At 44.3% G+C, this 144,179-nt stretch overlaps 1 protein-coding gene across 1 annotated transcript; it reads left to right on the top strand.

The window, feature by feature from the left end:
* Positions 1-48,275: 48,275 nt before the first annotated feature.
* LOC148136685 (putative G protein-coupled receptor 139) lies at positions 48,276-129,756 on the top strand. Its single transcript, XM_087983303.1, has 2 exons — positions 48,276-48,456; positions 128,846-129,756. The coding sequence occupies exons 1-2, from the start codon at positions 48,276-48,278 to the stop codon at positions 129,754-129,756; spliced, it is 1,092 nt and encodes a 363-aa protein (XP_087839429.1).
* The last annotated feature ends 14,423 nt before the right edge of the window (positions 129,757-144,179 follow it).

Below are 144,179 nucleotides of genomic sequence, written 5' to 3'. Positions count from 1 at the left end.
GCGGTCTTGTTGTACTCTGAGATAATCTACTACACCACCTTTCTGATGTCATCTCAACTAACTATTACCCCTATACTCACATCTAAATCCTTTACATAAATGATGAAATGCAGTGAACTCAGTACTGATTCTTGCAGTACACTGCTGCTCACAAGCCTCCAGGCTGAAAAATACGTCTCTTCCTTCAAGCCAATTGTGACTAGCTTCTTCTGTATCTTATGTGACTGAAACTTACTAATCTGTCTACCAATCAGAATGAAATACTAGCTATGAAGACAGGCTGAGTAGGTTAGGTTTATTTTCACTAGAAAAAGGGAGATTTGGGGGGGGGGGGGGGCGGGACCTGATTGAGGTTTGCAAAATCATGAAGGGTATAGACAGGGTGGATAGAGACAAGCTTTTTCCCAGGGTGAATGATTCAATAACGAGAGGTCGTGCTTTCAAAGTGAGAGAATGAAAGTTTAAGGGGGATACACGCGGTAAGTACTTCACACAGAGGGTGGTGGGCATTTGGAACGCGTTGCCAGCAGAGGTGGTAGATGCAGGCACGGTCGATTCATTTAAGATGCGTCTGGACAGATGCATGAGTAGGTGGGGAGCAGAGGGATACAGATGCTTAGGAATTGACCGACAGATTTAGACAGTACATTTGGATCGGCTCAGGCTTGGAGGGCCGAAGGGCCTGTTCCTGCGCTGTAAATTTTCTTTGCTCTTTGTTCTTTAAATGAACACCTTGCTGAGGTCCAGATAGACAATGCCTACCAAACTGCCTTCATCAATCTTCTTTGTCACCTCTTCAAAAAACTCAACCAAATTAATGACCCATGATTTCCCATGCAGAAAGACACGTTGTCTACTCCGATCATCCCTTGCCTTCCCAAATGTATGTCAATGCTATCCCTCAGAATTCCCTCCAGCAACTTACCCACCACCAACAGCAGGCTCACCGGTCTATAATTCCCCGGCTTTTTGAGGTCACTGTTTCATTTTCTAGTCTCACTCCTCCATTACTCACAACAAATATTAAATGTAACCAGGTCGGTGATTTGGCCGATGATATCGGTCTCAGACTGGGTCGGGTCAGTTTTAGGAACAAGTCAGGCTAGTTTCTGATCTAAAAAACATGTTTATGATCCAGAGCAATGTTGCTCAAACTATGATTGGAAAAATTATTGGATTGGCCAAAACGTTATTCTGCTTCTGAAGATATTGTACTCACACAGCTGCTAGCAATGTGATTTCATCCTGGGAGAGTTTGGATTTGGCAGAATTACTTTGCTTTAAGCAGTGAGTAGATTCCAGTGAATTCTGGTCAGTGATCACACAAAGGGCAGCACGGTCGTTAGCACTGCTACCTCACAGCACTGGGGACTTGGGTTCGATTCCAGCCTTGGGTGACTGTCTGTGTGGAGTTTGCACATTCTCCCCTTGTCTGTGTGAGCTTCTAATGGGTGATCCAGTTTCCTACCACAAACTGTGTAGGTTCGGCGGATTGGTTATGCTAAATTGTCCGTAGTGTTCAGGGATTTCTAGGTTATGTGCAAAAGACAGCGGTAAATATAGGGAAATGGGTTGGGAAGGTTGGTATGGACTTGTTGGGTCGAAGGGCCTGTTTCAGCACTGCAGGGATTCTATAAAAATAAGAATGGTAACGATGACTGTGGAGGTTTTTCTTTTTTATCTCGCACACATTGCTGTGATGAGGAACAATGAAGGAGAGCGCGTGCAATAGGCCATTCCTTCTCAGGCAGATTACATTTTCTCCCTCTCTGAGCTGAATCACACAGTAATGTCATCCTCTCCCAAACTGGACCATGTCAGGTCTCCATGTACATTGTACAAACTATGTCTCCATCTCATTCCCTGTTCCATGTAGGTGCATCATTGCTGCTGTCATACACAGAGCCATACCCTTCGCAGAAAATGGTCTCGGTCGCTTTGAAGATATGTTTATATGTCCCTGCGTCATTAAAAAATTAAAAATGTTTAATTTTGTTCAGAATACCTGTGTTAAACTGAATGCATTTTTTAAAGAAATACAGAAATTGCTGGAAAAGCTCACCAGGTCTCTCAGTACCCAGATGCTGTAGTTGTACCAGCCTCCACCACTTCCTCTGGCAGCTCATTCCATACACACACCACCCTCTGTGTGAAATGGTGCCCTTTAGGCCTCATCAAAACATTTCCCCTCTCAATTTCAACCAATGCCCAAACCAGGGGAAAAACCCTGACTACTCACCCTATCCATGGCCATTCTGATTTTATAAACCTTTACTGCTGCAAAATGTGACCCCAATCAACACGAATAGCTGTACTTTCAGTCATCCCGGGCCTAAATTCTGAAATGCAATACTGACACCTCTTCCTTCTCCATCGATCACAATTCTAAATCCATTTTAATCAGTTTGTTCAGATGTATCCAGAGACACTTCTGTGGGCTTTATGCCTGGACCTTTGTGCCCGGAGCCAGGGATACAAGCATCACTTAGCAATACCCATAAAGCTGTAACAGTATTCTCCTGTGTGTTTGCTCATCAGACTATCCTGACATGCTGGGATATACCTCTGCAACAGGCAGTACTTCAATCCAGGCCTTCTATCCCAGAGCTAGGGACACCGCCACACAAGTTCAGGAATTGGAATCAAATCCAGAGCTCTGGATCAGAGAAAGGAACACTACCCACCACACTAGTTCCAAAAACGCACATCCCAGATGGCCTCCTTCTTCAAGGACCGCAATTCCCCCCCCGACGTGGTCGACGATGCCCTCCACCGCATCTCTTCCACTTCCCGATCCTCCGCCCTTGAACCCCGCCCCTCCAACCGCTACCAGGACAGAACCCCACTGGTCCTCACCTACCACCCCACTAACCTCCATGTACAGCGCATCATCCGGCGCCATTTCCGCAACCTCCAAACGGACCCCACCACCAAGGATATATTTCCCTCCCCTCCCCTATCAGCATTCCGTAAAGACCACTCCCTCCGTGACTCCCTCGTCAGATCCACACCCCCCACCAACCCAACCTCCACTCCCGGCACCTTCCCCTGCAACCGCAGGAGGTGCAAGACTTGCGCCCACACCTCCCCCCTCACCTCCCTCCAAGGCCCCAAAGGAAACTTCCATATCCGCCACAGATTCACCTGTACCTCCACACATATCATCTATTGCATCCTTTGCACCCGATGTGGCCTCCTCTATATTGGGGATCGTTTCAGGGAACACCTCTGGGACACCCGGACCAACCAGCCCAACCACCCTGTAGCTCAACATTTCAATTCCCCCTCCCACTCCACCAAGGATATGCAGGTCTTTGGACTCCTCCATCGTCAGACCACAGCGAAACGATGGTTGGAGGAAGAACGCCTCATCTTCCGGCTAGGAACCCTCCAACCACAAGGGATGAACTCGGATTTCACCAGTTTCCTCATTTCCCCTCCCCCCAGCCTGTCTCAGTCAAATCCATCAAATTCAGCACCGCCTTCCTAACCTGCAATCTTCTTCCCGACCTCTCCGCCCCCACCCCAGTCTGACCTATCACCCTCACCTTGACCTCTTTCCACCTATCACATTTCCGACGCCCCTCCCCCAAGTCCCTCCTCCCTATCTTTTATCTTAGCCTGCTGGACCAACTTTCCTCATTCCTGAAGAAGGGCTAATGCCCGAAACGTCGATTCTCCTGTTCCCTAGATGCTGCCTGACCTGCTGCGCCTTTCCAGTAACACATTTCCATCTCTGATCTCCAGCATCTGCAGACCTCACTTTCTACCCACCACACTACCATACCCAGGTTTTGGGTCATATTTTAGTGCCCACTTTCAGCTTGGTGTGGATTTATTATAATCAGGTTACCATTACTGAATTACAAGCAACACTTTGTATTATTAAACAAATGCAAGATATTTGTCTCAACTGTAGGATATTGAGTGTACGTAACTATAAACATTTTTAATTGATATTATCTGTAGACTGCAATATTACGGAAAGAAATCCTGCAGACACACTCTGCCCAATGAAGAGTCTCAAACAGATGTTTATGCCTGAACACCAGAGACGAAGGAAGAGCTTAATTCCTGACCCCAAAACACCGATCACTCTTACCCAACTCTCACGTGCAACTCCCCTCTTCCTAAAACCATGAAATGACACCAGGCCGCTGATTACTGTCCGGCCTCTCCTCCCCACTGACTGTATCTGCAACCTGTCCCTCCTCCCTCTAACCACACAAGGCAACCCAAGCTCAGGTTCGTTGTGAAAATCAAGGCCGGAGTGTGCAGGTCTCCTGAAGAGGGATGGGCATTTAAAAATTCAAGGGGGAGGGGGAGGTGACAGTAATATCACTCACTGGGCTGAGGGGTGGCAGGTGGAGTTTAGTTTAGATTAATGCGAGGTATTGGATTTGGTAAATCAAACAAGAGCAGGATCTATACAATTAAAAGTAGGACCTTTGGCAGTGTTGTGGAACAGAGACCTCGGCCGTCAGGTATAATTCTTTAAAATTTGATCTCATACAGATAGTGTGGTTAAGAAGGTGTTTAACACATGTCTTCATAGGACAGACCTTTGAGTATCGGAATTGGGATGTCATGTTGAGGTTGTACAGGACATTGGTGAGACCTCTTCTGGAATACTGTGTCCAGTCTGGTCACACTTCCCGCTCTTTCCATAGGCACACCACTCTCTGGGAGAAAAAGCTGTCACTTTTAAATGTTTCCCCTCTCACCGTAATCCTATATCCTCTAGTTTTGGACTCCCGGTACCCTTATAAAACACCTTGACTATTCACTTTGATATTACTGACGTTTATATTATTAAGCTGGAGAGGGTTCAGAAGAGATTAACCTGGATGTTGTTGGGAATGGAGGGAGTGAGGTATCAGGAGAGGCTGGATAGGCTGGGACTTTTTCCACTGAAGAATATGTGATTAAGCAGTACCTTTACAGAGGTTTATAAAATAATGAGGGGTACAGAGAAGCTGAAGGGCTGATGTCTTTTCCCTAGAATTGTGGATTCAAAACTGAGGGATTTTTAAGGTGCGAGGAAAAAAGATTCACAAAAGTCATGAGAGGTAATTATTTTAGACAGAAGCTGGCTTGCATGTGGAATGAACTTCCAGAGGAAGTGGTGAAAGCAGGGACAGTTACAACGTTTAAAGGACATTTAGATCAGTCCATGGATGAGACATCAGTTAGGATGGTGCTGTGAGCAGCTGCCCTCTCCCTCCCCCTCTCTGAATGAATCCCTGTTGGTTTTCACCCTCTTCCAATGCCGGTGCAGTGGCGTGTGGAGGCCAGCGGAGGGTGGCATTGCATCACTTTAAGCACCACAGAGACAGCCAGACCTGCCCCACACAGAGACACACGGATACACACACAGTAATTGTTAGGACACGGCGTGAAGCTCATCTGGTAATTTATCTAAACATAAAGAAATGCTCAATTTGTCTCGTAAACTGTTAAAATATGAATGGCAGTGAACACCCAAATTCCAATGTTTAAATAAAAACATCGATTTATTTTTTCACTCTGAAAGTGAACATTTTACATTAACTACGCACAACTCTGAGACGCCCTTTCTCTTAACTGCTTAATACACGACTCCAGCTCTACAGCAATATACTGCATCTGGGTCTGCCATCCTCTCATACCACAGGTGCTTGTAAGCTCTCAGTTCAGAGCAGCATTCACCCTATCTTAAAGGTACAGTACACACTTTCAACTTCATCCCATTATACCCTGATTAATATCGATAAGTGGAGTCTATCCGGATTTCTCTTGCTCTGTGGTTTGTCAATGTTTCATCTACTCTGTCCCGTATGTGTCAGGACTTTTGTTGCTTCATTGATAGCATGTCATTATTCGACTCTGTCCATGGGAATATATCAGTATTTCACTTGCTCACACTCGTGTATGTGGGACAGGATTTCAGTTGTTTCATGGGGACTGTGACGCTATAACAATCTCAATGTTTGTAGATGGCACCGAACCTGGAAGAACTCTGTAGTCTATGGAGGAGAGTGTGGAACTCTGACAGGACAATCACACGTTGATGTAATGTTCAGGTTTATGGCAGATGGGGATCAATGCAGAGCAGTGTGAGGTGATACACTTTGGTAGGAAAGACAATGAAAGACAGTTTAAAACAGGCTGTATCATTATAAAGGGACTGCAGGAGCAGAGAGGGCTGGGTGGCAATGAGCACAGATTGTTGAAGATGTCAGGACAAGTGAGGAGAGCAGTTACTATCACAGATTAGTTTCAGTATGTGAGCTGTTTACTGGGGGAGGTGTAGGAGGGAGTCTCTGTGCTCGCTTCCTGGGAGGTGATGGTGACGATGTGTTGTGAGCCCACCCTCCTGCCCACCGAGAACGTGGGGATCCCATTTGCACCAGCTCGACATAAAAGGGAGATGGCATCAGGGCCATGGCTTCTAAGTTGTGCCGGGGGGAAATGGAACTGCCAGTGGGTTTAAAGTGAGAATTGCCCTTCACTGAACATTGCTCCTTACTCGGTCGGTGGGACGTGGATGTTTCAGAATCTCCACACGAGGTGTCCCTGTCCTCTCCGACTCGTACGAGGGTCCTCCCCACATGGCATGGGGAGGGGGGGTGAGGGAACGGGTATCGGGCCCGGATAGGCCCTTTCTGTCCTATTCCAGGCTGTTTCTCCTGGAATGGGAGAAAGGTGTAGGGAGTGAGGGAGGGTGGGAGTGGGTGGATCTGCTGTTAGTGCTGGTGTAGCTGGGGGACATGGTCATGGTGAGGTGTCGGAGGGAGTCAGTCCACAGTGTTGTATCCATGCAGTGTTATTAGTGTGGGGGTGAAGTGGAGAGAGGGGGGGAAAGAGAGGGAGAGAGAGACACACAGAGAGACAGAGAAAGGGAGAGAAGGTGCAGCATGCGGCAGTGAGAGTGGTGGACCATGAGCCTTGTTCGGGGGTTGGTGATGTAACAGATGTACAGTGAGTGTGAGGGAGAAGAGAGAATACAGTGAGCCTTATCCTGACAGAGCAGGGAACGTTATTGAAGCTTGTCCTGTATTACTCGGCATTTCTTCAGACCACAGATACTGCACTGAGCTGGCTGGGGAGCTCAGACCATGCTCGGTGGGTCTGGTGGTGTGGCCCACTCTGGGAAGAGAATGGTCCCCCTCTGTACTAGCCCATTCACCAGGACTTCCGTGCCCTTGTCGACAAACCGTGGTGTAATTACCCCTTATCTGCCATGCTCGGGGTAAACTGTGCAGGGCAGCTCCTAACAGAGAAAGCTCAACCGTGTGCCCAATGGCCTTTTAAAGATGGCGCCAGTGTCATGGATGATGGAATATCCAGGGACACCCGGGCGATGGTGAGTACCTCCAGTCATGATGGTTGGGAGAATCGGGCTGGTATTGAATGAGAGGCGCACCATGGGGTGGGCTGGGTAGTTAATGAGGTGAGTTCGATAACATAGCAACAGGAAACTAACTCGGCCTCGTGTAGATGATCCCTCTGTCACAGTCAATGGAAATTGTAACTGAGACAAATTATTGTTAGATTTAGTTCAATGAGTCAAAGACTCCGCTGACCCTACACCCAGATACAAAGCTGGAGAACAAATACTCATCCAAAACTCCGCATCATCTGAACTCACACCAATATCATATTCACCTACCATTCCTGGACACAGTTATGTTACAGGATGCTGTTAAAATGTTTGCATTCTGAAACCTGGGAACACATCCTTCCATAACACTGTCTCTCAGTCTCCCCCTCTCTGTATATTTCCTAAACCCCTCCCATTTGTTATTGTTTAAACTGATTCCCCCTCCATCTCTGTATCTCTGTGGCAGTGATGTTCACAGCCACAGCACCCCCTTGTCATGGCACAATGCATAGATGGAGCTGGAAATGGGTGGGAGCTGTACGTCCTGTCACTTCCAGCATGGGCTGCAAGTTTCGCCATACTGCGCAGGGATCTAACACAGTGTTACTGAGCAATGCACTGGGGTGGGGTACACAGTCCTACATGCTGGGAGGGTAACTGCTCCTGGGTTACAGATCAATGCACTGGGGTGGGGTACACAGTCCTACATGCTGGGAGGGTAACTGCTCCTGGGGTACAGATTAATGCACTGGGGTGGTGTACACAGCCCTACATGCTGGGAGGGTAACTGCTCCTGGGTTACAGATCAATGCACTGGGGTGGTGTACACAGTCCTACATGCTGGGAGGGTAATTGCTCCTGGTTTACAGATCAATGCACTGGGGTGGTATACACAGTCCTACATGCTGGGAGGGTAACTGCTCCTGGTTTACAGATCAATGCACTGGGGTGGTGTACACAGTCCTACATGCTGGGAGTGTAAATTCCCCTGGGTTACAGATCAATGCACTGGGGTGGTGTACACAGTCCTACATGCTGGGAGGGTAACTGCTCCTGCGTTACAGATCAATGCACTGGGATGGGCTACACAATCCTACATGCTGGGAGGGTAACTGCTCTGGATTACAGATCAATGCACTGGGATGGTGTACAAAGCCCTACATGCTGGGAGGGTAACTGCTCCTGGGTTACAGTTCAATGCACTGGGGAGATGTACACAGTCCTACATGCTGGGAGGGCAACTGCTCCTGGTTTATAGGTCTATGCACTGGTGGGGTGTACACATGCTGGGAGTGTAAATTCCCCTGGGTTACAGATCAAAGCACTGGGGTGGTGTAAAGAGCCCTACATGCTGGGAGGGTAACTGCTCCTGGTTTGCAAATTAATTCACGGGTGATCACTGCACAGGTCCCTATGCTGGTCAGTCATTCTGGTTGAGATTTATAAATAATGCGCTGCTGTGGTCTGCACAGCTCCCGTGCTGGACTGATATCTAATCCGGGTTTATAGATCAATGCACTGCTGTGGTCTGCACAGCTCCCGGTGCTGGACAGACATCTAGTCCGGGTTTATAGATCAATGCACTGCTGTGATCTGCACTTGTCCCGGTGCTAAACAGATATCGAATCCCTGTTTATAGATCAATGCACTACACAGCTCCCCATGCTTGATAGATATCTAGTCCGGGTTTATAGATCAATGCACTGCTGTGGTCTGCACAGCTCCCCGTGCTTGATAGATATCTAGTCCGGGTTTATAGATCAATGCACTGCGGTGGTCTGCACAGCTCCCGGTGTTGGACAGATAGCTAATCCGGGTTTTTAGATCAATGCACTGCTGTGGTCTGCACTTCTCACCGCGCTGGACAGTTATCTGGTCTGGGATTATCGATCAATGCCCTGATCTGATCTGTGCAGTGCTCCTCTCTGGCCAGATTGCTGGATTGTATTGACCAGTGCAGTGGATGAATCTGCACAGATTACTGGGTTGTACTGAGCAATACATTGGCCGGGTCTACACCGTGTTCCACGGTGAACAGATATCTCTTCTGGGTTTATGGTGTCTGTGCTGGTTCTGTGAGGTGGATTGAGAATGTGGTATATCTAACCATTTCGGTTGATCTGGCGATGCTTTTAGTTCCCATTCCTGTGGTTGGACCCTCCGTCTCTCACCCCATTAATGTTACAGTGTGCCCAGGCACAGTACATCATGTTGGTGGGGTGGGTAGGGGGGAAAGGTCATGGACAGGTCAAGGGGTTCCCCGGAATGCTCTGTTCCAAACATTCTATAACTGCCATTCCCCGGAACGTTCTGTCCCCAACATTCTATAACTGACATTCCCCGGAACGTTCTGTCCCTGACATTCTATAACTGTCATTCCCTGGAACATTCTGCCCCTGACATTCTATAACTGTCATTCCCCGGAACGTTCTGACCACCACATTCTATAACTGACATTCCCCGGAACATTCTGCCCCTGACATTCTATAACTGTCATTCCCCGGAACATTCTGCCCCTGACATTCTATAACTGTCATTCCCAGGAACGTTCTGTCCATGACATTCTATAACTGACATTCCCTGGAACGTTCTGTCCCTGACATTCTATAACCGACATTCCCCGGAACGTTCTGTCTCTGACATTGTTTGTGAATGGCCGGACGTCAGTGAATTGAACAAACGATAAGATCCCGAGGGAAGAGATCCCGTTCCAGGGAGAATGAGACACTGTTCCGAAGGCCCCTCAGGCAGTTAAAGGGGTGAATACGTTTTCCCTGCGTTTACATTTCGATTTGAAAATCTCACTGGGTCCCCAATCAAACGGGTCCCTTTGCCTCCAGGTTGGTGGATATTTTTTTTTCCTTCCTCACAGTTAACGTAGTGACCATCTACGTCCTGCTTTATAAAGATTGTGGATTGTCTCCATGTGTCAGACGTTACCTGGGGGCCATGGCAGCGGCGGATCTCCTGGTCATTATCCTCGACCTGATACTGAGCCACATTCCCATTGTTTATCGGGAACAGTTTCATTTCCTAAGGGACTCCGTCCCCGTGTGTAATATCCACGCCGTCCTGCTTTATGCAGCCACTGACTGCTCTGTCTGGTTCACCGTCAGTTTCACCTTTGATCGTTTTGTGGCCATTTGTTGTCAGAAGCTGAAACGTAAATATTGCAGTGAGAAAACGGCGGCTATGGTTCTGGGATCAGTGACTGTGCTGAGCTGTTTAAAGGACATTTCCTGGTATTTTATGCTCACGGCTCGGTATTGGCTGGTGAACGCCCCCTGGTTTTGTGATGTAACAGTCGCTGGTCTATTCTCCAGTGTCTGGGGCACAATCGAGTTTCTCCACTACATTTTAACCGCGTGTGTCCCATTTCTCCTGATTTTGCTGCTCAATGTTCTCACCGTCAGACACATTTTAGTGACCAGCAGAACCCGCAGGAGACTCCGCGCTCACACCAATGGGGATGCTCAGTCTGACACAGAAATTAGAAACCGAAAAAAATCCATCATTTTCCTGTTTGTGGTCTCGGCCAATTTCATCCTGTTATGGTCAACGTTAATGCTGTATTCTATATGGAGACGGATGTGGTTTATTGGGTATCGGTCTGTGTCTCTCGATCCCTTTGTGCGGGAATTGGGCTTCATGCTGCAGCTCCTCAGTTGCTGCACAAACACTGCGATTTATGCCGTGACCCAGACGAAGTTCAGGCAGCAGTTGAAGAATGTGCTGAAATATCCCTTCACCCAAATCCATCCATCAATCAAATTCCCTCATTAATCAATCCTTCCGGGATTTTCTCATTTCAGTTCAGTGTTTCAGCGATGGAGCAGCTTGTCGCTATGGTAACAGACTGAGGGTAGCACTGGTTTGTCCATCCTTAACCCACAGGGGGGTTTACAGGGAAACATTTCAGTGTTTCTCACAACTCAGGGGCCAGTGAGAAAAGGCACCATCCCACTGACTGTATCCATCATTTCCATTTGTGAACAATAAAAATGTACATTAAAGCGTGCCAAGCAGCAGAGTGACCGATGTTGTTGTGTGTCTTTGTGTTGGAGAAGCTGAGGTGGAGAGAGATAGACTTAGCCCCAAGTCCTGGTCCTCAGGGAAGGGGAGGGCTCCGGGCCGGATCTCAGGAGCTGGGTTTTCCTCCCTCTGTGCCCCGACTCCAACCTGGCCTCCCCATTTCCTCTCTCCTAGTCTTTCTCCTCAATTCCCTCCCCCTCTCCCTGCACACTCTCTCTTTCTCATTGGAGCGAGACGGAGAGAGGGAGCGAGATGGAGGGAGAGAGGGAGGGGAGATGGAGGGAGAGAGAGAGGGGAGATGGAGGTAGAGAGCGAGATAGAGGGAGAGAGGGAGGGAGCGGAGACGAAGGGAGAAACCCAGAAGATTGGGGAAAAGTATAAATGTCAACGGAAATCCACAAAATCAACTATAAAAAGAAGTATAGTAGAACACGAGAGAAAAACACAAGTAAAGAATATAACGATAGATGATGGTATATACCATAAATATATAAAATGAAAAAAAATATGACTCGAGTAAATATCGGTCTTTCAGATGATGGGAAGGGTCATTTAGTTATAGGATACGACGAAATGATCGAGGCATTGAACAGGTGTTTTGTATCTCTCATCATCGTGGAGGACAGTAATAGCATGCTAGTAATTGCCAAAGAGACGAAGGTAGATGAGGACCTTTGAAACAATCATTGTTATGGAAGACATAGTGTTGGGCAAGCTAACGGAGCTGAGGATAGGCAAGTCTCCTGGCCGTGATGGAATGCATCCCAGGGTTCTAGAAGAGATAGTGGGAGAAATAGTAAATGCAATTGTGGCAATTTGATAAAATTTGCTGAACTCCATGGCAGTGTCAACAGATTGGAAAACAGCAAATGTGACGCCACTGTTTAGAAAGGGAGATAAACAAAATATGGGGAATTATAGACCAGTTATCTTTTCCTGTGTAGTGGGGGAACTTCTTGGGTGTATTATCAAGGAAGAACTAGCAAGATATTTCGATAGAAATCGTCCCAGTGCACAGACGCAGCATGGGTTCATGAAGAACAGGTCATGTTTAACAAGTCTTTTGGAAATCTATTGAGACAATACGAGCAAGGTGGACAACGAGGCCCCAGTTGCTATGGTGTACTTAGATTTTCAAAATGGCTTCAACAATTTGCCGCACAAGAAGCTGCTGCATAAGAAAAAGGTGTATGGCATTACGGGTAAAGTATCAGCATATATGGAGGATTGCTTGACTAACAGGAAGCAAATTGTGAGTGTAAGTGAGTGATATTCTGGCTGGCAATCAATACCTAGTGGTGTGCCTCTGGAATCAGAGTTGGGGCCACAATTATTCACATTTTATATGGATGATTTGGGGTTGCGGAGAACGTGTAGTGTGTCAAGGTTGGCAGATGACACGAAGATGCGTTTAATAGCAAAGCATGCAGTGGACCGTGAGACTTCGTGGATGAACATAGATACTTTGAGTGAGTGAGTAAAGGTCTGGCAGATGGAATACAATGTTGATAAATGTGGTGTCATCCATTTTGTTGGGAGTGCCAGTAAAAAAGGATTATTACTTGAATGGTAAAACGTTGCAGCATGCTGTTATACAGAGGGACCTGCATGTCCATGTGCATGAATCACAGAAGGTTTGTCTGCAGGTACAGAAATTACTGAGGAAAGCAAATGGAACGTTGCCCTTCATTGCTAGAAGGATTGAGGTTTAAGGCAGGGAGGTTATGTTGCAGATGTCCAGGGTGCTGATGAGGCCACACCTGGAGTACTGCATGCAGTTTGGTCTCCTTACTTCTGGAAGGGTATACTGACACTGGAGGGGATGCAGAGGTGGTTTATTCGGGTGATTCCAGAGGTAAGTGGGTTGGCTTATGAGGTGTTACATAGCAAACTGGAACTATATTCATTGGAATTTAAAAGAATGAGAGGATGATCTCATGGAAACATATAAAATTATGCAGGGAGTATATAAGATCGAAGTCGAGAGGATGTTTCCACTGGCTGTTGAAGCTCGGACAAGAGGGAATGGCCTCAACACTAGAGGGAGTAGATTTAGGATTGAATTGAGAAGGAACCTCTTCACCCAGTGGTTTGTAATCTCTGGAATTCCCTGCCCAGTTAAGTAATTGGTACTACTTCAGTAAATGTATTTAAAACTAAGGTAGATACATTTTGAATAATGAAGTAAATAAGGGATATGGTGAGAGCGCGGGAAAGTAGATCAGTGTCCACAAGTAGATCAGTCATGATCGTATTGAATGGCAGAGGACCAGATGGCCTACTCCTGCTCCTAGTCCTTCTGATTTTCTGTTCTTATGAAAGGGGAGTCGCCAGTTATCCAAGTTCAGCTCTTCTGCTTTGGTTTGTTTGGTCTGATGTCCGCAGTCTGGCTGTTTACTTAAAGCAGGCAGCCAGTTGTGAAGCTACTGGACCCAAAGAAGCAGGTCCATGTTGTTCCTCCCTCTCTCTGACATCTCTCCTGTAAGAAACTGGGTTTGATTTTTCTTTCCTTTCGGTTATGCCATGGGGTGTTTATGGAGATTATATCAAGGACTTGGAACTCCATCATTAAGTTGGAAGAATCTGTTGGGATAGGTGAAGTTATTCTGTATTGTATATTCTTGTGTTTGTGTCTTACGCAGTAACCTTGCAAAGACATTCTGTTTTCTTTAAAACTAAGTGCATCTTTACAACTCGCTGCATCACTCCTGAAATACCCGCCTTACACTTGTTTAAGTCAATTAGCAAAAGTTGGGTCTGTGCTACTGCCTTGAAATGATTTGAGGGGGGTCTGTCCTGGCGCAGAACAGTGTGTAACAGCGAGATCTAATATACTGGCATGGGTTGAGAATAGGAGAGCTGACAGGAAATAAATGAATCAGCATAAACCATTCCATATATTTTGCAGTAGAAAGCAAGGAATAGCGGGATAATCCAGGAATTGATGTTTGGGCCCCATCTATTCAGAAACAGATCAAACATTTGTTCATGGGTATTAAATGTAGTCTTTCCAAATCTGCTGATGGTACCAAACTGAGGTTGTGAGTGGGTGAGGAGGATATGAAAAAGTTTCAAGGTGATTGAGACAAAGTGGACGAAATGTTAAAATACGTGGCTGATGAAGAACAATGTGCATAGACATAACTTTGAGCAATTTGGTTGGAAAAATAGACGAACAGGCGAGCACTTCGAAACAAATTAATGTAAAACAGTTGATACATGAAAATACTTTTGTGTATACTTTTGATGACTTCTTCACCAAACTCCAAGGTCCATGTATGGCATTGAGTTCTGAAGCCAGAAGTCAGTACTGGGATTGATATTGGCACACAGACCAGTATACATAGAACCACCAAGTTGGGAGCTGTATCATTGAAAAGGATCTCGATCACCTAATACACCAGTCACAGAAAGCAACACTGCTGCAACAGAAAGTAGGTAGAAAGATAAATGATGTGTTGACCTTCATTTCCGGGGGATTTGAATCCAGGTGTGCCTGACTTCAGCTACACCGGGCCTTGGTGAGCCCCCATTTCGAACATTGTGCTTATTTCGTATTGGCCTCCTTACCTAATAAAGCACAAACATGATATTCAGGGGGTGCAGTGAAGGATGACCAGACTGATCTCTGGGATGACAGGTTTGTTGTGAGAGCAGAGTTTGAGGCGACTGGGCCTGTATTTCATGGAGCTTAGGAAAATGGGTGAAGATCACAGTGAAATATATAAAACTCTGACAGGGTGAGACAGGGTGAGCAGGGATGATAATTTCACTGGCTGGGACGTCTAAAACACGGGTCACAGTGTTAGGTACAGGCAAGCCACTCTGCATTGAGATGAGAATAAATGTCTGCACTCGCAGTCTGGTAAACCTGGGGAATTCTGACGCACATAAGACTGTGGAAACTAAGGCACTGAATATAAATAACTATATCTAGACACTAAAGGAGTGAAGTTGCAGCAGGAGTTTGGTGTGGAGACAGAGGATCAGCCATTGTTATATTGAGTGGGAGAGCAAAATTGACGGATCAAATTTCCTACTTCATATTTTTCTGATATATGATCACTTCAAAGGACATACAGTATATAGTGTTAGGGAAAAGTTAACTGAAGAGTTGTTTGGCCAAAACCTAGAGTGGAGAAGGCTCAATGTGTTGAAAGATCTGCTCATTTCGCGATGTTTCTTTGCAGTCTGTGGGAAAGCTCTGTTAATATTGCCATAGGGTCTCAGATGTAAGGAAGGAGGTCTCTGCAGTGTCGACAGGACTGTGCTTCCTATTCCCTTTTCCGATACAGAGGCTGGTGCCGGGTGTTATATCATTTTTAGCCATTAAGACCTCGGAGAATTTTGATATAACGGCCTTGCATGGCCGCTTGGGAGACAATTGAAGAGTTTACCACATGTCTGGATATCTGGAGTCACTTTTTGGGTCGACCAGGAAAGCACTGGAGATTCACTTCCTGAATGTATATTGGGGATGGAAATTTACGACAATGGACATGCGCTTCAAGGTCAATATTACTGGCACCAGATTTTAGATCTCGATATTTTATTAATTATTTCTAACTTTCACCAGCTGCCAGAGCATTATTCTAGTCTGGATTAGTAATCCAGTGACATTTCCACAGTAACACCGTCTCCACATGGGGGCCTATCGGACACAACACTGTGCACGTTGTTTCTGTGCTGGTCGACAGCTCTGTCAAAGGAATGCTCACCAATTTGATGACTGTGATGGGACTGAGGGGGTGGTAATTGGTCAGATTGTAATTATTCTCCTCTTAGGGGACGGGATTGTGTAATTTTCCGAGTTGCCAGGGAGATGTCAGAGTTGGAGCTGGAATGAAACAGCTTCCACAGAGACACGGCTTGTTGTGCTGCACAAGTCTTTCGTTATATTGCAGGAATGGAGTCAGGGCCCAGTCCCTTTGTCGTATCTACTGTGTTCAGCTGTTTCTTCATGTTACGTGCAGCGAATCGAATTGTTTGAAGTCTGGCATCTGTGATTCTGTGGGGACCATCCAGGCAACACTTCTGGCTGAGGATGGTGTATATCTGCATCCTTGTCTTTTACACTGATGTGCAGGAAGATTCCATTTTTATGGGGAATGGTAAAGCAATAGCCGAATGTTGTTGCTGTTGATGTGTTAGTCTAACAACCCCAGTAATGTTCTGGTGACCTGAGTTCGAATCCTGTTACAGTACATGATCGAACTCCAATCCAATAAATGTTAGGGATTAAGAGTGTAATGATGATCATGAATCAATTGCTGATTGTGGGAGAAATCGATTTGATTCACTGAAGTCCTTTAGGGAAGGAAACTGCCATCCATACCTGCTCTGGCCCACATGTAGCTCCAGACATCAGAGCAATGTCATTGACTCTTAACAGTCCTCTGGGCAATAAATGCTGACATATTCAGCGACACCCTCATCCCAATGAACATTGTTTTCAAAGAATATTTGTGGAGTCCTTTTCTCTCGTGAGTTGTTCCATGGTTCATCCTACTTTTGTCTGGATGTGGCAGGACTGCAGATTTTCGATCTGTTCTGTTTGCTTTCTAATCAGGTTGCCCTCTTTATCAGATATTAGTCCTGGAATGTAAGTACAGTAGGCAGTGTGATAGCTTCAAACGAATTGTCATCAGTCTTAGGTACATATGGTTCTGTCCCTGGTATATTTACCCACAATCGTCAATGAAACATTGATCCGACAATGGGAATAATAGACTGAAAGATTATACTAGGCAAAACGTTACAGCTTGTAACTGAGTACAATTCTTCTTCTGTCCAGCTGCGATCTACAGTACCACATACATTTCCAGGTTTGAGCTGCAATTTCTGTAATGCAATTCTGCTGTCTGTCCCCCAGTTCACACCGAGACCCATTCACCCATCACCCCGTGACCTACCCTGTTTACTGATGTGGTAACTCTTCCATTTTAATATTCTCATTCCTCTGAGTGTCTGTCCATGGTGTCACACCTCTTTTTGTCATGTTTCAGAAAACCCCTAAATATTTTCCATGGGGCAGCACCGTGGCTCAGTCCTTAGCGTTGCTGCCTCACAGCGCTGGGGACCCAGCTCCGATTCCATCCTCTGGCAAATGTCTTGCAGATTTTCCCTGTGTCTGTGTGAGTTTTTGTTTCGCGTGCTCCGTTTCCCTCCCACAATCCAATAATGTGCAGGTTAATGGCCTTGCTAGACTGCCTATAGTGTTTAGGAATGTGCAGGTTAGGTCCATTAGTCAGGGGTAAATATAGGATGGGGGAATGGGTCTGGTTGGTTTGGTCTTCACAGGATCGGTGTGGACTTGTTGGGCCGAAGGGCCTGCTTCCATCTGAATCTTTTCCGTCCAGTCGTGCCACTTTCGGTTTTAACATTGTAACTGTTTCTCTCTGTTTCTCTCCATAGCCTTGATTAAGAACTTTGTAGTGTCAATGATGCCAATCTTAAATAATTTCAGAACCAAGGAACTTGTACATCTTGCGTTATTGTTCACTTCCCAGTGTATGGTGCTCCATGTTGGACAGGGCGTTTGAGCAGCTTTGATACACGTCTTTCAAGCTATTCAAAAGCAGAAATTTCTAGAGAAACCCAGCAAGTCTGGCGGCATCTGTGGAGACAGAGAAACAGAGGTAGTGTTTCAAGTCCAGCTTGACCCTTGTTCAGAACTGAAAAGGACGTTATAATCCCTTGACAAAAGTGAACATTGGGATTATGGGAAATAGAGCATGTGGGGGTGCAATGTCACAGAGGAGGGGCATTTGATTGTGTTAAAGAGAAACAGATGTAAATTCGGTGTATATTGAAGTGTGAATGGGAGAAATGGTTTCTCTCTACTGAGTGCAAAAGAAACAAGACATAGACAAAGTCATAGGGAAACCAGAGAGCAGAATGTATGTAAAATGGAGAACAGCCATAATGGGTTCAGACTGTGAAGTTATGGAAATGAATGTTAGCTCCTACTTGCTGTAATGTACAATACGTAAAGTGAGGTGTTACTCGAACTTGGGTTGTGCTTCATTGGAAGATTGCAGCAGCTCAGGACCGAAATGTCAGCATGAGAGCAAAGAAGGTCATTGAAATGGGAAGCAGTTAGAAGGTCAAGGTTATTCCTTCAGACAGAGTGGGAATGTTCCTCAGTGCAGTCTCTGTTTGGTCTTACCAGTGTAAAGGAGACTGCATTGTGAGCAGCAATGACAGGAGACTGGATTGAAAGAGTACCAGTAGGTGTGATTGAGTCACTCTCCGCTGATCATATGTTCAGCTACATGCAGAAGTTCCCCCGAATGATTGAATAAACCAGACATCTAAATTGAGGATTTCAGTCTCATATCTGGTCTGAGTCGTGATGTGAAATTGCACCCAGGGGAAGGTCATTGGATATACATGGGCAGACATGCAAGCAAATATCCCATACTGCTCAGAAATTATTGTTTCTGTTCAAAAAGAAGTACTTGAAAGAAGATGAAACATCCGTGGTTTACAAAGTCTGTCAAGCATTCTATTCAATCAGAAATTAACAAGCATTAGTGTGTGCCCAGATTTAGGACATTCATTTTAGTGACCAGAAGCAGATGCGATGCATGTATTTTAATTGTGCTTCCTAAATTACACCTTGAAACCCCTGCCATTGCTTCTCTATCCTCTTCCCTGCTTGGCTCCCCTTTCTGACTCAAGGTTCTCCCTCTCCAATTACAGAGCACATTCTCTCACATTATGGTCCCTACCCACTACAACTGAAGTTATTTGATCAAATCTACCTTCCCTGCAGTAGCACCAAGCTCCGTTTGTGCTGCAACTTTGCCTCTGGTATCAGTGTGGTTCAGCCTCTCCATTCATGCTGTTTTACACCTCCCACTCACATCTCACACCACAAAGTTTCCGTCGTGGTGTAAACTTTATTGGAAACACCTCTTCCCCTTTGCACTGAATAATCCAAATTTCAAAAAGATATTCTCAGCCTTCATTTCACTGTGCTAAAGGCAACTGCACGCTGACCGTGTAACAATTCCCTTACTTACATAGCTCTGGCGAGAGAAACGTTTTCACTGTAGAGATCATCACCCCCTTTAGACAAAGGAATTTATTTTCTTGACGTCTTATTGGCACTAGGAAGAGTTTCACGCTGCCTCAGTATTGTAACATGGAGAAAAACAAATTACAGTATGAAGTTTGGGCTGAGTGTTGTTTACCTATCATTTTTTAAATATTGTTTCAAATTTGCAATGCTTATTAGTGAATGCTTGTTCTTGTAGTTAGTTTCAAATGGAATGGAGGTGACATTCTGGAAGTTAATAAAATCATGGGAGGCATGGATAGGGTGAATTGCCAAGGTCTTTTCCACACGATGGGGGAGACCAACCAGAAAGCATACAGATTTAAGGTGAAAAGGGGAAGATTTAACAGGGATAAAACGGCAATGCTTCACACAGAGGAGGTGTGTGGATGGAATGAGCTGCCAGATGAGCTGATAGATGCAAGTACAGTGGCAACATTTAAAAGACCTTTGGACAAACATATGAATTGGAACCGTTTAGAGGCATGTGGACCAAATGCAATCACATGAGACTAGGTTTGTTTGGAAAACATGGTCAGCATGGACAGGTTGGATGAAATGTTTGTATGCAATATGACTGTATGAATCTAGAAAGCGAGGGAAAAAGCAAGAAATTGACGGAAAAAGGATGAAAAGATATGATGTAAATAAATTGGCAAGAAATATAAAAACAACCATCACAATTTTTTCTGTGTGTATATAAAAATTTGAAGAAGAGTGTGTGACCTTTGGTAGAAAGGAAGTCAGGAAATTATATTGAGGACATTCGGAGGGTGTGACTGGGGAAGTGGCTACAGGGAACAGGCAGATAATTTACACCAGTATTTGACATCAATCCTCACAGGGAAGGCACTGTAAGTATTTCAAAATCATCAAAGAAATGGTAATCGGAGCGTTCTCGAACTGTCTCTAACAAAAAGTACAAGGTTTTTAAGAACAGATAAGTCTAAGGATAGGCACGTCAGCAGTAATTCATAATTGGTTTTAAAAGAAGTGGTTACAGAGTGACCGGTGCCACTGTGTGAAATATTCCATAATTCTCTGGATTACAGAAGTGTTCCAGCGAAACTCGTGAAGCTCCAATATGGCGCCTGTTTTCAAGGATGGAGCGACACAGAGAAGGAACCACTTAGCCTAACCATTATTGCTGGGAACCTGCGACAGTCTGTTATTAAGGAAGGAATTGCAGGACATTTAGAAAAGCTTCAGGCAGAGTCAGCATGGTTTGTGAAAGGGAATCTATATTTGTAAAATCATGCAAAGTTTTTCTCGAGATGTCTGAGAATGTAACAAGCGGGCTTGATAAAGGGGAACTGGTAGACATGAGGCTTTCCAGAGATTTTCCACAAGGTATCACAAACTAAAAGTTCTTCCACAGACAGAAACTCATAGTATGATGGATAATGTATTAGCATGGGATGACGGATGGTTATCGCATAGAAATTCGAGAGTCAGGATTCATCGATCTTTATGATGAAGACATATCTACTGGAGTAGCACCAATATCGGTCCAATGGCTTCAGTTATTTACACCTATACTGAGAGCCTGAAGGAGGGAGCTGAGTGCAATACACATCCGAGTTTGAGGATGACACTGACAACCAAAAGGCAGGCTGTTATTTAATGAATAGGAGTCCGAACGAAGGAGCAGTATAAAGGGATTGGAGTGTTTCTGCGCATGAAACATAAAGTCATCATGCTAATGCAGAAAGTAACTAGATTGGTACATTAGCGGGTTTCTGGGATGACAAGGTTGAATTAATGAGTACATCTAAAATGGTGAGGCAATTATTCATTGTGCTTGAATTGAATGAGCGTGATATTACTAAAATAGATCAGGTACAACGGGGGCTTGTCAAGGTATTTGTTGAGAATGTGGTTCCACATCTGAGCAGAGTGTCTCACCCCGGGACATTGATACAGAATAAGAGATATCGATTTCAAACTAAGATGTAAAGAAATGTCATCTTTCAGAAAATAGTGAATGTCTGGAATTCCCGAACCCAGAGAGTTGTGGAAGGTGGGTCACTGAATGTATTTACAGAGGGGTGGATTGGTTTCGGACATATAAGCGAGTTGAGAGATACGAGGGTGTAGCAGGAAAGTCCAGTTGAGCCAGCCTGGATTCTACAAGTACATTTTCGAAACAAGACCTTGCCATCGGAGTGATCTCGATCTGCTCCTATGTAGCTGGTCCGAAGGGCTGAATGGAACATCAGAGCACAGGGTTGAGGGACCCGAGTGGGCCATTCGGCCCTTTGACACTACTCCACCAGTAAAGTAGGTTATGGTTCATCTCATTGTGCTCTCAGCTGCACTTTTCTCTCCATTCAACATTATCCCTGATACACATGTCCATGGAACATCAGACGAAGCCAGCCTCGATATAATATAAAGATTACAAACTTCTGGGAAAGATAATTACCACTTGAATAAATGCCTACTTTGTGAATTCTCCTCACTCCGGTTCTGACTGTGGTTGGAGGGTGTGACTGTTACGTTTTCTATTACCGCTCCTCCACTGTTTGCAACAAATTAAAATGTAACCAGGTTGGAGATATGGCCGATGATAAAGGTCTCAGACTGGGTCACGTTCAGTGATGGGGACGTGTCAGGCAGATTTCTTTAGTCAGCCACATATAACTAATAGAAATAACGGGGCAGCATGGTGGATCTGTGGTTAGCACTGCTCCTCATATCACAAAGGAGCTGGGTTCAATTGCAACCTTCAATTCTCCCCGTGTCTGTGTGTGTTTCCTCCCGGTGATCCAGTTTCCTCCCACAGTCCAAAGATGTGCAGGTTAGAGTTAATTGGCTATGCTCAATTGCCCTTTGTGTTCAGGAATATGTAGGTTAGGTGGTTTAGTCATGGAAAATGCAGGATTACATGGTTAAGGTAGCGGAATAAGTCTGGGTGGGATGCCGTTCGGTGGGCTAGTGTGGACTCAATGGACAGAATGTCCTGCTTCCACACTGTAGAAGTTCTATGACAATGACAAGTTTGGACTGGACAAACACCCAGTGGATATCTATCTGACCCATGCTCCTCAAAGGCCTTGCATATTTCAATTGAATCACCTCTCATTCCAAGAATAATCTATTAAAGCCTCCATAATATAAGCCCTTCATTTCTGGAATACTTGAAGGGAAACATCTCTGAACTGCTTCAAATATAATTATATCTTTTGTCACGTAAGGAGACAAAGTCACAACTTCACACCCCAGATGAAGTTATTTATTATTTTCTCAGTGTTGTGAGACTTTGGAAATCTCTTCCCGGAGAGCAGTGGAGGCAGAGATAGTGAATATTTTTGAGGCACAGACAGAAGGTTCGTAGATAACAATTGAGTCGAGGATTATTGGGCAGGAATGTGCAGTGTGGGGGAAATGCTGGCAGTAGTACAAAATGACACTGATCCAAAACACCCAGGAACATAATGCAAAACAAATGGTAACGTAGATAAATAAAACAAATGTAAAAGTGATAGAATAGAGTTCCAAAGGACCATGGGGCTGCTCTGTCATGCGAGAGAGAGACAACTTGTGGTGGTTTAACCTGAGGGTCAGCACACCTAAGGTGTTGGGGTGCGGTTGAGAGAGCGTCCTCTTCATGGCAACCTCCGTCAGTGTGCGGAATTGAACCTGCACTGGTGTCCTCCCTCTGCATCACAAACCAGCCATCCAACCAAATGAGTGGCAGACTGTGTAACTGTTATAGACAGAAACAGCCACAGGCAAAATACGATTGAAACTTTTATAACAAGGGAAAAAGGTCCAAATTAGATAACGGTCAAGATAACGGCTGAGGATAAAAATTTTCTCGGCTAGAAGTTGTATTTTATAACGAGATATGTGTTTCGAAGCTGCTTTGGCTGAATAAAATAAGGTGAGACAATTGAAATAGCCAGGATACTAATTGTTATTGCTTACCGATAATCATAAAATAAGTGTAGATTTTGGTCAGTCTGTGTAAAATGAGCTTATCATTACATAAATGAATACAACTGATGGAACGTGTTGTTTGGACTGTCCGTCCGCATGGGAAATGCCCTCGAACAGGCGCTTGAAGAAAACCGGGGTAAAAGTGTCTGAGTGTCGTCTAGTCAATGACAGGAACCCAGGGGGTTGAATAACTGAAAGTTCCTGCAACATGTAGCTGAGGAAACCATCAAATAAGCCGCAATCTTATTATATGCTAGAGCACATTTGAAGAGTTGATTGGCCTCGTGATGGATTATAATTGTAATGTGATTTAAATAACATACATCTCTGCTCCTTCCCTTTATATGTTACATACTGATGCATTGACATTTTCCTGAAAACGGAAATTGCTTGGAACATTTTTCTGGAACAACCCATAATCGGCATTCTCCAGAATATTCTATCACCATGTGAGGGTATTGAAAGGCGAGAGAGAAAATTTAGAAAGAGGAAAGGCGCTGCGTGCAGCACTGAGAGAATGGAACGTGAGCCTTGTTCGGGTAGGTGCTATAACAGATATACAGTATTTATAATGTGGTGGTAAAATGGTGAGAGAGAGAGAGAGAGAGAGAGAGAGAAGGTACTGCATGCAGCAGTGAGAGTGGTGGAGCATGAGTCTTGTTCGGGGGTCGATGCTATAGCAGATTTCAATGAGTGTGCGGGAGCAGAGAAAAGACGGTGACCCTTATCCTGGCAGAATGGGGAAGGTTATTGATGCTTGTCCTGTATTGCTGGACATTTCTTCAGACCGCAGATCCCGCACTGAGCTAGGTGGTGAGCTGCCACCACTGTGCAGGGCAGCTCCAAACTGAGAAATGTTGACTATTTGCCAATTGGCCTTTTAAAGATGGTACCAGTGCCAGGGATCACAGAATATCCATGTGGCATCCAAGCGATAGTGTTTACCTCCAGCACTGAAGGGGGAGAGAATTAGGCTGGCATTGAATGATAGGTACACTGTAGGGTGGGGTGGGTAGTTAATGAGGTGAGTTCGATAATATAGCAGCAGGAAACAAACTCAGCCTCGTACAGATAATCCCTCAGTCACACTCAATGAAAAAGGCACTGAGATAAATTATTGTTAGTTTCTGCACAATGAGTTGAAGAATCTGCTGACTCCACTTCCAGTTACAAACCTGAAGAACAAATGCTCACCCAAAACTCCCCATCATCCGAACTCACACCAATATTCCATTCACCCCTCATTCCTGGAAACACTGGCTCACGTTGACGGGTGCTGTCAAAATATCTTCATTTCAGACTCCTGAAACCTGTGATCTTCCATGAAATTGTCTCTCGATCTCCCTTTCCCTTTTCTCCCCAAAATTATTTTGTTTCTTGATATTTAAACTGATTCCCCCGCCATCTCTCTCTGGCAGTGACGTTCACAACCACAACATCCCCTTGACATGGCACAGTGGACTTCTGGGGCTGCAAATGGATGGGAGGTGCGCATCCTGTCACTTCCAGCATGGGCTGCAAATTTCCTCACTCTGGGCAGTGATATAACACAGTGTTACTGAGCAATGTACTGGAGTGGTGAAAACGGCTGCTTTGACGGTAACTGCTCCAGGTTTACAGATCAATTCACTGCAAAGCTCCCCAGACTATACAAGTGCCTTGTCCACGTCTCTAGAGCAAAACACTGGTGTGGGCTGCACATCACCCCATGCTGGACAGACCGTTTCATTAGTGTTTCTGTATCAATGCATCGGTGTGTACTGTACTGCTCCACGTGTTGGACAGCTAGCTAGTGGACTGGAGAGACCTGTGCTATATTCCATCCTGGACCGATTGCTGGGTTGTACTGAACCTGGTCTGCACAGTGCTCCATGTTGAGCAGATAACTCCTCTGGGCTTATACGGTCTGGGCTGGATCTGTGAGCTGGATTAGCTATGCAATATAATTCCTGATAGAGCTATCACTCCCCCAGCATGGCTCATTCCGCTGTCAAATCCTGTGCTTCTGCAACATGTAGTTCATTAAGTAATTAGCCAAATAAAGCATGAATATCTGTCCCTTTTGTTATGGAACTGAGCAGACACATCTCAAAATATATGATGAAGGTAGTCTTGACCGGAACATTTTCATATTTTAAAGATAAATGTGAGGTGCTGTGTTTCAGATACAATTCGCTTCGTCAAAATATTCGACATTAAGCAAAAACAATTCATTCAACCATTGTCGACAAAACACATAAAAAGCAGAATAATAGATTGTTTAACTTCTAAACAATAACTGTTCCAATATGGTAACATACTATAAACACACACTTGTCAAAGAACAAATTCAGGAAACAGATTGTCTCACATGCAGTTCTCTAATCCAGGAGGAAAGAACATCAAAAAGACAATTCTGAGAGAAATCTCAGAGGAAATGTAGCAGCTGAGAGATTTCCAGCCCTCCAATCCTGCTGATATCCCAGCAATAACTGGCGAAACGTAAAACTAAGAATCCTGTTTCTGTGACAGCTTGACCGTCACTCCACAGGACCAGGCCGCAGCTGCAAGGGCCACAAAGAATGGACTGTATCTACACTGTTTATAGCACTGTAGGAGCCTCTCAAAAATGCCTAACCCAACCTAAGCCGTTATATGATGGTAAGATAAATGTCAAATTTAAACATAAATAAATAAAACGAAAGGACGAAGCAGGCCTTGTTATCAGACACAGCCGGCTTTGGGACCCCAGCAATTCCGACCCTGCCAAAACATATTAGGATCATCGAGCTATTGAATAGAAAGCATCATCTCTCTGCCTCACCTCTAACTTTTCATTTGGAGATTATACTATTAGCCCAAAAGTCAGCGATGTCAACATCCCAACCAGATCAAGTATTATTGTGATTTATCAGGATTGTAAGTGAAATGAGCTGTTTCTGCATTGACTGTGATTACTGTCAGTCTCCATGGATACTAAATGTGTCATTGGAGGGTTTCCCTCTTCTATTATTAAGGGGTTTCCATCAACCTGTTACTCCATAATATCAGTGGCAGTGTCATCCTCAAGGTGATTGGGCTCAGCAGCTACAGGGAGAGGGAGAGGAAGACAACCTTACACCAACAGACTGGAATGTTCCAAAAATGGATCAGAATCTGACAGCATTAGACTGGAATGTTCCAACAATGGACAATAGTTTGTCCTTGGGTCTATACTTGCTTTCTCAGGATTGGGCATGGTTAGAGCTGAGGATACGGGCAGGTTACTATCCTATCCTCGCTATTATTGGTGTTCCTGGTAAGCCTATTTCTGTTAATTGTATTAGCGACGGTGAAGGTTATTGCTATTTCTATTAGTTATATCTAATAAACACATAACCTGTTATCTTCAGTTTCAGTCACAAATTCCACTTCATTTCCATCAATTTCCGAATCCTCACTCATCAACATCTAAGAAGGAACAAGTCTGTTCAGACCCTTGAGTTTTCCTTTTGCCCTGAACTGTTTTATGCCTCTATATTCTCTCTGCTTCAATCCTGCCTGCGCCCACCACTATAATATCCCCAGTCTCCAGCTCTGCCTCAGTGCTGTTGTAGAATAAGCCATCATCTGCCCCCTTGTTAACTTCAGATTTTACGGCTCCAGTTCTTTTCTGACCACTCTTTCAATTACAAATATTTTGACTACAAACTTGTACTTATCTCTCCAGTTATTTCATAATATCAGAGTAATAATGTCACTGGCAGTGTTATGACTCTAAAAGCATTGTTTCAAATTCTACCAGAAACAATGATAGAACTCAACTTCAAATGGCAACAATCGGAAAAAACCTGATTTTACACACGGCAACCATAATCCATTAGGATTTCTTTTATTATTTCACTTATAGCCTTTGGTAAAGAAACTAAGTGTGACAAACAAAGGTTGGCTCCATATTGTCTTGACAAATGGTCTCGCAGTCAGCGGCAATTAGTGACGGATGTCAAATGCTGCCCTTGCTAGTGATGCTGGCATCTCGTGAAACAACAGAATTAAAGGTGAAATAAACCAAGGAACTGTGGATGATGGAGATCTGAAATAAAATTCTCCAGCGTCTGAAAATATTGAAGAATCACAGCAAGTATGGTAGCCTCTGTCAGGAGAAAAACAGATAAAATTTAGAATCTCGTGATCCTATATCACAACTGAAAGCAACTTTGAAGTAATGTTATTTTTCTCAGGGATGGCCGGATGTGTGAGGGGAAGGTTAGGTGAATGGATGTAGAAATGACCAGCGAGAAAGAGAGAGAGGAGAGAGAGAGAGAGAGAGAGAGAGAGAGAGAGAGAGAGAGAGAGAGAGAGAGAGAGAGAGAGAGAGAGAGAGAGAGAGAGAGAGAGAGAGAAATGGAAAGCAAACATAGGAACTGCTGATAATGAACCAGAAGGAAAATAACATGGGTGCTTATTCTAAAATTTCCCCTTTTCCCATATTCCTGAATATCATGTCAATTTAGATGTGTCCCTGTTTAAAATGAGTTATTTCCCCTCTGTCTTTCTTCTCTGAGTGAAGATCAACTCCATCGGCAATACTGATGCCGCCCTTATAGTTGCTGAGATACAAAGAAACGGAATGTCACATTGTCAACTTTTTTTTTGGAGAAGGGAACTGTAACTGTAGGGCTGTGCAGAGATACAACTGTTTTTTTTCTGCTAAGAACATAAACATTTTCAACACTGAATTAGTCCATCGTGTGTGAGAAAATTTGACTTATTGCTGTCATTACAGATAAAGGAATGTTCTGTGGACGCTTTTCACGGGTTTGTGTTATCAGCTGCTGCGTCCATTCAGAGAGACCCAAAGGTATTGTGACCCCACTCTGGACGAGATATTAGCAATGCATTTACACAGTGTTCTGGGTCCATGTTTAAAAAATGGAGTCGAGGTTACACAGAAGGGAAGTTCTGTACACAGGGTGGGGCAGGGCACTGCATGGTCCTACCAGGAATTTCCAGGAATATTTGTCTAAGCTGGACCCATACCAAGTGTAAAATGTGAAACCAGCCTCTTTCAAAAATGAGGTGCTCACTGAACTGTGCCCCCTCCTTCAAACTCACACCAGGGACAGGACTGTGCTAACACTCACCATGAAGTGAACTGGATTGATTCTAGAACTTTCCAGGCAAGAGTGAGTGACATATCCATCACCATGAAGTGTATTAGATTGAGTCTGGAACTTTCCAGGCAGGAGTGAGAAACATATCCGGAGTGCAGTCCTCCGATATATCACTAGCTGATAGAAGCCACCTGCCTGCTGAGAGGAATACATTAGTTCTGTCTCCACAGAAGAAGTTGCTGGAACTAACTCCCAGAAATACTAGGAAACAGGATCCCTAGTGGAAATGAGGGGCTGCACGAAATTAGAATTAATGAAGACTATGTCTTTGAAAATCTAATCGAATTGAATATTGGTATGTTGCTGGAACTGATGAGCTACATCTCCGATTATTGAGGAGGTGGCAACAGAGCTAGTGGAAGAATTACTGACTATTCATCAAAGCTGGTTAGATTCTGGAAAGGATCCTGCAGACTGGCAAACAGCTATTGTAAACCTAAACATTTAAAACAGGACGGAGAGGGCAAACAGAAAACTAAACAGTTTGATGGCAGCTGTGAGAAAAACACTATAACCCTTTATAAGGAATGTGACAACTAGACACTTGGAATGAATGATATGATTTGGTAGAGGCAGCCTGGATTCAGGAAAGGGAAATGGTCTTTGATAAACCTGCTGTAGTTTGTGGCGATTGTCCGTTGTGACATCGAAAATTGACAACCAGTGGCAGTCGAGGATTTGAATTTTCAGAAAACATTTGACACGGTTGAATACTGTTGAATGGGGAATTTTAGGATAGGTAGGGTTGGGACACACAGAATGGATCAAAAATTGGATAATGGGCAAAATGAAGAGAGTATTGTTTTTTCTGTGGGTGGAAGGCTTGTGGAATATCAGAAGGATCAGTGCTTGGGCAATAGCTGTTCGCAAGGTATGACATGATTCAGATGTAATACAATAATTCTCATTTAAGTTTATTAAATGGTGAGAGGTTGGGAAGTTGTGTTGTTGAAATGGACCTGAATGTTCTTGGTTATAAGTCATTAACAGGATTCAGATGGGACGATAAGTAATTATAACTGGAAATGATGTCTGGTCTTTCATGCAAAATACTTGAAGTACCACAGTAAATATACCTTACTCAATGGTAGTGTTTTGTTGAAAGAGCATTTGGGGTGTAATATACAGACTGAGTCTACTTCAAAAATAATGATCAGCACGTCACCGAGACAGTGCAAAGGAGTTTCACCAGACTGAACCCTGGCATGATGTTATCATCAGGAGAGAGAGCGGTAACTATGTAGTTAACCTGTAGCACTGTAAGAGAATACGAAGGTGAAACTTGACGGTTATGGACGGACACTCATTTTGTCCCAAGCAGCCATTGATAAGGTGAGAAATTGTATACTTACCATAGGACGCTCGATTCCCAATAGTTTACGTGCCAGTCATAGACCTCCTTTCGGTTAACAGAGAAGTACAGGTTCCGAATGAACTCTGAACACTGTAATGCACAGTTACCGTGTGACCCTCCGCTCAACGTTACATTGTCTATAATCCTGTCAGCAGCCACAATACCTTCATTCTGAAACAGTTAGCTATTCACCACCAGCTTCTGAATTCCAGAGACAACATAGTCTGCTCTCTCAGCGACGGAAGATGCCTTTGAGACTCGTTAAGAAAATGGCTTCATTCCCACTGCCACAAAAGCATGCTAACATAACATGGATGCACTACGAATAATGAAGCCACGAGGAATACCATGGAACAGTCCATCTGTGCAGTTCCCTCTCCATTTGTTTGCTATGCTGAAGCATCTCTGACACTTTCCTGTTCCTGTGTTGCTGACTTGAGAAGCTGAATGACCTCGTCCTGTTCCTTTGTAAGCGACTCCAGATGTGAAATGGTCACTTTCGGATCCCGTGTAACTGATGTGTGGGAGTGTGCAGACTTCTTGTCTTCCTATGTGATGGCAGGAGGGACTGAATGTGCTGTCTCTCTTCTTGTCCAGTAGTTTCGATGGGCCGAATGACTTTCCCATATTCCTGTGAACCCAGATTGAGGTACTGAGTGAACTCCACCGTTTACTGTGGAAATGTGCAGCGCTGTATCATGAATGTTATCGACAGTTTAACAGCACAGGCTTGAACGTTGTCACAGTCTTGTTGCACATGGACACAGACTGCATCAGGCGGTCAAGGATGACGAAGCTTTCTGAATATTGTTTAACACACAGTAAGAATCCGCACTTCTGATCGATGTGGGCTCAATCGGATGAATGGCCTGCTTCCTCACAGCAGAGATTCCCTGCTGACAAACTGGGGATGCCTGGGCTGAGGTAGCTACTCTGAGGATTTCCTACAGAGATGTACCACGGCTGAGATGATTGATGCCCACCGATGATAAACATGTTCCATTGTGCTGTGGGTGACCCCAAACACTGGAGAGTTTGCAATGGAATCTGATGAAGTGCAATTTTGCTCAGGCTTCTTGATATTAGATACTACCTTGATTTCAGGGCTAGTCGCACTTTGCAAAGTCCTTCTATTCACTTCTATTGCTCATATCAATAGGCCATCGATGTAGGAGCAGGCAGTGATTTCTTCAAACAGCGGTCGTGTGAATGTCAGGAGTTCTCTATTCCAGCGAGTCAGAGGAGCTATATCAGTAAGTGGCATCAAACTGCACCTGTCTAGCACGTTCAAGGGTCTGAATGTAACATCAGAATAGGAGCAGGGTTAGATCGTTAGACACTATTAACCTTCTCCACCAGGCACTACGATTGTGGCTGATCAGGTCGTGGTCTCAGCCCCACTTTCCTGTCTATATCCAATCATCTGTGACTCACTTCTCTGTCAAATATTTAACTAACTCAGCTTTGGATAAATGTGAACAAAGAGACACCACATACCTCTTGAGAAGAGAAGTCCCACTCAAATGGTACTTTTAAAATTTCTCCTCATCTCCCTTACAGTGTCTTGCAGCACGGAGACCTGTCCACATAACTCAGACATCCCAGTCTGATCTAGTCCAATTTGCCAGCATTAGGCACATATTCCTCTAAATCTTTCCTATTAATATGCATATCCAGATGCCTTTTAAATGTTGTAACTGTACCAGCCTCCATTACTTTGTCTGAGAGCTCATTCCATACACATTATACAACTTGCATGAAAACATTGACCCTTTACTATATTTCTCCTCTCACCTGAAGCCTTTGTCCTATAGGTTTGGACTCCCCTAACGTGGGAAAAAAGACCTTGGCTATTCAGATTATCCATGTTCCTTATGATTTTATAATCCTCTACAATGTCACGCCTCAACCCCCAATTCTCCAAAGTAAACAAGCCCCCGTCTGTCCAGCATCTCCCTGTAGCCTAATCCCTCCATGCCCGGCAATATCCTTGTAAATCTTTTCTGCACCCTCTCAAGTTTAATAATATCCTACCTGTCACCGAGCGAAGTGAATTAAACACAGTATTCTAAATCTGGCATCACCAACATTCTGCCCAATCGCAACACGATCTCCCAACTCGCATCGTCAAAGCACTGATCAATAAAGGCAAGCATACCAAACCCCTCCTTCACTATACTATCTATCTGCAACTTCACTTCAAGGATCTATGATCCTGCGCTCTTTTGTTCAACAACGCTCCCCAGGACCTCTCCATTAATTGTATATGTCCTGCCCTATTTTACCTTCCCAAAATGCAATACTTCACATTAATCTAAATTTAACAACATCTGTCACTCCTTGACACATTGACCCATCTGATAAAGGTATTATTGTACTCTGAGGTAAAACTTTCTGGCCACTGCACCTCCAATTTTAATGTCATGTGTAAACATAATAAGCAGGCAAATATTCACATTCAAATCATTTATATAAATAATGACAAGCAGTGGATTCAGCACGGTTCCTTGTGGCACATCACTGGTAATAGGCCTCCAGTCTGAAAAGCAGTCGTTTACCACCCTCTGCCTCCTACCTTCACTCTATTTTTTGTCGTTAATTGGCTAGCTTATCTTGGATTTATTTATGACTAACCTTACTAACTTGTCTGCCATGTGGAATCCTGTTGAATGCCTTGCTGAATCTATATGGACAGCGTCGACCACACTGCCATCATGAATCTTCTTTGTCACCTCTTCACAAAATGCAATCAACTTTGTTAGAAATGATTTCCCATGCACAAAGCCATGTTGACCATCCTTCATCAGTTGTTGCATTTGCAAATACATGTAAATCCTGCCTCTCTCAATGCACTCCAACAACATGGCAACCAATGACGTCAGGCTGACTGATCTATAGTTCAAGGCATTATTCCCTTTGCTCGTACCACGCTTCTGCTGCTCATTGCAAATGTTAATGTAACCGGTTTGGTGATATGATCAATAATATAGGTCTCAGACGGTGTGAGGATTAGAAACAAGTCAGGCAGGATTCTTTAATCTGCTAAAATTAACACGTTTATGACCGAAACAAAGGTACTCAAACTAGGATGGAATGATGAATGACAAATAGTTTGACTATTGCAAATCTGTGCGTCGATGTTTCCCTCTCTAAAATGCTGACACATGCATGCTATTGATGACAAACTGAAAAATATAATCTCTGCAGAACGTAAACTCGAAAGAACTGTGCCCACATATTACTTGAACTCATGACGAAAGGAAACATGAGTGACAGTTCCAAATAACATTCAGCTTATGAAGCTATTCTGCTCTTACAAGCTACTGGTAATGGGATTACTTCCTGGAACAGGTGGATTTAGTTGGATTGCCTTTACTTCTGGAAGTGGGGAGTTTCCAGTCAATCCTCGACAGGAATCCTCCATGAGTGGTAAAGACGACTGAGGAGTTTTCAGCTCACGTTGCGGGGAAGAGGAACACAGAGAGAGAGTGAGCAACAGGCTGTATCTTCTCAGGAAGGATGCATTTTCTGCCTCTCTGAGTTGAATCACACAATAACGTTATCCGGCCCCAAACTGGACCAACTGAGGTCTGTTTGAACAGTGTCCGTTCCCAGCACAATCCCTGCTCCATGTAGGTACATCATTGCTGCTGTTGGACACCCAGCCATTTCTTTCACAACAAATAGAGCCACTAGTTTCGAAGATGTGTTTATATGTTCACGTATACTTTTATAATACAACTTGTAATATCTTCAAAATAAGATCTTCATCTTATTCTTAAATTAGCTTCCCAGTCTTATTCTCCCATTGAAGATAAAATATTCATCTGGTATGCACCAGCTCAAAACCTTATATGGTCAATAAGAACATTTCTCATTCTCAAACCTAAACTTTTAATCGTTCATAACATAATGCCTTCATCGCAAGATGGAGTAAAGAGAAACACCTCAGAAACATTTCAAAAGCAATTTGTTTTTCACTTCAGTGGAATTGCAACCATGGACAGATGTGGTCTCAGGCCTGGACAGATACAGTAAAACATCCTTAAGATCAGCCCTAATACTCTTTGCAAGAAGAAGTAGCATTTCATTTAATTTTCAAATCATGTGCTGCCTGTACAGACTAACTTCATGTGATTTCTGTACCAGGACACACGAATCCCTTTGTACCACGGAGTTCTGCATTCTGCCTCCAGGTGTATAATTTACGGTTGTGTTATGCTTCCTCCCAATCACAAACTTCCCATCACCCACATTGTACTGCTAATTTTTTTTGGTGAAGATTTACTCACTGCCCTCCCCTTTCTGTATTCCATTGCATACATTCCGCCTCCACATGAAATCTTGTTGAATGACTATCCTGGTGTATGAGGAAACTGAGCTCCAATTTTTCAGACCCTTTTCCAAATCATTAACCTACATTGTAAACTGTTGATGTCCTCATACTGATTCCTGAAGAATTCCACTAGTTATAGTTTTCCAAACAGAAAATAAGTAGTTATCTCGACTCTGTATTTCCTGGTGGTGGACGAGGACTTCCCTGTTCCTGTTTAACAGCCTAGAAAGGTTGCATGGCCTCCTGCTATGCTGTGTAGCTGGTTGTCGATTTGTTTCTGATCTCATCGATCCTCCATTCGGGCTATTTGTTGTCAGATGATCAGGTGGAGTTCGTACTGTCAATGATCCTGATCCCTGAGAGTTTAAAAGATGATCACAGAATATAAACTAACATTTGGGGGCATCCCTATCTTTCAGATGAAACGGAATAACCATCTGCAATGTCTATCATGTGCTCAATTTTGACCTTCAGACCCTGAGGAGGGGGGAGAGTCCCTATTAGCCTGATAAACATGCGTCCCCTTAACAACATAACCAATAATGTCCATCATTACTTTCATTTTTGGCTGTTGTGTTGAAAAATTGATGCAGGCACTACACATTAAAATGAGCGATTTTCTTTGAGAGTTGACCTTATAGGGGTTTATAAAATATGAGGGGCATGGATAGGATACACAGGCTAGGTATTTTCCCTGGGATAATGTTCCTGGGCGGCACGGTGGCACAGTGGTTAGCACTGCTGCCTCACAGCGCCTGAGACCCGGGTTCACTTCCCGCCTCAGGCGACTGACTGTGTGGAGTTTGCACGTTCTCCCCGTGTCTGCGTGGGTTTCCTCCGGGTGCTCCGGTTTCCTCCCACAGTCACAAAGATGTGCAGGGTCAGGTGAATTGGCCATGCTAAATTGCCCGTAGTGTTAGGTAACGGGTAAATGTAGGGGTATGGGTGGGTTTCGCTTCGGCGGGTCGGTGTGGACTTGTTGGGCCGAAGGGCCTGTTTCCACACTGTAATGTAATCTAAAAAAAATCTAATCTAATCTAATCTAATGGAGGCCAGAACGAAAGTGTAGGGTGAGTGGAGAAAGATATAAAGGTGAACTAGCAGGCAACGTTTTCAAACAGAGGAAGTGGTGGAGGCTGGTATAATTGCAACATTTAAAAGGCATCTGCATGGATATATGAATAGGAGAGATTTTGGAGGGATAAGGGAGGTGGGTCAAGATTGAGTTGAGATATGCGGTCAGCATGGGTGAGTTGGACCAAAAGGTCTGTTTCCGTGCTGCACATCTCTTGGACTCTATGACTCTATGTCCAGTCTTCACTGTTTCCTGGGGATGAGAATACCACAAACAGCACAACCCTAAGAAGATAGGAACATCCTTATCTCAATCATAAATGGGGAAACCTCTAAATTTAAAGTATACGAACCTCACAGCAAGTCAGCTTCCCATTTTAAAAATGAGGGCACAACCAATAGGAAAGACATAGACCATTCAGCCCCTCAAACTTATCCCACATTCCCATTGCCTCTGTTCAGTAAAGTATTTATCAAATTCAGCCTCCACTGTTCTCTTGGTTAGATATTTCAGATAGCATAACCATAGAGTGTATGAAATTGGTGCAGAACTGGACTGTTTGGTCCATCCAATCTGATCTGCTATTCAATCATGGCTGACATGTTTCTCAACAAAATTTTCCTGCCTTCTCACTGTAATCTTAATCCTCTTATCAATCAAATGTATCAATCGCTGTCTTAAAGACAGATTATGTCAGTGCCTCTATGTCTGTATGCGTATGTGTGTTTCAGCTTATTGGCAGGATCAGAGGGTGGTGGAGGAAAGTTGTCTTTTGGACTGGAGGCCTGTTACCAGTGGCGTTCCACAGGGATTGGTGCTGGATCAACTTTTGGTTGTCACTTATATCAGTAACTTAGATGAGAATTATGCAATGTATGGTGAGAAAGTTTACAGATGACACCAAATTTAGTTATATAGTGTAAGGTGAAGAAGGTTACATAAGATTACAAAGAGATCATTTTTAATTGGATCAATGAATCATAGAAATGTACAGCACAGAAACGGACGCTTTGGTCATACTCATTCTTGCCAACCAGATGTCATAAAGTAACTTAGTTTCACTTTCCAGCATTTGTACCATATCCCTCTAAACCATTCCAATTCATGTCCCCATGCACATGCATTTTAAATGTTGTAATTTGTACCATCCTTCACCGCTTCGTCTGGCAGCTCGTTGCATACACACACTACCTCTGTATGAAGATGGTCCCCTTCGGTCCTCTTTATATCTTGTCCATCTCACCTTAATTCTATGTCCACTAGTTTTGGGCTTCCATACCCTGGGGTAAAGACCCTGATTAATCACTCTATCATCATTTTATAAACGTCGAGAAGGTGCAAATGTGACTCCAATCAACACGGATGGTTGTGTTTTCAGTAAACCGAAGCCTCAATTCTGAAATTCATACTGACTCCTCTTCCTTCTTCATCACACCACAATTCTAAAATCATTTTAAAAACTTGTTCAGCCACACTATGAAACACCCTGCGGCATTTTTATCTAGACTTGTGGGCTCAGAGGTAGGGGCACTACCACCACTTGGTAATAATCCCAAATGCTGCAACATTATTCTCCTGTGTGATTGTTCATCAGACTGTTTTGAAATGCTGTGGCATACCTCCATGACAGGCAGGACTTGAATCCAGACCTACTGGTCCAGAGTGAGAGACACTACCACGCAAGTTCAGGTGTTGGAATCTAACCCAGAGCTCTGGCTCAGAGGCATGGGCCTTACCCACGATACAAGACTTAACCCATGCCCAGAATTTGGATCACATTTTAAATGTCAGCTTTCAGCTTTGTGTGGATTCATTAACATTTGGTTAACTTTACTGAATTACACAGCTGAAAGAATCACATTGTTAAACTGATGAAAGGTACTCAACTCAACTATAGGATGTTCAGTTCATGTGTTTTGCCTTCGAGTTAAACTATGAAGATCTTTAATTGTTTGGCTATGATTTCCACCTTCAGTGGCTATTATCTGATATCTGCAATATGAGGGAAAGACATCATGCAGACACACTCTGCACGAGAAAGAACCTGGAATACAGAGTTATTACTGAATACCAGAGACGAAGAAATAGCATACTATCTCGATCAAAAACACCAATCACTCTTTCCCACCTCTAACGTGTGACTGCCCTCTTCTGAAAACCACAAAATGATCCAAAGCAGCTGATTACTGTGCAGCCTTTCTTCCCCAGTACGATCACTCACTGGGCTGAGGAGTGGCAGATGGAGTTAATTTCAATAAATACAATGTATCGCAATTTGGTGAAAGAAACAAGGAGAGGACATACACAATTCAATGTCGAGCCATTGGTACCGTTGTAGAACAGAGAGATCTAGGGGTTCTGATATATTTCTTTGAGGCTTGCATCATGGGTGGGCGGGATGGGTATGAAGGCGGTTGGCTTGCAGGCCTTCATTGCTCAGACATTTGAGAACAGGAGCTGAAACATTATCTTCAGGCTGTGCTGGATATTCGATAGGTCTCTCCTGGAGTACTGTGTAGTTCTGGTCACCTAATTCTGGCTGTTGCTGAGAATGGAGGGTTGAAGTTATAAGGACAGGCTCGATGGACTGGGACCTCTTCCACTGCAGCGTAGAAGTTTGAGACCTTATCAACCTAATAGAGGGTGAAAAAACAATGAGGGGTATAGATACTGTGGAGTGGCACGTGTCATATCGTTGGGGTGGTGGATTTAAAGGTAAGGGGGTAATTATAATATGACAGGAGAAAGTTTTACAGAAGATGTAGTTTCATAGAGCTGTCCAGCATGGAAACAGACCCTTCTATTCAACTCGACCCTGTCAAATAGACGTTCTATATTAATGTAGTTCCATTTGCCAGCATTTGGCCCACATTCCCCTAAACACTTCCTATTCATGTGTCCATCCTGGTGCCTTTTAAATGTTGTAATTGTTCCAGCCTCCACAACTTCCTCGGGCGTATCGTTAGATATAAAGCACCCTCTCTTTGAAAACGTTGACCCTTAGATCCCTTTTAAGTCTTTCCCCTCTGACAGTCAACCTATGTCCACTAACTTTGGAAAGTGATACCCTGGGGAAAAGACCTTGGCTATTGACACTATCCATTTCACTTGTGAGTATACAAGCCTCTATGATTAACTCTCAACCGCTCATGCTCTAGGAAAAATTGCTCCGGCATATTCAGCCTCTCCATGAATCTCAAAACATCCAAACCTGGCAATTTCTTTGCAAATCTTTTCCGAAAGCTTTCAGGTTTCACAAATCCTTCCTCGAAAAGCGAGACCGTGATTGCACGAAGTATTCAATATTGGCCTATCCCATGTCCTGCACAGCCGCAATATGATATTCCAACACCGACATTCAATGTACTATTCAACAACGAGAAGCATATCAAACACCATCTTCACTATCCTAAATACCTGCGACTCGACTTTCAAAGTACTATGAACCTGCACTCTAAGGTCTGTTTGTTTAGCAACACTCCCCAGAGACTTAACATTTAATGTATAGGCCAAGCCTTAATTTTCATTTCCAAAATGAAACACTTCACATTTATCTAAATTAAACTCCATCTGCAATTCCCCGGCCCATTGGTCATCTGATCAAGATCCCGTTATAATTTGAGGTAATCATTTTCTTTATCCACTGCACCTTCAATTTTGGTGTCAAATATGAACTTGCTAACCATACCTCCTGTGTTCACATCCAAATAATTTATGTAAATGATCAACAGCAGTGGAACTAACACCAATCTTTTTGGCACACCACTGGTCACGGCCTCCAGTCTGAGCAAAACCCTCCACCACGACCCTCTGTCTTCTACCTTTGAGCCAGTTCTGTATCCAAATGGTTAGTCTTCCTTGTATTCTATGAGATCTCACCTTGCTAACCAAACTTCCATGGGTAACCTTGTCTAATGCCATGCTGAAGTCAATATAGCTCACATCTAATGCTCTGCTCTCATCAATGCTTTTTGTTACTTCTTCAAGAAAAGGTAATCCAGTTCGTGATACATGATCTCCCATGCACAAAGCCATGTTGACTTTCCTTTAGCAGTCCTTGTCTTTCCAAATACATGTAAATCCTGTCGTTAGGATTCTCTCCAGCAACTTGCCCACCACCGATGTCAGGCTCACTGCTCCATTGTTCCCTGGCTTTTCCTTGCCAGTTTGTTTAATAATGGCACCACGTTAGTCAGACTCATGTCTTCCAGCACCTCACCTGTGGATATTGATGATTAGAACATCGCATCAAGATTTCAGCAATCACTTCTCGAGCTTCTCACAGAGTTCTTGTGTGGACCTGATCAGGATCTATGAAGTGCATTGTGATTACACATCATTTGGTTCGTGTGTGGCATGAACGTCCTCGGAAGTGGTAGTTGTGGGTAAAGTTACAACGTTTAAAAGACGTTTTATTAAATACAAGAATAAGAGAAGCGTTGGAAAAATATGGCCCAACCAAAGGAACATGGGACTAGTTTAGTTTGAGATCATCGTTAGAATTGACTGTATGGGCTGATATGTCTGTTTTCAAACCCTCGTATAAACCATATATGTTTGTATGTCCAAGTTTGTTTTTTGCATATTTCTGCCCGCGCTTTTCGATTTACGTGTGTCTATTTGTGTACCTATGTGTATCTATCTCTCTGTGTGTTCTGCATTAGTGTGTGTATGTATGTTTGCATCTCTATCTCTGCATCTCTATCTCTGTCTGCGTCTCTGTTTTGTTTTGGGGTGGATCATTGAATGGGGTTCAAAGCCTCCCTTCCTCCCTCCCCATCCACCTCTGTCTCTCCCTCTTTTGCGGAAAGTGATACATTGCTGGTGTGTTTTAGGACTTTTCGATCTTTCCTTACCTGTAAGATTATTTATAAGGGTAAGTCACTAAACATTTCACTTTAGAGGATGTGTGCGTGCGTGTCTATGTGTTTGTATGTCTGTATGTGGGCGCATGTCTCTGAGTGTCTCTGTGTGTTAATGTGTGTCCTTGTTCTGTTTGCGTGCATGCCTGTGTGTTTGTGTACCTCTCAGTGTGTGCACGCGTGTACATGTGTGTGTGGAGTGTAGGTGTCTGTGTATCGGTGGTTGTGGGTATCTGTCTGTTTGTGTGTGTGAGAGTCTGTTTGCGTGTGTGTGATTAGATTAGATTAGATTATTTACAGTGTGGAAACAGGCCCGTCGGCCCAACAAGTTCACACCGACCCGCCGAAGCGCAACCCACCCATACCCCTACATTTACCCCTTCTTACCTAAGACTACGGACAATTTAGCATGGCCAATTCACCTGACCTACACATCTTTTGGACTGTGGGAGGAAACCAGAGCACCCGGAGGAAACCCACGCAGACACGGGGAGAATGTGCAAACTCCACACAGTCAGTCGCCTGAGTCGGGAATTGAACTCGGGTCTCTGGCGCTGTGAGACAGCAGTGCTAACCACTGTGCCACCGTGCCGCCCACACTGTGCCTGTGTGTTGGTTTGTGTGGGTGTGTTTTCTGTGTGGTGTATGTCAATGCATGTGCGCCTCTGTCTGTGTGCCTTTGTGTGTACATCTGTCTATGCGTGTATCTATGTGCCTGCATGTGTGTGTGTGTGTGTGTGTGTGCGTCTGTGTGTATGTGTGTGTGTATGTGTTTTTGTGTGTGTCTGCATCTGTGTTGTGTGTGTCTGTTGAGTATATATATCTGTTTGCGTGTGTCAATGTTAGCGTATGTGTGCATGTGTGGGGAGTGTGGGTGTGTACGTGACTGTTTGAATATGTTTGTTTGTGTTTGTGTGTCTGTGTGTGAGCCTATGTATGCGTGTGGGGGGGGGGGGAGTGTTGGTGTCTGTGTGTGTGGAGGGGGAGTGTAGATGTCTTCGTGGGTGGTACGTGTGGCTGTCTGTGTGTCTGTGCGTGTACAGGTATTTGTGTGTGTCCGTCTGTCTGTCTGCGTCTCTGTGTGTGTGTGTTTCTGTGTCTGTGTGCGTGCGTGTGCTGTGTTGAAAAAGTGTGGTGCTGAAAAAGCACAACCGTTCAATCAGCATCCAAGGAGCAGGAGAGTCGAAAAATCGAGCATATTCCCTTCATTAGGTATGTGGCTTGTGGGCCAAGAGGGCTGAGGGATAAATGGGGGAGGGGAGGGTGCTGGGGGAGAAAGTAGCTGGGAAGCCTATTGTTAAATGAAGGTGGCATGAATGTGATAGGTGAGAGCGGCAGGTGGAGTGGATAGGTGGGAAGGAAGATGAACTGGTTGTACAGTTTAAGATGGAGGTGCCGAGTTGAAGGGTTGGATATTGAATAAGGTAGGGGGAGGGGAAATGGCGAAATCTGTGGCTGTGTGCATTTGTGTGTGTGTGTGTGTGTGTGTGCGTGTGTGTGTGGGAGTTTCGATCGGCGTGTGTATGTTTCTGCGTGTCTGTGCGTCTGTGTATGTCTCTGTCAGGTATGTGCGTGTCTGTGTGGGTGTGGGTGTGTGTGTGTGTGTGTGGGATGGCTGTGAGTATGTGTGTGTGTGATTTCGTGTCTGTGTTGAAAGACTGTAGTGCTGACAAAGAACAACCGTTCAGGCAGCATCCAAGGGACACTGAATGTATTTACAGACAGGGTGTATCGGCCTTTGACATATCAGCGAGGTGAGGGATGCAAGGCTTTAGCAGGAAAGTTGAGGTTAGCCCTGGAGTAGATCAGCCATTCACTTATTGAATGACAGTACAAGCTTGAGGGGCCGAATTTCCTACTCCGGTGCCCATTTCGTACGTTCTCATGTTATGCTTTTGGAAAGTAACTGGTTACTTTCCTGGAAGTCATGTTGTACAATGTTGCATTCAAGGAGAGCAGATGATTTGTTTGCGTTAATCCTGGGTGGGATATGGGAGCTGAATTCCCAACGAATCTGGGTCTGTAACATGACACATATCTGAAGCAGATGTTACAGAAAGGGGAAACCTGGAAAGAGGGATTGGGGTGGGGGTGGGGTCACTTCCTGGACTATCCAAGTACATTTCCAAACTACACCTAACCATCGGAGTGGCCACGATCTGCCCTGTGTAGCAGGTCTGAAGGGCTGAATGGAACATCAGAACATCGGGCTGGGGGACACGATCGTGCGTAAGTCTCTGTGTATCTGTTTGTGCGTCTGTGTGTCTCTCTGCATCTGGGTGTGTCTGTGTGCATTTGTGTGATTGTGTGTCTGTTTCTGTGAGTGTGGGTGCATTTGTGTGTGTATCTGTGTTTGACTGCGAGTGTGTGTGTCTGCATCTGTGTGTGTCTTTTCCTGTGAGTGTGTGTGTTTGTCTATGTCTGCGTCTGGATCTATGTGTGTGTGTGTGTATCTGCGAATTTGTGTGTCTATTTCTGTGAGTGTGTGTGTGTGTGTGTCAGTGTGTGTCTCTGTGTGTGTGTCTGTTTGTCTGTGTCTATGTATTTGTATGTGTGTGCGTCTGTGTATCTGTCTGTGTTTGGATGGTGCTGTGAGCTGCTGCCTTCTCTCTGTCCCTCCCAAACTGAATCCCTGATGGGTTTCACCCTCCACTCCCACCTGAACAAAGGTTGGGAAGGCCAGCAGAGACTGACAGCAACAGAAAGCTCAGCAGGTCTGGCAGCATCTGTGGACAGAAATGAAAGGACCCTTCCTCAGATCTCCTGTCAGGGGGATATTGCATCACTTTAAGCACCATAGAGACTGCAGACTCGCCTTACACTGAAACACACAGATATACACACACTAACACAGAGACATAGAGACACTCACTAATACACAGAAACAAGAATAGACATGTTGTGTCTGTCAGTATTTCTCTTGCTCCACATTGGCTTTGTCAATATTTCACTTACTCTGGATCAATGGTGCTGGAAGAGCATAGTAGTTCAGGCAGCATTCGAGGATCTTCAGCAAAATCGACGCTTCGGGCAAAAGCCCTTCATCAGGAATAAAGGCAGAGAGCCTGAAGCGTGGAGAGATAAGCTAGAGGAGGGTGGGGGTGGGGAGAAAGTAGCATAGATACAATGGGTGAGTGGGGGAGGAGATGACCCCTTGTACTCTATGCTACTTTCTCCCCACCCCCACCCTCCTCTAACTTATCTCTCTACGCTTCAGGCTCTCTGCCTTTATTCCTGATGAAGGGATTTTGCCTGAAACGTCGATTTTGCTGAAGCTCCTCGGATGCTGCCTGAACTGCTGTGCTCTTCCAGCACCATTGATCCAGAATCTGGTTTCCAACATCTGCAGTCATTGTTTTTACCTTGTTGATTTCACTTACTCTGTCTGTTGTGCGTCAGTATTTAAGTCTGTCCCCAGGGAGTGGGTTACTGTGGCACTTGCTCACAATAGTGAGTGAGTCAGTATTTCTGTGTGGAGTGGGACTGTAGGACAATTTCAATGTTTGCAGATACCAAAACTGGGCGAATTATAAAGTGTGTGGAGGACAGTGTGCAACTCCAGCAGGACAGTGACACATTGGTGTAGTTTTCAGGTTTATGGCAGATCAGGATCAAGGCAGGGCAGTGTGAGGTAATGCACCTTGGTAGGAATAACTCTGAAAGTCAAATAAAGCATTCTTAACCATTATAAAGCAGATGTAGGAGCAGAGGGCACTGGGTGTATATGAGCACAGATCATTGAAGATATCAGGACAAGTGGGGAGAGCAGTGACTATCACAGATTAGTTTCAGTATCTGAGCTGTTTACAGGAGGAGGTGTAAGAGGGAGCCTCCGTGCTCCCTTCCTGGGAGGTGGTGGTGCCGGTGTGTTGTGAGCTCACCCTCCTGACCATTTAGACCGTGGGAATTCCACTTGTACCAGCTAGACGCAAAAGAGAGATGGCATCAGGGCCACGATTTTGTAAGTTGTGCCAGGGGAAAACGGACCTGCCATTGGGTTTAAAGTAAGAATGGTCCTTCACTGAGCATTGCTCCTTACTCGGTTGATGGGACGTGGATATTTCAGAATCTCCTCTCCCGCTCCTACCAGAGTCCTCCCGACATGGCGTGTGGGGGTGACGGAATGGTTATTAGACACTCCACCACCCGGCTTGACCCTTTCTGTCCTATTACAGACTGTTTCTCCTGGAATGGGAGAAAGGGATGGAGGGAGGGTGGGGGTGGGTGGCCCTGCTGTTAGTGCTAGTGTATGTAGGGGACATGGTGAGGCATCCGGAGGGAGTCAGTGCACAATGTTGTATCTATGCTGTGTTATTGGTGTGGGGAGTGAAGTGGAGGGGGGAGGGAGAGAGAGAGAAAGAGAGACTGCATGCAATAGTGAGAGTGGTGGAGCATGAGTGGTAGGTATTATAACAGATATACAGTGAGTGGGTGGAAGCAGAGAGAATACAGTGACCCTCATCCTGACAGATCGGGGAAGGTAACTAATGCTTGTCCTGTATTGCTGGACATTTCTTCAGACCGAAGATACTGCACTGAGCTGGGTGATGAGCTCAGACCATGCTCGGTGGATCTGGTAGTGTGGCCCACTCTGGAAAGAGAATGGTCCTCCTCTGTACTAGTCCATTCACCAGTACTTCCGTGTCTCTGTTGACAAACTTTGGTGTAATTGCCGGTTATCTGCCATGCTCGGGGTAAACAGTGCAGCGCAGCTCCAAACGGATAAAGCTCAACATTGTGCCCATTGGCCTTTTGAACATGGCACCAGTGCCAGGGATCACGGAATATTTAGGGTCATGCGGGCAATGGTGATTACTTCCAATGATGAAGGAAATCGGAATGGCATTGAATGCGAGGGACGCCAAGGGGTAGGGTAGGTAGTTAATGAGGTGAGTTCGATGGGATTTCACTAGGAAACTAGCTCAGTCTTATGCAGACAATCCTTCTGTCTTATTCAGAGAAAATGTCACTGTGAAAAATTATTGTTAGGTGCAGCCCAATGTATCGAAGATTCTACTGACCCCACTCACAGTTACAAAGCTGCCAACCAAATGTTCATCCAATACTCTCCATCATCTTAGCTCACACCAATATCCCGTTCACACATCTTTCCTTGAAACACTGGCTTATGCTGCAGGATACCGTTGAAATGTCTTCATTTCAGCATTCTGGATCCTGGGAACAAATCCTTCCATAACATTGTCTCTCAATATCGCTCTCTCTGTCTATTCCCCAAACCCCTCCCATTTGTTGATACTTAAACTGATTCCCATGCCACTTCTCGCTGGCAGTGGTTTTCACACCCACAGCACCCCGTGTCATGGCACAATGGAGATATGGAGCTATAAATGGATGGGAACTGTATATCCTGTCACTTCCAGCATGGACTGCAAGTTTTCCCAAGCTGGGCAGTGATCTAACGTATTGTTACTGAACAATACACTGGGATGATGGACACAGTTCCACACCCTGGTCGCATATCTCATCTGGGTTTATAGATCAATGCACTACTGTAGTCTGCATATCTTCCCACTCTGGGTTGATTGTGGTTGCATTGCACAGTACACCAGCCGGGTCTGCACAGTGCTCCCGGCTGAATACATGTGTCATCTGGGTTTATGGATCAATGCACAGTGTTCTTCTCTGGACTGATTGCAGGGTGGTGTTCAGCAGTACACTAGCCTGGTCAGCGCAGTGCTCCATGCTGAACAGATATCTCCTCTGGGTTTCTGGAGTCTGGTCTGGTTCGCTGAGGTGGATTGAGAATGTTATATAATAAATATTTTCAATGCCTGTATTTTTGTTCTCATTCATGTGATTGGACCCTCCAAATTCTGTTCCCATTCTTCAGTCTACCTCCATCGTTCGACAACATGTTGTTGATTTTTTAATTTTCCAGTTTCAATGTGAATATCTGTCCTGTCGATTTCCCTGGCCTTTGGCATTGCTTACCCTGGAGCATCAGGATTCATTGCGATAAACCTCAGTAAAGTCACTCCTCAGAAACAACGTTTCAGGGATCATAGCCCCAGCCAATTCATAATCTTCATGTCGCTCAACATCACTCGCCCCCATCGCCCCACCCAACGCTGTCAATATACTTGGAAATCTTTTTGGCACGCTTTCAAGTTTAACAACATCGTTCCTACAGCAGTGAAAACAAAATTAAAGGCAGTATTACAGAAGTGGCTGCACCTAGCGTGTAGGCGAAAGTGAGCATTGTAGATGCGAGAGTTTAGAGTCGCGAGTGTTGTACTGGAAACGCACAGCTGGTCAGGCAGCATCCGAGGAGCAGGAGAACCGACGTTTCAGGCAAAAGCGCGATTCCTGGTGAAGCACTTTTTGCCCAAAACGTCGAAGTTTCCTGCTTCTCGGATGCTGCCTGACCCGCTGTGTTTTCCAGGACCACACTCTGAACACAGTGTATATCCCAGATGACTTCCTTCTTCAAAGTCAGTAATTGCCCCTCCCACATGGTTAACGATGTCATCCAACGCATGCCATCCACTTCTCACATCTCCGACTTCGAATCCCACCCCTCCAAACGCAACAGGGAAAGGACACCAATCTTCCTCACCTTCCAACCCACCAAACCTCCAGACACAATGCATTATCCTCCCCCATTTGTGCCACCTCCAACAGACTCCACCACCAGGGATACATTTCCCTCACACGCCGATCTGCGTTCCATAAAGAACATTCCCAGTGTGACTCCTTTGTCAGGTCCACGCCACCCACTAACCCCCCTCCACTGCTGTCCCCTTCCCCTGAAACCACAAGAATTAGAAAATCTGCATCCTCACCTCCCCCTCAACACCCTCTCACCTCCCTCTCACCTCCTATCTCACCTTCCCCTCACCTCCCGCTCACTTCCCCTCATCTCCCCCTCCCCCTCACCTCCATCCGAGACCACAAAGGATCTTTCCACATCCATCAGACTTTTACCTGCACTTACACAAGTCACCTACAGCATCCGTTGCTCCTGATAATGTCTCATCGACATTGGGGAGACAGGATGCCAACGTGTGGAACACTTCAGAGAACATGGCTGTGCCACCGCACCAACCAACCCTACCACCCTGTGGCTGAACACTTCAACTCCACCTCTCACTCTGGCGTACATACGCAGGTCCTGGGCCTCCTCCATCCCAAAATCTTAATCACTCGACGCCTGGAGGAAGAAATACTCATCTTCTGTCTTGGGACCCTGCAACAACATAGGATCAGTATGGATTTCACAAGTTTCCACATTTTTCTTCCCCACACGTTATCCCAGATCCAAACTTCCAACTCAGCACCTCCTCATGATTTGTCCTACCTGTCCATCTTCCTTCCCATCTATCCGCTCCATCCTCCTCTCCAACATCTCAACTTTAAACCCAACTTTATCTACTTATCATATTCTCAGCTATCTTCCCTCAACCCCATCCCCTTTTCATTTATCTCTCAGTACCCTTGAGCCATAAGCCTCGTTCCTGGTAAAGCACTTACACAAGAAATGTCGATGCTCCTCTGATGCTGCCTGACCCGCTTTTTTTTTGCAGCACCACGTTCTCGACTCTGATCTCCAGCATCTGCAATTCTCACTTTCTCCTTTGAGTAAATGTATCCAGAAATGTTCCTACCAGACATTTTATGCAGCTGCTCTGTTATTTTATCCCTCTCACCTATAGAAACAGAGTGGGACATTTACAGCCCTGCAGTGGTCTGGCAATACTCCCACATGCAAGAAAAAAGTAAAAAAATGGAAGATTTATAGTCCGTCGGTCATTAACCCTCATCTATTCCATCCAGACTCATTAAATATTCCCTTTTATTGTGATATGAAATGTTCTGTAAGGAAATGGTTAACGGGACATGTTTGTTCAGTGACTGTGTTTAATGTCAGTCCTCCATGGATTATAATTATTCCAATGGAAGTTTTCCATCTTCAAATGATAAATGGGCTCCATTCAAAGTATTTTGCCATAGTCTGAGCGGGAGCATCGCCGACAGCACTGACAGGGATCAGCAGCTCCAGAAAGAGGGGGAGGAAAGATCATTATCTGAGAACATTCGGCTTGAATGTTACAACAATGGATCCGAATCTGAGAATATTAGACTGTATTGTCCCTACAATGGAAGCGAATCTGAGAATGTTGAACTGGAATGTTACAAAAATGGACAGGACTTTATTCTATTATGTTTGGCTTATTTCTAAATATTATGATTGGTTGCCATTAGATTCAAGGATCTATTATGCACTTCGCATTATTCAACATTTTTATTATCCTCTCCTGTCTATCGTTGGTGTCTTTGGTAAGTCTCAGCGTCCAGATATTTTTTTTCTATAAACCAACTGTGACTGCATTACTGTTCTTTCATATAGTCTTCACTTCTTGTCACTATTATTGTTTCATGTTGAGACTCTGAATCCAGATATTCACTCTGCAGATCACGACGAAATGAATCAGGGAACTTGATCATTTACTTTCTCCCTCCTTGCTTCTGGCAGTGTTACTCATGGGTCTCTATGTTGACGTACTCAGTTTCAGATGTGAACCATTGTCTCCCTGCCCTTGTTATTTAAATATTGGGAGCGTGGAGGTCATTGCCCACTATTATGTTTACAAACTCCAATTCTTTCCTGGGACTCCATCTCATTCCTGGCCAATATTTTTTTCATTCATTTGTGGGACTTGAACATTGCTGGCTGGCCAGCCTTGATAACCCATTCCTACGTGCCCTTAAGAAGATGATGGTGAGCTTCCTTCTTTAATCGCTGCAGTCCACTTGCTGTCGGTTGACCCATAATGCCAAAAGGGAAGGAATTCCAGGATTTTAACCCAACGAATGTATATTTCCAAGTCAGGGTATGAGTGGCTTGGAGGTGAATTTACAGGTGGTGGTTAAAGCAGACTAATCACAACTTTGGTGAAGCTGATTCCTGACACAATGCCCTGACCATTCTTACCTTTGACTACACAATGCTCCAGATTGTACTTCATTGGCTTAACTCATCTGCTGTTTGAACCTTGAGCTGTGAAGTACAGACTGTATGATGACAACAATCTGCTGCTGACACTGTCAGCTTGAAACCTGTAGAAACAAATCTGATTCGAACTCATACCAAACTCCTATATATCTGACATTCCTGTGCACGCTGATCTATCTCGCTATGGTGTCTACCAATGCCTTTATTTTAATATTCTCAAGCACTTTAACTCATCTGTCCATGAAACTTACCTCAGTCTTTCTATCTTGATTGTCCCTTCAAGTGTATTTTCTCTCAAACACACACACACACACACACACACACACACACACACACACACACACACACACACACACACACACACACACACACACACACACACACACACACACACACACACACACACACACACACACACACACACACACACACACACACACACACACACACACACACACACACACCTTCTTCTGGTCCAATGGAGATAGAAACCTTCCCCTGCTGTGTGTATTTGATGTGTGTATCGTCCCCATATGATAATAAATGGTAGCAATGCTCCTCCTGCTGGGCAGATAATCCAGGTTACTGAGTAATGCACCAGCACAGTCTGCACAGCTATCCGTGTTAGTCATCTTGTCCTTGCTTATGTTGTTTGAAGTGTTCTGTGAAGCAAATGCAGAAACAATTCATTTAAGCTGATGTGAAAATACCTTTATTCAATGTTCTCATTCTTGTAATATTTGCTCTCTAAGGGGTCAATTCTCCAGTTAGTCCCACTTTTTCTCCATATTTCCACAACATGTTCTCAGTTATTTAACTATCTGTGTCTGTCTTTAATGTGAATCTTTCTGTCCCTTTGTATCTTTCCTGGCCTTGGTTTTTAGCTCCCTCGTGTATTGAGTGCTGACATTGTGAAACTCAGAAGCAATAAAATGGTGTGTCTTGGGCTGTTGTTCACGTCGTGGTGTGTCTCATGTGGTGTTCCATGGGAGGGGGAGGGGGGGCGAAAGTTGGAGTGTGCCGGGCTGTTGTTCACTTTCCGGTGTGCCCCATGTGGTGCTCCATGTTGGAAGGTGATTCAGCAGCTTGACTCACGTTTTTGAAACTTAGTCTGTACCAATCCACTTAACGTCTGACGTCTGTGTTTGTCCCTCTGAGCTGATCATGTGGTCAGTAACACGAGGACACCCCTTGTAAAGGACCAGGTATCTAACATCTCTCACAATGCTGCCCCTTTTAAAAAAGGTTATTTGCTCCTTTTCTTTAAAGACAGCACTTAAATGCCGAACTGCCTTCTGCAAACGGCTGAAGTAAATAATTTAAGAGGCTTTTAGGTTTTTCTTAAATAATGATAACAATGGCCAGCTCTCACAAATCAGGCTTTCCAGTTTTTCTGAGCTGTAACAGTCACCAGGTGCTTGGGTTCGGCAAAGGGTTGCATCATTCAGTAAATGACCCCTTGCTGCTATTCTCCCTAAAATCTCTCTTGATCCTGGATTGGAGAACTGCATGCAAGACTGATTGGCCTTGGATGTGTCTTTTTGCCAAGGGATGAGTTTATGGGATGTTTCTACATTGGAACAGTTCATTCGTGGAAGGTACTGTATTTATTATTCTGTTAAGGTTTCCAATAGTTAAGTCATTCTTAATTCCTCTTCTTTTTGTGTGTGTTTTTATTAGAGTGTTTAATTAAATTGTGTTTTGCTTGAAGTTGAGTGGTTTGACCAGCCATATCACATCTGGAACACCCATTTCACATCTACATTGTCAGACAAGCTGGAGTTTGTTTTGTGAGAAAAGGAGAGATAATTGCAGCTAGAGCTTGGCATTTAAATTTTGGTTGAAACACCAACAGAATTTTGGAAATGGCTAGACTTCAATTGCAGATGAGGCAGCTTGAACATGAAAATGTATTGAAACAGTTTGAAAAATTATTAAAAGTAGAATTAAAAGAAAAGGCAAGGACGAAGAAAGACAGTAAACGAAAGAAGAAAAACAGGAAGAGAGAGAGTTTCAACTTTATAAGTTAGCAATTAGAGAGGACAGTCGACTTAGCAGGATGGAGATGAAGGTAGATGGTAGGCTGAATGAGGAGGATAGTGAGAATGAGAAACCCTATGGGAGTCAAAGGCCTGATGGGGATCTGTTTAAATACATTCAAGCATTGTCGACGTTTGATGAGAAAGACGTAGAAGCCTTTATAATTTTATTTGAGAAAGTGGCTAACGAATGCAGTGGACAGTGACTATGTGGATTTAGTTGATCCAAACAAAGCTGGTCGATGTAAGGAGTGAGGTATTTGCATTCCTTTCGGAAGAGGTATCTGGCCAGTATGAGGAGGTGAAGAAAGCCATCAAATTGCATATGAGCTTGGGTCAGAAGGCTACAGACAGTGTTTCAGGAATCTAAAAAAGCGTCCCTGGTTAAATGTACATTGAGTTTGAAAGAATCAAACAAAGTAATTTTGAAAGGTGGGTAAGGGTATTAAAAAGAGAGCAACCTATGGCACTGTTAGAAAGATTCTTATTTTGGAGATGTTCAAGAATTCACTTCCTTCAGTCGTGAGAACTCGTGTGGAAGAGCAGAGAGTTAAAATGGCAAGATGAGAACTGAAATGGCTGATGATTTTCAGTTGGCCTATAAATCAAAGTTTGGTTTCTGTGAGGGATTGAGAAGAATGTGCGAGACCTTCTTAAAACATATACTTGTGCGAGTAAGGTTTACTGGCATAGGCCAGGAGTAGGAGGAGAAGAGGTTGCAGCATTAAGAGGTACCCAAGTATGTAAATGTTTTTAAGCTGAGACATGAGGAGACATGTCATTCAGAAGGACTGTGAGAGAGATGTAAGCTGCTCCATTATGTAACGTGTGGTTGGAGTGTCCAGGGAAACCATCAACAAAAATATTTCACAATTGGGTAGGAGGCCTTGAGCTTGCTGTTGGCGTTGCAACATTTCAGCATTTAACTTGGAATTAACATGCCTGACACAAATCTATATGCGATCATAACGCCTAAACATTATTGGAGAAATTTAGGGAGAAAACTTCCGGTCTGTTCAGATAGAGGTTATTATTGTTGGCATTCAATCTGGAAGTTATACAGGTGACAGGACGAGAAACCGTACTTGCTGACAAGTTGCTGAGGCTTGGATGAAGAAATGCAGAGGCGTTCTTAGGCGCAATTAAACTGACTGAAATAGAATGGAGTTGTGGATGTTCACACGCTTAGTGTCAATGCAATATATATGTATTGTAGTCTACTAAAACAGTTAGAATAAAGGATTTAAAATGAGGCAATATTTGTATATGGATGGTTCATTTTGTTTTAAACGGGGAGTTGTTATGATACTGTCACTTTAAAAAAGTTATTTTCTCTTAGGTTTTTTTTTAAGAGAGGTCTTAAAGGCAGAGGTGGAGAACTGCCTACTGAAAACGGCTAAATTAAATAACTGAGGAGACCTTTTATTAAACCGGTCGTAACAATGGAAGGGCAGTGGCCAGCTCTCCCAGACCAGGTTTCCTCGTTTTGTTCTTAGCTGCAGCATTCAGAAGCTGCTCGGGGTCCCAGAAGGGGTGGAAGCTTCAAAACATTATCCACCGCTGCTCTTCTCTGTGAGATCTCTCTTGAAGCGGCTTCCTCCTGGATTGGGGAACTGCACGAAAGATTCTGTGCTTGAATTTACCTATTTGCCAAGGGGTATGTTTGTGGGATGTTCCTGTATCAGCACAGTTAATTAGTAGAAGGCATTGCATCTGTTGTTTGCATAAGTGTTCCAATAAAGAAGCAATCCTAAATTGTTCATCTCGGTGATTTTGTTTTAACTAGAGTGGTTGAATGCTTTGAGCTTAACATTGAGTGGTTTGACCAGTCACAACACATCTGGAACATCCAATTCATGTCTCCATTTAATATAAGGAAATTGTAGGGTTGAGGTTGCCTTCTTAAAACACTTGTAGCTGAGGGGCTTGTGACTGACTCCTGTTATTGAAATGTTAGTGGAGGTGCTGGGGATTGTTTGCTGGAGGTTGTGCTGTGAGTTGCCTGAGACATTCAGGGAGTCCTGAGGATTTGGTGATCCAAATCTGCATGGAGCATGGGGACGGTAGTTAGAGCTTCTGGGTCTGCAATGTGAACATCAAATGGAGCAGAGGCTGCAGAGACGATAAGCTCTGAAACCACGGAGAGAGCATCTGTGAGGAAAAGAATCTGTCGTATCTATCTTTGTCTTATCCTGGAGAAGCACACACTGTCACTCTCCTCATTACATACACCGGTGCACACTCACCCTATCTGCTCCACGCACACATTGACACTCTCCCATCTCACATGCGCACATACATACACACACCCTCTCTCCCTCTCCATTCCACACTCACACATACACTTGCCCTCACTCTCTCACGCATACACATACTGTCTCTCTCTCCCCTTCACAGAAACACACACACACACACTCCTCTCTCTTTCACACGCACAACCACACAAACACATAGACGCATACGTATGCATATAAATTTGTAGGGTGAATTTACACTTGCACAATTGTATTTGCATACATAATCTATTTTATTCAAAAACATACAATTTGTAGTCAGTTGGACAATGTGGTATTCATCACCTCCTACGTTGGAAATAAACCTAGTCCGACTCCAGGTGAAGACGCAGTCAGACTCTAAACAAGACCTCATGCCTAAAATACATTGTCTGACCGGAGGTGTCAACTTCTTTCCATCGATAATACCAGAAGCTATCTCGAGGCAGCGACTTGAAAAAAAAACGCAGAGACTTGCATATTAATCAAGCTAAACCAGCCTTCCCGTTCGAAAAGAATAAATCTTTAAGAGCCATCTTCGGTGTGTTCAATTCATGTGCAAGAGTTGTACACACTTTGATCTTTTCCTCATATATCCTGTCTCTAAGGTCTTCTTCTCTCCCTAACACCTGGTGAAGAAGCAGCTCACAGTAAGCTAGTGTTTTTAAATAAACCTGTGGGACTATAATCTGGTGTCGTGTGGATTTTGACCTTGTCCAACCCAGTCCAAAACCAGCATCTTCGTATCATGGTTTCTATTAGTTAGCCAGTCCTTTCTCATAGCATTATTTTTCTAACACAATGTGCTCTTGTCTTGCCTATTAGTCTTTTGTGAGGCACGTTTTGCAATTGCTTCTGGAAGTCCAGATATAATATATCTGTAGGATCTCCTTTGTCCACATTGCTTGTCACATTTTTAAAATGTTAGTCAAATCATTCAAACATGATTTATCCTTAGTAATACTATATTAACTGTCACGGATCGTGGCGTGACTTTGAAAATCTCCCGTTATTAATTCCTTCATACTAGATTCTAACAATTTGTCTTCAATCCCAATAATTTGCCCAATACTTTCCATTCCCTAGTGAAGTTGGTTATTCTAAGTTCTTCCCTATCTATAACCTGCACATTCCCTTTCAATTCCTGTGAAACAGGCACAAAACTGCAAAAGATCTCCTCCAATTGCTGTGTAAGAGGAATGAATGGCTGAGTGTATTAATTCTGTACAATGTTTGATCAGGGATCGTCAGCGTGAAGCCATCAGAGGGAAGTCATACTGAACGAATTTTATTGACTTTTGTTCGAAGAGGTCATTTAAATGGTTTTTCAGCCATGCCTTTGACAAAGCCGCACGGGGGAAACTGATAAAGAAAGTAAAATCTCACGCTATCAAGGGTATCTTGGCAATTGGTATTCAAATTGTCTTAGTGGCAGGAGACAGAGGATGGTGGGAGAAGGCTGTTTGTGCGTCTGGAGACCAAAGTCCCCTGGTGTACCACAGGTATCAATACTGTGACCCTGATTATTTGTGGTATTCATACATTATGTAGATGTGAAAGTGGAGGGGGGTGGGGGGAGTGTAATAAATAATTATATGTTCGAAACAAAGATTTGACAGGTGGTCGTCAGCTCGGAGGAAGGTCTTATGTTACAGGAAGATGCAAATGGAATGGTCAGATGAGCAGATCGATGGCAGATGAAATGCAATCCTGATAAATATGAGGTGACGCACTTTGGAAGAAGGAACCAGACAGGGGAGAACTTAATGAATGGCAGCACACTAGGAAACTCGGAGGGTGCTTCTCCACACATCCCTGAATGTGATGGACAGGGTAATAGGTTCGCTAAGTAGTTACATGCGACTGTTGGCATAGCTTTTATTCAACGAGACATAGATTGTAAGAGTTATACAAGATTTTGGTTAGGCCAAGATGGAATACTATGTGTAGTTCTGGGATTGTAGGAAGGATGTAATTGCACTCTAGGGCTGCAGAGGAGATTCACCAGGATGGAGCATATCAGCTATGGAGAGAGGCTAAATAAGCTCGGGTTGTTTACTTTGGAGCTGAGAAGGCTGAGGTGACGTGATTTAGAAGGATAAGATTGCGAGGGGCATGGACATGATGGTTGGACAGCAGTTGTCCCTTTTAGTCAAAGGACCAAGAACAAGCAGCAGACTTTTGAACTGAAGGGTTTGAGGTTTAGAGAGGATTTGAGGATTGTTTCTCACCGAGAAGGTGTTGGGGTCATGAATAAACTACCTGAGAAGGTAGTTGTGATGGGTAATCTCGCAACCATTAAACAGTAATTGGACCAAAACTTGAAGTGTCATAACATTTATGGCTATGGATCGCATGCAAGAAAGTAAGACTAATATAGATCATGCTTTTTTTGATAGAACAGTGTCTACGCTTCTGTGACGGTTTCATTGTGGAAGAAGAAGCACTTAGGAAGATATATGGTTTGTTGACTTTCATTTTGGAGGATTTGTGCACAGGAGTACGGGTGTGTCACTGTAGCTGTACAGAATTTTTGTTTATCATCAGGTTTAGGTACACATAGTTGTGACTCTGGCATGTTCAGCCACACTTGTCACTGAACCATAGATTGGCTTGATGGTAATGGTAGACTGAGGGATTATCCTGAGGGCGGAGTTACAGATTACGATTGAATACAATTCTGCTGCTGCTACTGTGAGCTACAGCAGCACATGAATGCCCCGTTTGAGTTGCAATATCTGCAATTAAATTCTACTGACTGTTCCACAGTTCGCACCGAGCCCCATTCACCAATCAGCCCTGTACTAAGTGACCTGCTCTGGTTTGTGATGTAGGAACACTTCCATTTTCATATTCTCATTCCACTGAGGGTCTATCCTTGATGTCATGGCCTCCAATGTATTACCTTCCTAAAACCCTTTAAAATATTCATTTGATTACTTTCAATTCCCATAATGCCATCATCTGTGTTGATGCGAAAACCTTATTTAGTGGCAGTGGCAATGAACGTGTGCACCTAGTGCTATTGTCCACTTTCTGGTGTACAACGATCCATGTCGGACAGGGCGTTTGAGCAGCTTTGACACACGTCTGTGGAACTTGTTCAAAAACAGAAATTGCTGAAGAAACTAAGCGGGTCTGGCAGCATTTTGTGGAGTGAATGTAAAGTTGATCTTTTAGGTCCAGTCACCCTTCTACAAAGCTCGCAGTGTCTCCCTTAAAACTTGCATTTTTATTCCCAGTATCCGTCGGTATTTGTTTAATTGAAAATGTGTTCTGTGCCTATTTATTTCAGGAGAAACTCAACAGGAGGGGCAGCATCTGCAGAGACAGAGAAACAGAGTTATAGTTACAAATCTAGTATGATACTTCTTCAGAGCTGGAAAGGATTGGAACCTGAGCTTTTTAATCCGTTGAAAGAAATGAGGGGGTCGGTGACGGGGAAAAGAGGGCATGGCAAAATATAACCGGATTTTTATCAGTGGTGAACGAGAAGATGATGTGAAATAGCTTTCAATTAAGATGCGAATGGGGGAAAGGGGTTCTCTCTATTGAGTGCAAGATAAAGAAGACACAATCACACAAGGTCATAGAAATGGAGAATGGCCATATTGGGGTTAGGCTGTGAAGTTATGGGATTGAATATTAACTCCTACAGGCTGTAACGTTCCAAAGTGCAACCTGAGGTGTGACTCGAGTTTGGGTTGTGTTTCATTGAGACATTGCATCTGCCCAGGACTGAAATGTTAGCATCAGAGCACGGTAGATTATTAAAATTGGAAACAATGAGAAGGTCAGGATTATTCCTCCAGAGTGGGAATATTCCTCAATGCAGTCTCTGTTTGGTCTCCCCAATGTAAAGGAGACTGCATTGTGAGCAGCAATGATTGGAGATTGGATTGAAACTGTACAAGTGAAATGCTGCTTCACCTGGAAGGTGTGATTGGGACCTTGGACAGTGAAGAGGGAAGAGGTGATGGGCAAGTGTCGCAGTTTCTGCAATTGCATGGGAAGGTGCCATGGGGGAGTGGGGAAGTGTTCGGAATGATGGGGGGTGTCACAGAGGGAATGGTCCCTGTGAATTGCTGACAGTGGACAGGAGGCGAAGATGTGTTTCATGGTGCTGTCCTGCTGGAGGGTGGTGGAAGTGGGGAAGTATGATTCTGTGATTCTAGTGCAGTAAGAAGTGAGGGCAAGGGGAGGTCTATCATTGTTCTGGGAAGGAGTGGACGGAGTGAGGGCAGGAGTGAGGGAGACGGGATAGTCACAGCTGAAGGCTCAGTCTACCGGAGTTTGGGGATTTCAGGTTTGAAGGAAAAGGAGCCCACGTCAGCGGCTGCCCACTGGTATATGGCATCATTAACCAAAAACAACAGAGATGGAGAAACTGGGAGAATGGAGTCAGCCTCCGCTGATCATGTGTTTAGCCACATGCAGAAGTTCCTCCTGAATATTTTAAAAGAACCAAGCATACAAATTGCGGATTTCTGTCTCACATCTAGTTTGAATTGCGATGTGGAAACACACCCAGGGGAAGGTCAGTGGGTATACATGGGCAGACATTCAAGGAGATATCACATAATGCTCAGAAATAATTGTTTCTGTTCAAAAAGAAGGACTCGATAAGAAGGTGACCACACAAAAGCTGTCAAGGATACTATTAATTTTCTAATTGATAATCGGTAGTGAGGGGCCAGATTGAGAATGTTTATTCCAGGGACCATGAGCAGATACTGGACATGAATTTCAGCGGTGCTTCCTGAACTACCCCCAGAAATGCCTGCCATTGCTACTCCACCCATTCCCTGCTCGTCTCCCCTTCCTGCTGCCAGGTTATCCCTTTCACATTACAGAGCACATTTTCTCACATTATGGTCCCAACCCCCTTCACCTGAAGCTCTTTGATCCAGTCCACCTTCCCTGCCCAAACATCAATCTACGTTTTGTGCTGTCACTGTGCCTCTAGTCTCAGTGTGGTTCGGCCTCCCCATTCATGCTGTTTTACACCTCCCACTCACATCTCATTCCGGAAAGTTTCCTTCTTGGAGTAAACCATATTGAAAACACCTCTTCCCCTTTGCACTGAATTCACACTGTGATCCAAATTTCCAAAAGTATACTCAGCCTTCATCTCACTCTGCTAAAGGCAACTGCATGTTGACCGTCTAGTATAAGAATTTCTTTTCTAACATAGATCTGGCCAGAGATACGTTTTCACTGTGGAGATCATCAGCCCCTTTAGACAAAAGAATTCAGGTACTTGATGTCTTATTGGCGCTAGTACGAGTTTCACGCTACCTTAGTATTGTAACATGGAGAAAAACAAATCACAGTATGAACTTTGGGCTGAGTGTTGTTTACCTGTCATTTTGAATACTGTATCAAATTAGTATTGCTTACTTTAAAATGCTTGTTCTTGAAGCTCGTATCAGATGGAGTGTAGGAGGTTGAGGGGTGACATTCTAGAAGTTTATAATATCATGGAGGCATGGATAGGGTGACTAGCCAAGGTCTTTTCGACGGGATAGTAGAGTCTAAATTTAGAGGACGTAGCTTTAAGGTGAAATGGAAAATATTTAAAGGAGACGAAGGGACAATGTTTTCACACAGAAGGTGATGTGTGTATAGAAGGAGCTGCCAGATGAAGAGTGGTAGATGCAAGTACAGCTACAACATTTCAAAGACATTTGGACAAACATATGAATGGGAAAGGTTCAGAAGCATATGGGCCACATGCAAGCAGATGGGACTAGGTTAGATTGGAAAGCCTGGTCCGCGTGATCAAGTTGGACCAAAGAGTCTGTTTGTGCGCTATATGACTGTATGAATCTAGAAAGCGACGAAAAAGGAAGAAAAGATATGATGTAAGCAAATTGGCAAAAAATATAACAACAAACAGCACGAGCTTTTCTATGTATATAAAGAAAGTTCAAGATGAAGGAGGACGTTTGGAGGGTGTGCCCAGAGGGAGCAGATAGATAATCAACACCAGAATTTTACGTCATTCCTCACAGAAGAAGACACTGTAAGTATTTCAATGATGTAATCAAAATGATGCTCGGAGGGAATGCCCTGAAGAAGGGCTTATGCCCGAAACGTTGATTCTCCTGTTCCTTGGATGCTGCCTGACCTGCTGCACTTTTCCAGCAACACATTTTCAGCTCTGATCTCCAGAATCTGCAGTCCTCACTTTCTCCTCGAAGCAGTAATTCATTGTTGGTTTTAAAAGCAGTGATTCCAGAATGACTGGAGGTACTGTGTGAAATATTCCATTACAGGAGTGTTCCAGCGAAACTGGAAACCCTCCATTGTGGCGCCTGTCTTCGAGAAAGGAGCGAGACTGAAAGCAGGAACTATTTAGCCTCACCATTATTGCTGGGAATATGCGAGACTCTGCTATTAAGGAACACATTGCAGGGCATTTAGAAAATATTCACACTGTGGCAGCATGGTTTTGTGAAAGGGGATCTATATTTTACCTGCAAAATCATGCAGAGCTTTTCTGGAGATCCCTGAGAATGGAACAAGAGGGCGTGATAAAGGGGTACTGGCAGACACGAGGCTTTCCAGACATTTTCCACAAAGTATCACAAAATAAAAATTGTTATATAAGACAGAAGCTCATAGTATGACAGATAAAATATTAACATGGGATAACGGTTGTTTAACACATAGAAATCAGAGAGTCAGGGGTAATGGATCTCCCTGGTAAAATGTATCAGCTGGAGTATCACAAATATCAGCCCAATGGCAACATTTATTTACAGTCTATACTGATAGACTGACGGCAGGAGCTGAGTGAAATGTACTTCCGAGGTTGAGGATGACACTGAGAACCAAAAGGCAGATGTTATTTAAAGGAGAAGACTTCCACAAAGGAGTAGTGCAAAGGGATGGAATTGTTCTTGTATCTGAAGCATAACGTCAGCATGCTGATGCAGCAAGTAAATACGCTGATTCGTTAGGAAGGTTCCTGAAATGATCGTGTTGAATTATTGAGTACATCTAAAATGGTGAGGCATTATTCATTCTGGTTGAAATGAATGAAGATAATATTACTGAAATGCATAAGACACAGAGGGGGCTTGACAAGGTAGCTTTTGAGAATGTGGATCCATTTCAGGACAGAATCCCGAACACAGGAATGTTAATACAGAATAAAGGATATCGATTTCAAACTGAAATGCAAATAAATGTCTTCTTTGAGAAGGTAGTGAATGTCTTGAAATCCCTAACCCAGAGAGTGTGGCGATTGGGCCACTGAATGTATTTACAGACGGGGTGGATTGGGTTTTGACATATCAACGAGTGAGGGGTAATAGGGGGTAACACGAAATTGAAGTTGAGCCCTGAAGTAGATCAGCCGTGTTCTGGTTAAATGACAGTGCAGGCTTGAGGGGACGAATATCCTGCTCTTGTTCGTATTTCTTACGTTCTTTTGGAAACTAACTCATTGTGTCCTGAAAATGGTGTTGTACGATGCTGCATTCAGGGAGAGAAGAGGATTTGTTTGAGTTAACATTGAATGCGGGTAGATGGCTGTATTCACACCGAATCTGGATCTGTAACATGACCCACATCTGGAGCAGAAGGTGCAGAGAGGGGAGGCCTGGAGAGAGGGATTGGGGTGATGGGGTCACTTCCTGACCCAGCCTGGATTTTCCAAGTACTTTTCTGAAACTACACCTAACAATCGGAAGTGGCCTTGATCTGCCCCTGTCCGAAAGTCCGAAGGGCTGAATGGAACATCAGAACACAGGGCTGAGGGACACGAGTGGGCTCTACGGGCCTTTGACACTACTCCACCAGTAAATAAGGTCGTGGCTCATCTCATTGTGGACCCTGCTGCACTTTTCTCTCCATGCACCATTATCACTGAAAAACCTGTCAATGGAAAATCAGACGAAGCCAGCCTTGATATAATATAAAGGTTCAGCCATCCCAAACTTATGGAAAAGAGAATTCCCACTTGAATGAAATCCCACTTGGTGAATTTCTCCTCACTCCGGTTCTGAATGGGGTTGGAAAATGTCACTGTTTCTATTTCTCGTCCCACTCCTTCACTGTTCCTAACAAATCTTACATGTAAACAGGTTGGTGATATGGCCGATGATAAAGTTCTCAGACAGGGTCAAACACAGTGCTAGGAACATGTCAGGCAGATTTCATTGGTCAGCCACTTGTAATTAATAGAGCTAACGGAGCAGCATGGTGGATCTGTTGTCAGCACTGCTACCTCACATCACCAAGGAGCTGGGTTCAATTCCAACGTCAGGTGACACTCTATGTGGTGTTTGAACATTCTCCATGTATCTATGTGGGTTTCCTTGCAATGTTCCAGTTTCCTGCCACAGTCCAATGATGTGCAGCTTCGAGTAGATTGGCCATGCTATATTGCCCATAGTGCTCAGGGATGTGTCAGTTAGGTGGGTTAGTCATGGGAAATGCAGGATTACATGGATAGGGTAGGGGGTTATGTCTGGGTGGGACGCTGGTCGGTGGGTCAGTGCAGATTTGATCGACAGAATGAATGCTTCCACACGGTCGAGATTCTATAATAATGACAACAGGTTTAGTCCATAAAAATACCCAGTGGGTATCGACCTGATCCACTCTCCTCAAGGTGTTGTATATTTCAATAAGTGAAACCTGTTAAAGACTCCATAATATAAGGTGTTCTACCTTGGAATACATGAAGTGAAACATCTCTGAACCGCTTCCAAAGTAATTATATCCTTTCTCGGATAAGTAGACAGAAAGTAACCACATGCCCCAGATGATTTTTTTGTTTGTTTGTTTTCTCAGTGTGGTGAGTCTTTGGAACTCTCTTCTCCACAGCGCTATAAAGGCAGAGATATTGAATAGTTTTGAGGCGCAGACAAAAGGTTCATAAAGTAATAATATAGTCAACGATTATCTGGGAATGGGCAGGAATGTGCAGCATGGGGAAACGCTGACAGTGGTACAAAATGGCACTGCTCCAGAACGTATGGCAAAACGAAATGATAATCTAGAAAACATTTTAAAAAGCTAACAGTGATATAATAGCGTTCCAAAGGACCATGGGACTGCTCTGCCATTAGAGTGAGACCACTCGTGGTGATTTATCCTGAGGGTCACCACACCTCGGGTGATGGGTTGAGGGTGAGAGAGCTTCCCCTTCATGGTAACCTCTGTCAGTGTGGGGAAATTGAACCTGTGCTGTTGGCATCCCTCTGCATCACAAACCAGCCGTTCAGCCAACCTGAGTGGGAGACTGTATAACTGTCACAGACAGAAACAGTCACAGAAAAAGGGCAAGAAAAACCTTCACAACAAGGATAAAAGTACAATTCTGATAATGGTCAAGATAACGACTGAGGATAAAAACGTTCTCTGCCAGAAATTGTATTTTACAATGAGACAAGTGATTAGCAGCTGTCTTTCACTGAATACAATAAGGTGAGATAAGTGAAATAACCAGAATGACCAAATGTGATTGGATATCGATAACCATAATATAAGCGCCTGTTTTTGATTGGTCCGGGTAAAGCATACTTACCATTACATAAAAGTACAAAGCTGATGGAATATATTGATAGGAGAGTGCGTTCCCATGGAAAATGCCCTCGAACAGGGGCTTGAAGCAAACCGGGATACAAGTGGCCAAGTGTCGTCTGCTCAGTGACAGGAAGCCGTGGGTAAATGACTGAAAGATCCTACAAAATGGAGCTGAGAAAACCTTCAGATCAGCCCTGATCTTATTAAATGCCAGAATGCGTTTGAAGGAAAGAATGGCCTCGTGGTGGATTTGAATTGTATGTGATTTGAAAACTGTACACCTTTACTCCTTCCCCTTCTGTGTTACATGCTGGGGCATTGACATTTTCCTGAATGTGGGAATTATTTGGAACACTAGCTGGAACATTCCAAAATCAGCATTTTTCAGAATATTCTATCAACATGTGGGGATATTGCAAAGGCGAGAGTGTGTGTATTTCTGTGTGAGAGAGAAGGTTTTGCATGCAGTTAAGAGTGGTGGAGCATGAGCCTTGATCGGGGGTACGTGCTATAACAGATATACAGTGAGAGTGAGGGAGCAGAGAGATACGGTGACCCTTATCCTGACAGAGCGGGGAAGGTTATTGAAGCTTGTCCTGTATTGCTGGACATTTCTTCAGACCCCAGAAACTGCACTGAGCTGGGTGGTGAGGTCAGACCATGCTCGGTGGGCATGGTGGTGTGGCGCCCTCTGGGAAGAGAATAATCCTCTTCTGTACTAGCCCATCCACCAGGACCTCTGTGTCCCTGTCGACAAACTGTGGCGCAATTGCCGGTTATCTGTCATGCTCTGGGTTAACTGTGCAGGGAAGCTCCAAACAGAGAAAGCTCAATCGCGTGCCGATTGGCATTTTGAAAATGGCACGAGCGCCAGGGATCACGGAATATCCAGGGGTACCCGGGCGATGGGTTCATCTAGGTTACTGAATCAACGCACCGCTGTGATCTGTGCTGGTCCCCATGTTGGACAGATAGCTAGTGGCCTGGTGAGACCTGCGCAGTATTCCATCCTGGATAGATTGTTGGGTTGTACTGAGCCTGATCTGCACAGTATTCCATCCTGGACAGATTACTGGATTGTACTGAACCTGGTCTGCATTGTATTCCATCTTGGACAGATTGCTGGGTTGCACTGAGCCTGCTCTGCATAGTGCCCCATTCTAGAAAGATTGCTTGATTGTACTTAGCCAGGTCTGCACAGTGCTCCATCCTGGACAGATTGCTGGGTTGTACTGGGCTTGGTCTGCATAGTGCTCCATTCTAGAAAGCTCCACGGAGCTCCACGCTAAGTAGATATCTCACCTAGGCTTATATGTGCCTGGGCTGCATCTGTAAGGAGGATTGAGTATCCGGTATAATTCCTGATAGAGCTACCACTCCCCTAGCTTGGCGCATTCCACTGACAAACCCCGTATTTCTGCAACATGTTGTCCATTAAGTAATTATCCAATAAAAACATGAATATCTGTCCTTCTGGCGATGCACACGAGCAGAAGTACCTGAACATATATGATGAAGGTAGTGTTGACACAAACATTTTCCTAATTTAAAGGTAAATGTGAGGTGCTCTGTTTCAGATGCAATTCGATTGGTGAAAATATTCAACATTAAGCAAAATACAATATATTCAATCACAGTCGACAAAATACAACAAAAATAAGAGTAACTTGGAATAACTTCAATCTATTGGTAAACATAACAGAATAATAGATTACTTAACTACTACGCAGTAACTGCTCCAATATGGTAACATCCTTGAAACACACACTTTTCACAAAAAAATTCAGGTAACAGATTGTTTCACATGCAGTTCTCCAATCCAGGAGGAAAGTTAATCAAAAGACAATTCTGAGAAAAATCTCAGAGAGAGTGTGTGGCAGCCGGGAGATATTTCCAGCCTTCCAGTCCAGCAATAAATGGCGAAAGGTAAAACTAAGAATCCTGGTTCTGGGAAAGCTTGACCGTCACTCCCCAGGACCAGGCCGCGGCTGCAAGAACCACAAGGAATTGACTGTATCTACACCGTCTATGGCACTGTAGGTGCCTCTCAAAAATGCCTAACCCCACCTAAGCCGTTAAATGATTGTAAGATATATGTCAAAGTTAAACATAAATAAATAAATCAAAGGATGCAGCAGGCCTGTTGATCAGCCACAGATGGCCTCATGAGCCCAGCCATTCCTACCTTGCCAAAACACTGTAGAATCATCGAGCTTGTGAAGAGAAAGGATCATCTCGCTCCGTCACCTCTCACTTTACAATTGGAGTTGTATCGTTAATATCCCACCCAGAACAAGCATTTTTGTGGCATATAAGGGATGCCGTGAAATGGGTTAACTGAAGCTGTTTGTTCAGTGACTATGATTGATGTCAGTCTCCGTGGACTCTAACTGTGTCACTGGAGGGTTTCCCTCTTTCATAGTCAAGGGGCTTCTTTGAACCTGTTATCCTGTGGTATTAGGGACAGCGTCATCCTCAACATGATAGGGATCAGCAGCTCCAGAGAGAAGGAAAGGAAGTGAATCAGAACAAAAGACTGAAATGATCTAGCAATGGATCCGAATCTGAGAATATTAGATTGGAATGTTACAACAATGAACAGGAGTTTATCTTTGGGTCTTTACTGGCTTTCTCAGGATTGGCCATGGTTAGAGTTGCGGATCGAAGCCATACTGAGGATTATTCAAGCCGGTTACTACCCCATCCTCGCTATTATTGGTGTTCCTAGTAAATCTATACCTGTCAATTCTATAATCTATGGTGAAGATCATTTCTAATTCTGTTATTTATATTTCGCAAAGATGTACAGCATTTTATTCAGGTTCAGTCACAAACTCCACTTCCTTTAATTTAATTTCCGACTCTTCATTCATAAACATCTAAAAAGCAACAAGACTGTTCACAACCTCAATCTGACTTTTGCCCTGAACTATTTTATGTCTCTGTATTCTGTCTGTCATCGAACCTGCCCACACCCACCTCGATAATATCCCAAGTCTCCACCTCTGCCTCAGTGCTATTGCTGAATTAAATATCATCTACACCTTTGTTAACTTCAGAAATTATGGCTCCCGAAATATTCTGACCTCTCTACCAGAGACAAATATTTTGACCACAAACTTGTTGCCGTCACTACTGGTTATTCACAACAAGTACTCTGTATCAGATTCATAATGTCACTGGATGTGCAATTCAGATGCAAAGGTGATCACCTTAATGGCATTGTTTGAAATCCTACCACAGCCTATGACTGAACTTAAAGTCGAATGACAAACATTGGCATGAAATTTCACTGATGGAAACAGTAAACAATCAGGATTTATTTTAATATTTCACTGATAGCCTTTGGTAAAGAAGCTTAAAATTATTGCCCGATCTGGACTAAGGACGACTTCAGATCCACAACAAAATAGTTGGCTCCATATTGTCTTGACAGATGGCCTCACAGTCAAGGGCAATTTGGATGGACAACACATGCTGCCCTTGCCAGTGATGCTGACATACCATGAAACAACAACATTAATGGTGAAATAAACCAAGGAACTGTGGATAATGGAGATCTGAAATAAAATTCTCCAGTGACCAGAGAGAGAGAGAGAGAGAGAGAGAGAGAGAGAGAGAGAGAGAGAAAGGAAAAGCAAACAAAAGGATTGCTGACGATGGACTGGAAGGAAAATAGAATGACAAGTTATTCTAACATTCCTGTCTTTCCCATATTCCCGAATATCACGTCCATATAGGTATGTCCCTGATTAAAGTGAGTTATGTTCCCTCCGTCTCTCTTCTCTGAATGTGATGATCTATTCCATTGGCAATACTGATGCTGCCCTTACAGTTGCTGGAGATACAGAAAGAGGTAATGTTGCAATATCAACTGCTTCTTTGGAGAGAGGAACTGTTACTGTGGGACTGTACAGAGATGCAATGTCTTTCTCAGCCAGGAAGAGAAACTGAGGAGAGGTAGGCATTTTCAACACTGAATGGGTGCACCATATGTGTGGGGCATTAACTTGGTGCTGTCATTAGAACGTCAGTGGAGTTTCTGTGGATGGTGTTCTCAGGTTTGTTTTGTCAGCTGCTGAGTTTATTCATGGAGACCCGAGGGTCTGGTGACCGTACTCTGGACACTGCATTTACAGAGCGTCTGTGTCCATGGTAAACAAATAGAGCGAAGACGACACAGAAGGGAAGCTCTGGAAACAAGGAGGAGCAAAAAAATGCAATTTCCTTCCTGGGATTTCCAGGAACATTTGTCTAAGCTGGACCCATTCAGGTATAAAGTGTGAAACCAGTTTGTTACAAAAATGAGGTGCTCACTGAGCTGTGTCCCTCCTTCTGTATAACCTGTAGCCTCACACCAGGGGCAGGACTGTGCTGACTCTCACCATGAATTGAGCTGTTTTAATCGTGGGATTTTCCAGGCAGGAGTGGGAAATGTATCTGCCATCTCTGCATTGTAGTCCTCCGATGTATCACAAGCTGACAGAAGCCACCTGCCTGCTGAGAGGAATGCATCGGTTCCATATCCACAGTGGAAGGTACAGAAACCACCTTCCAGAAATACTAGAGAGAAGGGGGACGGGTGAAAATGTGGAAAGGCAGGAAATTAGAATTAATGAGGGGTACCCTTTTGGAAATCTAATTGAACTGAAGTTTTATAAATTGCTGAATCTGATGAGCTACATCCCAGAGTATTGAGGAGATGAAAACAGAGCTAGTGAAAAAATTATTGATTATTTTTCAAAGCTGGTTAGATTCTGGAAAGGATCCTGCAGACTGGAAAGCAGCTATTGTAAACGTAAATATTTAAAACAGGATGGAGAGGGAAAACAGAAAACTAAATAGCTTGATGTTACCTGTGAGAAAAAAAAAGGAACCTTTTGTAAGGAACGTGACAACTAGACACTTGGAAAACAATGATATGATTTGGTAGAGTCGGCCTAGATTCAGGAAAGGGTAATGATCGTTGATAAAACTTTTTGTGGAGATTGTGCATTGTGACATCGACAATTGAGAATCAATGGGAGTAGATTATTTGAGATTTTAGAGGACGCTTGACCTGGTTGAATACAGATTGAGTGGGGAATATGAGAATCCATGGGTATGTAGGGGTGGAATATATACCATATGGATTAAAAATTGGTAATGGAGATACGAGAAGAATGTTGTTTTGTTTCTCTGCACTGAAGGCTTGATGGATGGCAGCAGGATCAGTGTTTGGTCAATATCTGTTCACAAGGTATAAAAATAATTCAGATGAGAGCAATAAATATCATAATGTACACTTACATTTATTAAATGGTGAGCGATTGGGAAGTGCTATTGTTGAAAAGGACTTGGATGTTCTTGGTCATAATTCGCAAACAGAATTCTTATGGGGCAGGAAGTAAGTCATATGTGGCCCTTCATGCAAAATGACTGAAGCACCAGAGTTAGAACATCTTTCCCATTGATCGTGTTTTGTTGAGAGATTATTTGTTTGGTCTGCGTTATAGATAATGATCTCGTTATCACCGAGACAGCGGAAAGGAGTTTTACCAGACTAAACCCTGGCATGACGGGACCATGAGGAGTGAGTGCAGCGACTATGTGTTTAATCTGTAGGGCTCTGAGAAAATAAGAAAGTGAAACTTGATATAAATGGACGGACATTCATTATGTCCCAAACAGCTGAATAGTGTGAAAAATCCATACTTTTCATTGGATGATTGATTCCCGATAGTTTACATCCATCTGCAGAGCCCCATGTCGATTGAAAGAGAACTACAGGCTCTGAATGAACTCGGGACACTTGAATACGCAGTTAGTGTTTGACCCTGCATTGAATGTCACTTTTTGCACAATCCTGTCAGCAGCTACTTTAACTTCATTTTGAAAGAGTTAGTCATTCCCCACCAGCTTCTGACCTCCATGGAGACCATGGGTCTGCCTTCTTGGAGATTGAAAACAATTATTTGGACAATACTTTAAAAAGGTTGGCTTCATTTCGAATGCCAGAAAACCATGTTAAAGTAACACTTCTGTACTGTGAGTAATAAGGTCATGTGGATCAATTTGGAGCAGTCTATCTGTGCAAGTCCTGCTCCATTTGTTTGCAACGTTAGAACATCTCTGACCCTTTCCTGTTCCTGTGTTAATGGCTTGAGAAGCTGAATGACCTCTTCCTGTTCCTTTTTAATGACACCGGGAGTGAAATGGTCTCTTTCTGATCCTTTGTAAGTGGGTGTGGGAGTGAGCAGATTCCTTCTCTTCCTGTTTTATAGGTAGGAGGGACTGAATGGACTATCTCTCTTTTTTCCTAATCATTTTGATGGGTTGAATGGCTTCCCCATACTCTAGTGAAACCAGATTGAAGTGCTGAATGTGCTCCTCGTTTTACTGTGGAAACGTACAGTGCTGTAACATGAATGTTATCCAGACTTTAACAGCACAATCTTGAATGTTGTCCAGGTCTAGTTGCACATGGACACAGACTGCTTCAAGAGCTGAAGAGGGCCAAATTGTTCTAAACATTATGTAAACTTCAGTGGATATCCCCACTTCTGCTCAGTTTTGGCTCAATGGGCTGAAAGGCCCCCTTCCAAACTGCAGGGATTCCCCACTGACAAACAGAAGATGCCTGGGCTGAGGGAGCTACCTTGAGGATCTCCTGCAGAGTTGCCCCGAGATGTTTGATGCCCACCAATGATAGTCATCTTCCCTTCTGCAGTGAATGACTCCAAACAGTGGAGACGTCAAAATCGATTCTCATTAAGTGTGATTTTGCTCAGGCTCCTTGATCCCATCCTCAGTCAAATACTGCCTTGATTTCAAGACCAGTCTCTCTTACCTGAGCCCCTGTGTTCCCTCTTTTCTTCATACCAATAGGTCATGTTGAAGAACCAGATAATGTTTTCTTCGAACAGAGGGTAGTGAATGTCAGGAATTCTCTTACACAGAGTTAGGGGAGCTAGATCATGAAATGGACCAGTGGTGTTCTGCCAGAATCGTCTCTGGGACCACTACTCTTTGTTATTTGTATAAATGACTTGGATGGAGATGTTGAATAGTGGGCTAGCAAGTTTGCCAATGACACAAAGGTTGTTGGAGTGGTACAGAATGTGGAGGGCTTTTGTAGGCTGCAACGGGACATTGACAGGATGCAGAACTGGGCTGAGAAGTGGCAGATGGAGTTCAAACTGGAAACGTGTGAAGTGAATCCCTTTACACGCTCTAATGTGAATGCAGAATACATGTTTAAAGACAGGATTCTTTGCAGTGTGGAGGAACAGAGCGAGCTTGGGGTCCGTGCCCACAGATCCCTCAAATTTGCTCCCTAAGTTGATGGTGTGATTAAGAAGGCATATGATGTGTTGGCTTTCATTAGCAGGGGGATTGAGTTTAAGAGCCGTGAGGTTATGCTGAAGCTCTATAGAGCCCTGGTTAGACCACACTTGGAATATTGTGTTCAGTTCTGGTCACCCCATTATAGGAAGGGTGTGGAAGCTTTAGACCGGGTGCAAAGGAAATTTACCAAGATGCTGCCTGGTATGGAGGGCAAGTTTTATGAAGAAAGCTTGAGGGAGCGAGGGCTTTTCTCATTGGAGTAACGAAAGATGACAGGTGACTTGATAGAGGTGTGTAAGATGATGAGAGGCACAGATAGAGTGAATTGCTAGCGACTGTTTCCTAGGGCAGAAATATCTATCACAAGGGTTCGTAATTTTAAGGTAATTGGAGCAAGTTTTAGGGGAGATATCAGAGGTAGGTTCTTTAGACAGAGAGTGGTGGCTGTGTGGAATGCACTGCCAGCAGTGGAAGTAGAGTCAAATACGTGAAGGAAACTTAAGAGAATCTTGGATAGGCATATGGAAGAAAGTGAACTGAAGCATGTAGGTTAGTCTGATCATAGAGTAAGATCAACGGACGAACAGCATCGAGTGACGAAAGTCCTGCACTGTGCTCTACTGTTCTTTGTTTTGTGTTCTATGGAAGTACTCATAGAGGCTGGAGATGTATTTTGATGTGTCAGAGAGGTGAGGGCTATGAAGCCATGGTCTTATTGAAAGGCAAGACAGGCTTGGGAGGTGAACGACCTGCGTTTGTTCTTGATATTTTCACATTCTGTTATTGGAAAATTAGATTAGATTAGATTAGATTACTTACAGTAAGGTACCTGGAAGGTCTGTTATGGAATGTTGCAGTCAAGGAGCCCAGAGGACTTTGTGAGACATCTCTGGGTGAGGTATGGGGGCTGTATTCACAGTGAATCTGGGTCTACCAACAAATGGAGCACAAGTTGCAGAGAGGGGAACTCTGTAAAGAGAAATGAGGGACCGCTTTCGTATCCAGCCTGGGTTATCCAATTACATTTTCCAAATTTCCCAAACCGTGTCTGACAGTCAAGAGGGAGTGAATGTTCTCCTCTGTTTCTGTGCCCCGGTGATAGTAATAAGTGGCCTCCAACTGCTCCTATTCAGCAGGTTTGCGGGCCTGAATGGAACACAGAAACAGGGGACTGAGGAGTAGGAGTGGGTCATGAGGTACTTAGAGCCTTCTCCACCAGGCACTAAGATTGTGGCTGATCAGGTTGTGGTCTCAGCCCCACTTTCTTGTCTGCATCCCATTATCCATGACGCAGTCTCTGTGAAATTTTTAACTAACTCAGCTGTGAATACTTGCAATTAGAGAGGCACCACAAACTTCTGGGGAAGAGAATTCCCATTCAAAAGCACTTTTAGCATTTTTCCTCATCCCTGCGATAGAATAGGAGAGTCATACAGCATGGAAACACATCCTTTTGTCCAAATACTCCATGCCGATCAGGCATCCTAACCTGACGTAGTCCAACTCGCCTGCATTTGGCCCATATCCCTCTGAACCATTCCTATTTATGTATCTATCTAGATATATTTTGAACATGTAATTGTACCTGCTTTCACCACTTCCTCTGACAGCACTTTCCGTGCACCTACCAGCCTCTGCATGAAAACATTTCTCCTCAGGTCCTGTTTAAATCTTTCCCCTGTCATCTTCAACCTATGCCGTCTAGTTCTGGAAGTCCCTGCACTGGGAAAAAGATGTTGGCCATTGAGACTATCCATAGCCCTCAGAATTTTATAGACCTCCGTCATGTCACTATTCAGCCTCCAACTGTCCCGGGGGAAAAGCCTCAACCTGTTCATCCTTTCCTGCAGCTCAATCCCTCAGGTTCGAGAAAATCCTTGTAAATATTTCTGCACCCTCTCAAGCTTAGCAACCTCCATCCTTTAGCAGTGCCAACTGAATTGTACGCAGTATTCTTAAAGTGGCCTCACCAACGTCCTCTAGAAGCGTACTATGCTATCCCCATCTCCTATATTCAATGTTCTGACTGAACATTAATACTCTGCCTACCTGCTACTCCACTTTCAAGGCATTATGAACCTGCATCCGTAGATCTCTTTGTTCTGCAACATTCCCCAGGGCACTACCGTGCTTTAACTTACCAAAATGCAAAACCTCACAAATGTCTACATTAAATTCTACCTGCCAGTCCTTTGCCCTTTGTCATGGGTGCCGTTGTACTCTGACATAATCTTCACTGTCCACTGCCCCACTTTTTTTGATGTTATCTGTAAACTTACTAAACATGCCTCCGATAATCACATACAAGTTTTTTATATTAATGATGAAAAACAGTGAGCTCAGCACTGATTCTTTCAGCACACCTCGGCCCATAGGCCTCCAGTCTGGAAAACAACCCGTTACCTTCAATCCAATTTTGCATCCAATTGTTTAGCCTTTCCTGAATTCCATATGACCTAACCTTAGTATTCTGTCTACGATGAGGAACCTTATTAAATGCCTTGCTGAAGTTGTGTAAACAATGTACACCACAGTGCCTTCCTCAATCTTCTTCGTCACCTTTTCAAAATACCAATCACATTAATGAGACATGATTTCCATCGTACAAAGCCATGTTGACTATTCCTAATCAGTCCTCGTCTTTCTAAATGCATGTAAATCCTATCCCTTAGAATCCCCTCCAACAATCTCCTCGACACTGACGTTAGGCTGACTGAGTCGATAATTTCCTGTGTTTTTGGATAGCTGTTGCCTTTTCTAGTCCCATTCGTCCAATAGGCACAAAAAATATATAACTAGGTTGGTGAAATGGCCAATGATATAGTTCTCAGAGTGTGTCAGGGTCAGTGTTAGGAACAAAACAGACAGAATTCTTTAATCTGTTAAAACAACATGTATATGATCGAATCAAAGTTAATCAAACTATGATTGAAAGAAGAATAACGATTGGATATTGCAAATATGTACATTGATATTTCCCTTTGAAAAATACTGTGGAACACACACACACACACACACAAACACACAGACACACAGACACACACACACACACTCATACATACACACATATGCACACACACACACATATGTTTGATATCAAACTGAAAAACAAAATCTCTGCAAAGTTATCTTGAAAAAGCTTTGTACAAGTATTATTCGAACTCATGACCAAAGGACAAATGAGAATTTGACCCAAATGCTATTCTATTTATAGCGTCATCAAGTCCTACAGCATGGAGAGAGGACCTTTGACCCAAACTGGTCCATGCTGACCCAAATATCCATCCACATTAACCTCTTTTCCCAGCACATGTCACTTCTCATCATTTCCTGTCCATGTGCTTGTCCAAATGCCGTTTAAATATTGTTAATATGAATGCTTCAACCACTTCCGCTGGCAGCTCATTCCCTTTGTGTACCATTCTCTGTGTAAAACAGTCTCCATTCAATTTCCCTTTTATTCTTTCCCCTCTCACCTTACACTGATGCTCTCTAGTCCTCAATTCCACAACACTGGGAAAAAAAAAGGATCAGTCCATTCACCCTATCCATGCCTCTCAGAATCTTGTACACTTCTATAAGATCCAAATCAGTCTCCTATGCTCTAAAGAAAAAAAGTTCTCGCTTGTCTAACATCTTCCTATAATTCATACTATTGAGTCCTGGCAACATCTTGGTAAATTCCGTCTGCACACATTTCAATGTAAAAACATCCTTATTATCGCAATGTGACCAAAACTGAGAACAACACTACAAGTGCAGTCTCACTGACATCCTGTATAACTGCAACATAACTTACCAACTTCTCTCCTCCATGTCCTAACCGTTGACTGCCAGTGTACCAAAAGCCTTCTTCACTGCCATGTCTACCTGTGACTCCAGTTTCAGAGAACGGTGGATCTGAACTTCATGGTCCGTTTGCTCAACGATACTGCTTAAGGCCTTATACCATTCACCATGACATTTCTACATTGATCGAAATTTGAAAAAAAATATTCCTCAGCCCACTTCTCCAGTTGATCAACTTTCTGCTGCAATTTCTGATAACCTTCCTCACTGACCACGATACGACCTAATTTAGTTTCATCTTCAAATTTACTAATCATGCGTTGCATATTCTCAAGAATATCATTGATATAGATAATAATCAACAATGTGCCCAGCACTGACCCCTGAGGCACTTCATGTGTCACAGGCCTCCAGTCCGAGAGCATCCTTGCACTATTACCCTCTGCTTACTACCATCAAGCCAATTGTGTGCACAATTTGCCAGCTCCCTCTGGATTCCATGCGATTCTAACCTTCCAGACCAGCCTACCAAGGGTAACCTTGTCAAAGGCCTTACTGAAAACCATACAGGCTACGTCTACCGCCCTACCCTCATCAATATTCCTGGTCACTTCATCAAAGCACTCAAAGAAATTTGTGAGGCATGATCTCCCACTCACAAAGCCATGGAATCTTTTCACTATAAAAACAACTATTAATAATTATTATTAAAATTGCTAATAACAAACAATAACAAATAATAATAAGACGACATTTTCAGTGGAGAATAAATTATCCATGGTATGTGATGATGGAACATAATTATGGGTGAAGGGCAGAATAGATTTAATACCTGCGTCATTGAACTGTATTGAAAAAAGCAAGGGTGGTATGGTGGCTCAGTGGTTTGCACAACTGCCTCATAGTGTCATGGATCCAGGTTTGGTTCCAGCCTCGGGTGAGTCTCTGTGTGGAGTTTGCACATTCTTCCCGTGTTTGTGTGGGTTTCCTCCGGGTGCTCCATTTTCCTCCCACAATCCAAAGTTATACAGGTTAGTTGAATTGGCCATGGTAAGTTACACATAGTGTTATGTGCATTAGTCGGGGTAAACATAGGGTAGGAGAATGGGACCGGGGTGGGTTGCTGTTCAGAGGGTCGGTGTGGCCTTGTTGGGCCAACTGGCCTGTTTCCATGCTGTAGGGAATCGGCAAAAAAACTATGCCGAATCAAACCCTGTCCTTCCAAAAGCATGCATATCGTATCCCCTAGAATCTTCTCAAGTAATCGACCGACCAAAGATATTAGACTTTCTGGTCTATAGTTCCCAGGTTTTTCTTTGCTTCCCTTCTTGAGTAATGGCACAACACTTCCTACCCTCCAATATTCTGGACCCTAATCTGTGGTTAACGATGATACAAAAATATCACCCTGGTCCCCGTAGTTTCTTCTGTAGCCTCTTGCAGTATTCTTGGATGCATCTGTTTAGGACCAGGAGATTTATCCACCTTCATACATTCTAATGCCTACAACACATCCTCTCCTGTGATATTGACCCCAAGATATCACCAGGTTAACCTCCCAAGTCTTCATGTGTTTCTCCACGGTAAAGACAGAGGAGAAATATTCATTGAGAATCTCGCATATCTCCCACGGTTCTCGACATGTATGCCCACTTTGGACATTGAGGGGTCATATTCTCATTTAGTTATTCTTTTTTATTTAATACACTGAACGAACGTTTTTGGATTCACCCTAATCTGCTCAGCCAAGGCTACTTTGTGCCCCTTTTTCGACCTCCTGATTTCCTTCTTCACTAAAATCCTATATTGCCCTGTATACCTCCAGGGATTCCATTGATCCCAGCTGACTGGATCTGAGCCACGCCTCCTTTTTCCTGGTCAAAGCCTCAATATCTACTGACATCCAGGGTTCCCTACTACTGCCTACCTTGCATTTTACCCTCACAGGAACATAGAGAATTTGAACTCTTGCCATTTCACTTTTAAAGGCCTCCCATTTGCCGGAGGTTCCTTTGCCTGCAAGCAAACTACTCCAACCAACCCCGACAAGCTCCTGTCTAATTCCGTCAAAATTCACCTTGCCTGACATTAGAAGTTTAACTTGTGGAATAGTTTCGTCCTTCTCCATAACTATTTTAAAATTAATGGGACTATAGTTACTGGTCCCAGAGTGCTCTCCCACTGTCACCTCAATCACGTGTCCTGCCCTATTTCTTAGAGTAGGTCAAGTTTTACCCCTTACCGAATTGCTCCCTCTGCATACTGCTTGAGGAAACTTTCCTGAGCATACTAAATAGATACACCCCATCTCAGTCCTTTATTCTGTGTCTTTCCCAGTCTATGTTCAGAAAATTAAAATCTCCTACTATGGCAATCCTATTGGCCCTGCAAGTCTCCCCAAAATCTCCAAATATTTTTGTTCCTCTAATTCCCCGTTTACTATTTGGAGGCCTATTATATAACTCCAATAATATCACCATTCTCTTCTTATTTTTAGCTCCCACGACAAATCCTAACTGGATGATCCTTCAGTTATTTTTTCCCTGAAAACTGCTGTGATACTCGCCTTAATCAAAAATGCAACACCCTTCCCCTCCTTCCCCGCCTTCCAACGTCTCTGTATCTCCGAAAGCACCTATACCCTGGTATATAAAGCTACCAGTCTTTAGCCATGCTTCTGTAACAGCTATACTATCCCAGTCCCACGTACCTATCCACGCCCTAAATTCATCTGCCTTACCTGTCAGCCATCTTGAATTGAAACAGATGCAATTTAATCCACCAGGCATTGCTTGCCCCCTGCCGAGATGCAGCCTAACCTGTCTCTTCATTTTACAGTTTCTGATTACTGTATCTCCTTCCAGCCTCGCACTGTGTCCCATTTCAGACGCTCTGCCCTCCCCCTGTCTGTATCCCATTGTTGATGCTCTGCCCTCCCCCTCTCTGTATCCCATTGCAGATGTTCTGCCCTCCCCCGTCTGTATCCCATTGCAGACGCTCTGCCCCTCCCCCGTCTGTATCCCATTGCAGGTGCTCTGCCCTCCCACGTCTGTATCCCATTGCGGACGCTCTGCCCTCCCTAGATTTGTATTCCATTACAGACGCTCTGCCCTCCCCCTGTCTGTATCCCATTGCAGACGCTCGTCCCTCCCCTGTCGGTATCCCATTACAGACGCTATGCCCTACCTGTCTCTGTATACCATTGCAGACGCTCTCACTCCCTCGTCTGTATCCCATTGCAGACGCTATGCCCACCCCCGTCTGTGTCCCATTGCAGACACTCTCCCTCCCCGTCTGTATCCCATTGCAGACACTCTCTCTCCCCCGTCTGTATCCCATTGCAGACGCTCTGCCTCTCGCCTGTCTGTATCCAATTTCAAACGCTCTGCCCACCCCCTGTCTGTATCCCATTGCAGACACTTTGCCCTCCCCCTGTCTGTATCCCATTGCAGACGCTCTGCCTCTCTCCTGTCTGTATCCCATTGCAGACGCTCTGCCCTCCCCCTGTCTGTATCCCATTGCAGACGCTCTTCCCTCCCCTGTCTGTATCCCATTGCAGACGCTCTCCCTCCCTCGTCTGTATCCCATTGCAGACGCTATGCCCTCCCCTGCCTGTATCCCATTGCAGACACTCTCCCTCCCCGTCTGTATCCAATTTCAAACGCTCTGCCCATCCCCTGTCTGTATCCCATTGCAGACGCTCTGCCTCTCTCCTGTCTGTATCCAATTTCAAACGCTCTGCCTCTCTCCTGTCTGTATCCAATTTCAAACGCTCTGCCCACCCCCTGTCTGTATCCCATTGCAGACGCTCTGCCCTCCCCCTGTCTGTATGCCATTGCAGACGCTCTGCCTCTCTCCTGTCTGTATCCCATTGCAAACGCTCATCCCACCCCCTGTCTGTGTCCCATTGCAGACACTCTCCCTCCCCCGTCTGTATCCCATTGCAGACGCTCTGCCTCTCTCCTGTCTGTATCCAATTTCAAACGCTCTGCCCACCCCATGTCTGTATCCCATTGCAGACGCTCTGCCTCTCTCCTGTCTGTATCCAATTTCAAACGCTCTGCCTCTCTCCTGTCTGTATCCCATTGCAAACGCTCGGCCCAACCCCTGTCTGTGTCCCATTGCAGACACTCTCCCTCCCCGTCTGTATCCCATTGCAGACACTCTCTCTCCCCCGTCTGTATCCCATTGCAGACGCACTGCCTCTCTCCTGTCTGTATCCAATTTCAAACGCTCTGCCCTCCCCTGTCTGTATTCCATTGCAGACGCTATGCCCTCCCCCTGTCTGTATCCCATTGCACGCACTCTCCCTCCACGTCTGTATCCCATTGCAGACACTCTCCCTCCCCCTGTTTGTGTCCCATTGCAGACACTCTCCCTCCCCGTCTGTATCCCATTGCAGACACTCTGCCCTCCCCCTGTCTGTATCCCATTGCAGACACTCTGCCCTCCCCCTGTCTGTATCCCATTGCAGACGCTCTGCCTCCCCTGTCTGTATCCCATTGCAGACGCTCTGACTCTCTCCTGTCTGTATCTCATTTCAAACGCTCTGCCCGCCCCCGTCTGTATCCCATTGCAGGCGTTCTGCGCCTCCCTCTGTCTGTAACCCATTGTATGTGCTCTGCCCTCCCAGTCTGTATCGCATTGCAGGCGCTCTGCCCTCCCCCTGTCTTTGACCGATTGCAGACGCTCCGTCTAGATTTGACATCTTATTGCATGACTATCCTTGTGTATGAGCAAACCGAGCTCCATCCCCTTCAGCCAATTCATTGGTATAGATTGTTGATGACCTCACATAGATCCCTGAAGAATTCCACGACTTATCGCTTTCCAGACAAGAAAAGAGTAATGATTTCTACTCTATATTTCCTAATAGCTCCCCAAGGCTCCCCTGCTCCGACATTACAGCCTGTGATTTTTACATGGCGTCCTCCTGTGCTGCGTAATTTACTGAAGTGACTGAACACTTCATTCTATTCCTGCCTAACCCCATGAAGAGACAGAATGGCCTCCCCTGCTGTATTGTCACGATGCTGACTAGCTGAATGGTATCTTGCTCGACCTCTATAGCAGCCTCGAGGGATGAATTGAGAGGAAAACACATGGGATCTGTGCAGCAATTGACCATTAGGCCCCTCCAGGTTGCTACTCAATTTAGAAACATCATGGCTGGTCTGATTGTGGCTGAACACCCCCTCTTCTGTCTGTTCCCAATAAACATTGACTTCCCTGTCCAACAAAGACCAGTCAAGGCCAGCTTTGAATGTCTTCAATGACCCAGTCTTCACTGTTCCATGGGGATGACAGCGCCACGATCACACAGTCTGAAGGAGAAAGGAGCAATCTTATCTCAAACGGAAATGGGAGACTGCTTTAATTTTATAGTGAGTTAACCTCACAGCAAGTCGCTTCCTCTTTTCAGAAACAAGGGCACAGCAAATAGGAACGGACGTACACTATTCAGCCACTCAAACTTATCCCACAGTCCCATTGACTGTTCAGTCAACTATTCATCAAACTTAGCTTCTACTTCACTCTTTGGAAAATAATCCCAATACCTTGAGGCCATAGAGCCTAGGAAATTGGAGTTAGGCCATTTGACCAATCATAAATGCTTTGCTTTTTGATCCTGCCTGGTGTGTATCTCAACATAATTCTCCCGCCACTCTAACTCTTGATCGTTGTTTTAATCAAAATTGCCTATCGCTGTCTTAAAACCATGACAGTGTCTGTGTCTCTATATGTATGTTCGTGTGAGAGTGTGCGTGTATATGTGTGCGTGTACATATGTGTGTGTGTGTGTGTGTGTGTGTGTGTGTGTGTGTGTGTGTGTGTGTGTGTGTGTGTGTGTGTGTGTGTGTGTGTTTCTGTGCATATCTGTTCCAAGGCAGGAGACAGGGTAGTCGTGGATGGTTGTTTTTCGAACTAGAGGTCTGTGAACAGCGATGATCCACAGGCAAAATTGTCGAGTCCACTTCTGTTTGTCATTTATATAAATGATTTAGATGAGAATTAAAGAAGGTATATTTAGCAAATTTGCGGATGACATCAAGTTTTGGTGTATAGTGGACAGTGTTTATAGAATGGTGAACAATTGAAGATTAAAAAGAGACCTTCATTAAGTAAATCAACGATTCATAGAGATGTACAACAGGGAAACAGACGCTTCAACTCGTTCATGCCAACCAACTAGTCTAGATTAATGTAGTCCCATTTGCCAGCATTTGGCCCATATCCTACTATTCATATAGCCATTCAGTTGCCTTTTAAATGCTGTAATTGCTCCAGCCTCCACCAGTTCCGCTGGCAGCTTCTTCCAGAGACGCACCACCCTCTGCAGGAAAAAAACGTTGCCCTTAATTGTCATTCAAATTCTTCTTTTCCAACTTTAAAACTATGCCTTCTAGTTTTAGACTCTCCTACCCTGGAGAAGAAAAAAAACCTTTACCACTCACCCTTTCCATGCCCTTCATAATTTTATAAACCTCGAGACAGTGCAAGTGTCACTCCAATCAAGATGAATGGCTGTGCTTTCAGTCATCCTGGGCCTAAATTCTCAAATTCAATAGCGGCACCTCTTCCTTCTCCGTCAAGGCACGATACTAAAGTCAGTTTAATCAACTTGTTCAGACATATTATGAAACAGCTCTGTGGAATTTGAAACCAGAATTTTCGGTGCAGTGATAGGGACATTACCATCATTCAGCATTAACCTCTAAAGTTGTAATATTATTCTCCTGTGTGTTTGTTCATCAGCCTGTTGTAATATCCCGTGACATACCTCCACTGGGCATGAATAAACACCACCATCTCTAGAGATAGGGGCCCTACCACGCGTTCATGGACTGGAATGGAATCCAGAGTTCCGGCTCAGAAACGAAGGCACCATCCACTACACAAGGCCGAAACCATGCCCATATTTTGGGTCTTATTTTAAGTTTTTACATTTATTAACTTCTGGTTAACATTACCAAATTATACAGGGGACATTTCTCATGGAAAAATAAGTACAATTTATTAGCCTCAACTATAGGGTGTTGAGTGCATACGATGTGCCATTGAGATAAACAATGAACATCTTCAATTGCTTGGCTATGATTTCCGGTTTAAATGGCGATTATCAGTAGTCTGCTATATCAGGGAAAGAAATCCTGCAGACACTCTCTGCACTATGGAGGATCTCGAGTAGATATCAATATTGATCACTGGAGATGAGGAAAGATCACAATTCTGGCCAAAAAAAACACCAGTGACTATTTCCAACCTCGAGCATGTAGCTTCCCTCTTCCTCAGATCATTCATTATACACGGCAACTGTTTACTTTCCAGCTTCTCTTTACCCAGTCCTCCGTCTGCCTGCGCAAGGCAAACCAAGCTCTGCGTCTTTGGGAAACTCAAGCCTGGTGTATGCCGGCCTTCTGGAGAGAGGATGGTGGTTCTAATCCAAGGGGGAGTTGAGGGGGTAGTAATATCACTGGGATGAGGTGTGGCAGATGGAGATTAACATGGATACACGTGAGGCATTGCACTTTGATAAAACAAACAAGGGGAAAGCTTAGGAGAAAATGAGGACTGCAGATGCTGGAGATCAGAGCTTAAAAATGTGTGGCTGGAAAAGCGCAGCAGTTCAGGCAGCATCAAAGGAGAAGGAGAATCGATGTTTTGGGCAATAGCCTTTCTTCAGGAATGAGGAGGGTGTGCCAAGCAGGCTAAGATAAAAGGTAGGGATAAGGGACTTGGGAGAGGGGCATTGGGAATGCGATAGGTAGAAGTAGGTTAAGGTGAGGGTGGTAGGCCGGAGAGGGGGTGGGGGCGGAAAGGTCGGGAAGAAGATTACAGGTCAAGAAGGCGGTGCTGAGTCTGAGGCCTGGGACTGAGAAAAGGTAGGGCGAGGGGAAATGAGGAAGCTGGAGAAATCTGCATTCATCCCCTGTGGCTGGAGGGTTTCGAGGCAGAAGATTAGTCGCTCTTCCTCCAGGCGTCGTGTTGCCATGGTCTGGCGATGGAGGAGGCCAAGGACCTGCATGTCCTTGGCGGAGTGGGAGGGGGAGTTAAAGTGTTCAGCCACGGGGCAGTTGGGTTGGTTGGTGCGGGTGTGCCAGAGGTGTTCTGTGAAACGTTCCGCAAGTAGGTGGCCTATCTCCCCAATGTATAGGAGGCCACATCGGGTGCAGCAGATGCAGTGAATGATGTGTGTGGAGGTGCAGGTGAATTTCTGTGGATATTGAAGAGTCCGTTTGGGCCTTGGAGGGAAGTGAGGTGGGAGGTGTGGGTGCAGGTTTTGCATTTTGTACGGTTGCAGGGGAAGGTGCCAGCAGTAGTGGCTGAGTTGGTGGGGGGTGTGGATCGGACAAGGGAGTCGCGGAGGGAGTGGTCTTTCCAGAACACTGATGGGGTGGGGAGGGAAATATATCTTTGGTGGTGGCGTCCGTTTGGAGGTGGCGGAAATAACGAAGGATGATCCGATGCATCTGGAGGTTGGTGGGGTGGTAGGTGAGGACTAGTGGGGTTCTGTCCTGGTGGGAGTTGGAGGGGCGGGGTTCAAGGGCGGAGGAGCGGGAAGTGGAGGAGATGCGATGGAAAGTATCGTCAACCATGTCTGATGGAAAATTGCAGTCTTTGAAGAAGGAGGCCTTCTGGGATGTTCGGTATTGGAATTGGTCCTCCTGGGAGCAGATGCAGCGAAGGCGAAGGAATTGGTAATATGGGATGGCGTTTGTACGGGGGCAGGGTGGGAAGAGGTGTAATCTAGGTAGCTGTTGGAGTCAGTCGGTTTATAACATACGTCCGTGTTGAGTCGGTCGTCCGAGATAGAGATGGAGAGGTCTAGGAAGGGGAGGGAGGAGTCTGAGACGGTCCAGGTAAATTTGAGGTTGGGGTGGATGGTGTTAGCAAAGTGGATGAACTGTTCAACCTCCTCGTGGGAGCACGAGGTAGCGCTGATACAGTAATCAATGTAGCGGAGGAAAAGGTTGGGGGTTCGTGCCAGTGTAGCTGCGGAAGATCTGAAATTGTGTTGCTGGAAAAGCGCAGCAGGTCAGGCAGCATCCAAGGAGCAGGAAAATCGACGTTTTTGGCATGAGCCCTTCTTCAGGAATGAGCTCTTTTTCTATTCCCGAAACGTCGATTCTCCTGCTCCTTGGATGTTGCCTGACCTGCTGCGCTTTTCCAGCAACCCTTTTTCAGCTCTGATCTCTAGCATCTGCAGTCCTCACTTTCTCCTCGAAGTCATTCTGTTTGTTCATTAAGCCATGTTAAACTGAATTGCTGTTCATATTATTTAAAATGTAGTAAGATGGACGTCAACATTTTCAATTCCAATGAAATATTTCATTCCTCACAAATTATAACGAGCAAGTTAGTCACAACAAATATCTCACCAATATGCGCGGAGGAACCAGACTGTTCTAAACTCCATAGTTCTTCTAGCCCTGCAGAGATCTACATTTCTATATTCTCCCCAATCAATAATCCTGTCCAATACAAACATGATATCCCCGTCTCCTCCTCAGCCTTAGTGCAACTTCTGAATAAACCATCAACTGTGCCTTTGTTAAATCTGGATACAACTTATCAAGTCCCTTCTGACCATGTGTCAATTACAGAACATTTGCACTTGAGTATGTTGAACTGAGACACTGCACAGATTCTGTCAGACAGGCAGACACTGCATACTGCTTAAGTCATTGACACATAATCTAGATGCACAGAATAATAATCTGTCGATATCTCATAAAGAAAACTGATGTAATTGAAATGGAACTCACATCATTTGTAAGAAAAAGCCCATCTGCTTGCTTCGTGTCCTTCAGAGAAGTCAATGGGTTATCCTTTCCCAGTCACGTCTGTGCAAACCCACATCAATGTATTTTAATCTTTACTGTCCTGTGGAATAGTTCAAACAGTCACTCAGTTCAAGATTGGCACAATATGCTGGCCTGACTAGGGTTGCACATATCCCATAAGGGAAGAACTAAAGTAAAGTTAGCTCCCTTCTTTTGCCTGTTTTCTTTATTCTTACACTTCATTTCCATTCAGGTAGGTGACCATTTCTTATTTCAAGTGCAATCTTTCGGACTGAGTCTCTCCACAAGAGTGATGCTCGTTTTTGTGGTTCTGTTCGCCGAGCTGGGAATTTGTGTTGCAGACCTTTCGTCCCCTGTCTGGGTGACATCCTCAGTCTTGGGAGCCTCCTGTGAAACGCTTCTATGATGTTTCATCCAGCATTTATTATGATTTGTACCTGCCGCTTCCGGTTGTGAGTTCCAGCTGTCTGCTGCAGTGGTCATAATATTGTATCCAGGTTGATGTGCGTATTGATTGAATCTGTGGATGAGTGCCATGCCTCTAGGTATTCCCTGGCTGTTCACTGTTTGGCTTGTCCCATAATAGTAGTGTTGTCCCTGTCGAACTCATGTTGCTTGTCATATGAGTGTGTGGCTACTAAGTATAGCTGGTCATGTCGTTTTATGGCTAGTTGGTGTTCATGGATGCGGATCGTTAGCTGTCTTCCTGTTTGTCCTTTCCACCAGTCTCAGAGAGGAGACACTCTGTAAAGAGGTGGGAGGCCTCTTTCGTACCCATCCTGGATTTCACATCACATTTTCAAACCCACACCAAACCACACAGTGTTGAGGGACTGAATGATATCCTGTGTTACTGCAGGCCAGGTATTTTGAGCAAGTGGTCTCTATCTGCTCCTGTTCAGGTGGTTATAAAGGCTGATTAGAACATAGGAACAGAGACCTGAGGAGCAGGAGTGGGTCATTAGACGCTTTGTCATTGCTCGCCCAGACAGTAAGATCATGGCTGATCTGAGTGTGGTCTCCGCAGCACTTTTCTGTCTGTCCACAATGTTCCTCCATTCACATGTCTGTCAAATGTTGAACAAACCCAACTTTGAATAAATGCAAGCATCCAGGCACAATACTAGGAAACTGCACAAAGCCAAAATACACAGGCAGCACAATTCTGGAAGGCGACAGGCTTTTATCTATCAGTCTTGCTCCCATTCAATTAATTTTGCTGCAGTTTATCATTTTTGATTTGTATATGGAATGCGGGTGCTGTTGATAGGCCAACATTTATGGACCATATCTAATTACTCTGGAAGTGGTGGTGTTGAGCTGCCCCCTTGGGATGACACTCTGGGGAAGAGAATTCCCATTTGAACAGCCCGTGAGAATTTCTCGTTCCTGCTCCGACCAATGTTGGAGGGTCAATGTTTAATTTTCCAGCCTCACTTCTCCACTGGTTACAACAAATTTTAAGTGTAACGTAAGTCATTTTCTTGAAAAATGTGAGGCACAGAGTCACACACGTGTACCAATGCACATGTCTTAAGACAAAAAAACACTAAAGGAAGGTTTCCAGAATTTCATAGTAGTTCAACTCATAACAAAAGGAAATGTGATAATGTGTCCCAATTGCTATTTTGTCTCCGACGTTATACTACTCAAAAAAGCTGCTGCTGTGAGATTTAATCCTGGAACAGTTGGTTTGGCAGAATTTCCTTTCCTTCAATCAGTGGAGCGATTCTCATGAATCCTCAACAGGAATCCTCAACGTTTGGTAAAGATGACTCAGGGATTTTGTACTCTCACATTTTGATGTCAGGAGGGACAAAGTAAGAGAGAGGGGAGCAATAGACTGAGACTTACGACAATAAGATCATCGGACAGAGGAACAGAAATTAGGCCATTCAGCCTATCGAGTCTGATCCACCATTCAATTATGGCTGTCAGGTTTCTCAACCATATTCTCCTGCTTTCTCCATGTAACCCTTGATCCCTCTGATACTCAAAACCTAACTATCTTTGCCTCAAATATACTCAATGACCTGACATTTAATGCCTTCTGCAGAAAAGAATTCCATAGATTCTCCACTCTCTGGCTGAAAACACTTCTCCTTATCTCCGTTCAAAAGGGGGTTCCCTTTACTCTAAGGCTGTGTCCTCAGGTCCGAGAGTCTCCTACCAATGGAAGTCTTCTCAACATACACACTGTCGAGGCCATTCAGTATTCTGTATATTTCAATTAGATACCCCCACCCCACCCAATCCCTCTGAAATCCATCAAGAACAGACTCAGACTCCACAAGTGGTCTCATATTTTAAGCTTTTCATTCCTGGGACCATTCTTGTGAACATCCTCTGAACCAATTCGAAGGCCAGCACATCCTTTCTGAGATAAGGAGCTCAAAACAGTGCACAATACTCCAAATGTGGTCTGACCAGAGTCTTATAGAGACTCAGAATTACTTCCCTGCTTTTACATTAAAATCCTTTCAAAATAAATGTCATCACTGCATTTGCCTTCCTAACTACTGACTCAACCTGTATGTTTACATTGAGAGAATCCTGGAGTAGAACTCCCAAGTACCTTTGCACTCCAGACATCTGAATTGTTTGCCCATTTAGAAAGTAGTCCATATTTGAGTTCTTCCTATCAAAGTGCATGTTCCTAAAATTTCCACTTTGTACTGCATTTACCACTTCTTTGCCAATTATACTAACCTGTCCAAATCCTTCATGAGGCTCATTGCTTCTTCGTCGTCACTTATCTCTATACCTATCTTTGTAACATCATAAAACGTAGCCAGAATGCCTTCAGTTCCTTCATTTGAATCGTTAATGTATAAAGTAAAAATTGTGGTCCCAGCACTGAGCCTTAAGGAACCCCACTTGTCACCGATTGTCATCCTGGGATGGATACTTTTATCGACACTCTCTGCTTCCTGCCAGACAGCCAAACCTCTGTCCATGCCAGCACCTTGCCTATAACACCATGGGCCCTTGCCTTACACTGTAGCCTCCTGTCGGCACGTTGTCAAAGACGTTCTGGAGGTCCAGGTGGATGACATCCATTGGCTCTCCTTTTTCGAAGCTGCTCGTTACCTCCTCAAGGTTTACCAACAGATTTTTTCAGGCACGACTTCCCTTAATGAAGCCAAGCTAACTTTGTTATACTTTATCATTCACATTCAAGTATTCAGAAATCTCTTCCTTCACAATGGATTCCAGGATCTTATCCATAGCTAAGTTTAAATTAATCAGTCTATAATTTTGCATCTTATGCCTTACTCCTTTTTTAAACAGGGGTATCACTTTAGCGATTTTCCATTTCTCTGGGAATCTCCCTGATTCGAGAGATTCCTGAAAGATCACCACTGACGCTTCCACTGTCTCAGCAGCTATCTCCCATAGAACTCTAGCGTATAGTCCATCTCGTCCAGGTGATTTACTTACCTTCAGACCATGCAATTTTTCCAGCACCTTCTCCTAGGTGATGTCCACCTTACCCAGCTTTGTCCACTCACTCTTTTCAAATTTAGGGATATTGCTCGTGTCTTCCACCGTGAAGACTGACCCGACGTAATTATTCAGCTCCTCAGCCATTTCCTTGTTCCACACTATTATCTCTCCTGTGTCAATTTCTAGCGATCAAGTACACATTTTTTGCCTCTCGTTAGCCCTTTATATTTCGAAATAAGCTTCTACAGTCTTTCTTTATATGACTGGCTTACTTACTTTCATATTTAATCTTCTCACTCCTTCTTTCTTTTTTTTTGTTACTCTCTGTTGGTCTTTACAAATGTTATGACATGGCGGTGAACATGGCCGTTAATTAAACCAAACACCCAGGAAAGCTCACCTCACCTCGTAATTAATTAGAATATGAATGACAGAGAACTGCCGAATTTCACTTTTTAAAGAAAATAACATCAATTTATTTCTTTAACTCTAAACGTGAACATCACACTTTTCGCCACTCTACACCCCTCCTCCCCCACACACACAACTGCTAATTATCTGCCTCCAAATCTATAACAATATGCTGTTACATTAAGACAATTATGAAGATTACATCAACTTAATTTCAAAACCTCACAGCTGCTGCCGTCCTCTGTGACGTCACTCTACTGGCTGATGAATTCCCTGGGTCATCATATTTCTGTTTATTGTGAATATGTTTCATATGAAAAAAAACTTTGATGGAGAGTATTTCCTAATTTCTTGCAGAGCAAATTGCTTGATCCCCAGGCTTCTTCCGTCTCGATGGCATCTGCTCTTACCCCAATTTTCAAAATATCTTCATTTTTATATCCCCAGCATCAGATCGTCTCACTGATTGGATGTTGGCAAAACAATACATTCAAACTCAATTTGCTTTCAGTGACAGAGAGAGTGAAGGAAAGAGAGTGTTGCATGAAATAGTGACAGTGGTGGATCAAGAGCCTTGTTTCTGGCTAGGTGCTATAACAGATATACAGACAGTGTGAGGAAGTAGAGAGAATACGGAGACACTTATCCTGGCAGAGCGGGGAAGGTTATTGATGCGTGTCCTATATTGATCGGTCATCTCAGCGTCGGGGTATGCCTCCCCAATGTCTTGTCCACGTCTATCACTAATAACACCACAGAGCACATCCCTTCACTTATTCAGAATCAGTTTGCATGGATCTTGCCAACAGCAAGGAGGAACAAACATTGGTACCTTACATATCTGAACCAAATCTGTTGTGCAAATTTTGGGCGTCCTATGCTCTGCAAATTAGATATGCAAATATTGTGGTGCTGCAGTAAGACTGGATGATCTCAAATCGCATCTAAACTGCGTTAAGTAAATCATTGCTAATGCTATAAAAATAAATTCCATAAGTGTATATGAGATTGGTTGAAGAGTATGTTGTGAACAAAACTAGAGAGCAGGTTATTTCGGATTTGGTGTTGTGTGGTCAGAAGGACTAATTACTAACTTTGCTCTGCAGCAGCTTTTGAGGATAAGTGACATTAATATGTTGCATTTTACAGGGCGTCTGCATACAATATACAATTTTGGAACATTACGCTCAAATATCATGGTAGCCCGGAGGCTAGAGGATCAAGTGAATTGGAAAAATACAATATGACATTTAGTGTCAGACAAACAATGGTTGTTATTGATAGAAATACTGCAAAGTCTGAAAAATACATACACATCACTAAGTTACAAACAGCAAAGAAGTTACATTGTTGGGGCGATACTATACGTCTCCCAACAGTGAGCATGAGGTAGAAGAACAAATAAGTAAACAGATTACGACTATTTTGCAAAGCATAGTGTGATTAAAGGCAGTCAGCATGGCTTTGTGAGAAGCAGGTCATGCCTCATGAATCTAATTGAGTTCTTTGGTGTTTATGGATTTCAACAAGACACGTGGGCGTGCGGCACGGTGGCACAGTGGTTAGCACTACTGCCTCACAGCGTCGGAGACCCGGGTTCAATTCTCGACTGAGTCTTTGTTTTTTTCACATACAGATGTGCAGGTCAGGTGAATTGGCCATGCTAAATTGCCCGTAGTGTTAGGCAAGGGGTAAATGTACGGGTATGGGTGGTTTGCGCTTCGGCGGGTCGGTGTGGACTTGTTGGGCCGAAGGGCCTGTTTCCACACCTTAATGAAATCTACTCTAATCTAATTCTACACGTATGTCAAGTGGATTAGAACAACCAGGAAACAAGTAGGATATATCAGTGACTTGCCAGGTTGCAAGCAAACTCAACTTCGTGGTAGAAGGCTGTTTGTATGACTGGTGGTCAATGTCCCCTGGTGTATCGCAGAGATCAGTGCTGTGTCCCTTATTATTTGTGGTACTCATAAGTGATATGAATGTGAAGTGGGTAGGGGGAGTGTGATTAGCACGTGTGATAAGCACCGGGTAGTTGGCAGTGAGGTGGAAGGCCTTATGTTATAGGAAGATACAGATGAAATTGTCAGATGGGCAGGTCAATGGAAGATGGAATGTGACCCTGATAAATATGATGTGATGTACTTTGGAAGAAGGAACCAGACAGGTGAGTACTCACTGAATGGCAGCACACTAAGAAGGTGATTGAGACAAATTGAGTGAATGAGTAAATATATGACAGATGTAGAGCAGTGTGGATAGATGTGATGTTGTCTTCTTTGTTGGGAACAATATAATGCCAGCAGAACATTTTAAAAGGGAGTGATTGAGAAATGTCGATCTATAAAAGGAACTAAAGGGTTATTTTTTGTTTTTAATTGGACAGACCTCCACGTTACATGCAGGGCAGTGTGTTCTGAAGACAGGAGCCAATACTGGGAATACATTGTCACGCTGACCAATGTACACAGACCCATCAAGTGGAGAGCTGTAACATTGAAAAGCATCTGGATCTCCCTGTACACTAGTCACTGAAAGCAATACTGCAGGGGCAGAAAGATTAGGAAGATAAATGGAGTGCTGACCTTCATTTCAGGGGGATGTGAGTCCAGGAGTAAGAGTGTCTTACTGCAGTTGGACAGGGCCTTGGTGAGATCCCTTCTCAAACATTGTGCAGTGTTGTGTGTAATTTTGTTCTCCCTACCTAATAAAGGAATAGCCTGACATTGGGGGTTGCAGCAAAGAATGACCAGACTGATCTCTGCGATGACAGGCTTGTTGTGGGAGCAGAGTTTGGGGCAATTGGACCTGTATTACATGGGATTTAGGCAAGTGAGTGGAGATATCATTGAAATATATAAAACCCTGACAGTGTGAGACAGATTGGAAGCAGGAATGATAATTCACCTGACTGGGATGTCTAAAGTAAGGGGCGACAGTATTCGGTACAGGCAGGTGACAGTTCATTGAGATGAGAATAAAAGACTGCACTCAGACTGGTGAACCTGGGGAATTATATCCCACGTAACGTGGTGGGAGAAAAGGCACTAAAGACTAATAAGAACGTCTAGACGCTGAAGGGATGGGGGAGAGAGCAGGAATACGGTGTGGAAATAAAGGAGCAGCGATCATTCTATTGAATTGGGTAGCAAACTCGACACACCAAAGGAACTACTGCTGTTCCTATTTTAGAGCTTCACAAAGTTAATCACATTAAGGGATGTGTACAGTCTGTGGGGAAAGTGCATTGAGGAGATGTTCAGCCATGAACGAGAATTGGACGGCTCAATGGAGTACGGCCTTCTCCATTCCCGATGTGTCTGTGCAATCCGTGGGAAGGCTCTGTAAATGTTGTCACAAACTCTCAGATGTTTGGTAGGAGGTCTCTGCAGGGTCGACAGAACTGTGTTTCCCATTCTCTTTTCCGATATCGAGGCTCGTGCTGTGTGATCTGTCCGTGTTTATCCTTTAAGACCTCGGAGCAATTTAATACAATACAATATCTTGCTTGACTGTTTCAGAAACCCTTGAAGAGTTTATCACGTGTCTATTTGTCTGGAATCACTTTTAGGCCAGAAAGCACAGGGTATTTGTTTCTTGAAAGTACATCGGGGAAACATATTGGTGTGTAAAATCGACATTGGCTTCAAGGTCATGTTACTGGCACCAGATTAGAGATCTAGATATTTAATTAATTGTTTTTAACATTCCCCAGCTGCTAGACAATTAGCCTGGTCTGGATTAGTAATCCAGTGACATTTCCACAACAGCCCATCACGACATGGGGACCTATCTGAAACCACACTTAGCAGGTTATTTCTGGGCTGCGTGACAGCTCTGTCAAAAATAATTCACACCAATTTGGCTATCGTGATGAAACGGAGGGAGTTGTAGTTGGTTAGATTGTAATTATCCCCCTCTTCAGGGACTGGAAATAGCTGAGTAATTTTCCACATTGCCAGGGAGATGTCAGAGTTGGAGCTGGAATAATACAGATTTCCCAGGGGCACGGCTTGTTGTGCAGCACGTCCTCAGTCCTATTGCAGGAATGGCGTCAGTCGTATCTCCTGTGTTCAGCTGTATCTTCATGTCACGTGCAGCGAATCGAGTTGGTTGAAAACTGATCTGTGATTCTGTGGGCATCATGATGAGGGTGAGTTGAATCATCGACTCAACACTCCTGGCTGAGGATGGTAAAGATACTATTTCCTTGTTTTTCACACTGATGTGCAGAGCTAATCCATTGATAAGATGGGGATAATTGTGGAGCCCACTCCACCAGTTTGTTGGTTAATTGTCCATCACGAGTTTTGGCTGGATGCGGCAGGCTGCAGAGCTTCAATCTGGGTGTGTTAACCTTGCGAGAATTTCTCCCTCTCTTTCATATGATTTGGTTTAATTACATTTGGTAGGATTTATTGACGCATGTATCTAAATAGAGTGAAACTCTTTGTTTATACACAGTTCTGGCAGATCATTGTGGGTGTTGGAGCGGCCTTTTTTTTTCGAGACATGGAGTAGCCGAAATTTAAAAGTCTACTTCAACTTCTGTTTTTGAACAAAATAGCCAGAATTTAAAATAGATTGTTTCAGCATAAGTGAAAAAAGGGCTTTTGAGACGGGAATTATTCCAAGGCAAAACAAAGAATAATCTGATTCACAAGATTCTGAAACATGCTAACGTAGTGATAAAGACGGTAATTATTTTTTTAAATTGATGATTTGTAACAGAACGCGGATGAATTAATGAAATTGTAGCAGACAAATGTTGAAGAATCACTACAAAAGGTAACTTATTCTGATTTCAATAAGCATGTGTTCAGCGACAAAAACAGCAACTTAAATTATCTTTACGAAGCTAGCTGTGCATTTGAAGCTATTTACAATAGCAATAGGTTCCAGTTAAAGATTTGGTGAATAACCATGGAGACAAATTTCAACGTAATTATAAAATCTTAAAGAGATGCCTAGGGCTGTCCATGGGAGTGTCCATCATTGATCAGTTGTTTTACAAGATTGGTTCTGCAGAAGGGGTGAGAAGGGGACCCTGACTACGTTGAGTATGATTGTTGTTTTGCTGTAAAACCCGAAGTGTACCCTTGATCTCTCTTGTGATCTGAGCTGAGGATTAAGGAAACCATTGTCTTCTCATGTCAAATCCAGATTCGAGGAAGATCCTTTGGTAAGCTCCCTGCATTAACCTGTCATACACCTGTCCTTTTCCATCGCTAAAGTAAACATAACTGAACTGAGGTCACTATCACCAAAGTGTTCACCTCCCTCCAAATCAAACATCTGGCCTGGTTCATTACCAATACCAAATCCAATTTAGCCTCATCAATTGTTGGCCTATCTACATATTCTGTCAGGAAACCATTCTGCACACATTGGACAAAAACTGACCCGTATAAAGTACTTGAACTGTCGAGTTTCCGGTCAATATTTGGAAAGTTTAAGTCCTCCATAACAACTACTCTGTTACTTACGCTCCTATCCAGTATCATCTTTGTAATCCTTCCCTCTACATCTCTGGAACTTTTCCGAGGTCTATAGAAAAGTCTCAACAGGGTGATCTCTCCTTTCCTGTTTCTAAGCCCTTCCCATACAAGCTCAGTGGACGAGTCCTTATCAACCATCCTTGCTGCCACTGTAATAGATTAGATTACTTACAGTGTGGAAACAGGCCCTTCGGCCCAACAAGTCCACACCGACCCGCCGAAACGTAACGCACCCAGACCCATTCTCCTACATTTACCCCTTCACCTAACATCAAGGGCAATGGCCAATTCACCTAACCTGCACATTTTTGGACTGTGGGAGGAAATCGGATGTTGTGGTTTCCCGGATGAAACCCACGCAGACACGGGGAGAATGTGCAAACTCCACACAGAGATTCGCCTGAGGCGGGAATTGAACCCGGGTCTCTGGTGCGGTGAGGCAGCAGTGCTAACCACTGTGCTACCGTGCCGCCCAAAAATGCCACCCTCCCCCTTTTAGTACTTTCTCTGTTCTTAATGAAGGATCTATACCCCAGAACATACAACAGCCATTCCTGTCCATTTCTCCAAAATGGCCACAACATCAAGCTGTACAACTGCACAATTTGGAAACAGGGAGTGATTGGAGAGGTGTTAAACGAGGGTGAGTCGGATAGATCAGAAGACAGTATGAGGGGTGAGAGACAGGAAAAGACAGAAAATGGAAGTTTTATTTAGAAATTCGCACGGACTGCGTGGCCTTTGTCTTGTGCCATACCCTGTGAACACTGGGTTGACACTGGCTGTGGTCTCAGATCATTTATCACCAATAATATCACAGGGTTGAGTTGCTGACAGTAAAGAGAGTGCAAAAGGCCAAGCGATTTTTTTTTTTACAGGGAGAAGGTGGATTATTTTAAATAGACTGGGTGAAAAGCCGCCGAAATGGAGAAACCCCCTCGCTACTGTGATCCTGCGCCAGAGCAACTCAGTGAGGTGGATCATGACAGTGGGGAAATCAGCATCTCAGCTGCGCGTCAAATAATGATTGATAAAGTTTGTACACCACGTCCATGGTTTTGTAATACACATTTCAACTTATGTAGCGCAATATCATGAGTGTATTTTAACTATCTTATCACTTTGTACTTTCCATACTTTAGTATGGAGCGAAAATATTTTGTCCCTGTATTTTGAGTTCATAAACAGATTTTAGTCCTCATTCGTCACTTTAAATGTATCCTTGAATCTGTTCTTCATATGAGTTATAAAGGGTAACATTCCAATACTGATGACTGGGGAATATTATTGCCCCTCCCTCCAGTCTGAACTGCCATGTCCCCCAATTCTCTCTGTTTTCTGTCTCCTCCACAATGCCACAATCACACTGTAATTGAAGTCCAGTAAATGACATTTCATCACAGTTCATTGATATCGATAACTCAATAGCACATGCCTCATCTGCCCTCTCTGATCATGGAATAACAATCTGAATTCCACTTGACACGTACAATTCTCTGTTAACATATCCATGCCATTTGTCTGTTATACCCCTGCGTTTCTCAGGCACACATTCCCCTCAGATCATGGACTATAAAAATTGTCTCAGTGTTTTATTGAAGTTATAATGCTTGGTCAGTAGTTACAGAATGTATGTTTCCATTTTTAAATAGAGAAGCATGTTTACATTCTGATAAACCTCCAGCAGTACTCCCATATCCAAGGCAGATTGAATGGTTACACTCAATTGATCTACTAGCCTCAACATTTGCTCCATCAGTCACCCTTACAGACCCCATCCAGAATGTCAAATCTTGAATCATTGTTTTGAATATTAATAAAACAGTATTGAATTGAAAGGCGTTGGCTGGAGCTATTTATTCAGCGTCTGTGATCGCTGTCAGTCTCCATGGACTGAAGGGTTTGCTTCTTCTATTAATTCGAGACTCGGTTCAATGTGTTATCCCATAATATGGGCGGGAGCATCACCAACAGCACTAACACTGAACAACAGCTCGAGAGATGGGGGAGGAGAGATCAGACGCTGAGAACAATAGACTGGAATGTTCCAATAATGTATCAGCATCTGAGAACATTAGACGAGAATATTTCAACAGACAGGAGTTTATCCTTGGGTCTGGACTACCTTTCTCAGCCTTGGATATCATTAACATCACGAATCGAAGATATCCTTTGGATTATACAAGGAGGTTACTATCCCATCCTCGCTATAGTTGGTGTTCCTGGTAAGTCATTCCATCTGACCATTAAACTGAGTTGAACTGCATTGCTGTTCATAATTAAATTTAGAATTTGGAAGTCATCATTTTCAGATCCAGTCAAAAATTTTATTCCTTGCAAATTATAACTAGCAAATTACTATTCACAACTTATGCAACAATGCGCGAGGAGAAACCAGACTGTTCCTAATCTCCATGATCTTTTTTCTTCATTCAGGTTTACGTTTCTACATATTCTCCCGACTCACCAATCCTGCCCAGGACCACTATCAGGATATTTCAGTCTCCTTCTCAGCCTCAGTTCAACTGCTGAATAACCCATTGTTTGTGCCTTTGTTAAATCCAGATGTAACCGTTTCAAATCACTTCTAACTATGCTTCCATCATAAAATATTTGCACTTGAGATGGTTTGTCTGTTCTCTCCACAGAATCTGTCAGATGGGCAGACAGTGCAGAATAATAATCTTTTGATGTCCCATGAAGGAAGTTGATGGAACGCAAATGAAATCATCACCACTTGCTTTAAACAGAAGCCTATCTGCTTGCCTCATGCCCTTTAGAGAAGGCAATGGGTCACCGTTCCATGGTCAGGTCTCTGTGTAACTGCAAAACCACAGCAATGTCTTTTACTCTTTCCTGTCCTGTGGAACAGCTGAACTAGCCACTCAGTTAAAGATCAGTATAACATGCTGGTCTGACCAGGGCTGCACACATCCCGTGAGAGCAGAACAAAAGAAAAGATAGCTCGCTTCCCCTGCCTGATTTCCATGTCCCTGCAAGTCATTTCCATTCAGGTAGGTGACCATTCCCTGTTTCGAGTTAATTCTTTCTGATTGAGTCTCCCTCTGACCGTGATATACATCTCCATCGACACCTCTAATGTTGACTTCATCGATGCGCATATACAGATGTAGGGATCTTCTAAATTGCACAACATTTGCAGCGTAGAGAGAAGAAATTGCTTTTTCCGGCACAAGGAAGAAGCTGAGACAGCTAAATGAGGGAACCTAATTATTGTGATCAACCTTGAGAGTGTTGCTGAGATAGTATTTGGGGTATTGTGGGCAGATTTTCTCTCCTTTATAAGGAATAATCCTCTTGGCAGAAAGCGTGTAAAGGAGTTTCACCAGACTAATTGTTAGGATGATTATACCATCTGTAGCGCTTTGAGGGAATAAGCGGTGACAGCATTGAACCTTAAGGGGATGGACAGTCACTCATTATATTACAAACAGACACTGATACGGTGATAAATTACATGGCGTGTTTGTTACTTGGTTTGCATGATTCTCGATAGTTTAAAAGCCCCTGAGAACGTTCCTCACACCCCACGCCACTCCCCATTTCGATTGAGAGAGAGAGAGAGAGAGAGACAGGGGGACAGTCTTTGACTAAACTCTCCCCACATTAACACAGTACATTTGGGGTGTGATCCTGAATAGAACTTCATGTTCTGCACAATCCCGACATGAGCCACAATACCTTCATACTAAAACAGTTAACTATTCCCACCAGTTTCTGACCTCCATGGAGAACATGTGTCCATCTTCTCGGAGATGTAAGTTACCTCTTTGAGACTTGGCACAAAACATTTGGCATCTTTCCTCACTGCCGGCAAAACATGATAAAGTATCATGTATTCCACAGGCAATGGAGCCACGAGGAACATCGTGGAGCCGTCTGTGAGTGCATTCTCTGCTCCATTGGTTTTTCAGGTTGGAGCATCAATGACTCCCTCCTGTTCCTGTATAAGTGACTTAACGGGCTGAATGGCCTCCTCCTGCTCTCATGGAACAGGTTCAAGGGTCTGATTGGGCTCTGCCTGTTCCTGTTTAACACATCGATGTACTGACCAGACCCCTCCTCTTCCCGTGGAATAGGCAGGTGGATTGAAGGGGCTGCCCCTCTTCTTGATCAGTCATTCCGATGAGCTGAATGAATTCCACATATCCGTTTGCAGCTAGCTTGAGGTGTCGAATGAGCCCCTCTTTTAACTGTGGAAATGTGCAGTGTCTGGCCGTGCTGTTACATGAATGTTAACGACACGTTAACAACACAAACCTGAATGCTGTCTAGATCTTGCTGCACATGGACACAGAGACTGGTTCAGGAGCTGAGGGGTGACAAAATTTTCTGAATATTGTGTGATCTTTAGTGATCACTCCACTTCTGATCTTATGATGGATGGCGGGCGCCGCGGATTCGTAGACGTTGACAAAGGAGCTGAAGATGTTTTTGCTGAGGAAGTTAACCTGAGGATCTCTTGAAGAGATGTCCTGGCGCTGAGAGAATTGGCAGCCACAGCCCAAGATCATCTTCCTTTGTGCTCTGAAAGACCTCAACCAGTGGGGATGGTACACCAGATTCCCATTAAGTTCAAATAAGTAGGTGGTCCCGATGACATCCTCAGTCAAATACTGCCTTGATATCAAGGCCATTCACTCTTTCCTGAGCTCCTGTGTTCACCTCTTGTTCATATCAATAGGTTACGGTGCCTGTGTGGGGAGTTTTTTCCTCTCACTGAGAGTAATCAATGTCATGAATTATCTGGGCTAGAGAGTTAAGGGAGCTAGGTCACTGAAAGTATTTAAAGAGGAGGTAGATGTATTTTTGACCTGTCAGAGAGCTGGCGAGTGTGAAAGATTGGGTATTAAAGACGAGTGCTGGAAATGTGTTGCTGGAAAAGCGCAGAAGGTCAGGCAGCATCCAGGGAACAGGAGAATCGACGTTTCGGGCATAAGCCCTTCTTCAGGGCCAGCTCCTATTAAAGACAGTACATCAGCTATGATCGTATACAATGGCTTGACCGTCCGAATTACCTGCTCCTATTCGTTATGTTCATATTTTCTGCAATTACAAAGTTAAAGGTTGTAATGTTCCTCGACGTTCTATTATTGAATATTGCAATCAGAGAGAGCAAAGCAGTTTGGAGTCATACCTGTCTGAGTTTAGGGGGCTTTATTCATAATTAATATTAGTCTAGACAATTACCAACAAATGAATCACAAGTTGCAGAAAGGAGGCACTTTATGAAGAGACCAGAGGCGTCTTTCGAAGGCAGACTGGTATCGAAATAACATTTTCCAACCCAATCCAAACCGTGGGTCATGATTTGGAGATGCCGCTGTTGGATTGGGGTGTACAAAGTTAAAAATCACACAACACCAGGTTATAGTCCACCTGATGAATCACCTGATGAAGGAGCGTCGCTCCAAAAGCTAGCGTGCTTCCAATTAAACCTGTTGGACTATTATCTGGTGTTGTATGATTTTTAATTTCAAACCGTGTGTGACATTCTGGAGGGATTGAATGAGATCCTGTGCTACTGTGGATCAGGCATTTGGCGCAAGTGGCCTCCATTTGCTCTTGTGCAGGAGCTGTGAGGGGCTGAATGCAAAATAGTAACATGGGACTGTGGAGCAAGAGTGGCTCACCAGTCGCTGTGTCACTGCTCCACCACACACTATGATCTGATTATGGTCTCAGCAGCAGTTTTCTGTCTATGTACCATTTTCCTACTCTCATTTGTCTGTCAAATGTTTAACATACGCAATTTTGAATAAATGGAAATATCCAGGCATCACAAACTTTAACAGCCCTTTGAGAATCTATTGATCGTGTACTGACCAAGGTCCGAGGGTCACTGATATCTTTTCCCACTCCTCTACTGCTGAAAGCAAATTTTAAATGTAACCACTTGAGTGCTGTGGCCAATGAAATAGGTATCAGACTGGGTAATTTTCTACAAAAATGTAGGACACCGACATTTGAACGCTGAACGAATGCTAAAATGATCAAGTGTCCCAAATGCTTTTGAACTTATTCTGCTCACACAAATGTCTGGGAACACGGATTTTTCACGGAACAGTTGGATTTGGCTGAATTCCCTTTGCTTCGGGCAGTGGAGAGAATCCTTTGAATTCTCACCAGGAATTCCCCTCGAGTGGTAAAGATGACTCAGGGATTTTCTGTTCTTACACCTTGTTTTTAGGCACATCAAAGTACGATAGAGAGTCAAATTGGCTGCTGCTTTAGAGGCTGCTGCTTTGGAAAGATACTGTAATGTCAACTGAACACCAAACTGGACCATGTGCGATCTCCATGAAGAGTCTCTGAATGGATGATAATAGACTGTTTGCAAAATGCAGCCTCATTGCTGTTGTTGTGCACAGTGCCTTTCATTAGCAAAATCAAATGTGCCCGCTTTATAATTTGATGACATCTTTATATGTGTCTGCGTAATTTTCATAAATGTGTTGATGTCTTCAAAATATTTGTGTTTATATCAACATATCATATTCATTAAAAAAAATCTCTAACTTTAGTCTCCTTAACAAGAGAAAATATGGATCCAGCTGAAACACTTTTCTGAAAATCGTGCTTCAGTAAGATTTCTCATCTCAGTCCTTAGCAGATAATCCCCGATCACAAAAGGCCTTCATTTCAGGAATGAGTAAAGGGAAGCATCTTTGAACATATTCAAAAGGAGTTATACCAGTTTTTTTTAGTTTAGAGGATCAAAACTGCCCCCAGCGTATCTGATGTGGTCTCAGCAATGCCCTGTACAGATGCAGTAAAACATTCCTGATTAAACCCAATACCTGTTGCCACAAACTTCATATGATTCATGTACCAGGAATATGAAAAACATCTGCATCACAGAGTTTTTAGATTTAGATTAGATTACATTACAGTGTGGAAACAGGCCCTTCGGCCCAACAGGTCCACACCGACCCGCCGAAGCGCAACCCACCCATACCCGTACATTTACCCCTTACCTAACACTACGGGCAATTTAGCATGGCCAATTCACCTGACCTACACATCTTTGTGACTGTGGGAGGAAACCGGAGCACCCGGAGGAAACCCACGCATACACGGGGGGAACGTGCAAACTCCACACAGTCAGTCACCTGAGGCGGGAATTAAACCCGGGTCTCCGGCGCTGTGAGGCAGCAGTGCTAACCACTATAACACCATACCGCCCACGTGTTTTGTTGAAATCCATAAACACCACATCCACTGCTCGACACATCCTCAAAGAACTCAATTAGATTCATGAGGCATGACCTGCTCCTCACAAAGCCATGCTGACTGACTTTAATCACACTATGCTTTGACAAATAGTCATAATCTGTTTACCTATTTGTTCTTCTACCTCATGCTCACTATTGGGAGGCCTATAGTATAGCCCCAACAATGTAACTTCTTTGCTGTTTGTAACTTTTTGATGTATTTTACCCAGTCTGATACCTATTTCATTGGCCACAGCACTCAAGTGGTTACATTTAAAGTTTGCTTTCAGGAATATAGAAATAAGTAATTCAGCTCGTTGAGTACATTACACAGCCCAGGAGGAGGCAATTCAACTGAACTGCAGCAGAGGAACAGAGTTGCTGTCGCTAACAGAAAATATACAGTGGAGATAAATGCATATTTTTGCAAAACAGTAACTAGTTTTGCCTCAGAGATCACTCTGGGGTCATCATTGATCAATAATCATGTTAAATATCTGGATGAAGGGACTGAGTGGATCAAAACTGAATTACCTTTTCCACCAATATGATCATTCAATGTATCTTCGAATGGAGGTAGTGAATCTGCATTGTGATATAGACAGGAAAGGTTCGTGAGCAAACCTTCAGCAGAAATAATATGCAGTGAGTTGTCTATTGTGGTAGGAAGGATAGAACAGTAGGAAACAATTTAAATGGAGAGTGATCGCAGAACGTCCACACAATCCCCCCGGTCCTTTCCGGCTCTTTCAAGGATCCTCCCCACATGTCGGGGTAGGGGGATGAGGGAACGGATATCGGCACTTCACCACCCGGCTTGGCCCTTGCTGTCCAATTCCAGGCTGTTTCTCCAGAAATGGGAGAAGGGAGCGAAGGAGTGAGTCTGGGAGTGGGTGTCCCTGCTTTTAGTGCTGGACGGGGTAAGGGTGATATGTCCGGAGGGAGTCTGACCACAATGTTTTATCCATGCAGTGTTATTAGTGTGCGGGGCTATTGCGTCAGTGACAGAGAAAGTGGGGGAGGGAAGGTGCTGAATTCAATAGTGAGAGTGGTCGTGCTTGAGCCTTATTTGGAGATAGAGTGTGAGCCTTGTTCGGGGGTAGGTGATTTAACAGATAAACAGTGAGTGTGAGGGAGCAGAGAGAATATGATGACTCTTATCCTGACAGAGCGGGGAGGATATTGATGCTTGTCCTGTATTTCTGACCAATTCTTCAGATCATCTAAATGTCGAGGTGAGACTCCCCAATCATCCCGTCCAAGTCTATCACTAATAACTTCACAGACCCTGTCCCTCAGATTCCACAGAATCAGCTTGGGTGGATCTTACAAATAGCAAGCAGAAGTAAACATTAATGTTTTATATATCGAGACCAAAACTGTTGCGCAAATACTTTGCATGATATGCTCTGGAAATTGGATATGCAAGTATATGCAAGGGGAAGCAATGACATAGTGATATTACCGCTGGTATCTTAGCCCAGAGACCCAGGTAATGTTCTGAGTACCCGAGTTCAAATCCTGCCAGTGCAGATGATGGAATGTGAATTCAATAAGTATCTGGAATCAAGGGTTTATGATGACCAGTAACCCATTGTCGATTGTTGGAAAAATTCATCTGGTTCACTAATGTCCTTTAGGGAAGAAAACTACTGTCCTTCCCTGGTTTGGCCTGCATGCGACTCCAGACCCAAGGCAACACTGTTGACTCTTACCTGCCCTCTGCCATGGGCAATAAATGCTGGTTATAAATGCGAAGCCCTCCTCCTGTGAATGAGTAACAAATAATCGTGGGTGCTACAGTAATAATGGATGGTGTCAAGTTGCATCGAAACTGCGTTAACTGAGTGTCTGCTCATGTTGTGAAAAATAAATTCCGTAGGTGTATATCAGGTAGTTTGAGACTATGTTGTGAACTAATATGGAGAGCAGGTTAGCTCGGATTTGGTGTTGTGTGGTCTGGAGAACTAATTACTAACCGTGCGCTGAAGCAGCTTTGAGGAATTGTGACGCAATATAGAAAATTTGAACATTATAATCAAGCATCGAGGAAGCCCAGAGGCTAGAGCATCAAGTTAGCTCCAGTGAATAATAAAAGTACAATATAACATTCAGTGAGAGACAAGCAATGGTTGTTTGAGTCATAGAGTCGTACAGTACAAAAATATTCCCTTCGTCACAAAGTGGTCCATTCTGAACAAAATGTCCATTCACACTTATCCCATTTCCCTGCTATTGCCCAGTATCCTTCTAATCCTTTCCTATCCAAGTATTTGTCCAAATAACTGTTAAATGTTAATGTACACACCTCAACCAATTCCACTGGCAGCTCATTCCATATTCTACCACCCTGTGTGTAAAAACATTGCTCCTCAGGTTCCCTTTTATTCTTTCTCCTTTGACCTTAAAGTAATGCCCTCTAGTCCGGGATTGCCCAACCTTTGGGAAAAAAGACTGAGTGCATTCACTCTGTTCATGCCTCCCATGATCTTATTCACTTCTAACAGATCCCTATCAGTCTCATACACTCTAAAGTTAAAAAAATCCTAGCTTGTCCAACCTCTCCTTAAAATCCAGACCATAGAGTTCTTCGCAACATCCATGTAAATTTCTTGAGCATTCTTTCCAGTTTAATAAGATCATTCCTAGAATAAAGTGAACAAAACTGATTAAAAGGCGACAAGTATGGCCTCACCACCATCCTGTATAACTGCAACACAACTCCCCAACTTCGATATTCAATGCCCAGACTGATGAAAGCCAGTGTGACAAAAGCCTTCTTCACTGCCCTGTCTATCTCTGAATCAACTTTCGGAGAACCATGCTCCTGCATTCCAGAGTCCGACTGTTCCACTGCACTCCTTACGACCCAACGATTCACCATGAAACTCGGACCTTGAATTGACTTTGCAAAATGCAAGAGCTCACATTTATCCACATTCAAATCCATTTGCCATTTCTTGGTCCACGTCTCCAAATGATCAAGGTCCTGCTGCAATGTCTGACAATCTTCTTCACTGTCCACGAGACCACATCGTTTAGTGTCATCTTCGATCTTACTAATCATGCCTTGTACATTATAAACTAAATCATTATACATAAGACAAACAGTAATAGTCCCAGCACCGAACACTGAGGCACTCCACTAGTGACAGGCCTCCAGTCCGACAAGCATCCTTCCACTTTTACTCTCTGCTTCCTACCATCAAGACAATTTTGTATCGAATTTGCCATGTTCCCATTCCATTCCATACAATCTAACCTTCCATAGCAGCATACCATGTGAACCCTTATTGAAGGCCTTAAAAAATCAATTGGACTACGTATACCACCCTGCTCTCGTCAATGTTGCTGGTCTCTTCATCAAAGAACTCTAAAAGATTTCTGAGCCATGCTCTCACATACACAAAGCCGTGCTGACTGTTCCTAATCACACCCTGCCTTTCCAAATGTATGTATATCTTATCTCTCAGATTCTTCTCAAGTACCTTACCTACTCCAGATGTCCGGTTTACTGGTTTATAGTTCCCAAGTTTTTTTTTGTCGCCCTTCTTGAATAAGGACACAGCATTCCCTGTCCTCCAGTCATTCGGGATATCACCCGTGGCCATCGATGATGTAACAAATCAGCCAGACCCCCTGCAATCTCTTCTCTGTCTTCTTGCAATGTTCGTCGATATATTTGTTTATGGAAAAACTGCAAAGTTAGAAACAAAAGTCTATTTCTTTAAGGTAAAAACACCAAAGAGTGATAAAGTGACTTAATGATGGTTAAGATAACAAATTGAAGATTATTTTAATGATAAGAAGTGACTTCAGAAGAATTCTAGACATTGTGGAAACCTGCGAAATGTCAGAAATATACAATACAGAAAAGGAGGGCGATGAAAATGATAAGGAAATCAAAAAGCGAAGCTGCATGCTCACACACAGGAATACGAGGACTGCACAAATCTACAATCTGTATTTCAAAGGAAACAAAACAAAAATAAGGTCAAATGTGGAAATTTGTAATCGTGAGAGGAGCGTTTATTGTGGAGAACAGGGAAATGGCCGATTAAATAACCATTACTCTGCATCTGTCATCATGGAGAAAGACCCAGAAAATCATCCAGAAATACCAAGTAATCTTATAGGGCTTTTGGAACTAAAGAAACAAAGTCAATAGACAATAGGTGCAGGAGTAGGCCATTCAGCCCTTCGAGCCTGCACCGCCATTCAATATAATCATGGCTGATCATTCCTAATCAGTATCCTGTTCCTGCCTTATCGCCATAACCCTTGATTCCACTATCTTTGAGAGCTCTATCCAACTCCTTCTTTAATGAATCCAGAGAGTGGGCCTCCACTGCCCCCTGTGGCAGAGCATTCCACACAGCCACCATTCTCTGGGTGAAGAAGTTTCTCCTGAGCTCTGTCCTAAATGGTCGACCCCGTATTTTTAAGCTGTGTTCTCTGGTTCGGCACTCATCCATCAGTGGAAATATGTTTCCTACTGCCAGAGTGTCCAATCCTTTCATAATCTTATACGTCTCAATCAGATCCCCTCTCAAACTTCGAAACTCAAGGGTAGACAAGCCAGTCGCTTCAGTCTTTCAGTGTAAGGTAATCCTGCCATTCCAGGAATTGACCTCGTGAACTTACGCTGCACTCCCTCAATAGCCAGAATGTCTTTTCTCAAATTTGGAGACCAGTACTGCACACAGTACTCCAGGTGTGGTCTCACCAGGGCCCTGTACAGCTGCTGAAGCACCTCTTTGCTTCGATACTCAATTCCTCTTGTTATGAAGGCCAGCATGCTATTAGCCTTCTTCACTATCTGCTATACCTGCATGCTTGCCTTCATTGACTGGTGTAAAAAAAACCCATATCTCTCTGTACTGCCCCTTTACATAAATTGATTCCATTGAGGTAGTAGTCTGCCTTCCTGTTCTTGCTACCAAAGTGGATAACCATACATTTATCCACATGAAACTGCATCTGCCATGCATCTGACCACTCACCTAAGTTGTCCAGGTCACCCTGTAATCTCCTAACATCCTCATCACTTTTCACCCTGCCACCCAGCTTTGTATCATCAGCAATCTTGCTAATGTTATTGCTGATACCATCTTCTATATCATTAACATATATTGTAAAATGCTGTGGTCCCAGCACGGATCCCTGCGGTATCCCACTGGTCACTGCCTGCCATTCCGAAATGGAGCCGTTTATCACTACCCTTTGTTTCCTATCAGCCAACCAATTTTCAATCCAATCTAGTACTTTGCCCCCAATACCATGCACCCTAATTTTACTCACTAACCTCCTGTGTGGGACTTTATCAAAAGCTTTCTGAAAGTCCAGGTACACTACATCTACTGGACTTCCCTCGTCCAACTTCATAGTTACATCCTCAAAAAAATCAAGAAGATTAGTCAAGCATGATTTCCCCTTCATAAATCCATGCTGACTCTGACCTATCCTGTTACTACTATCCACATGTGCAGTAATTTCATCCTTTATAATAGACTCCAGCCTCTTTCCCACCACTGAGATCAGACTAACTGGTCTATGATTACCTGCTTTCTCTCGCCCACCTTTCTTAAAAAGTGGTGTAACATTAGCCACCCTCCAATCCTCAGGAACCGATCCCCGAATCTTTTGAACTCTGGAAAATAATCACCAACGCATCCACGATTTCCCGAGCCACCTCCTTCAGTACCCTGGGATGCAGACCATCAGGCCCCGGAGGCTTATCAAACCTCAGACGTAACAGCTTCTCCAACATCAAATCCTGGCAAATATAAAGTCCCTTAAGTTCAGGTCCTTCAGCCACTGTTACCTCAGGGAGATTGCTTGTGTCTTCCCAAGTGAACACAGATCTGAAGTACCCATTTAATTCCTCTGCCATTTCTTTGTTCCTAGTAATATATTCCCCTGTTTCTGTCTTCAAGGGCCCAATTTTTGTCCTAACCATTTTTTTTGCCTTGCACATACCTAAAAAAAGCTTTTACTATCCTCCTTAATATTCTTGGCCAGTTTACCTTCATACCTCATTTTTCCGCTACGTATTTCCTTCTTAGTAATCCTCTGTTGCTCGTTAAAAGCTTCCCAGTCCTCAGTTTTCCCACTTATCTTAGCTATGTTATACTTTTTCTCTTTTAACTTCATATGTTTCTTTACTTCCCTCGTCAGCCACGGCCGCCCATACCTCCTCCTGGGATCTTTCTTCCTTTTAGGAATGAACTAATCCTGCAACTTCTGCATTATACACAGAAATATCCGCCATTGTTCCTCCACGGTCATCCCTGCTAAGGTATTGCACCATTGAACTTTGGCCAGCTCCTCCCTCATAGCTCCATAATTCCCTTTATTCAACAGAAGTACTGTCACTTCCAACTGTACCCTCTACCTCTCAAATTGCAGATTGAAGCTTATTGTATTATGGTCACTACTTCCCAATGGCTCCTTCACTTCGAGGTCTCTGACCAATTCTGGTTCGTCACACAATACCAGATCCAGAATTGCCTTCTCCCTGGTCGGCTCCAGCACCAGCTGCTCTAAGAATCCATCTCTGAGGCACTCCCCAAAGTCTCTTTCTTGTGGCCCAATACCATCCTGATTCTCCCAGTCTACCTGCATGTTAAAATCCCCCATAACATCTGTAGTGACATCTTTGCGACATTTCAGCTCCTGATTTAACTTTCATCCGACATCCAGACTACTGTTTGGGGGCCTGTAGATGACTTCCAAGAGTGTCTTTTTACCCTTGGTATTTCGAAGCTCTATCCACACTGACTCTACATCTCCTGACTCTAGGTCCCCCTGTGCAAGGGACTGAATATCATCCCTTACTAACAAGGCCACCCCACCCCCTCTGCCCGTCAGTCTGTCCTTACGATAACACGTGTATCCTTGAATATTCACTTCCCAGGCCCTGTCCACTTGAAGCCACGTCTCAGTTATCCCCACAATATCTTATCTGCCAATTTCCAAAAGAGCCTCAAGCTCATCCATCTTATGTCTAATGCTTCGTGCACTCATGTATAAGTCAATTCATATCAGTAACAAGGTAGTACTTGAACATATAGCTGGATTAATCATTGCCATGTCTAACGAAACAAATGTAACTCATTTCAAAGTGACAGAAATAAATCAGCATTGAAGTATTAATTGCACTGTCAATGACTGTGTTTTATTTTCCTGTATATTCCAGAGAGGCTGGAAAGCCATTGTAGATAAATGGAAGGTAATAAACGTGATCCAAGCATGGTAGATAGATGAATGGAATGGATCTAGAAAGGAAAAAGTGATAGCGTGAAGAAATGCAGGCCAATTAGCATGACATCTGTAGAGAAACGTTTGGAATCTGAGACAGGAAGCGATACTGGATATTTAGAAATTAACAGCAATATTGAAGAGAATCAGTATACATTTTTGAAAGAGAAATTATACTTGATAATTCGGAATTTTTTGAAGTGTATTAGGAAGAATGTATGTTAGAGGCAAGTTAAAGTTGGGTTCACCTTCAATTAAAGGAGTCAGCATTTCGATGCAACGACAGGTTGAAATAGTTTCACAGCGCCTTGGTGAGACTGTACCTAGAGTATTGTGTACAAGGTTGGTGAGACTGTCCCTGGAGCATTGTGTACAGGGTTGGTGAGACTGTACCTGGAGTAATGTGTACAGGGTTGGTGAGGCTGCACCTGGAGTATTGTATACAGGGTGGGTGAGACTGTACCTTGAGTATTGTGTACAGGGTTGGTAAGACTGTACCTGGAGTATTGTGTACAGTGTTGGTGAGACTGTACCTGGAGTATTGTGTGCAGGTTGAGAATGTACCTGGACTATTGTGTACAGGGTTGGTGAGAATGTACCTGGAGTATTGTGTCCCGGGTCGGTGAGACTTTACCTAGACTATTGTGTACAGGGTTGGTGAGACTGTACCTGGAGTATTGTGTACAATGTCGGTGAGACTGTACCTGGAGTTGTGTATAGGGTTGGTGAGGCTGTGCCTGGAGTATTGTGTACAGGGTCGGTGAGACTGTACCTGGAGTATAGTGTACAGGGTTGGCCAGGCTGTATCTGGAGTATTGTGTACAGGGTTTGTAAGGCTGTAACGTGAGTATTGTGTACAGGGTTGGTGAGGCTGTACCTGGATTATTGTGTACAGGGTTGGTGAGACTGTACCTGGAGTATTGTGTACAGGGTTGGTGAGACTGCATCTGGAGTATTGTGTACAGGGTTGGTGAGGCTGTACCTGGAATATTGTGTACAGGGTTGGTGAGATTGCATCTGGAGTATTGTGTACAGGGTTGGTGAGACTGTACCTGGAGTATTGTATAAGGGTTGGTGAGACTGTACCTGGAGTATTGTGTATAGGGTTGGTGTACAATTTCCTTTGTCGTATCTACTGCGTTCAGCTGTTTCTTCATGTCAGTTGCAGCGGATCGACTTGGTTGAAGGCTGGCATCTTTGATTCTGTGAGCCTCAAGGCGAGGGTAAGTTGGATCATCGGCTCAACATTTCTGGCTGAAGATAGTGCAGATACTAAATCCTTCTCTTTTACACTGAGGCTGCAGGTCTATTTGATTATTTAGGATGGGGATGCTTATAGAGCGCTGTCCTCTGTCGTTTGTTTAATCGTCCATTACCATTTATGACTGAATGTGGCAGGACTGTAGAGCTTCAATCAAATCTGTTGGTAAAGTGCGATAGCTTTAATGTGTTAGCATCAGGTTTATATTCACGTGGTTCTGACCCTGACATGTTCATCCACACTCGTCACTGAGCCATAGATCGTGTTGATAGTACGTCTTGATGGCAGACTGAAGGATAATCCCTCGGTAGAAATGTTGCAGGTTGTAGTTGAATGCAGGTTGTGATTGAACGCAGTTCTGCTTCCCCTGCTGCTGTAGTCTGCAGCACTACATGAATACATAGTTTAGAGCTGCACTATCTGCAATGCAATTCTGCTGGCTGTTCCAAAGTTCACATCGAGACCCATTCACCCATCAGCCCTCTACTCAATGACTTACTCTGGTTTCTAATATGATAGTGCTTCCGTTTGCAAATTTTCGTTCTGCTGAGGGTCTCTCCCGGGTCATGCTTTCAATCTGATACATTCCACAAAAGCATTTAACGGATTTTTATTCAATTACTTAATTCATCTAAATCTTTTCATTGAGTAATGCCATTTTTTGTGTTTAAAGTAAATGTGTTTCCCTCTGTTTCTGTCCCTGACTATAATTAAGAGCTCTGTAGTGTCAGTCATACCAGCCTGGTGTAGCTTCAGAGCCAATGAATTCCCTGGATTCCCAAAAATCTTCATCACATTGTATGTTTTCTCTTTTGGTTTAATGCTGTCCCTGACTTGTCTTATCGCTCATGGCTACCTGGTCCTCCCATGTGTATGTTTCATCTTCTTTAGGATGAATTTTATTATCTTCTGAATTATCCCCAGATGGTCATTCCTGCTCGGCTCCCCTTCCAATTAACAGTGACCAGCTCCTCCCAAATGTCTTTGTAGTTACATTTCTCAATTATAATCACATTACCATCAAGAAGAGAGCAACAGATATAAACCGAAAGAAGGAGTTTTGAGAGAAGGGACACGAAGAATAATTGGGGGATTTCAGAACTAGATACAAAGAGAGAAGGAGAGAGAGGATGTGAGATATGGAGATGTGAGAAATTCGAAAACTAGATTATCGAAAGAAGTAGATGTATATCCCTCAATGTTTTGTCAATTCCTGTGTGCTGTGGTCCTTTGTACAGTGCATGTACAACAGAGTAATATGTTCAAATGCTGGGTCTGATGCCAGAATTTTTCACTCCAATAATATGACAGACACTAGCTTTGGAAAGAACCCAACAGGCCAATATATTTAATTCCTGATAGAAAGGGGATTAACTGAAATAAGCTGGGACACCATAAGCAAGATTTATAACACACATCCTGATAATAATGAGAGACAGGAGTAGGGAATGCCAGAAAAGGGGGATCTTTGAGAGAAGGGGAATATATCACTTCAGATGAGGATCAAATAATGTTTCAATGAATTATAAATGTTATACATCATGTGCACCAGTTTTTATTAACTGTGTCTCCGTTGTCCAATCAGAGTGTGTTGTACACATATGATCAATCTTCCTTACCTGAACACACTCTGATTAAACAGTGTACATAAAATCAGTTTTCCTCCATTTCAACTCTCCTGTTGTCATGCTACCAGGATACATGAACACAAGCTGGCCACTAAAAGACATGACCCACTATCACGATTTTCCATACATACAGACAAAGAAGGACACCACTTTGACTGGGACTAAACACACATCCTAGGACAGACGAAACCAAGACATGCACGGAAGTTCTGAGAGGCATGCAATCTAACCAGAAGTACATTAAGAAACACAGCAATTTAGATCCTATCTACCTTCCCTTCAAAAAAAGAAATGGAAATGACATCACCTACCTGAAGAAACCAAAACCTATAAACAGAGAGATGGGACATACCACCATGGTATACCGGAGACTTTCACTGATGATGTTACCTAGTCATGGTGATGAATCATCTAAAAACAAACCTTCAAGCCCAGCGAATTAACTCACATACATATAAATTGTTATTTTTCTTTTAATAGTGGAATTTGAGACTTCTCTGTCACTCATATTTGAACAGATTACGAGGCGAGGTGAGCTTTTCTGGTTGTGTGGTTTTAATTAACAGAGGGGTTCGACATCGACATCATAACGGTTTGAGGGCTTGTCGTATGGGATTTAGACACATTTGGGGTACAAAAGGTCCCAGCAGACTCCATCACTTGACTGTTAAATAAAACAGGTGAGAAAATTCATTTAATCTTGTTTCCTTGTATTTGGTTAAATTAAAAGAAATGGCTTTTAACATTGCGAAAGAGGTTCTGGGGTTTGAAAATGATTCCCAAGTTTGCCAAGAAAGTTTAGAAAGACAGAGGAAGGGCATACTTTTAGAGTTAACAAATAGATTAGAATTGGGTTTCACCAGGGAGAAAAGGAAAGCTGAAATTGTAATGGAATTGGCCAAGGACTTTGATGTATCAGACAAACAGGCAACTGCAGTCGAGTGAGAAAAACTTAAATTGCAAATATGGCAACTGGAGTTAGAAGATAAAGAAAGAGACAGTAAGTGTGAGAGAGTTAAAAAGAGTAAGAGAAAGAGACGAAAAAGAGAGAGAATTTGAAATTCAGAAGTTGGGAATTAGGTAAGAAAGTTAAATTAGCAGGATGAAGATGAAGGGAGGACGTAGGGATGTATACAACTATGTTAATACATTGCCATATTTGAGTGAGAATAATGTCAAAATCTTTTTTATTACTTTGGTAATATTGGCTTGGCAGATGGTGTGTCCAGTGAACTTGTGGGTAACGCTAGTTTAGACTAAGCTGGTGGGCACAACTAGTGAGATATGTGCAGCACTAACAGATGAGGGGTCAAGAGATTATGCAGATGCCGAACAGGCCATTTTGAGTGCTTATGAATTGGTACTAGAAGCATATAGACAGAGGTTCAGAAATATAGAGAGGGAACGTGGTCAGAGTTATGCTGAGTTTGAAAGAATTAAATACAGATATTTTGAAACATGGGTGTGGGCCTTAAAAATGGGGCTCGAAGGGAGATTATTCTGCTGGAGAAGTTTAAAGACTCACTTCCAGAGATGTGAAGAATTCATGTAAATGAACAGAGAGTTCAAGCAGTGAGGAGCGCGGAAGAAATGGAAGGAAAATATGCATCGGTGCATGAGATGAAATTTAGCTTCTGGGAGGATTTTCATCATGTGAAGAATAGAAATTGTGAGAAGGGGAGATCCTACGCTAAATGACATAGAGTAAATCACAGTGGCAATATTTCACCACAGGTGAGAAAAGAAGCCCAAGGGGGTTGAAAGGTGGTGAAAGGTCTCAGGTGTTCTCACTATAACGGAGTGGAACACATAAAATTACAGTGGCGATGGTTTTAGAAGGGCACTAGGAATAGGTATTTTCACTGCAGTAAGCTGGGACACGCCGTGTTGGGCGTTGAAGGAAGTCACTTTGGGAAAAGGTGTGGTAAAAGAGGTTAAGCAAGTGACATTAGTGAAACCGGTAAAAGAGACCCCAAGCGGAGCCAAGGAGCTGCAGGAGAGTGTACATCCTAGGCAGGGGCTGGGTATGGAGTCAGTGCCTGATCTCGACAAAGAATTCGCCTCTATGGATGAAGTTTACTCAGAAAGGTGGGGTGGGGGAGGGAGGGAGGCGTGGATAAGAAATTATAATTTGTGAGATACGGGATCTGCTCAGTCTCTAACAGTTGAGAAGTGAGGTGCCAGAAAAGCACAACAGATTGGGGAGCATTCGAAAAGTGGAACAATCGACATATCAGGCATAAACCCATCATCAGGAATGTGGTGGAGGGACAAGGGGGCTGATAGAGAAATAAGACAAGAGGAGCTGGGCTGGCCAGAGCGTCACTGGGAAGGTAATCGGATGATGTAGTTGGGAGTGATAGTGATATGTTGAAGGGGAACGTGGACTAGATAGGTGGGAAGGAAGAGGGAAAGTTGGGACGGTTCAAGAGGGTGGTGCTAATTTGAACGGTTTGATCTATGCTGAGGTTGGGAGAGGGGAGATTTGGAATTTGGTGAAGTCAACGTTGATGCTGTATATCTTGAGGGTTCCAGCTGTCCTACCACCTATCCACTTCATCTTGCTCTCCGACCTATCACTGTCACAACCCACCTGCATCTACCTATCGCCTTCCAAGCTACCTTCCACCAGCTCCAACACCTCCTCCTATTTATTTCTCAACATCCTTCCCCCTCCCTTGCCCCCCACTTTCCTGATGAAAGATTTGTACCTGAAGCGTCAACTCTCTTGATCCTCGGATGCTGCCTGAACTGCTGTGATTTTCCAATCACAGTTTTCAGACTGCATCTGTAGTCCTGACAAGATTGTCTGAATGTTTGGGAAAAAGGTGCCCCATTAAATTGCTTGCCATCGGAGATGCCCAAATAAATCTACTCACTTTACTTCCTTTGAGTTAATGTTCGTACATGAAGTGAGAGGTCCTTTGAAATTAATTAAATATTAATTGACAAGATCGAAGTCGGAGATCTCACACTTGGATTATGTATGTGAGGTGAGGAAACATTAGATGGAGTAGGTGAGTTAGCTAAACAGCACCTGAAGAGGACACAGCAAAGAGTGAAGCAGGTGGAAGGTAAAACATCTGAAACTTTGACGATTACCCGTGGGGACGATGTATTAGTATTGCCACCAGTGGTAGGAAATCCCTTCAAAACCAGGTTTAGTCGCCCCTTTCAAATGAAATAAAAAAGAGTCAGTTAACCTGTCTGGTAAAGATACTCGATATGACAAAATCGTTATCGTGTATGCCATGCGAATGAATAATGCACCACCACATTTAAGACTCAGGGACAGAGTTGTGGCCAGATGAACAAATTGTGCAGGTTATCTGTATGATGTGGTAATCTTTAGCAAGTGATTGAAAGTTCACATGTTACAGTTGGCAGAGCATGTTGAACGATAACAAGAAGCAAACTTAGTAATAAACTTAAAGAAAACAGAATTCGCGAAGGCCGAGGTGACGTTCTTGGGACATTACTTTGGACATGGAAGTTTGACTCCATGGAACACAAAGAATAAGGGCTTTGAGGAATTTTCACGACTATCCTCGAAGAAAGAGGTGCTTCGATTTTTGGAACTGAGTGGATTCTATCGGAAGTTTGTTACAAACTTCAGCAGCGTATTTGCACCACTGCTGGATTTACTAAAGAAGATGACAGAATTGTGGTGGACAGAACAATGCCAGGAGGCTTTTGAGAATTTTAAAGCAGCATTAATCCCCGCACCAGTTTTAGCTGCACCAACTATTTTGAAACCCTTTGAAAATTGTATCTGATGCTAGGGATATGGGGTCGGAGATGCATTGATACAGAAAGATGATGATGGAATTGAATGGCCAATTGGCTACTTGTCCAAAAATCTAAATATCCACAGAAAGAATAGAAAATCTCCATTGTTGAAAAAGAATGATTGAGTTTCGTACTGCTCTAACAATAATTTAATATTTATGTCACAAACAAATTGTCGCAGTTGGTTGTTGATAACAACAACAAACCTCTCGCATTTTTTAGACTATTTAAAGACCAAAATATGAGACTAATTCATTGGAGTCTTATGTTATCGACTTTAAACCTACAAAATGTACATGCTGTGGGTTCTAAGCATGTGATAGCAGATGTGTTACCGCGAATTTAAAGGAAAAAGTGTAGATATGATTTGACTTTTTCCAACGTTATATATGTGTACAGAATTAATATGAATGGTATAACCGAGATTAATGACTTTTGTATTTCATAATAATGGGATTAAGAATTTGAGGAAAAGAAATGAAGCCATCTTTTTACACTGATGGTGCATTTTATTTCTGAAGGGGGGAGGGGAATTAAGCCGTAAGCATGTCTGGTCACTTTAAGACAGAACGGGTTTTGCTGAATAGAAAGTACAGCCACAGATGCCAGCTCAAGGTCACACTGTTCCACATGTCACTATTAGCTGGGAAATGGATACCTGAGTTTTGTTTGCTGTTTTGGCAACAATTCAAATACAACCAAAGAGTTTAAATAACGCTTAACAGACCAGAAGCCAACGGAATTTCGATATTATTGTTTGGACACCTGGGAAGTATGAGATTTATTGTAACATGGGAAGTATATGAACACAGGATTTTGAACACTAGAGGGAGAGCCACTGCCATCCAACAACAGAGTAACTGCTGTTGAGCAGGAGTGCTAACTGGACATCTCAAACACTCTCTATCAAAGATATATGCTCATGTCAAACCTACTTGCAGTAAAAAAACAAAATGACCCAGGGAGATCAGCAGCTGGAAGAGGGAACATAGCGGGGAAAATAGAAACTGTGTGGTCTTGAGATTATAATGTTTAATATGTGGGTTTTTGGAACAGCATAATTTTACAGAGTTGGAGTCAGATAATATGCAGTTAAGAAAAGAGGGGCTTGTATTTGTGAATAGTTGTTGTTTAGTGTTCACTATTAAAGTTAAGAAACTAACTTTTATTCCTTCACCTTTAACCATAAACTGATCTCCTCTAATCCTCGATTCTCTGCACCTAGGAAAAAGGCTGAGAGCATTAATCCTATCCATACCCCTCGTGATCTTATACAGCTCTATGAGGACTCCCTCAGTCTCCTACACGCTAAAGAAAATGTTCTAGCTTGTCCAACCTCTCCCTATAATTCAGACGATTGGGTCCTCGCAACGTCTTTGTAAATTTCTTCTGCACTCTTTCTAATTTAATAACATCCTCCCTATAACAAGGTGACAAAACTGAACACAATAATCCAAGTGTGGCCTGACCAAAATACTGTGTAACTGCAACATAAATTCCCAACTTCTATACTTAATATCCTGCCTGATGAAGGCCAATTTGCCAAAAACCTTCTTCACTTCCCTGTCTCCCTGTGACTCCACTCTTAAAACACCGTGTGCACCTGATCACCAAGGTCTCTCTGCCCACTGTACCCCTTTAGACTCTTCCATTGACCATGAAACTCCTACCTTGCTTTGAGTTTCCAAAATGCAAGACCACACACATTTATATTGAATTCCATTTGCCATTTCTCGGCTCTCTTCCAGACCTGATTAAGGTTCTACTGCAATTTCTGATAAACGTCCTCACTGATCATGCTCCCACTTACTTTCGTGTCATCTGCAAACTTACTAATCATACCTTGTACATTCTCAACCAAATCATAGATAACAAACAGTAATGGACCCAGCCTGCAGTCTGACAAGCATCCTTCCACTAAACCCTCTGCTTCCTACCATCAAGCCAACTGTGTATCCAATTAGCCAGTCCCCCCAGTATTCCACGTGATGCAACCTTCCTGAGCAGCCTGCCATGTGGAACCTTCTCAAAGGCCTTACTAAATCCATAGAGACTACATTTACTGCTCTGCCCTCGTCAACCTTCCTGGTCACTTCATCAAAGAATTCTAACAAATTTGGGACGCATGATCTCCCACTCAGAAATCTTTGCGGACTGCTCTGAATCAAACCCTGTGTAATAATGGGTGCAGTCAATGGTATACTGTCCTTCACTGTATGATGATTCGAGTGCATAAGTAAAGCCATCTTCCTGCTGTTGTAGAGCCTTGTTGAGAGAGCATTGGGGCACTCTCTCCAGAGTTGATCTCCTTTGTAAGGAATGATCTCCTTACAACAGACACGGATGATGGTAGCATGAGAATAGAGTGAAGAAGCTGAGTGTTTAATCTGTAGAGCTGTGTGAGATGGAGAAATGGTGACGCTGAAACAAGAGGAGTGGCAGCGATCACTTATTTCCAAAAGAGACATTGATAGTGTGAGAAATTCCATACTTTACAAAGGATTAATTGGTTTGATTTATTGCCACGTGTACCTCAGTACAGGGAAACATTTTAGTTATGAGCAGTGGAGGCAGGTCATAGTAAGCATGGCCAGACAGATCATAGGGTGGAAATAGGCTTGGACAGAGTAAGGCATACAGGTTACATTGAACAGGATGTGCACTAGACAAGATCAACATGATTAATATCATCATTATTTGAACTTAGAGAGTACATTAATCAGTCTAATGTGACTTTCCTAATAGTTTATATGCCTACATTAACTCTCCCCACATTAATGTGAAGTCGGCGTGTGAACCCGTACTGAACACATGTTGCTCACAATCCCCAACAGCAGCCACAATACCTTCCATCTGAAACAGGTAGCCATTCCCACCAGCTTCCGCCCTACATAGTGAACACCAGGCTGTCTTCTCGGAGATGATTTAGGACTTCTTGAGACTTCACACAAGATATATGGCTTCTCTCCTCACCGCGAGAAAACCACGTTAAAGTCCCATGTGTGTATCATGAGCAACGGAGGCACGAGGAACAACGTGGAGCAGTCTGTCTGTGCAGCCTCTCTCCACTTGTTCATCATGTTCGAGCATCTATTAGGAGACAGTGAGGACTGCCGATGCTGGAGATCAGAGTTGAGCGTCGTTTGCTGAAAAAGCACAGCATGTCAGGCAGTATCCGAGGAGCAGGGGAATTGATGTTTCGGGAATAAGCCGTTCATCAGGAATCAGTATCAATTATTTCATTCTGTCCCTGTGTAAGTGCGTTGAGGAGGAATGGCCTCCTCCTATTCCTGTATAAGTGGCTCAAGGTGCTGAATGGCATCCTCTTGTTCCTGTGTAATTGACTCAAGGGAATGAATGGCCTCATCCTATTGCTGTGTCAGTGACTCAACGGACTGACTGACTTCTTCCTCGTCCGATTGGACAGGGCCAAGGGCCTGATTGCGTTACCCCTGGTTCCTGTTTGACAGCTCCATGTGCTGACAAGTGTGGTGATGCTGTAGCATAAGAGGTTATTTTCTACTCGATTCTTTTAACAGAGATATTGAACGGTTGTGACAAAGCTGGCTACTTCGGACCACTGGAGTAAACAGCTAGGAAGGCCTTACGTTTATTTTAATGGAGCCTGAATGGGTGTGGCCAGTTCTCACAGATAAGGATCACTGGGTTTTGGTTTCTCAGTAACATCAGAAACTATTGGGGTCTGTACAGAGTTGGAAGCTTCAGTAGGTGTCTCCTGGCTGCCACTATCTCTGAATTTTCTCTTGATGCTGTTTTTAATTCCTGGATTGGGGAAATGTTTGTGACAATCTGTGTCTGAATATTCCTTTTTGTCAGGGGCTGTGTTTATGCGATTTTCCTATATTGGAGCAGTTTATTAATAATAGTTCCTAGATCTATTATTCTGTTAACTTGTCCAATAGAATTAAGTTATTCAAAATGTCTCTTTCTTTTGTTTCATTTTATCTTCTGTGTTTAAATAAATGGTGTTTTGTTTCACACCGAGTAGTTTGACCATTCACATTGCATCTGGAACAGACAGTGTAGATTTCCTTTAAAATTTGAAAATATTAGAGTCTAGGCTACCGCCTTCAATTATTTTCGCGGGGCTCTGGTGTGGTCCATCACACTACACTCCTTGTCTTCCTGAGTAATCGGTTCGAGGCACTGAATGGGCTGTCCCTGTTCTTCTCCAATACTGTCAATGGGCTGAATGACTGCCTCATATTCCTGTGAAACCAGCGTGAGGTGCTGAATGAACTCTTGTTTTACTGTGGCAATGTGCAATGCCAGGCAGTGCTGTTACACGAATGTTGCAGACACTTTAACAGAACAAACCCGAGTGGTGTCTGGGTCTTGCTGCACATGGACACAGACCAGCTCAGGAGGAGAGGGGGGACAAAATATTCTGAACATTGTGGAATCTTCAGTGAAAATCCCCACTTCTGATCTTATGGTCGGGAGGGTGGGGGCGGGGAGACATTGATGAAACAGCTGTTTGTGAAGAGGAAGGTACCCTGACGATTTCCCACAGAGCTGACCCAGGACTGAGATGGCGAACATCTTCCTTTGTGCTATGTTTGACTACAAACACTGGAGAGTTTACTCTGATTCCCATTATATCCAGTTTTCTAAGTTCCATGATGTCAACAGAAGGCAACCACTGCCTTGATATCAGGGCCAGTCATTTTTACCTGAACCCTTGTGTCAGCCTCTTTTGTTCATATCAATAGGAGCATATTATAGGAGCAGCGAGTGTTTTCTTCAAACAGGTGGTGTTGAATGTCAGGATTTCTGTTTACAAGAGTGTTCGGGGAGCCAGATGGCTTAAAGTATTTGAAGAGTTGGTAGATGGATATTGACCTGTCAGAGAGTTGAGGGCGGAGAAGAATTGGGTATGAAAGAGGATTTGAGACCAAGAGCAGATCAGTCATGATCTTAGTGAAGGGCAAGGCAGGCTTGGGGAGTGAAGGACCTGCCCCTGTTTCTGATGTTCTCACATTCTGTTATTGGAAAGTTAGTGGCTGTTATTTTTATGAATGTGCAATTACTGCATATTGCAGCCAGTGAGACCAGAGGATTTTGTGAGACATCTTTGGTGAGCTTTATGGGCTGTATTCATAGTGAATCTGGGTCTATAACATGATCAACAAATGAAACACAAGTTTCAGAGATGGGAAGATCTTTAAAGAGAGATGACGGGCCTCTTTCATACCCAGCCTGAATTTTTCAATTCATTTCCCAAATCACTTCAAAGCACGTGACATCCTTAAAGGGCTGAATGGTCTCGTCTGTTTCTGTGCATCAGATTACAATTGTATGTAGCCTCCAACTGTTCCTGTCTAGCAAGTTTGAGGGGCTGAATGGAACACAGGAACATGGGAGTGAGGAGCAGGAGTGGGTCATTACATATTTTGTGCCTTCTCCACCAGGCACTAAGATTGTGGCTGATCAGGTTGTGGTCTCAGCCCCACTTTCCAGTCTGTGTCCAAGTATCTGTGACTCACTTCCCTGTCAAATAACTAACTAACACAGCTTTCAGTCCATTTGAACATAGAGGCACAATAAAAAGTGAAGAGAACCGCCAATTGAAAGTTCCTTTAAGAATTTTTCGTCATCCCTCTTATAGAATCAGAGAGTCATGCAGAATGGAAACAGACCCGTTAGTCCAATCTTTTCACTCCGATCAGATATCAAATCTGATTTAGACCCATTTGCCAGCATTTGGCCAATATTCTTCCTGTGATTGTACTCTCCTTGATCACTACCTCTGACAGCAATTTCTGTACACACACCACTCTCTGCGTGAAACATTTATCTTCAGGTCCTTTCTAAATCATTCTCCCTCTCGCCTTCAACTTACGTCCTCTTGTTCTGAACTCCCCTATCCTGGGATCAAGAACTTGGCTGTTCAAAATATCCATACCTCTGATGATTTTATAAGCCTCTATAATGTCACCCCTCAGACTCTGACACTCTAGGAGAAAGCACCTCAACATAATCAACTTCTCTTCGAAGCTCAAACCTCCAGTCCTGGAACATCCGTGTAAATATTTTCTGGTGACAACCAAGTTGTACGCAGTATTCTTAAAGTAGCCTCACCAACATCCTGGGAGAGTTGGATTTGGCTGAATTCCCTTTGCTTTAGGCACTGAGGAGATTCCGGTGAATTCTGGTTGGGGACGCTCCAAAGGGTAGCACGGTGCTTTACAGCACTAGGGACGTGGGTTCGATTCCAGCCTTGGGTGACTGTCTATGTGGAGTTTGCACATTCTCCCCTTGTCTGTGTGAGCTTCTCATGGGTGCTCAGTTTCCTACCACAGATGCAAGATGCCACCACAACTCCTATACTCAGTGCTCTGACTGATTAAGGCAAATGTGCCAAGTGTGTTCAGCACCACTCTGTCTACCTTCGACTCCACTTTCAAGGAACAATGCACCTGCAGCCCTCGGTCCCTTTGTTCCACAATACTCCCCAGGACCTTACCATTAAGTATATAATTTCTGCCCTGATTTGCCTACCCAAAATGCAAAACCTCGTCTTTATCTAAATTAAATTTCATCTGTCACTCCTTGCCCCTTTGTACCATATAATTTTAGTCTCGTTGTACTCTGAGATAATCTACTACACCATCTCTCTGATGTCATCTGTAAACTTACTAACTATGGCCCCAATGTTCACATCCAAATCCTTGATATAAATGACGAAATGCTGAACTCAGTACTGATTCTTGCAGCACACTGCTGCTCACAAGCCTCCAATCTGAAAAATACCCCTCTTCCTTCAAGCCAATTGTGAGCAGCTTCCCCTGTATCCCATGTGATCGAACCTTACTAATCTGTCTACCAATCGGAATGTTATGAACATCTTGCTGAGGTCCATATAGAATATCTACCAAACTGCCTTCATCAATCTTTGTCATCTCTTCAAAAAACTTAACCAAATTAATGAGACATGATTTCCCATGCAGAAAGACACGTTGTCTACCCCGATCAGCCCTTGCCTTCCCAAATGTATGTAAATGCTATCCCTCAGAATCTCCTCCAACAATTTACCCACCACTGACATTAGGCTAATTGGTCTATAGTTCCCCGACTTTTGGGTCACTGTTTCCTTTCTAGTCCCACTCCTCCACTGCTCAGAACAAATGTTAAATGTAACCAGCTTGGTAATATGGCCGATGATATCGGTCTCAGACTGTGTCAGGGTCAGTTTTAGCAACAAGTCAGGCTAGTTTCTTTAAAAAGTTTATGATCCACAGCAATGTTACTCAAGCTATGATGGAAAGATGAATGGAAAAGTGTTTGGGTATTGCAAATATATAATTGATATTTCCGTGTTTAAAACATTGAGACACACACACACTCACAAACACACACAAACCGGTTAACAAAATCTCTGCAATTTTAATTTGAAAGAACTTTGTCCAAATATTAGTGTAACTCATGACAAAAGTAAAAAATTGAGATTGTCCAACATATTATTCTCTTCTGAAGATATTCTACTCACAAAGCTGCTAGCAATGGGATTTCATCCTGGGACTGTTGGATTTGGCTGAATTCCCTTTGCTTCGGGCAGTGAGTAGATTCCAGTGAATTCTGGTCCAAGGTCAAGCAAAGGTTAGCACGGTGGTTAGCACTGCTGCCTCACGCACCAGGGACCTGGGTCCGATTCCTGCCTTGGATGACTTTCTGTGTCGAGATTGCACATTCTCCACTTTCCTGTGTGAGCTTCTAATGGGTGATCCAGTTTCCTATCACAGCTCAAACTGTGTCGGTTAGGTGGATTGGTCATGCTAAATTGTCTGTAGTGTTCAGGGATTTCTAGGTTATGTGCATTAGTCGGGGGTAAATATAGGGGAATGGGATGGGAAGGTGGGTATAGACTTGTTAGGCCGAAAGGCCTGTTACAACACGGCAGAAATTCTATAAAAATAAGAATGGGAACGATGACTGTAGAGTTTTTTTAGCTTGCACACATTGCTGTAATGAGGAACGATGCAGGAAAAACAGTGCAATAGGTCGTTTCTTCTCGGGCAGATTACATTGTCTCCCTCTCTGAGCTGAACCACACAATAATGTCATCCTCTCCCAACCTGGATCATGTGAGGTCTCCTTGTACATTGTCAAAACTATGTCTCCATCACATTCCCTGTTCCATGCAGGTGCAGCATTGCTGCTGTCATACAGAGAGCCATACACTTAGCAGAAAATGGTCTCGGTCGATTTGAAATATATTTAAACGTCCCTAGTCATTGAAAAAATAAAATGTTTAATTTATTCAGAATACCTGTGTTAAAATGAACGCATGTTTTAAAAGAAATACAGAAATTGCTGGAAAAGCTCGGCAGGTCTGTCAGCATCCAGATGCCTTTTACATGCTGTAGTTGTACCAGCCTCCACCACTTCCTCTGGTAGCTCATTCCAGACCCGCACCACCCTCTGCGTGAAAATGTTCACTTTGACTACTCACCCTATCCATTACATTACAGTGTGGAAACAGGCCCTTCGGCCCATCAAGTCCACACCGACCTGCCGATGCGTAATCCACCCATACCCCTACATTTACCCCTTACCTAACACTACGGGCAATTTAGCATGGCCAATTAACCTCACCTGCACATCTTTGGACTGTGGGAGGAAACCGGAGCACCCGGAGGAAACCCACGCAGACACGGGGAGAACGTGCAAACTCCACACAGTCAGTCGCCTCAGGCGGGAATTGAACCCTGGTCTCTGGTGCTGTGAGGCAGCAGTGCTCACCACTGTGCCAATGTGCCACCGTGCCGCCCATGACCATCCTGAGTTTATACTGCTGCAATATGTGACCCCAATCAACGCGAAGAGCTCTGCTTTCAGTCATCCTGGGCCTAAATTCTGAAATGCAATGCTGGCACCTCTTCCTTCTCCATCAAGTCACAATTCTAAATCCCTTTTAATCATTTTGTTCACATGTATCACGCGATACATCTGTGAGCTTTACACCTAGACGTTTGTGTCCGGAGGTAGGGACACTAACATCATTCAGCAATACCCATAAAGCTGTAACAGTATTCTCCTGTGTGTTTGTTCATCAGCCTTTTCTGACATGCTGTGACATACCTCTGCAACAGGCAGGACTTGAATCCAGGCCTTCTAGTCCAGAGCTAGGAACAATACCACACAAGTTCAGGAATTGGAATCAAATCCAGAGTTCTGGCTCAGAGGCAGGGACATTATCCACCACACTACCTTACCCAGATTTTGAGTCATATTTTAGTGCCCACTTTCAGCTCGGTGTGGATTTATTATAATCAGGTTACCATGACTGAATTACAAAAAACACTTTGTATTGTTAAACAAATACAAGATATTTGTCTCAACTGTTGGATATTGAGTGTTTGTGCTGTGCTATCGAAATTAACTATGATCAGCTTTAATCGCTATTATCTGTAGTATGCAATATTAGGGAAAGAAATCCTGCAGACACACTCTACCCAATGAAGGGTCTCAAATAGATATTTATTACTGAACACCAGAGACGAAGGAAGAGCTTAATTTCTGGTCCCAAAACACCGATCACTCTTACCCACATCTAACATGCGACTGCCCTATTCCTAAAACCATGAAATGACACCTGGCTGCTGATTACAGTCAACCTCTCCTCCCCACTGATTGTGTCTGCAATCTGTCCCTCCTCCCCCTAACCACACAAGGCAAACCAAGCTCAGGATCTTTGTGAAAATCAAGGCATCCTGGAGAGGGATGGGCGTTTTAAAATTGAAGAAGTGGGGTGGGGTGGCAGTAATATCGCACACTGGGCTGAGGGGTGGCAGATAGAGTTTAGTTTGGATTAATGTGAGGTATTGGATTTGGTAAATCAAACAACAGAAGGACCTATACAATTAAAAGTAGAGCCTTTGGCAGTGCTGTATAACAGAGACCTAGGCCGACAGGTACAATTCTTTAAAATTTGCATCTCATATAGATAGTGTGGTTAAGAAGATGTTTAGCACACTTGTCTTCATTGATCAGACCTTTGAGTATCGGAATTGGGACGTCAATGTCGAGCTTGTACAGGATATTGGTGAGACCTCTTCTGGAATACTGTGTCCAGTCTGGTCATCCTGCCCGTTCATTCCATAGGCACACCACCCTCTGGGTGAAACAGCTGCCCATCAGGTAACATTTAAATGTTTCCCCTCTCACCTTAAGCCGATGTCCTCTAGTTTTGGACTTCCCGTACACGAAGAAAATTCCTGGACTATTCACTTTGATATTATTGACCTTGATATTATTAAGCTGGAGAAGGTTCAGAAGAGATTAACCTGAATGTTGCTGGGAAAGGAGGGATTGAGCTATAAGGAGAGACTGGATAGGCTGGGCCTTTTTCACTGAAGAATATGAGATTAAGGGGTAACTTTACATAGGTTTATAAAATAATGAGGGGTACAGATAAGCGGAAGGGCTGATGTCAATTCCCAGAAGTGGGGATTCAAAACTGGGGGATATTTTAATGTGTGAGGAAAAAGATCTACAAAAGTCATGAGATGGAAATATTTTAGACACAAACTGGCTTGTGTGTGGAATGAACTTCCAGAGGAAGTGGTGAGAGCAGGGACAGCTGCAACGTTTAAGGACATTTAGATCAGTACATGGACAAGACATCAGTTTGGATGATGCTATGAGCATCTGTCCTCCCCGGCCCCCTCTCTGAATGAATCTCTGTTGGTTTTCTCCCTCTGCCAATGCCTGTACAGTGGCGTGGGGAGCCCAGCAGAGGGAGGTATTGCATCACTTTAAGCACCACAGAGACTGCCAGACCTCCCCATACAGAGACACACAGATACACACACAGCAATTGTTAGGACACGGTGTGAAGTTCATCTGGTAACTTAATTGAAACATAAAGAAATGCTCAATTCGTCTCGGAAACTGTTAAAATATGAGTGACAGATCTGCTAAATTCCACTTTTTAAATGAAAGCATCAATTTATTTTTTTCACTCTGGAAGTGAACATTTTACGTCAACTGCTCACAACTCTGGGACCCTCTTTTCTTAACCACTTATTAACCGACTCCAGCTCTACAGCAATATACTGTTTCAGGGTCTGCCATCCTCTCATACCACAGGTGCTTGTAAGCTCTCAGTTCAGAACAGCATTCACCCTCGCTTTAAGATACAGTACACACTTTCAACTTCATCACATTTTACCCTGATGAATATAGATAAATGGAAACTCTCCGATTTCTCTTGCTCTGTGGTTTGTCAATATTTCGTCTACTCTGACTCGTATGTGTCAGGATTTATGTTGCTCCATTGACAGCATGTCATTATTCGACTCTGTCCGTGAGAATATATCAGTATTTCACTTGCTCACACTCGTGTATGTGGGACAGGATTTCAGTTGTTTCATGGGGACTGTGAGGTTATGACAATTTCAATGTTTGTAGATGGCACCGAACCTGGAAGAACTCTGAAGTCTATGGAGGACAGTGTGGAACTCTAACAGGACAATCACACATTGGTGTAGTGTTCAGGTTTATGGCAGATGGGGATCAGTGCAGAGCTGTGTGAGGTGATACACTTTGGTAGGAAAGACAATGAAAGACAGTTTAAAATAGGCTGTGCCATTATAAAGGGGGGGGGCAGGAGCAGAGAGCGCTGCGTGTATATGAGCACAGATTGTTACAGATATCAGGACAAGTGAGGAGAGCAGTTACTATCCCAGATTAGTTACAGTATCTGAGCTGTTTACTGGGGGACGGTGTAGGAGGGAGTCACCGTGCTCCCTTCCTGGGAGGTGACGGTGATGACGTGTTGTGAGCCCACCCTCCTGCTCACCGAGACCGTGGAGATTCCATTTGTAACAGCTCGACACAAAAGGGAGATGGCATCAGGGTTACGGCATCTCAGTTGTGCCGGTGCGGCGGTGGAGGGCGGGGTGGGGGATCGGAGCTGCCAGAGATTTTAAAGTGAGAATTGTCCTTCACTGAAATTGCTCCTTGCTCGGTTGGTGGGACGTGAATGTTTCAGAATCTCCACACGAGGTGTCCCTGTCCTCTCCAGCTCCTACCAGGGTCCTCCCCACATGGCGAGAGGAGGAGGGGGGGTGGTGAGGGAACGGATATCGGACTCTCCACCACCAGGCTTGGTCATTTCTGTCCTATTCCAGGCTGTTTCTCCTGGAATGGGAGCAACGGATGGAGAGACGGTGGGAGTGGGTGGCCCTATTGAAGTGCCAGTGTAGGTGGGGGACATGGCAAGAGGTCCGGAGGGAGTCAGTCTACAGTGTTGTATCCATGAAGTGTTATTAGTGTGAGGGGTAAAGTGGAAGGAGGGAGTGAGAGAGAGGGAGAGAAAGAGGGAGAGAGGGGGAGAGAGAGCGTGCGGCGTGGGGGGTGGGGGGGAGGTGCGATAACAGATATAAAATGAGTGTGAGGGAGCAAAGAGTACACGGTGACCCTTTTGCTGACAGAGCTTTTCCTGAATTGCTGGACATTTCTTCTGAACTATACTGCACTGAGCTGGGTGGTGAGCTCAGACCGTGCTCGGTGGGTCTGCTGGTGTGGACCCCTCTGGGAAGAGAATGGTCCCCCTCTGTACTATCGCATCTACCAGGCCCACCGTGCCCCTGTCGACAAACCATGGTGTAATTGCCACTTATCTGCCATGCTCGGGGTAAACTGTGCAGGGCAGCTCCTAACAGAGAAAGCTCAACTCTGTGCCCATTTGCCTTTTAAAGATGGCACGAGTGCCAGGGGTCACGGAATACCTAGGGGTATCCGGGCGATGGTGAGTACCTTCAGTCATGATGGGCAGAAGAATCAGGCTGGCATTGAATGAGAGGGTCACCATGGGGTGGGGTGGGTAGTTAATGAGGTGAGTCCGATAAGATAGCACCAGGAAACTAGCTCGGTCTCGTGCGGATGATCCCTCTGTCAAACTCAATGAAAATGGCACTGAGAGAAATTATTGTTCGAATCTGCTCAATGAGCATTGGACTCTATTGAAACCAATCCGATTTACAAAGCTGTAGAACAAATGTTCATCCAAAACTCTCCATCATTTCACGTCACACCAATATCCCTTTTCCCAATCTTTCCAAGGAAGACTGCCTCATGTTACCGGATGCAATTTCAACATTCTGAAACCTGGGAACACATCCTTCCATGACACTGTATCTCAGTCTCCCCGTCTCTGTCCACTTCCCAAACACCTCCCATGTGGTGATATTTTAACTTATTCCCCCGCCACCTCTCTCTGGCAGTGATGTTCACACGCACAACACCCACTTGTCATGGCATAATGGAGATGTGGAGCTGTAAATGGATGGGGGCTGCACATGCTGTCATTTCCAGCATGGGCTGCAAGTTTCCCCGCGCTGGGCAGGAATCTAACACAGTGTTCCAGAACAATGTACTGGGATGGGGTAAACAGTCCTACATGCTGGGAGGGTAACTGCTCCTGGTTTAAAGATCAATGCACTGGAGTGGTGTACACAGTCCTACATGCTGGGAGGATAACTGCTCCTGGTTTACAGATCAATGCACTGAGGTGGTGTACACAGTCCTACATTTTGGGAGGATAACTGTTCCTGGTTTACAGATAAATTCACGGGTGATCACTGCATAGGTCGCTGTGCTGGTAAGACTATCTGGTTCAGTTTATAGAAAATGCAATGATGTGGTCTGTGCAGCTCCCCGTGCTGTACAGATATCCAGTCCAGGTTGATAGAACAACGCACTGCTGTGGTCTGCACAGCTCCGCGTGCTGGATAGATATCTAGTCCGGGTTTATAGATCAATGCACCGCTGTGGTCGGCACAGCTCCCCGTGCTGGACAGATATGTAGTCTGGGTTTATAGATCAATGCAGAGCTGTGGTCTGCACAGCTCCCTGTGCTGGACAGATACTTAGTCCGGGATTATAGATCAATGCAGTGAGTGACCCTTACCCTGCTGAATAAACACTGACTCTGTATGGTTACACAGTGCGTGACCCTTACCCTGCTGAATAAACACAGGATCGACAACAATTTAGACAAAAATACAGGAATTTCCAAACGCCGTGTGTCTTCAGGAAACTGGGAGAGAATCCTTCAGGACAGCAACGTTTCCATCCTCCGTATTAGGAACTGGGAAGCAGTGACCTGTATCTGTTCGTGAGTGATCGAGTGGATGGGAATTTTCCAAAAACCATCTGTCCTTTTGGATGTGTCTCTGTGTGTTAGGAGAGGGAGGGTCTTTTGTGTTTTATGTCACATTTTTGTCAGTAATTCCGACCTTCCCATTTGTGATTCCAGCTCCAATTATTTTAATAAATCCCTGAATACAGGTACACATTTGAAAATCTCACTGGGTCCCCGATCAAACGGGTCCCTTTGCCTCCAGGCTGATGGATAATGGGTTTATTTTCCTTCCTCACAGTTAACGTAGTGACCATCTACGTCCTGCTTTATAAAGATTGTGGATTGTCTCCATGTGTCAGACGTTACCTGGGGGCCATGGCAGCGGCAGATCTCCTGGTCATTATCCTCGACCTGATACTGAGACACATTCCCATTGTTTATCGGGAACAGTTTCATTTCCTCATGTACTCCGTCCCCGTGTGTAATATCCACGCCGTCCTGCTTTATGCAGCCACTGACTGCTCTGTCTGGTTCACCGTCACTTTCACCTTTGATCGGTTTGTGGCCATTTGTTGCCAGAAGCTGAAAAGTAAATATTGCAGTGAGAAAACGGCGGCTGTGGTTCTGGGAGCAGTGACTGTGCTGAGCTGTTTAAAGGACCTTTTCTGGTATTTTATGCTCATGGCTCGGTATCGGCTGATGAACGAGCCCTGGTTTTGTGATGTAAAAACCGCTGTTCCATCCTCCAGTGTCTGGGTCACAATCGAGTTCCTCCACCACATTCTAACCCCGTGCGTCCCATTTCTCCTGATTCTGCTGCTCAATGTTCTCACCGTCAGACACATTTTAGTGACCAGCAGAGCCCGCAGGAGACTCCGCACTCACCCCAATGGGGACGTTCAGTCTGACACAAAAATGAGAAAACGAAAAAAATCCATCACTTTACTGTTTGTGATCTCGGCCAATTTCATCCTGTTATGGTCAACGGTAATGGTATATTCTATATGGTACCGGATGTATAATATTGGGTATAAGTCTATGTTTATCCATGACTTTGTGAAGGAATTGGGCTTCATGCTGCAGCTCCTCAGTTGCTGCACAAACACCGCGATTTATGCCGTGACCCAGACTAAGTTCAGGCAGCAGCTGAAGAATGTGCTGAAATATCCCTTCACCCAAATCCATCCATCAATCAAATTCCCTCATTAATCACTCCATCCAGGATTTTCTTATTTCAGTTCAGTGTTTCAGCGATGGAGCAGCCTGTCGTTATGGTAACAGACTGAGGGTAGCGCTGGTTTTTACATCCTTATCCCACAAGCGGGTTTACAGGGAAACATTTCAATGTTTCTCACAACTCAGGGGCCGGTGAGAAAAGGCACCATCCCACTGAGTGTATCCATCACTTCCATTTGTAAACAATAAAAAATGTTCTTGAAAGCGTGCTGAGCAGCAGAGTGACCGATGTTGTTGTCTGTCTTTGTGTTGGAGAAGCTGAGCTGGTGGAAGACAGACTCAGCCCCAAGTCCTGGTCCTCAGGGAAGGTGGGGGCACCGCGCCCTGAGCTCAGGAGCTGGGTTTAACTCCCTCTGTCGTCCCCACTCCAAACTGACCTCCCCATTTCCTATCTCCTCTTCTTTCTCCTCATGTCTCCCCCTAACTCTCTCTGCACAGTCTCTCTTTCTCACCACCTCTCTCTTTCACTCTCCCTCGTCCCTCTCTCTCTCACACAACCCCCAAGCCCGGTTTCTCCAGCTGCCTCCATTCTTTCCTCTCACCTCCCCTCTCTCTCTCCTGCCGCCTAGTCTCCCTCCCGCCATTCCGTCTCGACCCCATTTCCCCTCATCCCAAATCTTTTTATCCTCTCACACCCACCCCACCCATATACATTCTCCCCAGCAACCCCACACCCAGTCTCTGGGTCAGAGGGAGATGGAAGGATCAGGGAGACAGAGTGTCAGAGAGAGAGGGAGGAAGAGACAGGAAAGAGAGAGATTCAGTCAAAGAGCAATAGTGGGAGGCGGGGCGAGGGAGAGACACCGAGGGAGGGGATCGACAATGTGAGAAGGTGGAGAGAGATGGAGAGAGAGTGAAGGAGCACGGAGAGAGAGAGAGGGGCAAGAGAGAATTAGAATGAGGGAGAGCGGGAAGAGAGAGACAGGGGAGGAGATAATCAGAGAGAGGGGAGACAGGGAGTGTGCGAGGGAAAGAGAAAGAGAGGGATTGAAGCAGCGAGAGAGAGGGAAAGGAGACAAGAAAGGGAGGGGGAGAAGAGAAAGGGGCAAGAGAGATAGGGGAGGAGAGGGAAAAAGAGAGCGGGCAGGGAGAGAGAATGAGTGGGCGAGAGAGAGACTGGGGTTGAGAGATGAGGGACCAGGGAGTGGGGGATGGCAAGAGAGAAATATAGGAGGCAAGGGAGAGAGTATCAAGTGAGTATGTGTGTGTGAGAGAGAGATAAGGGGCAAGAGAGAGGGTCAGAGAGCCAGCGGTGAGAGAGAGAAAGAGAGAGGAAGGTGGTGAGAGAGAGAGAGAAAGGAGGGTGTGGAAGAGATATGGGGCAAGAGAGAGGGGGAGAGGTGGTAAGAGAGGGAATGAGAGAGGATGAGGGAGGGGAGAGACTGAGTGGAGAGAGGGGTGAGAGAGAGTGGCGAGAGATGAGGATAGAGAGGGGAGAGAGAGAGGGGAGAGGGGAGAGAGAGGAGGAGAGAGAGGAGAAGAAAGAGGGCAGAGAGTGAGGGAGAGAGAGGGACGAGAGAGAGATGAGAGAGAGGGTGCGAGAGAGAGTGGGCGAGAGAGGGAGATGAGAGATTAGGGAGAGAGAGGGGAGCGAGAGGGGAAGGGAGAGGGGGCGAGAGCAAGGGGGCGAGAGAGTAAAAAAGAGGAAGGTGGTGAGAGAGAAGGAGGTGTGAGAGAGAGGAAGGTGTGGAGGAGAGATGGGGACAGAGAGATGGGGAAAAATGGGGGCGAAATAGGGGGCGGGAGAGAGGAGGTGAGGGGGGTGAAAGAGAGGGGAACGAGAGACAGGGGAATGAGAGGGGGGACGAGAGAAAGGGGTGAGTGAGAGGGAGGAGAGAGCGGTGCTTTGAGAAGGGAATGAGAGAGAGGAGTGAGAGTGGGGTGCGAGAGAGGGGACGAGAGAGGGGACAAGAGAGGGAGGGGGCGAGAGAGAGAGGGTGAGAAAGGGCGTGAGAGAGGGGGCGAGAGTGTGAAAAAAGAGAGGAAGTTGGTGAGAGAGAGGAGGATGAGAGAGAGAGGAGGGTGTGGGAGAGAGATGGGGACAGAGAGATGGGGAGAAATGGGGGCGAAATAGGGGGCGAGAGAGAGGGGAAGAGAGGGGGCGAGAGAGAGGGGAGCGAGAGACAGGAGAACTAGAGGGGGGACGAGAGAGGGGCGTTTTAGAGAAAGGGGGTGAGTGAGAGGAAGGAGAGACCGGGGGTTTGAGAGGGGAGTGAGAGAGGGGAGCGAGAGTGGGGTGCGAGAGAGGGGGCTAGAGAGTGGGCAAGAGAGGGAGGGGTGAGAGAGAGAGAGGATGAGAGAGGGCGTGAGAGAGGGGAAGAGAGAGAGTGGGGCGAGAGAGAGGTCAGGAGAGAGGTGGAGAGAGAGAGGGGCGCGAGAGAGGGGGCGAGGGGTGGTGAGAGTGGTGGGGGCGAGAGAGTGGGCGAGAGTAAGAGAGACGGGGGCGAGAGGGGGAGGGGCGAGAGAGGGCTGCAACAGAAGGGGTGAGAGTGGGGCGAGAGAGAGGGTACAAGAGACCACAGTGGGAGAAGGGGTGAGAGAGGGGCGCGAGAGTGGGGTTTTCGAGCAGGGGCGTGAGAAGGGAGCTGAGAGAGAAGGGGCAAGAAAGTGGTCGAGAGAGTGGGTGTGAGTAAGAGAGAGGGATAAGAGAGAGTGAGGGCGCGAGAGAGGGGTGCAAGAGAGGTGGGCGAGAGTGAGGGAGAGAGTTTGATGAGAGAGGGGACGTGAGTGGGTCTAGACAGGGCGTGTGAGAGAGAGATTGAAAGGGGGCGAGAGTGAAAGGGGGTGAGAGAGAGAGTGAGAGAGGGGGCGAGGGAGAGGGGTCGAGAGAGGGGCTAGAGAGAGAGAGAGAGAGAGGCGGCCAGATGGAGCAAGAGAGGGCACAGAGGGAGAGGTGGCGAGAGAGGGGGGAGAGAGCGAGACAGATGATGTGAGAGAGGGGATCAGTGAGGGGGCGAATGAGGGGGCGAGAGAGAGGGAGGTCAATAGGAGGGTGAGGGAGTGGGCGAGTGAAGGGGCGGGAGAGTGGGTGGGAGAGGGGGAGAGAGAGAGGGGGCAAGAGTGAGAGACAGAGGGGCAGAGAGAGAGGGCGAGAGAGGGGACTAGACAACGTGCGACAGAGGGGATGAGAAAGCGGGTGAGAGAGAGAGAGAAGAGCCGGGAGAGGGGCGAGAGAGGGGGCTAGACAAGGGGTGACAGAGAGGGTGAGTGAGGACACAAGAGAGATGTGGTGAGAGGGGGGCGAGAGAGATGATGAGAGAGGCCGCGAGAGAGGGGCAAGAGAGGGGATGATAGAGGATCAAGAGAGGGGGAGAGAGAGTGGTTCAAGAGAGGGGGGGACAGTGAGGGGGTGAGAGAGGGGACGAGAGAGGGGGCGACAGTGAGGGGATGAGAGAGGGAACGAGAGAGTGGTCGGGAGAGGGGGCGAGAGAGGGGACAAGAGAGGAGGCGAGAGAGGGGGCGAGAGAGGGGACAACAGAGGGCCAAGAGAGGGGGAGAGAGAGAGGTGAGCGAGAGAGGGTGCGAGAGTGAGGGGCCGAGAGGGGGAGGAGAGAGTGGGTGAGAGAGTGGTAGAGGGAGACGGGACAAGAGAGGGGGCAGGAGAGGGCGGTGAGATAAGGGGCCAGAAAGGGAGCGAGAGATGGGGCGAGAGAGCGGGTGAGAGACGGGGCGAGAGAACCGGCCAGAGAGGGGGCGAGAGAGGGGGCGAGAGAGGGGATGAGAGAGGGGATGAGAGAGGGCTAGAGAGAGATGGGACAAGAGATGGGGCGGGAGAGGAGGCGAGACAAGGACGGAAGATGGTGTGAGAGAGGGGGAAAGAGATGGGGAGAGAGAGTGGGAGATAGAGGGTGTGACAGAGGGGGCGAGAGTGAAAGAGAGGGGAGGCGAGCGAGTGTGAGGGGGCGACAGAGAGCGGGGATAGAAGGGGTGGGAGACACAGGGAGCGAGAGACAGAGGAAGGGAGCGAGAGAGAGAAAGAGAGATGGGTCAAGAGAGGGGGTGAGCGAGGGGGCGAACAAGCGAAGAGAGTGGGAGATCGAGAGAGGGAGATCGAGAGAGGGAGGTCGAGAGAGGGAGGTCGAGAGAGGTGGCGAGACAGGGAGGTGTGAGAGAGGTGGTGAGAGAAATGGGGTGTGAGTGATGCAGAGAGAGAGGGGCGACAGGGGTTGAGAGAGTGGGCGAGAGATTGGGGCGAGAGAGGGGGCGAGAGAGGGGCGAGAGAGGGGGTCGAGAGAGAGGCGCAAGAGGGGGGATGAGACAGGGAGCAAGCGAGGGGCCAAGAGAGTGGGGCATGAGAGAGGGAGCGAGAGAGAGGGGGGCGTGAGGGGGTCGTGAGGGTGGGGGCGTGAGAGGGGGTGTGAGAGAGGGCCATGAGAGAGGGGGTGTGAGAGAGGGGGCGTGAGAGAGAGAGGGGTGAGAGTGAGGGGCGAGAGAGAGAAGGTATGAGAGGGGGCGGGGGAGGGGGCGAGAAAGAGGGCGAGAGTGCGGGCGAGAGAGAGGGAGAGAGAAGGGAAGAGAGAGAGGGAGCAAGTGAGGGAGACGAGAGAGGGGGCGTGAGCGGGCGGCGTGAATGCGGGTTGAGAGTGGTGGGGTGCGGGGTGTTGGGGGGCAAGAGAGGGGAGCGAGAAAGGGGGCGAGAGAGAGGATGAGAGAGGTTTGGAGAGAGAGAGGTAGTGAGGGGTTGGCGAGAGAGTTGTGGCATATCTGCACTGTTTCAGTAAGTGTTTTTGCTGCTTTACCCACAAACACTCTGCCCTGTTGTTGCAGAATTTATTCCTTGCTGTGACCATTAATCTTAATTTGATCTGCGTCAGGAGGAGAGTTAGCTGTTTCCACAAATACTTTACTCTATTATTTGTGCTGTCTGTGGCCCGCAGATACAGTGACATACCCTCACCAAGCCCAGGCCAATATATGGTCTTGAACTGTATTAAAGGCATACCAACTGTCTGTATCGATGTTGATTCCCTGGCCCCTGGCTTATATCGGTGCTTCTGTCAGGGGTTTAATCTTGGGCTGAATCCTTCCCAGATACCTGCTCTCCTGCTATCAATTTTCCCTCTCCATCTACCACTACCGAAGCGGATGAGCAGAGGGATCTTGGTGTCCATGTACACAGATCTCTGAAAGTTGCCACCCAGGTAAATAGTGCGGTGAGGAAGGCATATGGCGTACTGGCTTTTATTGGAAGAGGAATTGAGTTCCGGAGTCCTGAGGTCATGATGCAGTTGTATAAGACTCTGGTGCGGCCGCATCTGGAATATTGTGTGCAGTTTTGGTCGCCATACTATAGGAAGGATGTGGAGGTACTGGAACGGGTGCAGAGGAGGTTTACCAGGATGTTGCCTGGTATGGAAGGAAGATCGTATGAGGAAAGACTGAGACACTTGGGGCTGTTTTCATTAGACAAAAGAAGGTTTAGGGGTGACTTGATTGAGGTGTACAAGATGATTAGGGGGTTAGATAGGGTTGACAGTGTGAACCTTTTCCCGCGTATGGAGTTGGGTATTACAAGGGGGCATAGCTTTAAATTAAGGGGGGGTAGATATAGGACTGAAGTTAGGGGTAGGTTCTTCACTCAGCGAGTCGTAAGTTCATGGAATGCCCTGCCAGCAGCAGTGGTGGACTCTCCCTCTTTATGGGCATTTCAGCGGGCATTGGATAGGTCTATGGAGGATAGTGGGTTAGTATAGGTTAGGTGGGCTTGGATCGGCGCAACATCGAGGGCCAAAGGGCCTGTACTGCGCTGTATTCTTCTATGTTCTATGTTCTGTGTTCTAGTGTGCAGTGTTCCCTCGTTGCATTTCCTAGATCCATCTACAAATAACTCCAACACTCAATCTCCTTCTAATGGAGCCTCAGCAATCCCACAACGCACTCCATCATCAACCTCTCTCTCACCCTCCTGTTAATCTCCTTCCTTCACCATCAGTCCTGCTGGGTTTACTAAACCATCTCTGACTGCTTGTACATATTTATCTGCAGGGAGTAACATGGATTCCCAGTTACCGAATGACTATCTGATCCTGCCCTTAATTGTTCTGTCCCTGACAGAGTCACTAAACTGTGGGCTGTGTGTATGCCACCATGTCCCATCAGAGTAATGGGTGATGGGTGATCAGTCACACAGTTCAGCGTAATGGACCTGCCTATCACCGGGTCTTTGACACGTGGCTGTTATATAATGTCCATTCACATTATCACAGAAATTATGAAAATGCTTTGACCCGTCTGGCAGTCCTAATCCTGGGGCGAATGGCAAGGCTTGCTTTAACTGATAAAGGCTTCCTCTGAATGAGGGGTGCACTCTATTCTTTCACTAGACTGTATCTACCTCTGAACAGGTTCTGCCAATTCTGCATAATTCTCCACAAAATGCCAACAATAATAAGCATTCTTAAAGTTTGTCTTACCCCATTCACTGAGTGTGAGTGAAATCCTAATCTTTCTGTCGGCTGGGATGCAATGGTGCAATACAAAATTGAACAGTTCCTAAACTGAAGCACTTACCAGAACATGATCCATCTTATCACGTTTTCACCTGCCGAATATCTTCAACTTCTGCCAGTCTGTCTTCTGATTTTGCTCTTGGTTGAATCCAGACAAATTTATAACCTCATTTGAAATGAGGATCTGCGAGTCGAAGCGCAGGAGAAATGACAGCTGTTGCACAGACCCTAAATACACAGACAAAACGACTCCAAATCCATTATCCATTCCTAAAACTGCCCAATGAAGACGTTGATGCTTGGACCTTCTGATTCCTCCCCCATTTTGGATGATGTAAAGTTGGACGGACCGCAAAACATGGTCTATTAAACAAAAACCTGCGAAATGCATGAAAAATTAATTATAATTGAAGTGCATAACATCAGTAAGGTAACGTGCAATACTTCCAAACTGTGAGAAGGTTTGACATTTTAGCTTGCTTAAGACGAAGGCTGAGAAATGATTAATTATTTACTTATCGATTCACTGCATTACATGTTTCTGAAGTATGACAACAGCATTTGCTAAGATTCTTCTGCTCCGTCAAATTCCAAAAATGCTCTGACTTTAATAGTATGTAGGCAGACAACTCAAGATCAGCACTGTGGGAAGTTTCACAATAAATATTGGGGATGAAGTGGATTCATACAGCGGACCCAGCATTTCAGGAATGTCTCTCATGGCTCCAGACAGGAAGATTCTGATAGGTTTCTCTGCTAACACTGCCAGAGGCAAGTCACTCGCCCAGAAATGTTGGTCTGGGAAGTAGTACAGTTCAAACTGAAGACACATCACAGTAGAGTTATAAAGACAAAGCAAAGTAAATGCACTGTTCCAAATTTGTTCTGCGAACGAAAAACTGATTTACACATGCCCATTCTCAGCCCGTGGTAATCTGCAATACTTCACAAAACCGTGCACAAAGGGAAGTCAGGCTAGAAAATGAGCTTCTTGACATTGAATTGAGACTGTGGTAAAAAGTTCAAATTGCAGTGTTGCTAGTCTGAGTTACTGGGAGGAGCCATCCAGTGTCAAGGAGGAGCCATGCCACTAAATGCAGCACTGAGCCTTGAATTATATTTTTAATCGGTACTTTCAATTTTAAACAAACATCTAATAGCTGAAGGGACTATTAAACTGACAGGGATTTTAACAAATGTAGCTACATGTAGTTGTAGGTCCCCATGTCCACTGTAATAGTTACATACCAATTAAAGTTTCACATTCATCAGTACACCCCAAATTTTTACCAAAGACACATTGCACTCTTAAAGGGGCATTGCAATCGGAAAATTCAAGCTTGCAAATCAAATTGTAGATTTCTTAAAGCTGCATTTATCAAGATTAGTGGGCTGCTAACTCTGACAGACTATTTGCGAAAGTCTAACTCAATGCTAAACAAGTCAAACTTTAATAGTATCCTGTTAGCACGTGCAGCTCTAGATTGCTTGTGTAACTTCAACTTTTGCTTTACAGTAATGCCACTTTTAAAGCTTGTTCCAGATTAATTATAAAGTCTGCAGTATATTGCTAACCAGCAGCTTGCTGCATCTGCGTGACGCCTCAACTAAGACAGAGGAATGCACATTTCTCAACACAATTCCTTTCCCTTGACCCTCCACCGACCCCCACAGCATCCACATGCATGTGATGAAACAGAGCATGCTCGATCAGTGAGAAGCAGAGGTTTGCTTAGTAACTGCCAAGCTAGTTGCAGATGTACAGCTGGAATTCGGGACGCTGGTTGGGAAAACAGACACTGACAGAAGCCCAGTGATGAGATGTAAAGACAGAAAAAGAAACAGTGGACAGGAGAATACACTACAACAAAAAGAGCGAAATGAAAAAAAAAGAAGCAGCTGAAATTGCTTTATCTTTTATTTACTCAAGAAAACCTCATATTTTAAACAAAAATTCCAAGTATTCCATACAACAATTTCTATTCAATCTCCCTGCACCTTCTGGCTCAACACAACTCCTTCTGCTAAGGTTCGTTAACTTCAAATAGCAACAGAGCTCAGTAAAGCCAACACCAGCTCCATTTCTCTTTCTGATTTGGATCCAACTTAGGTCCAACCACAGCTTACACATCCCTCTGAAAAAGGGTGAGAATGTCTGCAGCATTTGGATACAGAATGAAGAAATGTTCCTCGATGGTACAAGCAAAATGGGATTCTGTTTTTCTGCTGACAAATCGTTTTCTTGGAATGAGGCAAAGGAAATAAAAGAGGGTGAATTAAATCAGTATTCCAAATTCACACCACTGTGATGTACTATTCCACTTCACACCCAACCTCAAAAACACACTAGTCAGTCGTGTGAATAAGGACAGAGTACTTAATCTCGAATCAACCAGCATGTTTGGCAAAGAGGGAAACGTTTAGTCTTTTATCTGGATTCCTTAACTTTCCTTAAATGCCCCAGGGATTCTGATCTTTGCTGATCTGGCTGCACAGACTTGCCAAGGCAGATGTAAGACTGCAGTTCACTGAGCAACAAGTGGATTACCATTTTTCACTCTTTCAGTGTTGGAAACGTGGCATTCAGTTCGCATAGTAAGGTTTGCAGAAACATGACTCTCATTTTACAAAACTAAAACAGGGCCTGAATCAAGTGGGAATTCATGGACTTAAAGTATACCACAAAACGTCCAAGTCTAAATGGATTAAAAACAATGAAGAATTTGATATAAGCCCCAGCACAACTCAATGTCAATTATTTAAAAGATGCAGTAGATCAGAGTTTCTCAAATCTGTTCCCACCATGACGCCATTTTAAGGCTTGTAAATTGTTAAAACGTAGAGTGTCTGGGTGGGGAAGGGGTTGACCATTGCTACCTTGGAGCTCATGACACCGAAATTTCAGGTTGTGAGCTCAAACAGGGCCTTACCCCGCATTTTGTAAAGACCTGCAGAAAATAATAACTGAAACCTTCTGCTCCACTTGACGCAATGTATTTCCCCGCCCGTTCGTGTCATAAATTAATCTCAAATTTAAGAGGAAGTTTTTCAGCAATTCACCTCAAGTGTGTTTTCAGTTTAAATTAAGCAATCTGATTTAGGTCTTTGGTCTTTTATCTTTCCAAGTGAAGTACAGATCTTCAAATATCACTTGACTATCATAAATTACCAGTTATCAGGTGAGGAATTATAGATCTGGTTTCAACACTGCATGGCACTCTTACTCAGTGGGGTGTGAAATAATCAATTCAAAAACCATCACTAAATAGTTTGGAGATTGATATTTAGGATTTCTAGTCTAGATCGTATCGTACCATTGCACATAAATCATCTGTTAACATTTATTGTGCCAGATACAATATGAAAACATATGTTTTAGGGTTAAGTAAGGCTGGTTCCAGTAATATGCATGTTATTTTAGCAAGGGCACAACACTGCAGAAATATTACAATGGCCCACTCGTTATCAGAACGTACTTTATTTGAAGTGGTTACACTGAATTTTGCAAATTATTCGTTAATTATATGCTGTCTTAAATGCAACTAATTCCTGTTATGGGATTACCAGATGTGAAAAAAACTGCTATGGATCTGCTGTTCGCCTTCTTCGAGATCTAAGTGGTTGTCAGCGGATAAGTTGCTGCCTCAGGTTCTTTGGTGAATCTCTACAATGCATCTTTACATCGTACATACTTTTGTTCCTGAGCATAGCGGAGGCGGGAGTGAGTGCATGTGGATGTGGTGCCAATCAAACAGCTAGCATGTCCTGGATGGGGTCAAGCGTCTTGGAACCCTACCATTCCAGCCAAGTGGGGAGCATACTATCGCCATTTTGGCTTGCGTCTTGGAGATGGTGAACAGACTTTGGGAAGTCAGGAGGTGAGTTGCTCGCCACAATATTCCTAACATCTGACCTGCTCTTGTAGCCACATTGTGATTGTCTTGTATGTCCTGTTGAGTTTCTGGTCAATGGTAACCCTCAGGGTTTTAATAGGGGGAAATTTAGTGATGGAAATTTATGTCAAGGGATGGTTGTTAGATTGTCTCTTATTGCAGATGGTCTTTAACTAGGGCTTTACAAATATTTCTTGCCACAAGCCTGTATATTGATCAGCCCTTGCTGCATTTAAACAGAGTTTGCTTCAGTATCTGAAGAGTTACAGATAGTGCTGAACATTGGGAATGTTCAGCAATGGGTGCACATTCTGACCTTGTAATGGAGGGAATGTCATTGATGAATTGGCTGAAGATGAGTGGAACCAAGACAGTACCCTGAGGAACTCCTGCAGAGATGTCCTGGAGCTGAAATGACTAACCTCCTACAACCACACCCATCTTCCTACTTCCCAGGTATGACACCAGAGGAGAATTCGCCCCCAATACCTAATGATTCCAATTTTGCTCAGACTCCTTGATTCCACAACTGCGGCTCTGAAGTTAAGACCTGTCACCTCACCACCCCTCTGGAATTCAGCTCTTTTGTCCATGTTTGAACCAAGTTTGTAAAGAGGTCAAGAGCTGAGTGGCCCTGGCAGACACTAAACTCGGCATCGCTGAGCAGGTTAGTGCTGAGCGGGTGCTGCTTGTTAGGATTGTTGATGACCCCTTCCATCACTTTACTGGTGAGCGACAGTAATAGGGCAGTAAATGGCCAGGTTGGATTTGTTCTGCTTGTGTACAGCACATAACTGGGCAATTTTCCATATTGTCGGGTTTATGCCAGAATGTTGTCAGGCTCATAGTCTTTGCAGTATCCAGTGCTTCTAACTGTTCCTTGGTCACGTGTGGAATGAATCAAATTCATTAAAGACTGGTATTAACAATGTTTGGGACCGCTGGAGAATGCCAAGTTGGACCAGCTACGCCTGACTGAAGATTTCTGAAAATGTATAAGCCTGAACCTGTGCACTAATGTGTTGGGCTCTTCCATTATTGACGATAGGGATACTTAAGAATGCGGAATACAGGGTTAACGGTCGGGTTCTTAGTAAGGTGGAGGAGCAGAGAGATCTTGAGGTCTATATTCATAGATCTTTGAAAGTTGCTACTCATGTGGATAGAGCTTGTAAGAAGGCCTATGGTGTATTAGCGCTCATTAGCAGAGGGATTGAATTCAAGAGTCGTGAAGTGATGTTGCAGCTGTACAGGACCTTGGTTAGGCCACATTTGGAGTACTGTGTGCAGTTCTGGTCGCCTCACTTTAGGAAAGATGTGGAAGCTTTGCAGAGGGTGCAGAGAAGATTTACCAGGATGTTGCCTAGAATGGAGAATAGGTCGTACGAGGATAGGTTGAGAGTGCTAAGCCTTTTCTCATTGGAACGGCGAAGGAAGAGGGGTGACTTGATAGAGTTTATAAGATGATCAGAGGAATAGATAGAGTAGACAGTCAGAAACGTTTTCCCCAGGTACAACAGAGTGTTACAAGGGGATATAAATTTAATGTGAATGGTGGAAGGTATAGGGAGGATGTCAGGGGTAGGTCTTTTACCCAGAGAGTGGTGGGGATATGGAATGCGCTGCCTGTGGGAGTGGCAGAGTCAGAATCATTGGTGACCTTTAAGTGGCAATTGGATAAGTACATGGATTAGTGCTTAAGCTAGGACAAATGTTCGGCACAACATCGTGGGCCGAAGGGCCTGTTCAGTGCTGTATTGTTCTATGTTCCATGTTCTACGTTCTTCTCCTCCAGCAAGCTTTTTCTCAGAGAAAAAAAAAATCCACCTTCATTCACGACTGAATGTGACAGGACTACAGAATGTAGATCTAATTCACTGGTTGTGGCATCGCTTAGGTCTGCCTATCACTTGCTGATTGGTGAACAAGTAGTCCCGTTTGATAGCTTCACCAGGTTGGCACTTCACGTTTAGGTCCGCCTGATGCTGCTTCAGGGATGCCCTCCTGCACTCTCCATTGAACCAGGGCTGAACTCCTGGTTGAGTGTGTGATATGCCAAACCATGAGACTACAGATTGAGGAGTACAATTCTGCTGATGATGATGGCCCACAGTGTCTCATGGATGCCCAGTCTCAAATTCCTAAATTGGCTCAAAGGTTTGTCCCATTTAGCATCGTGGCTGTTAAGTGCTACGTTTACTGTAAGAACTGTTCACCTTCAGGGCTGTTATCATTGAAGGTGGAGTAGCCCAAATTTCTCAATTAACATAATCAGTTCCACAATTATCTATGAAACTGACATTTAACTCGTAGCATTATGTTGTGAAGCAAGTTTCGAGAGTGTAATGCTGAAAAAAGCACAGTAGGTCAGGCAGCATCCGAGGAGCAGGAGAATCGATATTTTGGGCATAAGCCCTTCATTAGGAATGAGGCTTGTGGGTCTGGGGAATGAGAGATAAATGGGAGGGGGCGTGGTTTGAGTAAGGTAGCTGGGAAAGCGATAGGTGTATGAAAATTGGGGAGAAGGTGATAGGACAGAGGGGGAGTGATGGACAGGTCCGGAAGGCAGTGCCAAGTTGGAGGCATGGGACTGGGATAATGAGGGATAAGGGGAAATGAGGAAACTGTTGAAATCCACATTTATCCCGTGTGGTGGCAGGGTCCCAAGGCATAAAATAAAGCGTTCCTCCTCCAGGCGTCGGTTGGCAATGGTTTGGAGATGGGTGAGGCGCAGGACCTGCATGTCCTTGATGGATTAGTTGGGGATGTTGAAGTGTTCAACCAAGGGGCGGTAGGGCTGCTGGGTGCAGGTGTATCAGATATGTTCTCTGAAACGATTCGCAAGAAGGTGTCCCGTTTATCCGATGTAGAGGAGACCACACCGGGTGCAATAGATGACATTGAAAGAGGTGCAGGTAAATTTCTGATGGTTGTGGAAAGATACATTGGGGCCTTGGACGGAGGTGAGGGGAGTGGTGTGGGTACAGGTTATGCAATTCCTGCCGTGGCAACTCTGCCCCGCCCTCCGGACCTGTCCCTCACTTCCCACTCTGATCACCTTCTCCCTTTACTTTCATCGACCTATTGCTTTCCCAGCTATCTTTCCCCAAACCTCACCACCACCCATTCACCTCTTTGATGGAACTACGAACCTGAAACCCAAGGTCTCTTTCTTCGGCAACACTGACCAGGACCTTACCATTGAGTCCTGCCTGATCTACCTTACCAAAATGCAGTACCTCACATTTATCTCAATTAATCAGATCAGAAAAAAACCCACCAGTAGTTTAGCACATCATCCCCATCTAATTATGCATTAAATATGCTAAACCTGAATCAAACCTTGCTTAAACAACTCTTGGATACTGTGTGCACGCTATTCACCATACAATAAATAGAAAAACAGAAACAAAAATGGGTACACAGAAAAGATTGACAAGGTGGATCCCAGAAATGTGTGGGTTTACATGTCATCAAAGGGTTGACAGGCTGCATCTCTCTTCTCCGAAAGGAGGCTAAAAAGGAACGTGGGCCAAAAAAGGACGTAAAAGAGATCTTTAAATGATGAGAGGATTTAACAGACTGGATACAGACAGAATGTTTCTTTTCAAATGGAAGAGCATACCTTGAGGTCAGAAAGTCGTCACCAAGAAATCCAAAAGTGAGATATGGAAGATTTCGATTCCCAAAAAAGAAGCACAGGGAGTGGTTTAAGGGGAAGATAGACAAGATAAGAGGGATAGCAGAATAGAGGGTTAGGGTAATAGATGAACAAAGGTGACAGAAGACTCGAGTGGAGCAGTAACACTGATGTGAACTGATTGGAACAAGTCATAAAGTCCCTAGTTTTGGAACAGGCCATTTAGCCAATTGAGTCTACAATGACCCTTCGAACACCGTCCACCTAGACTCACTCCCCTCCACTTTCCCTGTAACCCTGCAATTCCCATGGCTAATTCACGTAGCCTGCACATTCCTAGGCACTGTGGGCAATTTAGCATGGCCAGTCCACATTTCTGGACTGAAGCAGGAACCCTACGCAAACGCGAGGATA

Source organism: Chiloscyllium plagiosum, unplaced genomic scaffold (assembly GCF_037043375.1).
Source record: "Chiloscyllium plagiosum isolate Xiang-an unplaced genomic scaffold, Cpla_swu_hap1 HiC_scaffold_45, whole genome shotgun sequence".
Classification (NCBI taxonomy): domain Eukaryota; kingdom Metazoa; phylum Chordata; class Chondrichthyes; order Orectolobiformes; family Hemiscylliidae; genus Chiloscyllium; species Chiloscyllium plagiosum.
Note: the sequence above shows the minus strand (reverse complement) of the source record. Positions and strands in the feature narration are given on the sequence as shown.

Bases quoted from the DNA above. Each gene is read 5' to 3' on its own strand.
- LOC148136685 (XM_087983303.1), top strand. From the start codon at position 48,276: ATGGAAGCGAATCTGAGAATGTTGAACTGGAATGTTACAAAAATGGAC. The intron at 48,457-128,845 runs GTAAGTCTCAGC...CCTTCCTCACAG, and splicing joins GTCTATCGTTGGTGTCTTTG to TTAACGTAGTGACCATCTAC.